Source organism: Rhinichthys klamathensis, unplaced genomic scaffold, assembly GCF_029890125.1.
Source record: "Rhinichthys klamathensis goyatoka isolate OS25496 unplaced genomic scaffold, OSU_Roscu_1.1 h1tg000149l_1, whole genome shotgun sequence".
Taxonomy (NCBI): Eukaryota; Metazoa; Chordata; class Actinopteri; order Cypriniformes; family Leuciscidae; genus Rhinichthys; species Rhinichthys klamathensis.
The window spans coordinates 1797878-1942056 of NW_026606684.1; the positions used below are offsets into that span (position 1 = coordinate 1797878).

At 38.8% G+C, this 144179-nt stretch overlaps 4 protein-coding genes across 7 annotated transcripts; 2 read left to right on the forward strand and 2 right to left on the reverse strand.

Annotated features, from left to right (window-relative positions):
- Positions 1–49738: 49738 nt before the first annotated feature.
- On the reverse strand, positions 49739–54994 carry hapstr1a (HUWE1 associated protein modifying stress responses a). The gene is made up of 4 exons (XM_056258200.1): positions 54541–54994; positions 51043–51123; positions 50680–50955; positions 49739–50037 (listed from the first exon to the last, which is right to left on the reverse strand). The coding sequence occupies exons 1-4, from the start codon at positions 54734–54736 to the stop codon at positions 49793–49795; spliced, it is 798 nt and encodes a 265-aa protein (XP_056114175.1). The 5' UTR covers positions 54737–54994; the 3' UTR covers positions 49739–49792.
- A 3149-nt stretch (positions 54995–58143) lies between these two features.
- Positions 58144–111752, forward strand: usp7 (ubiquitin specific peptidase 7 (herpes virus-associated)). 4 transcript variants are annotated; one of them, XM_056258190.1, is made up of 31 exons: positions 58144–58594; positions 61767–61871; positions 62004–62202; positions 62438–62576; positions 62680–62768; positions 62845–62953; positions 65350–65480; positions 76886–76940; positions 77079–77159; positions 77247–77337; positions 77597–77679; positions 81780–81889; positions 82267–82444; positions 86477–86621; positions 89649–89779; positions 90004–90138; positions 94203–94304; positions 94415–94520; positions 94681–94773; positions 94892–94959; positions 95685–95785; positions 95875–96028; positions 96101–96168; positions 96269–96377; positions 96486–96563; positions 96697–96797; positions 100846–100945; positions 101116–101235; positions 101331–101402; positions 110157–110247; positions 111004–111752. In XM_056258190.1, exons 1-31 carry the CDS (start codon positions 58516–58518, stop codon positions 111108–111110), a joined length of 3330 nt encoding a protein of 1109 aa, XP_056114165.1. In that variant the 5' UTR covers positions 58144–58515; the 3' UTR covers positions 111111–111752. The 4 variants fall into 4 exon arrangements, with proteins under 4 accessions (XP_056114165.1, XP_056114162.1, XP_056114163.1 ...); XM_056258187.1 differs by having other exon boundaries at positions 58373–58594; positions 82267–82423; XM_056258188.1 differs by lacking the exon at positions 58144–58594 and adding an exon at positions 59076–59167.
- Positions 111753–112760: 1008 nt separating this feature from the next.
- On the reverse strand, positions 112761–116520 carry si:ch211-157c3.4 (Lipopolysaccharide-induced tumor necrosis factor-alpha factor homolog-like). Its single transcript, XM_056258207.1, has 5 exons — positions 116499–116520; positions 115044–115106; positions 114775–114885; positions 113623–113797; positions 112761–113540 (listed from the first exon to the last, which is right to left on the reverse strand). Exons 2-5 carry the CDS (start codon positions 115096–115098, stop codon positions 113426–113428), a joined length of 456 nt encoding a protein of 151 aa, XP_056114182.1. The 5' UTR covers positions 115099–115106; positions 116499–116520; the 3' UTR covers positions 112761–113425.
- Positions 116521–121579: 5059 nt separating this feature from the next.
- Positions 121580–142481, forward strand: clcn7 (chloride channel 7). The gene is made up of 25 exons (XM_056258191.1): positions 121580–121788; positions 122431–122505; positions 122952–123017; positions 123202–123267; positions 125390–125522; positions 126078–126187; positions 127540–127620; positions 127986–128048; positions 128131–128214; positions 128294–128387; positions 128647–128711; positions 128805–128921; positions 130334–130388; positions 130504–130564; positions 131262–131403; positions 131533–131626; positions 132686–132858; positions 135281–135332; positions 135507–135634; positions 135829–135914; positions 138078–138210; positions 138306–138365; positions 138479–138655; positions 140433–140513; positions 141082–142481. The coding sequence occupies exons 1-25, from the start codon at positions 121684–121686 to the stop codon at positions 141166–141168; spliced, it is 2388 nt and encodes a 795-aa protein (XP_056114166.1). The 5' UTR covers positions 121580–121683; the 3' UTR covers positions 141169–142481.
- Positions 142482–144179: the final 1698 nt, after the last annotated feature.

A 144179-nucleotide genomic window follows, 5' to 3' on the forward strand; every position in this document is an offset into this window, starting at 1 on the left:
GACATTAGATGTCTATAGAACTTAAATTTATATGACAAGGATTGAAGTAGCAAGAAGCAATAAGGCTGTCTGTGTGAAATAGAGGGAACTGTAAGGGAGACTTGGTTAGATAATGAAGGAACTGGCATGTAGGGAAAAGAAAGGAGAAATATAGTAGAAAACTATATGTGATGAAAATAGACATGGTCTGACAGAATTTATGGAAGTCAAATTAACTGTTTAAATGATATGAAAAGTTTTAGAATAAAATAAGGCATTGTATGATTGACAGGGATTAACATGATATGAAGAATGTTTTAAGCAGAATGGGGAACAATTCTAGATTTTGATAAAATAATGATTGAAATGATGATATATCTGCTTTATTTTATTAATGTTAAGAAAATAAGGGTATTGAAGCAAGTAGCTATAATGGTTGTCTGTGTAATTTACGGACTGAGTAATATAATCTGTTTTGGAGAAACAGTAGAGATAAGACTGAGACAATAATGATAATATTAAGTTGAATCTGCAGACTAACCATGTGATGGAAGAAAAAAGGCTTCAAACCAGTTGTAATGAAAATAATGATGTACAAATTGTTACACTTTATGAAGAGTAACGGAACAGTCCGGGAAAATAAATAAATAAATAAATAGTGAGACAGAAGAGAGCAAATGCTGTAAACAGCTCTGCTCTGAAGATCTCACTTTGAAGAGATTTGCAGATGATGTTTTGTAAAAGATAAGCTGGGATAACAGCAACAGTACTTGTAATTAGTGTTGTTGATGATAATACCAAATTAGTAAGGTAAAGACAGAAAACAAATTCGAATATTTTGAGCACTTTCTGTGCTGCTCATGAAATTATGTTCTGCCAATAATAATGATGAAGAGTATGATTTGGCTATTGTGATTGAATCCGCCATTGGTGGATGGTCAAAGGAATACAGAGAACTGCTTATCAGTGGGTCTGTTTACATTCCTGTATGGGACACACTGCTTCAAGGGTGTGCAGTTAGTTGGAGCTGTTTGCAAGCTCAGTGATCAAACTATAGTCAAGGACAGGTGTCTGATGCTGAAGTTGAGGCTGAAACAAATTCACTAGATGACAGAGAGTGTTTTAATGGTGGTCATCAGGACCATTTAATAGGTAACTGTAAATGACCACCGAGAAGGTGTTTAAAAATGTGATAAAATGACAACACATTTCTGGTAATAATATTGGTTTGAAAATAGATCAGTGTTTAAATGACGACAGTGACAATTTTTGGTCTGAGAAATAAGAGATAAAAAACAAGGTCAAAAGATTGAAGTCTTAAAGTGAATCCTTTTGTGACTCCAACAAATGTGAGTTGCAAAATATGTAAAGGTAATATAGAGAGACAGATCTCAAAGATGATTTATAATAACTGCAAAAGATGCAGAGTAGCCTTGTCAAAGTTAGTGTGAATCCTGATTGGAGACTGATAAACTCCTAGAAGAGAAAACTTTGAAGTCAGAGATTAAACTATGGTAATTGAGATTGAGAAATGTGAAACGTTATTGAGAACTATACCATTATGCAAGAACAAATAAGCAGAAGCTATAGGCTACTGAATTAACAGTTGCTAAATGTAAAATGTGTTGAAAGGCATCTGATTAAACAAACAGCTTGAAAAGTTGACCATGAAAGAACTAGAAGCTGATGTTTTGCTTTCAAAAGATAAGTTTGTTATTGGCTGTAATGAAACAGTTCGCTTATCTAAAATCTGATGTGTGCTGTGCCTGAAACTGCCAGTGCGACAGAGACTCAATCTGAGTGGAAATTTGTAATGTCTAAATTCCCTGAGGTGGGCAAAAGACAAATATAAATAATATGTTTATTTGAAACCGTATGTAATTTCTGGCAAAGATGCCTTAAGCTGGGATAGAGTTAAAAGATGATAGATAAAAGTTTGATGTTAGAAGTATATGAGAGAGCAGTGTACCATCCAATAGAGTCTCAGAGTCTCTCTCATTCAATGAGTCAGCTAAAAGCTGTTATCTGTGATAATAAGTAAAGCACAGTGTTTCAGTTGAAGATCATAGACACAGAGATGTTTTAAAAATAAAACTGAATGACTTTAAAGAAGTATTTAAAATAATAATACAGATAGAGATGACATTTTGATTAGCTTATTTTAGGACCAGGCAGTAACTTCTTTGTCTCATTTAGTCTCCACCATTCAGGACCGATGGCTCCGGCTACAGATGAAGTACACTGAATGTACGGTTGTGATCTAAATTCACTGAGTATAATCCAAGTAGCTAGGTTGCTGCTTTTAAGATAGTTAATGGATTTAAGTGATTAAATACTGTTGTTATTAACCTGTCTCCCTGTGTGAACACTATTAGGCAATCGGAATGGCTCTGGTGACTCTTGAACGTGCCTTTCCTAAGCTCCAGAAAACAGCTGAGTTCTGTTGAAGAGAACTGATTGTGTGATGGGAAAGAGCGGTCACCAGTGGGCACGAGTGACCATCTCTATGACGGGTAAGACCTTCTTTGGCCAGACAGGGGGCAACCCAAGCCAGAGGGGTCACGTAAAGTCATTGGGCATCTCCTGAATGGAGCTGTGTTATGTGAGACAGGTATGAGGGTTGAGCAGGAGCTGTGAGGCCAGCAGCGTCCTTATGCCGTTAAGGGGAGATGAAGCGGTGACGAGTCACGGCATGTCTCCCCAATAAAGCAAAGCTCCTCTATTTACCACTCGCCAGAAGAAACCGCATTAGTTGTATGGCTTGTTTTTTATTGTGACAAGCGTCTGCAAATATGCCAGGGGAAAACACCCTGATGGAGATTATAGATAAAGGGCTTACAGGAGTGGGCTTTCAAGAGCCAGCTGAGGCCATTGAGTGATTCCCATTAGTTGTTGTGGAGACAGTAGCAAAACTTTTTATGTACTGGTTGCCTTATGGGCGAGGAAAATCATAGTGTTGATTTTGAACTAATATGTCTATAACATAGTTTTAACTCTTGAAGGTCGTTAGACATGGTGGTGGCTAAAGATGAAGACAGCTTTTGATTTAAGGAAAGTCTGGATGACAAAGGTGAATGGTCAAAGGTTATTGTAATGAATACAAATTTTGTCTAAGTTACAGCCTTAGGAGGCTGGTGGGAAAATTATTTGTTTATAGTGAGAGAGACTGCCTGAGTTGGAGGAAGGGATGGTAACTGTGTCTGTCTTTCTGTTATCTGCCTGCTAGAGCAAGCTGAAGAAAAATAATGATAAGGAATCAAAACAACCCAGCTGACTTGTCTAAAAATCAAATGAATAATGAACAAGACATGCTTTGAAAGTGGTTAAGAGACCATGTAAAATTAGATTTTAGAGGTTAAAATCTTATTTAAAATTTAAATCTTTAAGCAATAATATAAAGAAAAGTGAACATTGAGGATGAGCAGTTAACATATGTGTGTCTAGTATGAGTGTGTGTGATGGTGACAGCACTTTATGTCTTGTATGTATTAGTTTGGGGCACTAATATTCCGCCTGAATGGTGTGTATATTGCGTCATTAACCTCTGGAATGAGTTTATCATTACAGATGGGTTAAGGCAAATGACAAATTTTAAAGAAGCTGATAATTCTGATGAAAAGACAATACAGAACATGGGACAAGCTTTAAGTTGATTGGCCATCAAGCTCTGTCTGGTAGTAATACTTTTGTCATACATAATGAAGATTTGAAGATCAGTTTAAGTAAATTGGAATTGTGTAGTTGTAGATCACCATCTGGCATGGGCTGAGATAAATGAAAATGTTGTAGATTTGAGGGAAACAACAAAGTGACATATTGGCTAAGTCAACATGAAATTATCAAGAGAGCCCCTCACATTTATGATTATTGTGAACAAAGGGGGAGAAATGATTGACTGACATTGACCAAGTCTGCACAGCACGACCTGACCTGAGAGAAAAAATTGATGACTTTAAAAATGGTTGTAGATGACTGAGTTGTGAGACAAAAACAACAGGCCTGAAAAGCAGGATATGCGGTGAGACTGAGGGCCGTTGCCCTTCAAATACTTCGATAAGAAGATGAGATTGTAGCTTTAAGTGAAGAATGTAATATTTTTGTTTCAGAGGCAGAGAAAGATGTTTGGAGGAAATTTGTCTGAAGGACAACGTTTGGGTTAGTGTTGATGGCAAACTTTATAAAAAACACTATGTTAAATGTTATGTTAAATTGATGCTCGAGTTGTGTCGTGCATCAAGAGGGAGATGGTATAACAATTGCCAAATATGGTTTATTAAGGGGTTCACATTTGCTGAATAAATGTTGGAAGAACACTAGGGGTAATTGGATAAAAGCCCTGAAAGAAGCCATTTTTCTGCCTAACAAAATTGATGTCTGTGAGTGTGCCGCACACACCAATAACAAAGATTGTTTCAACAGGAAACGCCAGGGCATCGAAGGCCACGGGAGAACAGTAGACAAAAGAAACTACGTACTTTACTATCTGACAATAACCTCGAAATTTGTTTCTCTTTACAGAGAGCATGCAGGATTGGGAGACAGGGCAAAATCTGCCCAATAAAATGATGGCTATGGATGAATTTGGCTAACTATCCTGGCCTGGGTTATTATTGTGGCAGAAAGGTGCTACACCTGCGCAGCGCATAACTTAAAATTTTCCTTTTACAGAATGTCAGGATGGATTGGATCAAACAGAACTAATTCTGTTCCAAATGTATAAATATTGTGTTGTGGACATGAGCAAAGTGGGTTGAGTGTTTTTCAGGGTAAAAGGACCCCGAGTGCTATTAAGTGAGCAAGAAATTATCCGGTGATAATATGTTTCAGGTTGTTGATTCCACAGGTCACACCAAAGGGGACGAGCTGCTAGACAAGCGGTCACTAACAAAATACTTAAGGTCTCCATTCACAGGTGACAGTTCACTCCACTGGGGGTGCGGTCGTGATTTAAGGGAAAACCTTATAAGGATCAGAAAATGGTTGGAGAGTGTGACACCTGGGTCCAAGCCTCTCACCTACACCAACAGGCCACAACCATCCCATAGTCCGTGGGGCGAACGAGATGATCAACACGCCTGGAGGAGGATGTGAACCAACTAATGGTTTAAGAATGTGGTTTTGTGATTATTTTGAGGATTTTATTTGATTAAATCAAAATAGGGCTTAGTATTGATATACAGTAGATCAAAAGATTTGATTGGTTACTTATTCATTAGGAAATATTTAAGGAAAATGTTTTGGGAAGAGAAGATCTATTAATTAATGTAAATTATAGGGATAATTGTTGAAGCTTATTAAGTAGAACCACAGCATGTTTGAATTAAAAGTTAAAGGTAAAAGAACACGGAACGTCCGTGGGGCGAACGAGATGATCAACACAACTGATGGTTTAAGTTTAACAGAAGAATCTGTTTTTGTGATGATTTTGTTTGATTGAATCAAACTAGGTATTGATTTGATTGTAAATGTAGAAAATATATTGAAAGTGTCCGTAATGGAAATATTAGAGTTAATATTGAACAACTGCATTGGTTAGAAGAATGGATAAAATTATGAGACTTCTCTGGTTAGATTTTGTTAAATATGGCATTAAATAGAGCTTACTAAATTGAATTAGAAGTGAACAAAAGATGGTTAGGAAAACCGAGGTGAAATATGGAGATGGGCGTAGATTAATGGAAAAGGCTTAATGATAGGAGTTAGGATTGTTATTCTAATAATTTTGTTATTCATGGGGGAATACGATTACAGTGACAGGTGAAACATGCTGTCTGTTCAATTGGTGAAAATGACAGTCTATCCCAAGGATGAACAAAATTATGTGACGATACAGGTAGCGGGAGCTACAGTGAGATATGTGTTAAATGTATGTTCTGTTTGTTTTTCTTCTATTTGTTTATTTTCTGAGAATGATTAAGGGCAAAAGATTTAAAGAAGGTTACAAACAGCGGTCATCCGTGTTACGAGATGGCGTACAAGGACAGGGGTTGAAACTGAGGGATTTTTTATTATACTTTTTCTGTTGGTTTCCTTATTGTGTTATAACTATTTACTCCTTACTGGTGTGACTGAGGGTCTGTTTACAGGAGCGCAGGAACAGTGATTTCTCGTTTAGCCCGGCCCAGTAAAAATGTTTACTTGCTTGCTAAAATATTACGGGGCCTTTCCCCCACAAAAACAGCCTTATGCTTCTTCATTCTAAACTTTTCTTCACAGGTTCAAGGAGAGTGATCATTTATGGAAAAATCAGAGATGAAGAGTATAAGTGTGATGATATGACTTAAAATTTGTCTTATTGTTTATTATTGTGATTATGGGTAATCAGAATGATAAAAAGTGAGGAGTTGTGGTGGCAATTTTAATGATATTCATTGATCTTTAGTTAAATATAGATGATTCGAGGAATGTCACATGTGTGTCTCTCACTTGTAGTGAGAGAAGATTCTGTTTTGTACCTGGGGAGGCAGAAGAGGGAGACACTCCAGAGAACAGACGAACAAGGACCTCTGACCTAGATGTCAGAAGGCCATTTGGTGCAGGGGAGCTTAGTGGGCCAACTAGTGACGTCTATGGAAAACTACTGGGAGGAAGGCTCTGGGGGGAAGAAGGCCTTGAAACTAAGATAAAAGCTAGTTCAGTCTGTCTGGGGGTGTGTCACTCTTCTGCACAGGGTAACAACTGTGTATTAGACTGCTCCTATTCTTGCAAGAATAAATACTTCTATTTTATATAATTTGACTCTGAGTGTCTCTTACGCAGTGATGTTTGTTTGAGATGAATTTTTGCCACAACATTGTCAAAGTTACCCGCCGAATTGACAACACGCTGACGTCAGACGCACGTCCATTTACAAAACCAATCAATGTCAAGGTGCAGCCCACATAGATGATGACGACAGGACGCAAGTATGTCACGTAAAGTTCTTTAGTGCGCTCGCATAATTGCTGTATGAAACCAAACCAAAACTTTCTGAAAGTATAAAATGTATCAAAACGTGAACTTTGGTTCGGACCTTGGTGCGGACTTTCAGGTGTGAAAACGCCCTTAGTCTCTCTGTTTATCCCGATGTTTACCGCAGTCCGCCGGATCCAGGCCGTATCCAGATCTGATGAAGGACCTGTGTCTGGACGCGACGACAACGCAGTCCTGAAGTGTCACTAGTCCCTCCCCTGTGAAGGCCTCCTTCCCTTTACCTCTGTACAGATAATCGTGGTTCACGTGGCTACGCCGAAGCGATAAAATTCTGTATTATAAATTTTAAGGCCAGACAAGTAGTTTGTTGAGGGTTGGTTTTTTAGGGAAGGACTACATGCCTGCGCACATACAGTATATTCAAACGCGCATACCTATAGAATGAACTCTTAATACGCATGTGCACGCCATCAGCGTTCTCACAGGTTCGCGTTTTTAAAGTTGGCGTAGAGAGAACTTAAAAGTTTTCTGTTAAAATGGTGTCGTGTTAGTGGCCCCTAAGTTAATAACTAATGATCGCTGTGACGGAAGTGAATTTCGGCAGTAATTTTGGCCACCGCTCTCACACCAACTTCAGAGTACATTTTCGTGTGATATAGTGAATGTTGGCCACTGGTCTCACGTCAGCTTTCAAACAATTTTATTCCCCACTGCCGCAGCAGTGATTTCAGCCACCGCTCTCAAACCAGCTTCAGCGTAAACTTTGTTTCTCACTGCCGGAGCAGTGATGTTAGCCACTGGTTTCAAGCCAGCTTTCAGAGTACATTTCTCTCACCACCACAGTAGTGATGTTGGCCACTTGTCTCACACCAGCTTCAGAGTAAACTTAATTTCTCTCACTACCGCAGTAGTGATGTTGGCCACTGGTCTCACACCAGCTTTCGGACTGAACTTTATTTATTTTTCACTGCCGCAGCAGTTATTTCGGCCACTGCTCTCACACCAGCTTAACTAGGAGCTCAAGCCGAGCCTCGGGTTCGAGCCTCCTCCAAGGACAGCGAGCCAAGTTAGTTTACTATTAAACCTTCAAGGTTGAATGGGCAGGCGAAATAGTTAATCATCAGTTAGTACTATTTTCTGAACCTAAATGCTCCTAGGATGGATAAACAACCAAACAACAGAAGAAAAATTACAATAAATTGGGTGTTTTTATTTGTTTGTGTGTTTTTTCGTTTTATTTTTTGTTTATGTTTTTTGTTTATGTTTTTTGTTTTTGTTTTTTGTTATAGGCTAAATCTGTCTGTAAGAATATTAGCTGCTAAACCCCATTTGCAAAAGAATGCAATGTTTAGGTTTAGCATTTATTTAGCAAGAGACTGCTGCAAAAAAGCTCACCCATCCACACGTGATAAACAGACCATGGCAACCACCTTTCCTGTTTAGATCCCTTTGTGAGCCGAGTGACTACATGCATGTTTTCACCTCAATGTGATGTCACGTCTCATCCCATCCGTACACATCTCTTTCACGTGCACGCAATCAGAAGTTCCTTGGTGACATATAAGAGGAGTTGGCAAAGAGCCACAACAACACCAGCCCAAAAAATAACCATTCAATTTTCATGAGGTACAAATGTTATTTTCTGTGTGCTAAGCTTGCTGTATTGCAGAAACAGACAAAATTGTGCAGTGTACCAGAGAGTGCACCCCTTCCATAACCTCTCTCGTGTGGTAATGCTTTTGTTTGTTGGCGCAGAAGGGAAAATGTAGAATTGAAAGAAAATTCTGAACTGCTACAGTATGTGGGCAAAAAAGATTTGCATTTTATTATTATAGATTTGAACCGGAGTGAGCCAGGACTGCGAAGATGCCAAAAAAGGGCATACCACCCCCTGGCTCATTTGTCTTGTTGATACCACATCCTGCTTGAAAATGTTGACAATAAAACCCAAATGAGATCCAACCCTGCATATGGAGGACAAGCTGTTCTGAGTGATATAACAGTGGATTGGTCATCCATGGTGGCATCTGTGACCAGTCAGAGCTCTGGAAAACAAGTGAAAGACACTGATGTGACTTGACTTAGAAGGCAGAGAACTTAAGCGCCGCTGGGCTTTTAATAAACTCCAGCACACATGTGCTCTTTTGTTTATTTGTCAAAGATCAGAATAAATATTGATATAATATATTTATTTTTATAATTATATTTTAATATATATTAAGCTATTTTAAAGGATTAATAAAATAATTTTATATATAATATAAATATTATTTGTCATTAAAAAACTTCAATATATAATATTTAAAACAAATACGGATTTATTATATAACATTTAATGTATTTAGTAAAACAATTTTTTTTTAAGTTTGTTTCAAGTTATTGTTTCAGTACATTGAACATAGAAGATCAGAATGGACACAATCAAAATATCAGCAGGTGAATGTTATGAGGAAGGAGAACCCAAGGGCAGGCAGAGTACACTAAACACACGATTTATTGACGACAAAAAGGGGAAAATAATGCCCACGATGGGGTAAAACAAGACAAGGCAGAGGATGACTAACTATATTTAGACAGATGACTAGACGCTAACTAACAGCAAATACACGAACAGGATCTTAACAGAACTAGTAACTAAGACAAGATACTCACAGGTAATATTTATCAATGACTCACACGTAACTAAAGCAAACACAGGCAGGATTCGCAGAGTGTAACACCACAGCAGGTTTCACAATGAACCAACCCAGGACAGCAAACACAAGGGGATGATATAGGGAGACACTAATGACAAGGACAGGTAAAGCTGACTAGACAATAATGACAAGACGAGGATAACAAGGGGGCAGGGTTACGTAACAAGACAACACAAGCACATGGCCCAAACAACAGGCCATGCGCTTGTACACAAAACATGGGTCTGCCATGATCCTGCCACAAGACCAGGGAAAATCAAGGACATGATGGCAGAATCATGACAGTGAAACCATCAGAAGATCAAAGCCATTTTCCTATGCGGTTCTTACTTCTTACTAACATTTGCACAATAAAAGACTACCCCTGTCATTACAAACAAGCAATTGGTATTTGTTTGACCTCAGAAACGCCTCCTCTTTGACAATAGCAGCTCTCTTTGGGTCTATGTTAATAATAATCAACGTCTTAGGGGAGAATTTCTGTGCTTTCATTTTACACTGACGGACCCTCTAGTATTGTAATCATACATAATGATACGAGAAACGCTGAGACAGAAGAAGTACAGTGCATGAAAATTGCTTTGAGAAGATTTGCCTTTCTCTTGACACCCTATGAGAACAAATATACGCTTTTCTCCTCTCAAGGGAAATAAGAGGGCTTTAATGTATCCTATAATGTCTGATGTGGGATGGATGCATGCTGCTAATAAAGTCTTAATCCTTATAAAGTGCTAAGCCTTTCCCATAAACATGTACAATGTGTTTTATTGTGGTGTCTTATCTGTTGCAGTGTTCTCATAATGAATCAATCTTGGTAATGGAATGTTTGATATATCATTGTGTGAAAAAAGCAGACTGTCAATTGTCCAAGCTAAACAAACAAACGGTCGTCAAAAGTCATTGCAGATTATTCAATAATCTAATGTTACCAGGCAGTTTGTGTGTATTTAATCTCTTAGTTTCCTCGGTTCATTGTTCAGCCTTGTTTATGTTTGTGTGTGGTAGTGGGTGAGTTTGATTCCTTATTCTCCTGTCTCTTTTCAAGTAAAGACTTCGTTAATGAAATTCCTGTGTCGTGTGATCATTGCAGCCACATTACATTACAGAACTGAACTCAGAAAGGATTTAAAATATGGACTTACTTGCCGTCCAGTTGCTCTGCCTCGAGCAGAAGGACCGTCACCTTGAGGTATACACAAAAGATTTTCTCGATCTGGCATGCCTGACCCACTACCCGGACCGCTCAAATATTAATTTAATCATTATTTTAATAAATATTACCACAGTTCTAAACAAATAATTATTTTAATAAACATTTTTAAAATTGTAATAATTTTAAATATTATTACAATTTAAACACTTTAAAACAAAATTATATAAAGACATATATATATTTCATATATAACGCAAATAATTGTGCTCTGCATGAAACCATGCAATTAAGGTGCACTTTGGAGACAGACGAACAGTGCTTGCGTTGTCCTTGGTGATGAACTGTATGACCTTAGGGGAGCAGAAATTTAATATAAACTCAAGGTCAAAACTTTAAGCTTTTATATTTCACATCAAAGTCTGGCTCAAGACGAACTGAGAGTTCTTTGACCCACTTTGCTTTTGTTTAAAATACATTTCATTAGCACTGGAATCACCCAGGGAAAACATTGCCTCACTAAAAAAAATGCACTCAAGACACGATTTCTGCATCTTAATAACCTCCAACTATAATTCTGGGACCTTGTTATCCAACCAAAAATTCGGTTGTGAATTTGAAAATTACTCAGCATGGCAATGTCTCTCTCGCTGTGTAGTTATCAGAGCACTCTTTTGAGCCTTCATGCTCTGCTGGTCTTCGAGTAATGGTCTCTAGTCCATTAATTACCTCCACAAATAATTGGTGTTTCCAACACTGCATGGCATGCAAAAATGTCATCTCGCTTGGGTAATTTCTGCTGACTAATGGATACAGAAATTATTAACTATTCACTCAGCTGACCGATCAAGTGCTCTCCACTTGGCCCTTGAGGTGGACTCACTTTAGATATCATTCATTTTAAATGAAAGCAACTAAGAAGATGTGCTACGCTATGGGATCAAGCGGTCCGACAGCATAACAACATGAAAATTTGAGTGAGACATACGAGAAGCACAACGATCATCCTCCTAAAAAAGGGGAACAAAGTTTGTGCACATTGTTGTAAAGGGATAGTTCACCCAGAAAATGTATCAGTGAAGAATGTAGTTTCTGCAAAACTAGCATAGTGGAATAAAAAAAAATACAGCATATTTTGCAAACGCCACTTTCACGCCCACCACACACCAGCTTATTGAGGATGCCAATTAGTATATATATATGGGGATGATTAGGAGCCCATGATGGACAGAGGCCAATGGGCAAATTTGGCCAGGATGCCGGGGTTACACCCCTACTCTTTTTCCTTAGGACATCCTGGGATTTTTAATGACCACAGAGAGTCAGGACCTTGGTTTAATGTCTCATCGGAAGGACGGTGCACTTTGACAGTATAGTGTCCCCATCACTATACTGGGATCCCACATTAGGACCCACACACACAGACCACAGGGTGAGTGCCCCCTGTTGGCCTCACTAACACCTCTTCCAGCAGCAACCTGGTTTTTCCAAGAGCTCTCCCATCCAGGTACTAAACAGCCTCAACCCTGCTTAGCTTCAGTGGGCAACCAGTCTTGGGCTACAGGGTGATATGGCTGCTACACCCCATAGCCACGCCCCAAACTCTTGCTATAGGTTGAGCTGGAAAGAGATTGACAGATCTTGGCGGACCGCTTTCAATGATCTCAATCCATCAGGAATTGATTGGATGGTTGGAACGTTGTGGTTTGCTATCCTTGTCCTGCCAGAGAAGACGTGAAATATTACTGCAAGTGGGAGGAGAAGTTATTTTGATTAAAGATTATGAGGGCACGTTCATTTAATTTCATGGTGACTTTAACAAACAGACAGCATTTAACATTGAGCTTCATGCCTTTCTCTCCAGCCAGTTCTTTTTCGGCCACCGGTTCATTGAATCAGTGAGGTGAATCTGTGATCTGAATCATTCAAATTTGAGAATTAATCATTCCAAAACATTATGCGGACCTATAAACTGATTCACTGCTTATGATATATTCAACAATTACATTTAAGTCTCAGAACAATGCACGTCCCCAGTTGACAAAAATTGCTATGCTATGAATAATTTACATTCAACGTGTATTGTGCTCTCAGCTACAGCTAATAAAAATGCCCTAAAAAACAGCAAAATAAACTAATAAGCCCACAATTTCTCTTCAATAAAAGCTTCTTAATAATAGACTTTCAATCTTATCTAAATTCCCTACCATGGGAGGTAATGCATTTTTAAAACCATTAGATGAGCTGCAAACCAATCATGAATCAATAATTTAGACATTTCATATGGCAAGCATCCACTCGCATTGGTTAAGACAAGCCTTAACAAAATGTTTTCCATTAGAGAGGACATGCACTCTATATAGAGTACTCTTTAGTGACAGCAATTTTAAAGGGCTAAGTGCTGATTGGGTTATACAGCATACAAATTATATCGATATTTTGTTTTATATATTTTTTTATATGCAACGGACAAGCAGAGTTGGAGAATGGATTATATTAATTATATTATATTATATTATATTATATTATATTATATTATATTATATTATATTATATTATATTATATTCATTTAAACATCAAGTCTAATGTCTTTCATTAATCCTCCAATAATACCGAGGCATCAGAAGGAATGATAGTTATACCATGGGTTAGCATTTAAACACAGGAATAAGTGCATTTACACTATTATCTGTACAATTAGTCTGTTGGACCGAACAAGGTGTCATGTAACATAACTATCTGGAATGTTCCATTACAGTCTGATGTAAGCTATGCAGGGACTTTCACGTCAACATCTTCAAAGAGAAAAGAATGTGATAGAAACTACTGCACAGACCAACAAATAAAATAAAATAAAAGTTCTCCACTGTTTCATGCCTTGTGCATCACTTTATGCTCATAGATCAGCTCTGAGGGCAGCATCTATAATTTAAGGTCTGCAGTCGTGGAAGTTCAGGATGGGAAAGTGGTGTTGCATTTTTCATTAAATTCAGAGAGACAGTGAAAGAAAATAGAAGACTTGTCAAAGACTTATGTCTGGAAATGGGAATTAATGCAGAAAAGCATGTGCTATCGGGTCCCCAGCGCACTACCTTCAGGGCTCCTCTGCTCCTACCTTCCTTTGTTGAGCAGTGCATAGGCTAATGAATGATTCAGATGGAATTAGGAATAAATCAACGTTTTGAGTCAGATTGTGTTTGTTTCAGATTTTGGGAGGTAGCCTATATGTATGGAGTGAGAATCATGCCGAAACCTCACACACACACACAAAGTGTTTTACTCACCCAACGATTCACAAACAAACTCAGTGTGGTTTGCAAATACAAAACATCACTCACAAACTAATGCATTTTGTTCCGCAAATAAAAAACGTACCTATCAAACAAATACAGTATGTTTTACATATACATAGAAACGTATTTCTTCAATGACAAAAATATCCTCCAAGTACAAACTAAAATCTTTCAAGTACAAAAAAAAATTCTACGAGTACAAAACAAAATCCTTCAAGTACAAAAAAAAGATTCTACAATTAAGAAAAACTGTCACGTGACTTTTGGCACTAATTTTCCGCCTTGCTGATCCACACACAAATGCCTTCAGATCCACACACACGCTAGTAAACTGTCATGTAATTCACACTCCACAACAGCAGGTGGCGCTGTTACCGACTTGCTTGGCGCCGCCATGGACATTGAAAGAGAAGAGAAGGAGAAACGCTAGCGTGGGGGATGTTTTGACCATAGACAGTAAAAGAAATGGACAGAGCGATCTCATTGGAACTCAGTTGAGACAGTTGAAGCCCACTTTTAGCGATTTTTGAGAACTTCCGTTCCTGACGCCCAGACTCAGACCGACTCAAACTAAGCTTGATGACGTGAGCAACCTGTCTGACAGACGTTAATCTTCTAGTAGCTGTGCGTGAAAACTGCCAACGTTAATCTTGCAGAGACGGGGAACTTGAGCAAAGAGTTCTTTGGCGTGAGTGAGCAGGAGTAAGTATTCCGTTGCTTTTATGGACTCATTATCTATGGGCTTCTCCCTTGACGGGACGTCCCCCCGATTGCCTGCGAGCTTCTCCTGCTGTCTGTACGGTAATTTCTGTACAGCGCGACAGAGAGTCGAGTGGTTATGACGCAATCGTTAGCCTATTTTTACTAAATCTGTTTCTACGGGGCCATAATGTAACATAGAAGGTAATGGAGCCCTTTATACATTGTCGTGTTTCTTTAGAAATAAATAATGGACAAATGGAGTCTTTAAACGCCTCAGATGTAAAGTTATTCGCTGTCAAAGTGACGCCAAAATGACTGGGAGTCAATGGAAATGCTAACGCAAGTGAAGTTCTGCTACAACATGGCGGCACCCGGCCGGCTTCAACTTCCGGTCGATGGATTACCCCCTTGGTTTTGACCATAGACATAATAAATACATAGACGCCCGGGAGGGAGTTAAGATGGCGGAGTGAGTGGTAGCACTTTTGCAGGCTCCGGTAAAAAGCTTTTTTTTAGTCCTTGAAATGTGATAAACTAGTGTAACAACCCCTCTACTAAACAGACATATAACGTAGTGTCTAAATTAAGGGACAAAAATAAGTTATCATAACTTTCTGGAGGTTTTTTTGGAATCATGTCCGTCGATCACAACTACAACTTGGCTGCTCTCCACGAGGCATGCGAAGATTTTGACATTGAGGAAGAAATAGAAGCGGAGCAACATTCATCCAAAGAAGACAAAATTAACAAAGAACATACACCAATTAAACAGCCGAATCCAAAGAAAAAGAGACACCAAAGAGAAGTTGAGGACGTGAATACTGGCGCTGCAATTTTACACGCAGTACAAGCTCTGACCAGAAAAATGGACGAGCAGACGGAACTTTTGAAAAGTTTCGACAGACGTATTGAAGCCAACACAACCGCAACTAAAGAAAACCGAGAAGAAAGCGGCGTGCTTCAGAAAAAAATAGGCGGCCTTCAGAGAGAAAACAGCCTGTTAAAAGAAGCATGTGCAGAGCAAACCCGATACAAAAGAAGGTGGAATTTGAGGATGATTGGTCTACCTGAAAAGGATGGAGAGGACACGAGAAGTTGTAATCGGGATACTGACCAGAGTTGTGCCAATGTCTGTGGAGCGGCTGCGAGACACCGTAGACACCGTTCACCGGCTGGGAAGGAAAGGCGACGCCGCTACCTCAAACAACACACCGAGAGCAATCATCATTCAGTTCGGGATGAGAACGGTGCGGGGTGATGTGTGGAAGAAGTCGAAGGATGCGCGAGTGTGTAGGGACATGCACATACGTTTCAAAGAAGACTTCTCGAAAGAAGACCGGGAGGCGCGTGCAAAGCTGTGGCCGCTGGTCCAAGAAGCCAGAAAGACAGGTAAAAGGGCATTCTTAAAGGAAGGATATACGCTCTGATCGATAACCGGAGAGTAGACCCTAATTGAACACTTGTTTTGCTTGCATTTGAATGGCTGTCAGAATTTCAGCCTGCATTCACGTTTGACTGAGAAATTTTACCTTTATTGTTTGCTTGACATAAACGCTCTGATATGTAAGTATCAACACCTACAGTTTGTTTGTTAATGCATCAATGAACATTCAGGGTTAAATAATCCGATGTTTTGATGTTGGGAGCACCAATGCTGATGACTTTTATTTTTGCACGCCAGAATATGGCATATACTGAATGTTTACTTTGTTTAGCTGTGTAAATGCTTTTAAACTTGTTATCCTTTAATAATACTTGTTATGGTCCGCTAATATAATAGCTTTATGGCTGCCAAAATTAAGAAAATTACAACAAAGTAGGTGAAGTTGATTTCATGTTTAAATAGACCTTTGCTACTGTTCGTTTTGGAGTTTTCATTTTCTCCCTATATAACGTTAGAGGGTTAGTTACTCTAGACATGTAGATTTAGGACTAATTACTCATTCCTGCGCATCGTTACACTCTTTTGTGCATTGTCTATTGGTTATCTACTTATCACCTAAATGTTGTCCTTTATTTCTTTAAATACTAGGGGGTTGAAAGATAATGTTAAACGTAAGGCTATTTTTCTTTTCTGTTAGGAGCAAAGGGCTAATTGTGTTTTTTTGCAAGAAACCCACTCAGCTGAGGCTGACACAAAATTTTGGAAACTGCAATGGGGAGACTCTATCTTTTTCAGTCATGGAAGGTCACACTCGGCAGGAGTTATGATTTTATTAAATAGATTTCCTGGGAAAATTATTGACCATAAAAGTGACTCTACCGGCTATTGGTTAATAGTCGCAACAGAAATTAATGGTATAAACTACATTTTAGTATGTGTGTATGGTTATAACAAAAGAGCACAGAACAAAAATCTCTTCTCATCCTTAAGTAATTGCTTAGAAGAATGGAAAATACTTTTTTCAACGGATAGAGTAATAATTGGGGGAGATTTTAACCTGGCCCCTGATCTTTGGTTAGACCGTATACCATCAAAGAGACACTGCCACACATTTGATGAAACAATACACTCAAAAAAATGATATGTTGGCTTTACTTAACTTTTTTTTGTAAACAGGTTCCACCGGTTCCACATAACTATGTTTCGTTAAACAAACATAATATGTTCATGTAACTTCAACATCATGGAATTTGGTCATTTTAAGCGACCCAATTAAACTCTGAGCTAATGAGTTAATTAAGTGAATAATTGAGTGATGATTGAGCATTATTGAAGACACCTGATGTTAACAAGCAGAATCTCTGAAGGAGAAAACCGGAATGTTTAAGTCACCATTATGGAGATAAGTATTCGTTTTAGTTGGGCTCTTGACCATTAACTTATTAACTTTAGATTTTGTTTGGTTGCTGTCATTGTTGAGATTCACAGGCTGATTCTTGATGTCTGTGTGTGCCTACTCTAAATATTTTTTAGGAAGTTTCTTTTTTATTTCTTGATTTGGTCATTTGAATTTCATTGAAAAATCTAAAAATAGTATGCTCTACAATGACAGTGCTGCTATTATCCATAAGGTAAACTTAACTCAGAAATTCGGTTTAATATAAGTTCAGTGACTCAGGTCAAATGATTATGAAATAATGATTATGTTAAAACACAACCAATACCATCAGATGACCTTTGTTTATTGTTCATCCGGCTGTTATAACTCATGTACAGCAACCAAACAAAATCTAAAGTTAATAAGTTAATGGTCAAGAGCCCAACTAAAACGAATACTTATCTCCATAATGGTGACTTAAACATTCTGGTTTTTTCCTTCAGAGATTCTGCTTGTTAACATCAGGTGTCTTCAATAATGCTCAATCATCACTCAATTATTCACTTAATTAACTCATTAGCTCAGAGTTTAATTGGGTCGCTTAAAATGACCAAATTCCATGATGTTGAAGTTACATGAACATATTATGTTTGTTTAACGAAACATAGTTATGTGGAACCGGTGGAACCTGTTTACAAAAAAAAGTTAAGTAAAGCCAACATATCATTTTTTTGAGTGTAGTTGAATTTATCACAAAGGCCAATCTAATAGATTATTGGAGAATGAAAACCCCACTCAGAAAACAATTTACCTGGTTTAACTCATCTAATAATGGCCAGTGCTCAAGATTTGATTATTGGTTAATCTCAGACAATCTAATTAATGAGGTAAATAGATGTGAAATCTCAGCATCACCCCTAACTGATCACTGTGTAATATTTTTTACTCTTTCTCCGGATGGAAGAGAGAATAACAAACTCCATATGGAAATTTAACAATACCCTTTTGGAAGATACTGAGTTTTGTAATGTAGTTAAACAACTGGTTAAAGAAGAGTAAATGGGAATGGTTCAAGTTCAAAGTTAGACAAATTGCTATTAGGACAAGTAAGCAAGCATCAACACTTAAAAAGATAAGACAAAGGGACATCATTAGTCACATTAATACGCTATGCTGTAAAGATGATTTGACAATGGAAGAGCAGACTGAATTAAACAATCTACAGTCCCATCTTGATAATATATATCTGGAAAAGGCCAAGGGAGCATTTATTCGTTCAAGAGCTCGTTGGATTGAAGAAGAGGAAAGAAACTCTTCTTATTTTTTTAGTCTGGAAAAACAAAGACAGATGAAAAAAAAAATTTAAGTTAAATTGCAATGACATTATTGTTGAAAATCAAGAAGAAGTAAATGAAAAAATCAACGCTTTTTATAGTAATTTGTATAAATCCCTTTTTTCTAAAGAAGATTGTTGTTTATTCCTAAATTAGATTCAGGGGTTTAAAAAGACAATGGATGATAACTTTAAACAACTTATGGAAGATGAGCTAATAATTGAGGAGCTAGACTTGGCAGTTCGACAGATGTCTAAGGGGAAATCACCTGGAATAGATGGGATAACTGTGGAGTTTGTATCTTTTTTTTGGAGTGATATCAGAGAAATGCTCTATAATGCCTATTTAGATTGTATCTCAAAAGGGAATCTTTCTCCCACTATGAAACATGGTCTCATCACTCTAATTCCCAAACCTAACAAAGATAATCTTTTATTGGATAATTGGAGACCAATTACCTTGTTATGTAACGATTATAAATTACTAGCACTTGTCTATGCCAATCGTCTGAATGACGATTGGCAATCACCTGCAATCACCTGCAGCCAGGTGTACTTGCTATTGGCCGCTGGAGCGTACGTCAACGGCGCCGCCATGTTGGGGATGGCAACTTTCCCATACCTCTCATACCGGGAATTGAGAAAAATGCCTGTTTTGTGCGCTGCTTTGGGCTGTACAAATCGCCACACAATTGAAAACAGCTTTCGAGGAATTACCTTTCACAAGCAAGACTGAACGTTTGTTTTTGGTTGTATTTGGTCATGATTTAATTAGTAATAGTAATCGTCTATGCCAAGTGTCAATCAGCTTTCATGAGGGGCAGAAATATACATAATCATACCAGATTGTTACTAGATATGCTTGACTATCGAGATCTCATTGATACGGATGCCTTTATTTTATTTCTCGATTTTTATGAGGCATTTGACACTGTTGAACATGCCTTTTTATTTGAAATCTTAGATTTTTTAGGTTTTGGGAACATTTTTTGTAAAATAATTAAGATGTTTTATACTGACATATATACTGCCCTACAAAGGCAAAATACCTTAACTCACCAGAGTGTGAAACTGAGAAAAATGACTTTAAAGTTTTTTTGTTGTCCAGCCAATTGTATGATAGCTAGGACAATGCAAATTTGCCAAGTAGTTGTCATAATGAATATATTTATCTACATTAAAAATTTTTTAGCTCAAACTTGACCTTTGACCCTTATTCGGAAGTTACTGTATTCTGCCTTTGCATTATCTGCAAAACAATAATGGGTCATACAAAGGCAAAATACCATAACTTCTAATTTATTGACCATTTTGGCTTTTATCACTCTATACAAACATTTCTATGATAACAACGATAGCCTTAAAATAACATTTAGTAAGTTCTGTCTAGTAAGGGTTAATATTACATCAATAGTTACAAAATATTACAAAATAAAAAAATAATGAGAAAGACCTTAACTCAGAGTGTGGAACTGAGAAAAATGACTTTAAAGATTTTCAGTTGTCCCTCCAAATTAATTATAGGTAGGACACTGTAAATCTGGCAATTAGATGTTTTAGTAATGAAAATTATCTACATAAAAAAATCTTGAGCTCAAACTTGACTTTTGACCACTTTTTTAAAGTTACTGTACACTCTGCCTTTGCATTGTCAGCAAAAAGTGAGAAGTCATGCCAAGGCAAAAGGCAGTAACTTCCACATTATCAATATTTGGTTGCTGATCACCATTAACAAAATCATTATAGTAACACCTGTATAAAATCTAGTGATCATGGCATTTATTTTGTATGATTTACACTTATAGACATCTACTTATTGCTACCCTGTGCTTTGGTTGCATTCTGGTGGCATTATTAATATGAGACATGGCAAAATACCTCCATAGCGGTAAGATCTTCAGTTGTTGCTTCATTATTATCACTCCCTGTGACATATTAGTCCCGCGTCGGCCCGACTGTGTTCAGGGCGGAGCTGAAGGCGCCGGCGAAGTTTTGGCACTCTGCCAGCTAGATGCATGATTGTTTCAACCAGGTCCGGTACCCGATCTGGGTGAGGCGGGGCTTTAGTTCTTTGTTGTATTCACCTGCTACGGCGTGTGTAACATTTTTTCTGTCAACTCTGCATATATCATTCGCGATGGATAGCCTATCGCACGTTTGTCGATGGAGCGGGTTCAGACCATACTAAATGTTCTGACCGCATTTGTGCTGGACAAAGCTCTGAGGACATCAGAAGTTACAGGGACTGATGGCAGCTGTACAAAGTACACCGGCTACATCGTAATTTCAATTTTTAATGTTGAGCAAAACAAAGGCAGAACACCGTACAATCTGAAAGGTAGCATTATTTGATAGAACGCCAGCACCGTAACTTCATATTGACGCACGGCTAAACAAACGCAGAGTACCGTAACTCAAAATGAGCGTTCCAAAACAAAGCCAAAGAGCGGTAACTGGTGTTACGGTGTTCTGCCTTGGTTTCTCACGGGCTTTTGGAAGTTACTGTTAAGACAACCCATTATTTTCTCGAAAAAACGACGGAATTGACTCAAGATACTTATCCACATGATAAAGGGGGTCTTGAATGTGCCAAAAATATAAAAAACTAATTTTCGACCAAACACGAAGTTACTAGGGGTGTAACGGTACATGTATTCGTATTGAACCGTTTCGGTTCGAGGCTTCCGGTTCGGTGCACATACAAACCGAACGATTCCTTGGACCATTTTTCCTGCCGACAAAATTCGCGCTGGCGCGATCACCACAACGTTGCGCAACATCAAATGGCAAGCGTAATGATAGCGGAACGAAACTGCGCTACTCATTATTGTGCTTCACGGACCGTTTATAAGTTCGGACCAGCAACATCTGTGCAGCGCGAGCCGATCTCGATCAAGCGACACTGCAACTACACAGCGCTAAGAGATCCAGTGAAGAAAACATTTGAATTCGCCACTGAAGTAATAACATCGCTGCGAGATCTAGTGAGAAGCATTCACATTTCTCCGTTATTAACATAGATCTCTATTAGATCAAACAGCGCTGACGTGGACACCAGGAGAAACATTGTGCCGTGAATGAACTAGTAATACTTTACGTCCACAGACCAGCAACATTCACCATGGATTTAATATAGTAACACTAACTGTAACCAGTTTGGCTGGAATAGTGAAATGCTTTCAAGTACTTCACACATCTTTTTCCAGCACTTCAAAACTCAAATATTATATAAATAAATATATGAAGAGTTCAGATGCAAAAGCCTCTAAATGCCATTTGAAATTTTCTTCTAGAATGATCATTTTTATGAAGCTTGTATATTTAAGTTCAGTAATTTCACTCAAATGACAATTAATAGGTAATCTTCATTGCCATTTAAGTGAAATTACTGAACTTAAATATACAAGCTTGATAAAAATGATCATTCTAGAAGAAAATTTCAAATGGCTTTTGCATCTGAACTCTTCATATATTTAAATGTTATTTTTAATGTGATGATGACCAAAACATTATTTGTTCATCCTTCAAAGATGACACCCATTTATAGACCTGAAAGTTTCAAGATGTAGGAAAACTCACACTTATTTAAAAAATATTTTTTCTTTTAACAAATAGGAAATTCTCTGGCATTTCTTACTTTTTGCTGTATCGAAAACGTACCGAACCGTGACTTTAAAACCGAGGTACGTACCGAACCGTGATTTTTGTGTACCGTTACACCCCTAGAAGTTACGGTCTTTTGCCTTTGCACGCGGCAGTATAGTTCTGTGTCCCTGAATCCTGGTATGACTCCTAGATTTGAGGTGCTCCGCGGTATTAGACAAGGGTGCCCGATTTCTCCCAAACTGTTTATTCTAGCCACCCAATCACTTATCATGCTCATTAATTACAACCCCAATTTGCATGGGATCTCAATATTTGATAAGGAATTTAAAATTAGTCAATTTGCAGATGACACAGCAATCCTTTTAAGGAATAAATTTATGGTTGATGTTGCCCTTGATTCAGTCTCGATTTTCTCTAAAGCTTCAGGATTAACCCTCAATATTAAAAAATGTGAGCTACTTCCCATTCACTCATCAACGGATTCCATCATCTCTTCAATCGAGGTTAAATCTGAAGTGAAATATCTAGGAATAGTTTTATCTAAAAATGCCATCAGAAGGGAAGATGTTAATTTTTCTGACCGATTAATGGATATGAAGAAATCTCTGAGTCGCTGGCTTACCAGAGACCTCACTATTTTTGGTAGAGTTACTCTATCTAAAACAGAAGGTATTTCCAAAGTAATTTATCCATGTCATTCCCTGTATGTTTCTTCTGGTAATATTAAGAAAGCCAACTCAATTATTTTCCAATTCCTGTGGAAAAATAAAACCCATTATATTAAGAAATCACAGCTCGTTAAAGAGTATGATATGGGTGGTATCAAAGCCTTGGACTTTGAATCAATGTTTGGAACCTTTAAGATTAACTGGTTGAAACCATATCTATCACAACCAGATTCTATGTGGTTTCACATACCTAGGCATCTATTTAAAAAAGTAGGGGGGCTTGATTTTCTTTTGCAATGTGATTTTGAGGTGACCAAAATTCCAGTTAAATTATCAAAATTCCACAAACAAATTCTCCAATATTGGAAAATGATATTCACCCATAACTTTTCTCCGCATGGATCCACCTTATGGAACAACAGGGTCATTATAATCAATAGGAAATCATTGTTCAGGTTTGATTGGTATGAAAAGGGCATTGTGTTTGTGAATGATGTTATAGATGATAATGGTAACTTTTTGGAATATAAAGCTTTCTTAGACAAATATAATTTAAACTGCACATATAGAGAATACAATAAGATTTGTAAAGCAATACCTGTACCTTTATTACAGTTAATTCAAAACACATTGTTATATACAACAATAAGACCCTTACCAACTTTACCAAGTTATTAATGATTGTACTTTAGTTGACAAAAAATGTAATAATAAATATATTAATGATGCTTTAAAATCTAAATTGTTTTTTGATTATAACAGAGGATTGTGTGTACAGATTCCAAATATGGCTGCATTGTCCATAGAAAAAAAAACATTTTAAATTCATTAAATGGCCCATTTTCCCAAAAGTCAAGGAGACTCACTTTAAAATAATATATAAAATATATCCGGTCGCTGACTTTCTTAGAAAAAGATTTCAATTTGATGTAGACCCTTGTGTATTTTGTGAGATGGCTGATGAGACTCTGGAACACATGTTTTTTTTTTTGCCCCGTGTCCAACAGCTTTTGGTCCGAGCTACATAATTGGCTGTCACTTAAGATTAATAATATCCCTACTCTCATCTTGCCACACATCCTCTTTTATATGGATAATGTAGATTCATCAGTATCAGATTTAGTCAATATGATTATTCTTATGGGTAAATATCATATTCATTGCAGTAAGTGGAGATGTTCTAAGCCTTCCTTTGTTTGGTTTATAAATGATTTTAAATAGTTTTTTACCTCACTGAAAAAGATAAAATCTACTAAAATCGCAAGAATGTGTAGAGACATATCTAGGAAATTACTTTTTTGATTAATCTCCCCTTGTGTGCCGCTCCAAAAGTTATTTTTATTTTCTTTTAGTTGGGGGCCTTAAGCACATAAATAGGTGATTTCGCGCAAATTCATCTAAAAGCGCCAAATTTGGCACAGATGTAGCACAGGTCATACCGAAATGTTTTAACTAGGGCGCCGGAGCCAGCAACCCTCGGGGCCAAGATGGCGGCCAAATCCAATATGGCAGCTGCCCGAAAAGGGTTCCGGCTATAACTTTTGAACCACATGAGTAACAAATATAAACTTGATATGTTTTTCAGCTTAATTGATCATGAGAAACACATAGGAATGTTTATATTTATGACCCAGTATATCTGGACCCCTTGATCCTCCAATTCCAATATGGCCGCTGTCCAAAAAAGCATTTTGGGCTGTAGTATGGGGCCTTACACCCCATTGTTTGCGCAAATTCATCTACAAGCACCAAATTTGGCACAGATGTAGCTGAGAGCATACTGAAATGATTTAGCCAGGGCGCCCGAGCCAATGGTCCCTGAGACCAAGATGGCGGCTAAATCCAATATGGCCGCTGCCTGAAAGGGATTCGGCTATAGCTTTTGAGCCAGATGAGATACAAATAAAAACTTGATGTCTATTTTACCTTTTTTGACCATGGGAAAGCCATAGGAATACTTACATTTATGATTGGGTATATCAAGACCCCCCAAATTCCCTAAGTCCAATATGGCCGCCACCTGAAAGGGATTCGACTATAGCTTTTGAGCCAGATGAGATACAAATACAAACTTGATGTCTATTTTACCTTTTTTGACCATGGGAAACCCATAGGAATACTTATATTTAGGATTGGGTATATCAAGACCCCCCAAATTCCCTAAAATTCAATATGGCCGCTGTCCGAAAAAGGGTTTTGACAACTTTTGAACCAAATGAAAACTTAATGTCTATTTTTTTTTTACCATGACAAAAACATGGGAATCCTTACATTTGTGGTTGCCTATGTTTATACCCCACATTTGCATTTACAAGAAAGCATCTACCTGATCATTCATACTTTATCAATTAGAAAATTGGTGGGAATATTTGGAATGTAGGGAAGGCATATATGAGGGAGAGTCAGAATTCCAGCATAGATTTGGGCAATACTGAGCAAATATTGAGAATACTAGTTGATTGTATGGACTGTGGTGGAGCAGCTGTTTAGTGCTACTCCATGCTTGTGAGCAAGATCCATAGACATACATATACACTCACCTATAGGATTATTAGGAACACCTGTTCAATTTCTCATTAATGCAATTATCTAATCAACCAATCACATGGCAGTTGCTTCAATGCATTTAGGGGTGTGGTCCTGGTCAAGACAATCTCCTGAACTCCAAACTGAATGTCAGAATGGGAAAGAAAGGTGATTTAAGCAATTTTGAGCGTGGCATGGTTGTTGGTGCCAGACGGGCCGGTCTGAGTATTTCACAATCTGCTCAGTTACTGGGATTTTTACGCACAACCATTTCTAGGGTTTACAAAGAATGGTGTGAAAAGGGAAAAACATCCAGTATGCGGCAGTCCTGTGGGCGAAAATGCCTTGTTGATGCTAGAGGTCAGAGGAGAATGGGCCGACTGATTCAAGCTGATAGAAGAGCAACTTTGACTGAAATAACCACTTGTTACAACCGAGGTATGCCGCAAAGCATCTGTGAAGCCACAACACACACAACCTTGAGGCTGATGGGCTACAACAGCAGAAGACCCCACCGGGTACCACTCATCTCCACTACAAATAGGAAAAAGAGGCTACAATTTGCAAGAGCTCACCAAAATTGGACAGTTGAAGACTGGAAAAATGTTGCCTGGTCTGATGAGTCTCGGTTTCTGTTGAGACTTTCAGATGGTAGAGTCAGAATTTGGCGTAAACAGAATGAGAACATGGATCCATCATGCCTTGTTACCACTGTGCAGGCTGGTGGTGGTAGTGTAATGGTGTGGGGGATGTTTTCTTGGCACACTTTAGGCCCCTTTGTGCCAAATGGGCATCGTTTAAATGCCACGGCCTACCTGAGCATTGTTTCTGACCATGTCCATCCCTTTATGGCCACCATGTACCCATCCTCTGATGGCTACTTCCAGCAGGATAATGCACCATGTCACAAAGCTCGAATCATTTCAAATTGGTATCTTGAACATGACAATGAGTTCACTGTACTAAAATGGCCCCCACAGTCACCAGATCTCAACCCAATAGAGGATCTTTGGGATGTGGTGGAACAGGAGATTCGTGCCCTGGATGTGCATCCCACAAATCTCCATCAACTGCAAGATGCTATCCTATCAATATGGGCCAACATTCCTAAAGAATGCTTTCAGCACCTTGTTGAATCAATGCCATGTAGAATTAAGGCAGCTCTGAAGGCGAAAGGGGGTCAAACACAGTATTAGTATGGTGTTCGTAATAATCCTTTAGGTGAGTATATGATCAGTCCCATGAGCAGTCAAACAAAATCCTGCAATCCTGTGGTGGTGCAGCTGGACTCTATGAAAACCCTGAAGCCCTCACCCTCTTCATGCTGGCAGGCACACAACTGTTCCTTTCCCTTCAAACCAGGCCTGATGCAGACATGGCAGAATTCTTCAGGTTCTAAAATCAAAGGGAACCACCCAGCATTTCCAACCAGGGGCGTTTACGCAATGGTACAAAGTCAGACATTCTCGAATGCATGAAGGTGAAAAAAAAACCCATGTAGCAGCAGCTAGAGATGCAACTGTAGTTGTGTTTGATGGTGCAGTAATGGTCCAAATGGTCTGGCCAACTACTGAAAAAACATTCCATGACTATGTTAACACCAATATTGCTGGGTTTGTGAGGTCACACATGAGCTATGAATCTGTCACGCGATTTGATATTGTGTTTGATACATATCCAGAGGAGAACCTCAAAACACAAACTCACCAACGCAGAGGAACCGGATCAAAAACTAAAGTAGATGTGAGAACTCCAATTCCAAAACGTAACTGGGATAGTGACTTCCTGAAAAAATGAGGACAACAAGGATGAACTACTTGGATATATCAGTGAAGAGATAAACAAGCATGGCATGTCAGGTAAAAGAAAGATGCTGTACTCTCCAACAGACAAGGGTATGACATGCCTGCCCTTCAGCCTTGTAATCATCCAGAAGCAGATACAAGAATAATCCTGCATCTTGCACATGCTGGGGCCAATGGCCATGAAAAGGCATCTGTCCGGACTTGCCATCCGCTTCTTCAACACACTCGGCCTCACAGAGCTCTGGATCGGCTTTGCAGGTGGAAAAAACTATAGGGACATTCCCGCTCATGAAATCAGCAAGGATCTTGGTCCCCAGAAGTCACTGGCCTTACCACTCTTCCACGCTTTAACAGGCTGTGACACAACCTCAGCCTTCCTGGGCCATGGGAAAAAGTGCATGGGCAGCTTGGGAGGCAACACCAGATCTCACAGAATCCCTGCTTACCCTCACCTTGGAGCCTGAACAGATCAACAATGATGTCCATGTCCAAAGACTGGAATGTATGGTAGTCATCATTTACAGCAAGAACTGTGGTTCCAGCCGCGTGGATGAAGCTAGACATCACCTTTTCTTGAATGGTACCAAGTCTCTCTATATTCATACAGGTACTAAACCTGCTTCCTACCCAAGCTGCACTGATTCAGCACATCAAAAGAGCATTGCTGCAGGCCAGCTTCTACTGGAATCAGGCAACCGCTGTCCAGCAAGATATCCCAGAGTTCAATGCATGGGGATGGTATCGAGAGTCTACCACAGTCTTGAAAAGAATACAGATTCCAGACTTACAAAAGCATAAATATAAATATGCCAATGGACTTCCTGTGTGTCAATAAACATAAAATAGACATCACATCCTCATTTGTAGCGCATTTGATTCAAAATTTGTAGCAAAAACGCTTTTTCGGGCAGCGGCCATATTGAATTTAAGCAATTTCCCCCAAATTCCCTAAATTCAATATGGCCACGGTCCGAAAAAGTGTTTTGGCTTCAGTCTTACCAGTCTTCTTGATATACCCAATCATAAATGTAAGTATTCCTATGGGTTTCCCTTGGACAAAAAAGATAAAATAGACATCAAGTTTGTATTTGTATCTCATCTGGCTCAAAAGCTATAGGCGAATCCTTTTCAGGCGGCGGCCATATTGGATTTGGCCACCATCTTGGTCTTAGGGACCATTGGCTCGGGCGCCCTGGCTAAATCATTTCAGTATGCCCTCAGCTACATTTGTGCCAAATTTGGTGCTTGTAGATGAATTTGCGCCAACAATGGGGTGTAAGGCCCCATACTACAGCCCAAAATGCTTTTTTGGACAGCGGCCATTTTGGAATTGGAGGATTAAGGGGTCCAGATAAACTGGGTCATAATATAAACATTCCTATGTGTTTCCCATGATCAATTAAGCTGAAAAACATATCAAGTTTGTATTTGTAACTCATGTGGTTCAAAAGTTATAACCGGAACCCTTTTCAGGCAGCGGCCATATTGGATTTGGCCGCCATCTTGGCCCGAGGGTCGCTGTCTCCGGCGCCCTAGCTAAATAATTTCAGTATGATGTGAGCTACATCTGTGCCAAATTTGGCACTTTTAGATGAATTTGCGCGAAAATGTGCTTAAGGCCCCCAACTATTTAGCCTTTTTTGCTTTTGACTTGTGTATTTTGAAATAGCTCCCCCCTTTTTTGGTTTGTTTTTATTGTTTTCTGCTTGGTTAATACTTTTGTATATTGACAACATTTGTATATACCCATGTATATTCTCTTTTCCCTACAAGAGTTTGTATGTTGATATTTTTGTTAATAATATTAAAAAATATTAAAAAAACATAGGTGCTTCCTATTGGCGAGAAGCACCTGGCTGCAGCCTGCAGATTTGGGCGGGGGTGCACCTGGGGCGGGGCACAATGCTTCTCATTGGTTAGTGGCAAAGTGATGACGTCGATCAAGGTGGGGCCGCGCCCGTGAACTCATGACGTCGATTTCTAGCATGCTTTCATTTCCGCTGTTCATCGCTGCAAGGTGAATACAGGCAAGCTACTCTTCTTTTTTTTCCTCTAATTTTATTTACTATTTTTAATTCTGAAGTGGCGTTTAGTGTGATGATTAAATGACGTGGTGTAAAAATAAGATTGTGTAACTTTACTCACCATATCACACAAATAACTAGGGCAGGGTTTCCCCAAAGCATCGTAGGCCTGTGTGTGTGTGTGTGTGTGTGTGTATATAGTGTGGTTTTGGTGGGATTAGGATATAGCGTTAAAACAAGGCCCTTAAAGAAATACAGTGGCAAAACTGAACCAGGAGAAGAAAAATAGGATTTAAGAGTTAATAGTAACAATATACAAAGTTATATTGTAGGACTTTTTTTCTATAAATAAATTGATTAAATGTAAACTATTTTGATATTATTGTTATTAATAAGTATACATTTATTTAATTGAACATAAAAAAAGGCATTGTCATCTCCATTTATATTCCCTGGGTACCACTTTTGCTGTTTTACTTCATATATTTATTTATTTATTTTTTTGCTGTGTTAATTATTCTCTAACTCTTACTCTAGTCCTCCATCTCTCTCACCTATTTTTTTGTTGTTGTTTACTTTATAACTCAAAGGTTCTTTTAAGACCCATTCCCCCCTGCAAAAATGCACACAACTGTGTTAAGCCAGGGGAAGTATGAGCAGTATTTAAAAGACTGCAGTAGTGGGTGCCCATTCTGCCAAGTACACCAGCATGCCACAGCTGATGTATTACCACATCAAAAATCATTTCCTATCCTATTCTATCTATCCTTCTATCTCTGTCTGCCTACTATCTCTAGCTATCTGTCATGTCCATCGGTCTGTCTGTGCCTGATAAACTGTATTGCCTTCAAAACTTTTAGGGATTCTCAAGCCAAATTAAAGTTTGTCTTGACAAATTTTTTTTTAACTAGTTTATATTGTTCATAAACAAAGTAAGTCCGGTTCTTTACAGACAAAGCCAATAACACTCAAGTATATCTTGTCTAACATTTTCCTATAATATGTTTAAAATGTATAAAAAAGATATTCATTGTATGACTCTGTACTGTTAATGCCTTTCTTCAAAATGATTCAATATTGCTTGTTCTGTATTTTATCTAAATTAGGTGTTGTGAGCAGGAGTGCATTTTCCAGACAATATAGGCAAGACTTCCGGGTGCCCTACTCGTTGACTCTGTGCTTGCCCTGCACTGAAATACACAAGGACTGCCCACCTGGGTGTGTGGGTGATGGCAGAAGTGGAGTCCTGCGTGCATTCTTTTCGAGAATGGCTATTGCTCGGTTGATTGTTTTTTCAATGATGGAGAGGAATTTCAGGCTGAGTAGATTGTGTGAGAGTGTACGTGTGTGTGTGTGTGTGTGTGTGTGTGTGTGTGTGTGTGTGTGTGTGTGTGTGTGTGTGTGTGTGTGTGTGTGTGTGTGTGTGTGTGTGTGTGTGTGTGTGTGTGTGTGTGTGTGTGCGTGCGTGCGCGTGCGTGTGTGTGTGTGTGTGTGTGTGTGAGAGAGAGAGTACGTGTGTGTGTGTGTGTGTGTGTGTGTGTGTGTGTGTGTGTGTGTGTGTGTGTACGTGTGTGTGTGTGTGTGTGTACGTGTGTGTGAGTTTACGTGAGTGTGTGAGTTTACGTGTGTGTGTGTGTGTGTACGTGTGTGTGAGTTTACGTGAGTGTGTGAGTTTACGTGTGTGTGTGAGTGTACACGTGTGTGAGTGTGCAGTCTGTGCACGTGTGTGTGTGTGTGTACACGTGTGTGAGTGTGCAGTCTGTGCACGTGTGTGAGAGTGTACGTGTGTGTGTGTGTGTGTGTGAGTGTACACGTGTGTGAGTGTGCAGTCTGTGCACGTGTGTGAGAGTGTACGTGTGTGCGTGCGCATGTATATGTGTGTACGTGATTATCTGTATGTGTGCATGTCTCTACACAATTATTCTTGTTTTGAAATAAAAGTTGTCACTGGTATGAGTTTGTTTTTTTGAGTTGGCATGCATAATATGGGATACAGATATTGACAATGTACTGTATAGTTAGTTACTTTATTGGCATAAATGTTTTATAATAACCTATATAATGCACAAAAATAAACAAGAACTATTACAGAGGAATGATTAAAATAAGAAATATAAGGTGCCATTAATGTTTACAGTACTTTTGTAGGTTTACACAGTGAAGTGCAACAGAATGTGAAAAACTTTTAAAATACTACACAGATATTACACAATACTCTGTAATTCCTTATAAGTTTACCTTAGAGGAGGCATAGTTAAAACTATGGATATGCGCTCTACTCCTTTTTGCTGCTTTCATTATTACTTTAGAGTTTTTTTTAAAACGTCGACGTCATTACTGTACCACTTAACGCAAATACGATGCATGCGCTTTCAGCGCGATATAGCGCATGAGTTTTGTTTTCAACCCCATTTCCTGTTTACCGTGGCGTCGACGTCATTGCTGTGCCACAAACCAATGAGAAGCGTTATGGGCAGATTTAATAACGGGGCTGCTCATGCGGCCCCGCCTCAGGTGCGGCCCCGCCTCGATCGACGTCATCAATTTGCCACTAACCAATGAGAAGCATTATGGGCGTGCAGCCCCGCCCCGATCTGCAGGCTGCAGCCAGGTGTACTTCCTATTGGCCGCTGGAGCGCACGTCAACGGCGCCGCCATGTTGGGGATGGCAACTTTCCCATACCTCTCATACCGGGAATTGAGAAAAATGCCTGTTTTGTGCGCTGCTTTGGGCTGTACAAATCGCCACCCAATTGAAAACAGCTTTCGAGGAATTACCTTTCACAAGCAAGACTGAACGTTGGTTTTTGGTTGTATTTGGTCATGATATAATTAGTAATAGTAACGTTCATTTACATTTAAAAATACTACTGTTATTGTGTCACGAAATGTAGTTTTAACAGTTTTTCAGTCGACAATGTAGTTGTTTAAAGCTCAAATCTGTGGTTTGTTTATAAAGATAGCGCCTATTTAAAAATTTGATCTGACGTTTTCGGAGTTGTAAGATGCTATCGCCGGGGCTCAGCGCTCGTCTACCCCGCCTGGAACAGCCGTACCTCGGCCAGTGCTTCTGAAGTTTTGCCGCTGACTCGGATGTCTGTTGTCTAGTGGTTAAACATGAGATATAATTCGTCTTGTGTATATCTAACAGGCGATCTTTGGTCTCATTAATCTATAAATGGTTCCCTAGTAAATCGTTTTGGCTGAGGGCAAAGTGAAGTTTCATAACTTTATATTTAGGCTATTTTAACGTTGTATCCTGCTGTATGTTTGACTGAAGCTACTTCTGTTATAATGGCTATTACTGATCAATAAAACTGAAATTTAACAAAAAGAGTTAAAATGTCCCTATTTAACTTATTTTTTATTGTATATATTCTGTAATTGATATTTCTTATTCTATTGCTATTATTATAGTATTATTAATAAACTATATGCTATTATCAATATTTTTAGGATTGTATTATTGTACTTATGATATTATATAATTATACTATTCATTACAATTTTATTTGCTGTATACTATTTGTTTATTTTATTAACTAAACTATTTACTATTACTTCTCACTTTATGTTATATTTACTATTTGCATTGCACTATAGTTGTACCGTAACATATGTATTATCATAAAGGATCCATTAGTTATCTTTGTTATTGCTAAAATCTGGTCAATCACAAAAAATGCTTTTTCCACAATTAGAAAACTTAAATTATATCTCAGTATGGGGGTCTTCACCATTCTTATCCAAGAATAAAAAGCCAAATACATGACAAGCCTGAGCTTTGACTATTCTTTATTTTAAAAATATATTTTACAAGTCTAACTATCGAGATTTTAAATAACTAGATATGAAACTTTTTGTACACCACATACAAACCACTGAAATCGGTTGATAAATGTAAAAACAGTTTGTTTTTATCCAGAAAAAACGCAGCTCACCCATTTACTTACATTTGATTACAGTGCAGTCTTGCCCTCCGCAAAATGGCGGACCCGTTGACGTATCGCAGCAACGTTCCAAAGCGGCCAATAGGGCGTCTATGTATTTATTTAAAAGAATTAGACAGAGCCCATTGATTCGGTGTCAAAACTCTAGCTGCATAACATGTAAATAAAATGTCACGCACTCTGCTAAGCAACAATTGAAACCTGCTAATTCACTGGCTTGTCATGTTGCTAAAATAATGTACTAGCACACCTTATCTAGCATTATATATCGTTATATTAACGTTATCTTACTAGCTATTTATAACTTATAGAAAGAGTGCGACGTTATAAAGTTACATGTATTGCAAAATACATAATGATTTGAGGACCAAGTTTGTAGTCAATGTAAAGCATATTGTTGACGTTTAGTCCCTATTAGTGAATGTGCCATACAACTTTTTATCCGCCGTCATCGGTGGCCCTGTTTACTAGCCTGCACGTTCACGACGGGCTCCGCTGTGGAGGACGAGCTGTGGAGGGAGGGCTGTAGCGCAGCAGAGAGCAAGGGGGTGGGACCTGTAAATTGTGCTTGTTCAAATTTTCAGGCTAAGTCAACGTTTTCTCAAAACTCACTTACTGCAGCTTTAAGGGGTCTGAGCAATAAAGCTGCTGAGCCCTATTACTTAGGAGTTTCTGTTTCTCTTCTTTTTTAAGTATTCTTTATGTTTAAACGGCTATAACCCTGTCCCTATATGCTGAAAAGTCACCAAATTGTGCATATAGATTAAAAAAAAATCTCAAACTGATGTGCACATTTTAAATAAGACATTCTTCTGAAAAATGTCAGATGAAGATTATTTGCATCTGTAGAGACATTTTCATACAATTGGATATGAGAAATTATGACAGTTAAAAATGAGCTGCTATCAATTTTCATGTGCATTTATTGATTTTGAATCTACTTGTACCTCAAGATAGTTCATGATCATATGAGCAACCACTTGTTCATTCAAATGCATAACATGGCAAAAATATAGTTTCATGAACATCTCATAAACTTCATGTGCACAGGGCTTGATATATCAGACCTCATTACACGATCGTAGGTCATTGTCACAATCTGGATCTATGAGCTGTGGAATGAGTAAGTTAAATGCGGTTTGTTGCCGGGTATTACTTTTCTTGTCAGGCTCAGTTTATGGGTTTCATAAATTGTTCATGTCCGGCTCCTTATACACACAGAAGTCACTCCTACATCACTGCTAAAGAACAAGGGATAGCCAATGCCATTCAGTACAGAATGCTATATTTCAGTTACACCTGCTCATGCAGAGATTAGACCACAATTCAAGAGTGTGTGATGGCAACCAAGTGTAAAAAGGATTGAAGATACAAATTGAAAACACAAGTACAAAGATGATTGAAAACAATTGTTCTGTATTGTGAAAACAAGGAAGTTCTGAAATAAACCTGTAGAGGTCAGATTTCCTTTATGGAGGTCCAGGTTAATAGCCTGACTACGTCAGACTTCGTACTACCGCTCAATTTCAGTTCGCTTTCTGTACTCGGTCTGAGATAGCGACCTATCTCTCAGTTTTCCTCCGGCCTAAAAACAGCCGGCCAATCAACGAACAGAGGGCGGGCTGAGAGCCGTGACGTAGACGCTAAGTGCAGAGTTTAAGATTGTATTTTAGGTTAGGGAAATCGAAAAAACGACCGTGGATATGGAGATACGGGATGCAATTCGCTCTGTTGTGGAGAATATTCCCGACATTTGCAAACTGAAGCCCGAACAAGAAGAGTGTTTGTTAAACATTTTGAATGGAGGTAACGGGTAACGTACTCGGTTACTAACGTAACCTCGGTTCTCTCTAGAAGAGGGAACGAGTACTGCGTAATATCTTACACTAGGGGAAAACCTCTTTTCCACGAGATATTGAAGCCAAACATTATCCTTAATTTTGAATTAATGTAAAACGGGTTGCGGCAGCATGCAGACATAGGCAAGGCGGCTCGCGTGCCTATTGGCTGTCCTGCGGCAACTGCAGCAGCCTATCGAGAGAGGCCCTTGGTGACGTCAGATCCAATGGGGGCGCTTCGCGCCCACTACGTCACCTCCCGCCAATGCGGGCGTGGCCTGGGCCTATAAATATAGCTCGATGGGCTGATATAATCTGTTTTTTCATCGCCGAAGCGAACCAGAGCGTGTTGCAGGCACCGCAAAGATACGCAGTACTCGTTCCCTCTTCTAGAGAGAACCGAGGTTACGTTAGTAACCGAGTACATTCACTTACGAGAGGTTCTCTTGTGCTGCGTAATATCTTACGCTGGGGAACACAGTGTAAAACGCTGTGCGTGCTGGGATTCAACACCAAAGTCCCAAGGGCAGGTGCCTGGGGATCATATAGTGCATAATCACCAGGGACTCACAAAGAGTCTGAGAAGAGAGGCTAGATGCGTCATTCCCAATTAGTTAGCGTCCTAAGGGAGCTAATCACATCAACAGTGTTCCACACAGTCAGGGTGAAATTGTTCAGCCTGAACTGTGTAACGGTATGGGTCTTACTTTTGCCCATGGAGTAATTTTATTGATCAGCGAGCGGTGCTCAAGCGGTTGTAGTATTCTGAGCCGAAGCAACGGGGCAGACAATAATGATTTTAGACCGAAAGTAGTTTAGCATGTAAGGCGGGAACCTCTAGGTTATAAAACCTTATAAATGTAGACAGGGAGGCCCAGCCTGCCGCCATACAGATATCCTGCAAGGTAATCCCGCTAGACCAAGCCCACGACGAGGCCATGCCTCTTGTGGAGTGCGCTCTAACACCTAAAGGACACTTCAAGCCTTTAGACGTGTATGCCAGCGCTATGGCATCAATTTTCCATCTGGATAGGCTCTGTTTCGATGCAGCTAGTCCTTTAGCACGTCCGCTGAACGAAACGAAGAGCTGCTCAGTCTGTCTAAAAACAGACGAGCGATACACATAAGCTCTCAATGCCCTTACTGGATAAAGGAAGCTTGCGTCCTTTTCCTCGTTGTAAACCAGCAGGGTAGACAGGGAAATAACCTGAGCCCTAAACGGTGTGTTGAAGGATTTAGGCACGTATCCGTGTCTTGGTTTGAGTATGACTTTCGAGTCATTTGGCCCAAATTCCATACACGTCACGCTTACTGAGAGCGCTTGTAAATCCCCTATGCGCTTCACTGAAGCAAGAGCCATAAGAAACACTGTCTTGAATGATGTTGAATGATGTTTCATGTCCGACAAATGGATTGGCTCAAACGGGGCACCTTTCATGGCTTCCAAAACCGTGGAAAGGTCCCACATGGGGACTGAGGGGGGTCTGGGAGGATTCAGCCTCTTAGATCCTTTAAGGAAGCAGATGACCAGATCGTTCTTCCCCAGTGACTGGCCAGTCGCGGGTTTTGTAAACGCTGCTATGGCCGCCACATAAACTTTGAGCGTGGATGGGGTTCTGCCCTTATCCAGTAGCTCTTGAAGGAAGGAGAGAACTTCCGTAACACAGGCCATTTTGAGGAATAGAGTTATCTAGTAGACGGCGCTCTAGCCTGCGTGATCGTGTTTAACACTCCCTCCGGGAGGTTTGTGGGTACCCGTTGATGGCCCATACGTGCTGGACCACAGCTCCGGGCGAGGATGCCAAATCGAGCCCTTGGCCTGAGAGAGGAGGTCTTTCCTCGTCGGTATTGGCCATGGGGCAGTGCTTGTCAGCTGCATCAGAACTGGGAACCAAGCCTGGTTTTTCCAGAGCGGAGCCACAAGTAGCACTGAGCATCCGTTTTCCCTGATTCGTTCCAATACCTGAGGCAGGAGCGAGACGGGGGGAAAAGCATAGAGTGGGCAGCGGGGCCAGACGTGGGCCAGCGCATCCCTGCTCTTGGAGAAAAACTTCGGACAGTGAGCGTTTTCTTGGGATGCGAACAGGTCTACCTGCGCTCTGCCGAATGTCTCCCACAGCAGTAGGACCGTCTGCGAGTGCAGAGACCATTCTCTGTCACGGTGAGTTGTGGAGAATTGAAGGGAGGATTCAAGCGCAGAGTGAGTGATGAGATTTTTAATAAAGAAAACATGAAATAAACAAACCAACAAAAGAATCCAATGAAACTAAATCCAACACAGACATGGCAAAACAGGACCGGAACCGAACTCCACTCGACTAACACTGAAACAATAAACAACGTACGAGCACAGGACAGCAAACACAGGTAGATTAAATAGGAAGGCAAATGAGGAGGGTAACGAGGATAACAGGTGGGACAAATAAACCGATGATCAGATAACAAGGGGGAGGGACCAAACAATGACTAGAGCACATGGCCCACATTACCAAACACTCATGTGCAACACAAAGACAGGACAGACACGTGACACTACCCCCTCCCTACGGAGCGGCTACCAGACGCTCCATAAGTCCCCTTGGTGAAGACCCCTCGGGCGGCCAGGGCGGTGAAGACCCCTCGGGCGGCCAGGGCGGCGGCCAGGGCGGTGAAGACCCCTCGGGCGGCCAGGACGGTGAAGACCCCTCGGGCGGCCAGGGCGGTGAAGACCCCTCGGGCGGCCAGGGCGGCGGCCAGGGCGGTGAAGACCCCTCGGTCGGCCATAGCGGCAGCCAGGGCGTTGAAGACCCCTCGGGCGGCCATATCAGAGGCTCTGGAACAGACGGCACTGGCTCCGGCTCTCGAACAGCAGGCACTGGCTCCGGCTCTCGAACAGCAGGCACTGGCTCCGGCTCTCGAACAGCAGGCACTGGCTCCGGCTCTCGAACAGCAGGCACTGGCTCCGGCTCTCGAACAGCAGGCACTGGCTCCGGCTCTCGAACAGCAGGCACTGGCTCCGGCTCTCGAACAGCAGGCACTGGCTCCGGCTCTCGAACAGCAGGCACTGGCTCGGGCTCTCGAACAGCAGGCACTGGCTCCGGCTCTGGAACAGCAGCCACTGGCTCCGGCTCTGGAACAGCAGACACCAGCTTGTCCAGGCTCCGAGCCAGACGCTCCAAATAGGCCCTCATTGCTTTGGTGGTCCCAAAAATGGGCATCTCTAGATCTGTCTCAGACTGGCCCGATGGGACATGAACCGTGTCTGGCTGGCCAGACGGAACATGAACAAACACTGGCTCCGACTCATGAACAGCCACTGGCTCCGGCTCCAGCTCCGGAACGGGTATTGACACTGGCTCTGGTTCGGGAACAGCAGACACTGGCTCCGGCTCTGGAACAGCGGACCCTGGCTCCGGCTCTGGAGCAGCAGACACAGGCATGTCCGGGATTCGAGTCAATTGCTCCAAAAAGTCCAGTATACCCTTGGCGGCCACACAAATGGGCATCACATGACATCACTCTCTGGCAGGACAGGCGCAAATATCCTTCTCCTCCGTCTTTTCTGACGGATATCTACAGACTCTAGGCTGGTTAAAACCATTGATGAAGTCCCCACGCTCGACAGATCCAGAGATGAGGATTTTATTCCTGATGAAACCCGTGAGGAAGACTCTGCTGCTTTCCTTTCCTCATTCCTTTGAACACACATGGAGAGGTATTTGAACAAAGAAATCCCATTCTCTCTCTCCTCAGGAGAGAGTTCGCTCCGCTGAATCCACATTGGCTCGTACGTTCTGTCACGGTGAGTTGTGGAGAATTGAAGGGAGGATTCAAGCGCAGAGTGAGTGATGAGATTTTTAATAAAGAAAACATGAAATAAACAAACCAACAAAAGAATCCAATGAAACTAAATCCAACACAGACATGGCAAAACAGGACCGGAACCGAACTCCACTCGACTAACACTGAAACAATAAACAACGTACGAGCACAGGACAGCAAACACAAGTAGATTAAATAGGAAGGCAAATGAGGAGGGTAACGAGGATAACAGGTGGGACAAATAAACCGATGATCAGATAACAAGGGGGAGGGACCAAACAATGACTAGAGCACATGGCCCACATTACCAAACACTCATGTGCAACACAAAGACAGGACAGACACGTGACATTCTCCTGCTGGAACATTGTTTCTGGACAGTCTGTCTGGTCCCAAATTCAGGGGACCAGGCACATGTGCTGCTCTCAATGAGCGCAGATTGTGCTGAGCCCAGACCAGGATGCGTTCCGTCAGCCTGTAAAGGTTTCGGGACCTGACGCCACCCTGGCGATTTATGTACGCCACCACTGACATGTTGTCCGAGCAGACCAAGACGTGGTGACCTTTTATTCGGGGACAAAAGCGCCTCAGCGCGTTTTCGACTGCCATCATTTCTAGACAGTTTATGTGTAGGAGCTTCTCCCGTTCTGACCACTGGCCAAAGAACGGTCTGCCCTCGAGCAGCGCTCCCCATCCTGAGGTGGAGGCATCCATGGACACCACTTTCACACTCTAGGAAGTCCCCAGGTTTACACCTGACTGGTACCAGTCGATTGCTCTCCAAGGTTTCAGAGTTGTGATGCATTTCTGATCGACCTTAAGGCGAAACAGAACGGAGGCCCATGCCCGAGGTGGTACTCGCGCTTTTAGCCATAACTGCAGCGTGCGCATGCGAAGCAGACCCAACTGGAGTACTGATGATGCTGAGGCCATGAGACCCAGCATTTTCTGAAACCTTTTGAGCGGGACTATAGTGCTTATATAGGAAGGATTTCGTGATGCGCTGAATGTTCAGTCTGCGCTCTGGCGACAGTCGCACTGTCATAGACAGCGAGTCCAGTTCTGTGCCCAGAAAAGATATTCTCTGACTGGGAGACAGCGAACTTTTCGCCCAATTGACTTTGAGACCTAGATTCTCGAAATGTTCGAGTAATATGGTCCTGTGCAGGGCCGGCGATTGCTATAGGCGAGTTAGGCGATCGCCTAGAGCGGCAAATGTGTTGGGGGCGCAGGCGCCCTCTAGTGTCGCCCTTTGCCTACTTCCCATTAATCATAGAATTAGAATGACAAGCGAAATAAAACATGTTTATTAAACATGATCATCATAAGGCGCCCCTCAGCCACACGTTTAATTACTTGTCAACTTGATTATTAGATTGAATTGATGATTATTGTCGATCATTTCCTAATGGGGGAGGGGGAGTTGCGTTGCGTTACGTTATGTTAGGTTAGGCAAGGCAAGTGCTGGCGTGTTGATCGAAAATGAAGCGGTCAAAACCCTCTGGTGCACAGGGAAGAAAAGGAGAAAGGAACAAGATAAAAAGAAAGCCCAGTATAGAGGTAAGTCTTCTCATCTCAGTCATTAAGGTGTCAAACGAAATAAATTTACTTAGTATTGTGCAAAGGCATGTACTGGCCATCGGGACTACCGGGAGATTCCCGGTGGGCCGACGTGCTTTTTGGGCCGATACATCGCGAATACTTTTATATATTTATTTATTTTTTGTCTGAACGGCCCATAAAACTCATACATCGGTGGCCCATTCGTTTTGTTTTGTTTAATTGGTGGCGCTGGGTTATAACTTGCTTTCAAGTATAGAAATGTGTACAAAACTTATTAGGCTATGAAAGTTTCCTTTATTTTTATTATTACATTTGTTTTACAATATATGGCTATTACTGTCATGGGATTAATATTATAACTATTATTATGCAGTAGTGTAATGTAGACAGACACTGTAACAAAATAATAATAATAACCTTTATTTTATAAAGCGCCTTTAAAAGCAGCTTCTCAAAGCGCTGTAAAGGCCTACACAATGGGCAATTGTTTAAAAAAAACACATCAACAAGTGAATGCAAGTTTAAAAAAGTATGTCTTAAGTTAACCTTTAAAAATGGCATAAGACTGGGCTTCCCTAAGTTCAAGAGGCAGAGAATTCCAAAGGACAGGTGTTAAATTCATCAATCTGGTGCACTTTGAGAGTTCAAAATTAAAAGCTCCAACCCATATTCAGTGTGCAAATTTAACAGAGAGAAAATTAAAATGCACAAAATTTTCTTGAACCCCCTTAGCCTTGGAGCAGCCCATTAGATCAGTAATAATGGTGGTAGAAATTGTAATTTATCTACTACAAGTTACATGGTCAGATAACATGTATTTGTACAATGCAACTGGGGGGGGAGGGGGCGCAAAACTCAATCTCGCCTAGGGCAACCAAAGGGCTAGAGCAGGCCCTGGTCCTGTGTTCTATGAGCTCTGAGTGTGATCGAGCTAGAATTAGCCAATCGTCCAAGTAGTTCAAAACTCGCATGCCCCGAAGTTTTAGGGGTGCGAGAGCCGCGTCCATGCATATTGTAAATGTACAGGGTGCTAGGGACAGGCCGAACGTTAGGACTGTGTATTGATATGCCTGGCCCTCGAAGGTGAATCTCAAGAATCGCCTGTGACGTGACGCTATTTGTATTTGGAAATACGCATCCTTCAGATCTATTGACATAAACCAGTCCCCCGTCTTTTTTCGGTACCAGAAAATATCTGCTGTATAGGCCCCCTTCGCTCTGAGCTTGAGATAAAGGCTCTATTGCCCCTTTGCTCAATAGTTTCGCTATTTCGGCTCGAAGTAGATGGGCTACTTTGGTTTTTACCGTAGTTTCGACCCGCAACGTGTAGCGGCGGGGACATCGAGCGAACTTCAGCGAATAGTGTTCAGCACCCATTCTGATACCCCGGGAAGCTTTGCCCACACATTTGCATGAATAGCTAGGGGTAGAATGAGTGGCTACAGGAGAGCTTTGATGTGCAGTAACGTAAACACTGTGCTTGCAGCGTTTGAGGCGGGGGGGCGCGCCGATCGCGGCGGGCAGCCTGGCCGCGCTTGATTCCCTTATAGCAGTTTGCTGAGAGAGAGCGAGCGGGGCAAGCCCCGTGGGGCTTAACCTGTCTGTGAGTGAATGTGGGCGTGGGACAGCGGGCACATTTACTGCACTGAAAACACCGTCGGCCTGAGCTGACTGTATGTGTGTTGGTTTCGTTTTTACAGAAACCGTGGGACATGCAGTGTGTAGTGTTTGTGGGCACTGGGTTGTGGGCACATTCACTACATTTAATGCACAATCGACATGAGTCGATTTGTGCGAGCCCTGTACTGTGGCGGGCTGTGTTTGTGTGTAGAAATTAACACTGGGCTGTGGGCATTTTTATTACACTCATAACACCATCAGCCGTGGCCGGAACACCAGAAATTACACTCTTCATGTGATTCATCTAGGTCGCCGTAAAAACAGCGTTTGTGTGCAGGCAAGCGGGCCGTGGTATCGGCTTGTTTACTGCAGAATACACTGGAACAGTCGCATTTTCTGAAACTGAACGAGCGAAAAGTTTTGGTGGAAGTCTGGCCGCGGCGAGACTTGAACACCGTCGTTTTCCTAGGAGGGCTAGGAAGACTTTGAGGCCTCGGGCTTTATCTCAATCTTCGGCCGGGGCCCACGCGGAGGGGGGCGGCGGCCGGCAGAGCGAGAGCGTGGTCTCTGGTCCTGGGCCTGGCGGCGCTGTGAAGCGGCGGCAGACGGAGGCTGTGGCTGGGAGCTTCGAGCAGACGGCTGTTTTGGGCGACCTGCTGCGGAGCTAGAGTGCTTCGGAAGGAAGTGCTTCATAACCTGTGACGTCTTCTGAACCTTGACGAATCTATCCGCGAAATCCTTGACGGATGATCCAAAGAGGCCAGCTGGGGAGATGGGCGCGTCGAGGAACACAGAGTGCTCCGAGTCCGGCATCTCCGATAGCGTCAGCCAAAGGTGTCTCCCAGCAACGGTGAGAGAAGCCATGGTCCGCGCAATGGCCTGTGCAGCGGATTTCGCGGCACGAAAAGTCAGGTCTGTTGCGCTCCTTAAATCCGGCACGCTGATAGCTTCCGGTCCTTCCTCGTCCATTTTTCGGAGAAGGTCGGCCTGGAGTATCTGCAGTATGGCCATAGAGTGCAATGCCGACACAGCCTGTGCATGGCGGAAGTAGTGCGGCAAGCTTTGGAAGGTAGCGCCGTCTTAGCTCGCCGTCCAGCAGAGGGCGGGCAAAGATGGGCCGCTACAGCTACTTCCACGGGAGGAAGAGAGTGGTATCCTCTGTCTTTCGCACCGTCCACCACGGAGAATGCTGCTGAGACAGAGGAGCGCACTCTGGCTGAGAAGGGGGCATTCCAGGACTTCACGACTTCTTCATGGAGCTCAGGAAGAAAAGGCGCAGGCCTAGAAGGCGGTGGGGCATGGTCCCTTTGCAGGAAACATCCATCCAGCCGGTTGCCACCTCGCTCGACACGACCTGTGAGAGTAGACACATCAGTTCCGACTCGATGCTGCCCTGCTTCCCTGACGATTCTCGGGCAGAGGGGGGAGGTCCACGGAGCTCGCCCAATCCTCACTATCCGACGCCAGTATAGAGCAGCTGGCCTCCTCCAAAGATACAGCTGCCTCGTCGCCGTCAATAGCGGAAGCGGCGGAGGATGGCGGCCGTTGTCTGTCGGTGAGCGACCCGAGTGAAGCTGGCGAAGCTGGCGGGCGAACCGGCGAGCTGTCGCGGGCTAGAGAAGGCTCGGGGACCCGCTGAGTACGGAGCTTTTTACGGCGCAGCACTGTAGCGGGTGAAAGTGCAGTCTCGGCGAAGGATGTCCTCAGAGTCGCCATGGGTAATAGTGTTGTCAAAAATATCGATATTTCGATAAATATCGATACTGAAATATCTGAACGGTACCAATACAAATTTCCTGAAGTATCGATACTAGCCGAGCGGTCACTTTCACTTCTCTCCAAAGGCGCGTTGACAAACACCACACGTGACGCACTCATCTCATTCGCTCTGGTTAAATAGCAAAAGTGAAGTGAATGGAAAGATTGCGAATGTGGCGCCCCCGCGACCGGCTTTGGTTGATTGATAAAGAACACCGCGATCGGGCATGTCGGAGAATAGCGTGCACACGCATAAAAAACACACCGCGAGCAGGCATGTCGGAGAATACGCGGACACGCGCTTCACACTGTGAGCGTGCTGCGGGCACCCAAAAGATTGTTTGACTATCAATAATCCCTAACATCACTAATTTTTTTTAATTATTTTATAGGTGAAAACAGACTTAAGGAACAGGCTCCAGGGGTACTATTTAGCAGCATATATGCTCAGCATCAGGGGTGTTTGTTATTTGGACAGACCTGCCCCCACTGCTAAAAAAATCCTAAAAGAAACACTGTAACTCTTCTCATTTTAACTTTTCTGAAACATTAACCAAGATGGCCTAGTATTGTTGTTGATATGAGTCTGTGTTGTCTAGTATTTTCACCGTTTTCTTAAAGTTAACATAATCTGACTGAGGAATCTTAGACAAGTAAATATTGTTGTGGTCAAATGTAAATTAACTTGTGCCTATTTAACTTTATTCAAAAATTATTATTTAATTCTGCAATTTTCCTTCATTAGCGATTATCATCAATTTGATTACACAGATACTAATTAAACTAAACAGCTAGACAATGACATCTCTGAATTCAATAATGAAATTACTTTTAACTGAAAATTGAATGTTTAATCTTATTATTATACATTACTGACACTCTATCCTCCAATTTGATACTTTTAAGTGCTTTTTTGTTACAGTATATTTTAATCGTTGATAACAGTAGGTAATAAAAATACAACGGATCATGTAAGCTCTGGTCCAATTAAAAAATATTAACAAATAGAACTCAGGACATTTTTTTTCATGTAAAATATACCTCATTGTCATGTTCTAGACTTGTTATATTTAGCTTTAAATACAAAAAATACCCCCTTAATATTGTGGCAATTTTTTCTCTGTGGTATCGAAAATGGTATCGAATATCGATATTTTTCAAGGTATCGTATCGAAGAAATTCTAGTATCGTGACAACACTAATGGGTAATAGCTCGCAGTGAGGGCAGCCGCCGTCAGCGAGCGCAAGGGCTGCATGATCCTCTCCCAGGCAGGAAACGCAAATTACATGGCGGTCCCCGTCGCTGAGTGGGGCTCGGCACGAGCCGCAGGAGAAAGGCATCTTTAAAAAGACGCTTGCTCTTTTAGAGAGGTTAGAGAGAGAGAGTGTGAGTCGCGGCGGCGAACACACACTATGCAGAGTAAAAGGATATAACGCCGGAAAGCGTAGCAGGTCTGGCAACTGAAGGTGGCGAGATGAAGGCCAGCGGCTTCAGATGCAGAGGCTCGTCCCGCAGAAGGCTTTTCTCAGACAGCGCGGCTTCTTCACTCCGGATCCAGCGATGCGTGAGCTTCGCTGAAGAGATGAAAAATCAGATTATATCAGCCCATCGAGCTATATTTATAGGCCCAGGCCACGCCCACTTTGGCGGGAGGTGATGTAGTGGGCGCGAAGCGCCCCCATTGGATCTGACGTCACCAAGGGCCTCTCTTGATAGGCTGCTGCAGTTGCCGCAGGACAGCCAATAGGCACGCGAGCCGCCTTGCCTATGTCTGCATGCTGCCGCAACGCGTTTTACATTAATTCAAAATTAAGGATAATTTAAAAAAAAAAAAAGGCAGAGAGAAAGAGATAGAAAACACTTTTAAATTATGCCATTCCAGACTCTGTCTACGAAGCAAAGCAAAGTAGCAGAGTTTGGTATTACCAGGCTACCAGGTTAATGCACAGTAGTGCTCATAATTTTACATTTCCTTGCAGAATTTCAAAACCATTTTAAAATTGCATTTAGTTTTTAATGGTACTTTTTAGTACGGCCATGTGGAAGCTTAACAAGTATTTACGTAGCCTAATCTATCCATCCATCAATATGTCTATGTATGTAAACTTTACCTTGTTGGGGTTACCAGGGGTGCAAAAATGGACTATGCAAAATACATACAGGGGATATGGGCAGATGACCAATTGCATAAATTACCAGATCGAGATGCAAATTATAGCATATCCCCTCAAAAGAGCTTGTTGAACCCCAATAGGGTGACCCGGGAAGTGGAGAATAGGCTACTGTGATAACAATCACCATGGTTCCCATGTGCTAACGCATTTAACCCCAGGTTGCTCCAGGGGTGGGCAGTATCTGCAATTAGTGAGACACAACGGATAAATGCTAAATGACAATTAACATTTGCTGACATCTTCCTTTTTGCCAACAAAGCAGCTGATTACCAGATAATCAGATCAACTGTTGAGCAGACAGTCATAATGGTGCTAAATAACTAGTTAGCCTGGCTAGTGTTAACATTGGTGGAATTTTTGCTTGCTAGCCAAACCATCTGTTTTATAATAAATTTCATATATGCAAAAAATAATAATAATAATGTTATGATTGGTGAAAAAGCTTCATGGACACATTCATTTCATGTCACAGTAGTAATTTCCGATTATTCACCCTTATTTTGCGCTATGTATAGGCCTACTGTTGTAGTGTATTGTATATGCTTGATGTTGCTACAAACAAACATTATATTATATAACTACATTCATCTAATTTTAGTTATAAAAAACTCTAGAGCCTGCTGAATATAACCTTATGTGCACGATTTTACCCTTTTCCCATTTCTGCCGTTGGTCACACGGCTGTAGTAACAGCGCCATCCAGTGTTGTGTTTTCTAGCTGCAGTCGCCAGAATGAAACTCCCCTGAGCAAAGACATGACGTCATGGACAGCGTCACTCAAACACAAACTGTAGCCATACATCAGGGACACAGCAAAACACCCGCAATGTTGAAAACTGCACAATGTATTATTTCTATAATGGAGATGAACGTTCCTGTAAACTGTGCAATTGTTGAATAAAATAAATAAATAAATAAATAAAAAACATCAGGGACACAGCTAACATTTTTTATTGTTGCTATAGTGACCTTCCCTTCATCCAAACCACCTGAGACCAGTTCATATCAGTTTCATCAGGTCACTCGGAAATCGAATGAAGAAAATGTCCTGTGCACTGTCATTCAAACGGCTGAACAATATTATCATTTTATTACATTTTTGAAATACTTTCATGTAAATTATTAAGGCTTCGTGAGCTGTTAACCTCTGAGACAGAGGTCAACATGAACATTACATTGTCCTGTCAAATTACACTAATTTAAGCATTAATGAATATGTCGCTTTTATGTGTATTTTGTCTACATTTTCAGCTTTCATGAATTAATGAAGTTCTAACATTTTTTGACCGTTAAACTCCTCAAAGTTACACCATATTAAAATAGATGACACTTTCTATAAAAAGGGTTCAAAATCGCTTCTTATTCCAACAAATAAACAGTGAAGATGCTGTTTTGTTTTTCTATTTATTTTCTGAGGATTGGGGTTTTGTGCAAATGCAGTTTATAAAGTTATAAAGTTTACAAATGCAAATGTTTAAGCTTTCATTCAGTAGCAATTTGTGTACAAATGCAATGGGGTTGGTATTAATATATTATTTTCAAAAATGTCCATGTTAAGGAGTTAAAAGAAACTTTTTAAAATAAAGAATCAGACAGATATTTTATTATTATAATTAAAACCATTTAAAAATAGCAAAATATGACAATGTAACATTTAGCTGAACTTTTGCTGAAGTTCGTTTAATAATGTATTTTTGTTTAGTGCATATTTTCATTTTGTTCACAAAAATTCGTTTCACCCAGACTGACAGACCCTGAACTATTATATGTTGACTTATTTTCTGTGTTAGAATATAAATGACCACAAGAGGGCAGTTGAGCATCTGTTACTGAAGCACTTCACAACAAATACAGCCCATGCCTATGACAAAACTCACAAGAATCACAGTGATTTGAAATATTTTCTATCTATGTGTTATAGATAGTTTTACATCAAATAAAGGTTTAGATTGTCAGGAAGGTTTTGCAATCACTCGTGCCTCTGGCTTGCACCTGACCAGTTTAGCAAAACTCACAAATATGCATTACATACATGTGCAAATTCTAGTGCTATGACAATAGATATTTAAAGATCAATATAATCACTGAACAAACAAGATTTTAATCATTAAAGTAGCTGTTATCAGGCTCATTTGGGTGTGACATTCTGTTTTCGTTAAACAAAACATACACACTTGATGTGAACATACAAATGTAATTTTAATAACTTAGCCTATACCTTTTGCAAGTTTTTTTTTTTTTTTAAATGGCAACTGTGGTTTCATTATGATGTTCTGGATAATGTAGACTATTTTACTTTCCAACTAGACTTTCACAAAATGTTAGCTTTACTTTCTGACCATTAAATAAATTAAATGCCTTACATGTCAATTCAATCAATGATAGTCACTTTTTTAGAACAATCAACGTTAGATGCTTGTCAAATTAATCATGAAATCAATAAACAATACTCATATTACAGAAACAAAAAGCAAATTCTCTGAAACAATGTAACTAAATATGTCTGCATAAAGCAGTTTGATTGGGTTTTGACAACATACACTCCACATCATGATTCCCCACCACCAGCGTTTTCTGAAATGCCAAACACTCATTAATCTAGAAGCATCAACATGAGGATCATATCAACTAATTGGTCATTCTACATAAAGCATCATACATCAAGAAATAAAGACAAGGGGAAAAGAAAATGCATACTGTTAGATGAAGGGTGATATATGAGAGAAAAGGAGCAGACACTCTAATCGCCCAGGGACTCATATTGACATATATTTCAACTTCTAAGAGGGTCAGTCTCCAGCTTGACTTCTATACATCAGTACACGTGCAGCTCTCCAAATCCTCTGGCCTGGATTTGAAAAGCACTAAAAGGACACTTCAATTTCAAGACGACACAGTTTTCCTCTACTTCAGTATACCTCTCCTGAGACAGCCATTCTTATAGCACAAAGACTCACCTAACCCCTAAACCAAATCACAACAGCCTTGAAATGTAAAATGTCAACATTGCACCATTTTATCATAAGCCTCGCTTCCCTTGCATTTCTTTTGATGTCTATATGGTTCCTAAAACAAAAAAAAACAGGTCTGGCTGAATGCATTAGTGCAAAATCATTATTGCAACTATCTCAAGTTCACACAAACATTTAGATCAGCAGCAGTTTCAATTACAACCAATAATGTTGCACATTTCTAAAATGATCACAACAGAACTGCCATTCAGAGAGTGCAAAGAAAAAGTGAAAATATACTGATGGGAAATGAGATGATGCTGACATTATTATCTAAAAAAATTAAATTAATAATTGTTAGCTTGGCACTATAGGAAGCGCAACTAGGAGGTATTGTGAACTAAAAATAGCCTATTAGATGTTGTAATCCTGCAGTTAATATGTTTCCAATAAACTGGATACTGACAGCATCATACAACTCAAAACATGATGCGGTCACTTGACTGATGAGATTCATTTTGCGGTAAGCGCAAGTCAACATGCATGGAACGTTATGGACTAGCCTCCACAGTATGAATATGCAAGTGTACTGCGCTCCTTGTTTCCTTTTGAGGGAACGCAAATGTTGAGGATTAAGTGGCTTTTATTTCAAACAAAGCATACAGAACAAGAACTGAGCTCAGAGCATTCTGTTGCGTTTATGGGTTGGGGAGTCTGTAATGACGTCTGCGCACTGGACCGAGGTCCGCTTCCTGCTGCCCGCGCTGCCAAGGTGGAGGGCCATCTCCTCCGATATGAAAGTGTTCAAGTCCACATCGTGCAGTCCATTCCGTCTGCGCCCTGCATTTGAGCTGCCGCTGACGTGAGTCGGAGATCCGGGAGTGCTTGAGCGGACACTGATGCCGGCCATTGCTCCACTTAGACCTGGAAAAGAAAGATGAGATTTAATTCATCATCATCATCATCATCACATGCACCTTTTCCACATGTCAATGCCACATTTGCTACCCATGATAATGATACATTTTAAACATGTTGTGGCTGTTATTTTACAAATCCTCTAAATACTCTTATTTAGAGGATTAACAACTGTAGGTAATGTGAAAAAATATTAAGCACTGTATTAACTGTTTTCAACATTGATAATAAATCATAAATATTTGAATGATTTCTGAAGGATCATGTGACACTGAAGACTGGAGTAATGGCTGATGAAAATTCAGCTTTGCATCACAAAAATAAATTATATTTAAGTATATTAAAAAAGAAAACCATTATTTTAATTTATAATAATATTTAACAATATTACATTTTTTCCTGTATTTTTGATCAAATAAATGCAGGCTTGATGAGCATAAGAGACTTCTTTCAAAAACACTAAAAATAGTAAAATTTCCAAACTTTTGACCAGTACTGTATATATATATAAGTGGGGAGGAGAAAAAGATATCAATAACCACCATATGTATTCTACAAAGTGCAGTCACTAAATGTTGAGACATGATGTCATATGGTAATCATGTTCAGTCGGCTGTATCTTAACTGTGATCGGGCAGTAATATTTACCATGTAGTGCTATGGCCTCACAGAAGGGCTGTAAATCAGTCTCTACAGATGATACGGAGTCCGATGAAGGTGGTCGGTTAGGAGAATGGACAGTCAGTTTGGGGGCAGCTCTAGAAGTCCTTGGTGGTGGCGCTTTACCACAAAGGAAACTTATCAAATCTTCCCTTCGTATAGTTCTCCTTCGCTTTTTGACCCAGGCCAAAACATCTTTAATACGTCGCTGATGACCAATCTGGATTCCTAAGTCAAAGCTTCTCTTATGTGCATCAACACTCTCTGTTGAACAGATTACATTAATTTAATTATTTATGCAATTACAACAGGGTGGGGCACTAGATGTGTGCAAACTCAAATCTTTAATACCTTTGTAAAGATTAGTCACAGCTGTTGCAGCGTTCTGAAACGGAGACCACAATGACAGTCCTTGCTGATGACAGACTCGATCTGTAAGACAGGAATAAATTAGGGGAGCTCATGTGACCTTAAAGACAACAGAGATTACTCAAATAAATTAGGTCCAGAATAGTATTCAGACAGGATTTCTATTGTTAACCTTTACACTATAAGACTGGGAAAATCGTGTTTTTCTAAATGTGTGTGTAGACAATACATGACAAATTCAGCTGGTTTTGCAATGGATTAAATCATGCCCATGCTATTTTTAAAGAGACAATACGCTAATTTCACGCAGCCGCCATTTTGAAATCGAAAGCAAGGCTCCGGTGGGAAGAACCCCGGAAGTAAAGATAGACAACAATGACTTGGACTACCAACCTGAAGCTGCTGCCGCGATTTACACTATTGGATGTTAATATCCAATATAGGATATGTATATAGTTCGTTCCTGCTTCTTTTTTTTTCTTTCTGAATTATATATAAAAAAAATATTTTATTTATAAATGAATTTCACTGTATATAGTCTAAAGTATGAAAGAAATGTATGTACAGTTTTAGAATAACTCATTTCTACATTTAAGCTGCAGTCGGCAAGTCTAGCAGATTGAGTGGACTTAGGCAAAATTTTGAATGTTTACAACTCTCATGCCCCTCCCCCACTATAAACGGATACCCTCCCACCGAGTTCGTGCTCGTCAGTGCGTGTGCACCAGATTTTCTGTGAACGCGCCCGTCTCATCAGCATCCATCAACACCATGGAGTATTTGGAAGTATGCTGCCCTGGCTAATCTACCGATAGATTGCAATTGCTAACGTCATTTATACTCTAAATGAGCTTACTGGATTTGTTAAGTGTTTTGAAAGCGAGATACATCCGCCATCACTCTTCGTTACTGCGCGAACTTCAGGCTTGTGCATGTGATTGTAACATACAGGGGTGAGGGGTGGCGTGTGCCCGATCTGTGATTGACAGTCAGATCTCACACCCCCCTGCGCTGATTGGACCCGATGATCCGGGAGCTGTGTATTTTTGCAAAACAAATAACACGCTCGAGGTGGAGTTAGAAGCTCAGGTTTTTTTCTAAAACCACTTTATGTATGTTGTTCTGTCAGATTATAGTGTCGATTTCACTGAATATGATCAAAAAAATGTTGCCGACGGCAGCTTTAAACAACAATACGCCATCGCATTCGCGACTCTCCTGTGATTAAAGGGGGCACTTCCGGTTTTCTTCCCACCAGAGCCTCGCTTTCGATTTCAAAATAACGGCTGCGTGAAATCAGCGTATAAAGGGTTAGTTCACCCAAAAATTTAAATCATCCCATAATTTACTCACCCTCAAGCCATTCTAGGTGTATTATATGACTTTCTTCTTTCAGCAAAACACAGTCGGAGTTATATTACAAAATATCCTGGCTCTTCCCAGCTTTATAATGCCAATGAATGGTACCTTGTTTTTTGAAGCGCAAAAAAGCACATCCATCCATCATAAAAGTAATCCATACGGCTCCAGGGGGTTAATAAAGGCCTTCTGAAGCAAAACGTTTTTGTAAGAAAAATATCCATATTTATAACTTTATAAACTATAATCACTGGGTTCCGGTAACGGCCCTACTAGAGTCTAGTTCCGGCCTCTGACCCGACGCATGACGTAGGATGTAGGCGTACACTCAAACAAATTGGGCTGGGCAACAAACTCAGGATCCTCCGACATTTCTCTTTACAAATTCTCATTATGGACCTCTAATTTTTGTGACCAGTGTTTTGTTTTGTTCTATACCCTGCGCTTCAGAGTTTGTCAATACGCCATGCGTCGGGCCAGAGATCACTCTTTGGCCGGAACTAGACACATGTACGGACGCCAGTGATTCTAGTTTATAAAGTTATAAATATGGATATTTTTCTTACAAAAACACAATGCTTCTCTTCAGAAGGCCTTTATTAACCCCCTGGAGCCATATGGACTACTTATATGATGATGTGCTTTTTTGGGGCTTCAAAAACTCAGGCTCTATTCACTCCCATTATAAAGCTGGGAAGAGCCAGGATATTTTGTAATATAACTCCGACTGTGTTTGGCTAAAAGAAGAAAGTAAATTATGGGATAATTTTCATTTTTGGGTGAACTACCCCTTTAAGTGCCTAACCATAACAATTGCTAATTTATTGCTAAAATAAAATACACTTTCCATTTTATACATTTGTACAAGCAAAAGCTGCAATTAAAAGGATACTTTACATAAATAAAAGAATATTAGGGATTGACAGTCTAGGTCACCATTCACTCTCACTGTATGGAAAAGGATGCAATGAAAATTAATGGTGGTACCTAACATTCTGTCTAACATCTGCTTTTGTGTTCAAAAGAAATTCATACAGTTTTTGAAAAACCTGAGAGTTAGTAGTAAATAACGAAAGAATATTAATTAAAGGATTAAAGGTCATATTTGTTGTTTTTTTCTAGAGGGAAAAGGATCAATTTAATTTTTTTTACAAATAATAAAAGTATTGTTTATAAACTGATCAAAATATTTTATATATTTATATTACACATATACACACACACAAACTAAAATTACACTAAATATACATTTTATATTGAGCTAATACCATAGCATTATTGTTTTTTTTTAAATAACCAAATAAAGCAAAAGATGCACTTGTCAGTTCAGCAGATTATGAAAGAACGATGGAAGCGAATGGTGACCGTTCCTGTCAGTACCTAACGTTTCTTTTTGTGTTTCACAATAAAAAAGAATTTCATAGAGGTTCAGAACAACATAACAGCTAGTAAATATAATGGGAGTTTTCATTTTAGGGTGAACTAACTATCCCTTTAAGAGCGAGTTCAGATAGTCCTCGTGTAATCCAAACAATGGCTGTGTGTCAAACCCTAGTGAGAACCAACCTGGAAAGGATATAATGTTACTATATTGGATAATATGTTGCACAAAAGTAGGCAGTTGAGTGCACTAGGTTTTGAAACACAGCCACAAAAGGACACAAGCTAGCTCACTAACCGGCAGGGCTTTGCCAAAATGTGTGATTTTATAAGACTATAAAACGTTAATGTGTTACGCATGAAAACAGTTACTCCTATACAGATAGTTTAGCCGAAAGGAACGAAAATGTCATATTAAAGGGCGAATTAGCCGGCTTTCAGGCTAGCCGGTTAGCAATAGCAAGGCCAATATAATAACAACGAACAAACTGTCAAACACAGCCAGACCGGCGCGGCTAAAGCTAATTATCATACACACGCTCAAAAACAACCATAACACGCTGCTTTTGATGACGTTAGTGGCCAAATGATACCGGTAAGTTATACGTTTTTTGATCGAAAGGTGTGGTTCGGTCGAAAACCAGCAAGTCTACGAGATTTTTCTAGACGCTAAAGGTATTTTTAGTCGAGCTGCTGGAAGTCTGTGGGCCGCTGATAGGGTCTCTTTCTCTGCCCACAGACCTTTATAAAGTTGCGCCACCGCCGTAGCGGAATTCTGGAAGAGATGCCAGAGTTGTTCCTGGTTCTGGTCCACCGCCTCCTCGTTCGGCTCTTCTCTTTCGGCCTCTGCCAGGCATTGGCGCTCCCATTTGGAGAACCAGTGTTCGGGTCCGTGTTCGTGGATCTCCGCTTCGCTCTCCTCCTTCTTCTCCTCCATGATGAATACTGAGAAACTTCGGTGAACTTCTGCTCGTTTTTTCCCCCTGTAATTTCTTGCTCTTGTGGGTTAATTCTAGTTCTTGAAATCACGCAACATCCGATCAGTGTCGGTTAATATCCTTATTTCTGGATTTACGGGCCTGAATTAAAACGAAATGAAGTGAAATGTTTTGTCTTTTGTGACGCCGAAATGTAATTACCCAGGACAGTAGCTGTCTACCCCCGGTTAGAGGATCGCTTTTGCCCTGCGCAGTTCCTCGATGTGGGCGGATCATATTTAAAACACGCCCACTTGTTTTGCGCATGCCCGTTTCAACGCTGTTGCACTATGGTCAAACGTGAGAACCAATGGGGGGAGGCAGCTTAACATCCAGCTCCCCCTCTGGATATAATGGGTGGAGCTTGAAGGTCCAGCCACACCCTAACCCTAAATCGAATTAGGTTGAGCCAGAGCTGGGTTGAGCCATAGGGTTGAGCTCGTTGAGCTCAGTCTATGGTTGAGCTCCACCCATTAGGTTCAGAGAGGGGGAGCTGGACGTCATTTGGCCAGCGAGCACCACTTGAAAAGTATCACTGACTGAACCAAACTGAAGAGTATCGCCTAATATAGGCCTAGTGTATGTCGTGCTACATGCTAACATTAAAACTTAAAACACGTATAGTTACGTTTATTAATTGTTTTAGATGATCTGAAATACATTAATGTTAGAAGTCTGTAAAGTAGGCCTAATTTACTTGATTAATGTCAAATAATTTATTTGACCCACATATGGATTCTTGTAGGTAAAGTTAACAGTGCGGGTTTAGCTGAAAACTTAAATTCTGCTCAGATATGTTTGTTGGGTGTGAGAATTTTGCTCAAACAATGATTTTAGAAATAATGCTTTGATTACATTTCTGAGCAAGTGGGTGTCATTGTAAGTATTGGCTAAACCACTTCAGACCTGTAGGCAGAAAGTTTGGAGATGAAAAGCTCTCAGTGTAAAAAGCATGTTAAATTAATTAAGTAAGTGTGCGTGCCACATCTATTCAAAATCTATTAAATGAAAATCTATTCAAAATATGGCTATTTGAATAGCATTCCTGGCGCTAGCAACACTGAGGTTATGGGTTTGATTCCCACAAAACACATAAATAAAATGTACACCTTGAATGCAATGTAAGTTGTATTGGATAAGCCAAATGCATAAATGTAAATTAAAACCAGTCATAGTTCTTCTCTTTGTACACTATGTAAAAAGGTTTGATGGCTGTTATATTACAGCATTACAATGTCCACATAAACAGGATGAAAGGATTGAACTTTATTATTGGAAATCCTAACTTTACTATTAAAGGAAATCCCATCCTATTTAGTATATAAACTTTGAAAATATTTTAAAGGATTGTACAAATTCCTGTAAACAAATCACTAGCCTATTCTAACCCATAGTTTACAAATGTTGTTCATAATATGAAACAATACAATGTGGAGACCGCTGTCAAGTTCAATGCAGCTACTCCACACATTTCCACTCTTTTGTTTGTTTAGCTTGAGCTAATAAGTTCGTTTAGTTTATAAAAATAAAAAAAAGACTGTAATTAATGTGCTCACACAGATGCAACATCTGTCAATTCTGTAATTAATTTGCACTGATGTGGAAAATATATTAAATGAATGCAAGGACACTGAAGGGCTCCAGGGAACAATTGTAATAATGCACAGTCACCCCAATTACTATATGAGCTTTTATTGTGAAATCAAGCAATTATTTCCTCTTGTAAACAAAAGGAGCTTCGCTGAGCATAAGTTAATCGAAGAATCACAACGACACAAATTGGTTTTGTCTAACATTATTTGGCTGAGAATAAAAGTATTTGAAACAGAACACCTTGATCATGTTAATTTATTAACCATATATGACAGTCATTACAGAATACAGAGCGTTTATTTTTTGTTGAATATACGATTAGTTGCTGAGAAGAGTTTAATTCTGTGACGTTTTCAAACCATGAATGACTATGCAGCAGGGCCCATGCAGCTGCTTGTCCTCCTTGCCAATATTTTTTGCGCAATCCACCTCCGAAACCCCCCTCACACATTGACTTTGTTGACTATGTTGTAGATCCTTCTCAGTCAGCAGGAAATGGACTGAACATATCAACACCATGGTCATGCCAGAGAAATCAAATTGATCACCCTATTTGGTCAACACTATCAGACACAATAATAATGTATTTATTTAAATATTTATTAGAATAATACAACAATTACTTCAAAAAATGAATTGTTGTGGTTTCCAAATGATTTTGAGGGCTACCTAATGAATATTTACTGTGTTGACACAGTGTATTTATTTTGAATAAAATAGATGTATTAAATAGCAGCCGAGGGAAATTATCTCAAACTATTTACAATTACTTAAAATGAATAAAAAACAAACTCATAATTTTTTTTTTAAACTGCAGTAGGTGGTAGTAAAAACAAAATGCAATTTATTTGATAACTTTTTTTTTCCTGCTTTTCTTTCAAATAGGGCTATACATATTAAGGCTATATTGCTGTTGTATGTTGTTTTTTCATACGTTTAATATATACCTATATTTTTTTAATCTAGGCTATTATTGTGTTTTGTGTAATTGTCTGAGGACAAGTTTTTTTTGACAAGTGATAATTATAAAGTTGTGGGATATGTTCGTCCCACGTCTTAAGAATCAATGAGCGATTTTTGCTAAATAAGATTTTTTTTTTTTTTTTAATGGACTTACACATTTCCGTAATTTTATACAACCCACATAACTGGATAATAACCTATAGGGATGCTGCTGTCAGTAAAGCAAAATATGAATAAACAATATATATATATATAGAAAAGTTTCAATAAAGTCTAGCGTGAGGCAGCATTTGTGTTTATGTCGCTCGCGGTGTGCGCCACTGTTTGGATCTCCATGCGGATGTGACATTTCAGAGAGGAGCGCGACCGCCATTTTGAGTTTTACCTCAAACTGAACACCATAAACCACGGGAGCGGGTGAGAGAGGCTCTGGCCGTGACCGGGCAAAATTATCTTTTCTCGTTTGAATAGCCGTTTGGGATGCAGCTTCAGTGTACAATTGCGCGTTAGGTGTTCAGGTTAGTTTTACAAATAACGGCGAGGCGAAACGCAGTCATTTTAGTGAGTTTAAACTTCTAAATTAGTGCGATTTCACATTAGAGTCTGGTTTGAATGGATAGGTTTTTTCTTCGTTCCCCCCCAGAAGAGGGACAATCGGAGGAGCACACGGACTGGAAATATTGCAGGGAAAGTTGTATTTAAAATAATCTTGCGGAGGCGCATGAGTTGCGCTGTTTCTTGTTTTATCACTTTTGCTAGCTTCAGCTGGGCTATCTGTGTTTTCCCCGGCTGCAGGTTGTTGTGAGTTGCATTCGCCCCGCACTTCTACGGGGGAAAGCCGGGGTTTCATTCATCGGGCCTTCGTGAAGCAGAAGCCCGAGGCCTCCGACTATCCTTACCGTTAGCATCCCTTCACCCAGGCGCCGAGATTGGGCGAATAGCGAGCAAATACGTCCGCGTTTCTCTGCCTGCTCCCCCACCGGCCTCCCTTCCTCCATCCCCGGCGCTGACAGCAGACAAGGCCGAGGTCGTCTTAGTGCAGGCCCAGCCGCAAAGGCTCGACCTGTTTACCCCACCTCTGCGTCCTCCGACTCCCCACCAGCCTCTGCCCGCGGAACCGCCATCAGACCGGCCCGAGGGAGACAAAGAGCCCAAGCATCTTCCCATTCTCAAAGCCGCCAACATGAACCACCATCACACGCAGCAGCAGCAGAAAGCCGGCGAGCAGCAGCTCAGCGAGCCCGAGGACATGGAGATGGAGGGTACGTCAAGGCCTTAAGCAAAAACAAAAAGCTCACAGCCTTTAGTTTAATATCACAACCAACATTTTCACATCAAGCCCATATTTAACGAGTTAACTGTTTATTAGCAAGCCACACTGTCGCATGTTTTGACCCCAATAGCTTGTTAGCCAGCAGCTAACCGTTAAGTTACCTCGCTGCATGAGGAGTTTAGCCAGTCAGCAAAAGGTCCATTTTTTTTATTTACCTCATCATCTGCGTTATATTGCACTGCTACGTCGTTACTAGAAAACGCATAACGGTTGTTTTTTAAATCACAATACTGTTAATGTGCCCGTTACGCGAGGTGGATTTTGTTCTATTAGCGTCTGGCTATGTGCTGCTGCCTGCATTAACGTGGCGCAGCCCATCTTTAAGCCTTTCTATCCAACAAACTTGTGTCAGATTTTCATCTGATTATGTAAGGAGCCCCTCGGCTGCACCTGTAACGTTAGATCATGTGGGGAACTTTTTAAAGCGTTATAGGGTTAATTCTCACAGATGAGGTAGTTATTTAGATGGACAAAACCGTATTCGCATGCAGAATGGATAAACGTGAGTCAATAACATTGTTTTGTGATTTAAAGGACGGAGAAGCGTTTGTTGTTGATGCGATCTGACAAGAGCATTAAACAGGGCATTCGTCCACTAACGTTAACTTTTTCACATTTAATCGGGCAGTTTAATGCCCTTTCAGAACATCTGCTTATTTAGACATTTCTGAAGAACCACTTCAATGAATGGCTTTCATCCATAGTCAGCAAATCCTCATGTTCAGTGCTAGTGGAGTCAAATAAACAGCATCGACACCGGATGATTGCTGGACAACAGCACCATTTTGAACTATAATTCGCTCTTGAACTAACGTTACATAGAAGATGACGAGCTTTCTGTGCGATATCTAACCTAATTGGTTAAGTTGCATTCAGTTGTTACAGTGTCTTATTAATGTTAACAGTTACTGTTGTTATTATTGGCTTTGGATGTGAGCCGCATATGAAGTTGTGCAGCTCGATTAGGGGGAGTGGATGGCAGTTTTATTTCAAGATGGTGGACTGTATTTTGCACAGATCAGACTCACGAGAGGCCTGCTTGCGTATGTGTTTGTTTATATCTGGGTGACTGCGCGGCCCGTGGCACATGATGGCTCACCAAAGGATCCGCGATCCAAGTAATTTATTTGGTCATTAGATGGTGTTGGATGACACCGTTTGTCCCGAATATATGCTCTGTTTGCGGAGGGTGAAACGTTAGCAGCTCGGCTAAATGTGTATGGAGGGGGAGGGTGGTAAACGAAGAGGATCGACTCAGAAACGAGTCGTTAATGTAGCGTCTTTTTCTTAAGCGACAGCCTTATTATTGATAATATGGGGGTAGTACCTATGCAGTAAGCTTTAAATTTAGATTTGATGCGTTTCCGATATCGTAATGACTGTGCGTCAAGGCCAGCGCGTGGGGATCCATCGACAGCGCGCGGGGATTTTCTGCTTCTTCATTGTATAACGAGTCATGCTGTGGGACCGCTCGCCATTTTTAATGATTACGGCTTGCTTGTCTGTTTTTGGCTCGTGCCCTCTCGCGATCGTGGTTATAACACTTAAAAGGCCCTAGAACATTGATGTGATTTCTTACTCTGTATTTCTGACGTTAAATTTTCCGCTGCGTTTCATCAAAGTTCTGCAGTGCACGTGTGGGGGCGTTTCTGATGCTGTTGTCCAGAGACCCGCACTGAGACCTTTCAACACATGAACATATATCACACCTCACGAAGGCCTAAGAATGCGCAAATTTAACGTAATTTGCCACTAAGAAGCATGCAGGTTGGCCTGTTTTTAGTCTCACTCATTCAGGCCTCATTAAACAACAAAACGTCTTGAAGAGAACCTGTTTGTTTTGTCTTGCATGCTCTTGGTGCATTTAATGCAGCTTTCATGCGTTATCAGAATTTTTTTAAGTCGTAATTACAAGTTTGTTGCATTCAATTTGTCAGAAAAATAGGAATATTGGAGGACACCGCGGTTAATTTGTGTAGCCTATATTTTTGGGAAATCTTACTGCCAAACTGTAGCCTATTGAATGTATTTGGTCAATATCCAATGGATTTCTTACATTGACAACCATAAACATTCATGTATTGTACATTCATCATGCTGCCTAGTTAGCTTGCTAACAATTCTGTAATTTCGGTCAAATAAATGCTGTCTCAAAATTTGCATCAAATGGTTTTATATATGTAGATGTTGTGGGGGAAACCAAATAAAATTGTCACTAGCAATAGTTTTCTCCTCCGCTATGTTTGAAGTTTATGGCCTGCCCAAGTCGGAAAATTGGGTATCAAAATGATCTCTCAGTGACTTGAGAGGCCATTCGTGTCTAATTTCTGATTAGGAAATTAGTATTTATGATAATTCTGATAGCATGTGAAGGAAGCACATGTCCTCCTAGGAAGTCATGTTTACATTGTCAGGTGTGCTCAATCACTTTGATCTAACACAAACAAAAATACAGCAAGTGTTTTTTAAACTCCACTTCAAAATAATCAATGCGCATTGGGTGTGTGTTTGCTTAGTTTTAATTAAATTTAAGAATGTAAGTAATTATTATACAGTACTGTTGTATTTTCATTTTAACAAATCAATAAACACTACAGCCATTGTATCCAACTCAAACTCAGATCTCCCACTTGCAATTACAACATTGTGGTTGTGTTCCTATGCTTTCAACTTGTAAATATGATCTCTCCAACATGACTTGAATGCACCATCTATACACGTCTTATTGGCTACCTTAAAATGTTACAAATACAATTTCAATCATTAAAGATGTCTCCAGCAGTGTTTCAGAGTCCTCAATGGTTACAGATGCAAATTTAGTTTCGTCACTGGCAGTTCTCAGTGGTTTTTAATTGTTACTTTGCATGTTTAAAAAAAAAAAAAAAATAGAACAGGATCTATTAAGTAGTTTGTTGTATAGAGCTAGCTACACATGCTAAATTCTTAGTAATCAATTTTTTGGGTGCATTTGTACCTGTTGCACAGTGGATCTTAGCAGCACCATAATAAGAGTGAGCTTGCAATAAATCTTATGGGCCTGGTGCATTTTACGTTAGCATTACAGTTGACAAGGGAATTTCCGTTTTGTCTTTTTCTTTCAGCTGGGGACCCAGATGATCCTCCAAGAATTCCCCAAAATCCAGTCATCAATGGGAACGTGGCTATGGCTGACGGACACAACAACACAGAGGAGGACATGGAGGATGGTAAGGAACATAATGAAGCTCAGCACCATGCATGATAACACTTTATTTTTTACATGATTGTTTTTAATATCTCAAGTTATGAATGGAAGTAAATCTGCAGCTCTAACTATTTATTACAACACGTCATAACAGACACAAGCTGGCGCTCTGAAGCAACTTTCCGCTTTGTGGTGGAGCGCTTTAGCAGGCTGAGTGAGTCTGTGCTCAGCCCACCCTGCTTCGTGAGAAATCTGCCCTGGAAGATCATGGTGATGCCCCGGTTTTACCCAGACAGACCTCACCAGAAGAGCGTTGGATTCTTCCTTCAGTGCAATGCTGAGTCTGACTCTACGTAAGCAATCACCGCCATTACACAGAAAAGTGGACAATGAATAAGTCCATTAATTCAAGGACATCATTGAAATCTCTATACTAGAAAATGTAAAGTTAATATATTTAGCCTTTTAAAACATTTTTTTAGTAGTTTGCTTTTTTTTATTTGGGAATAGTTCTCCCTCACTTAAAGCAACTTATTTTTGTTTTTTAAGCGAGCCTAATTTAATTAACCGATTCCTCCTCGTATGTAGGTCCTGGTCATGCCATGCTCAAGCCATGCTCAAAATAATCAACTACAAAGATGATGAGAAATCCTTCAGCCGCCGCATTAGTCACCTTTTCTTCCACAAGGAAAATGACTGGGGCTTTTCCAACTTCATGTCATGGAGTGTAAGTAAACAGTTTTTTTTTTTATTATAGTCTCTGCTGAGCTGGTGTTGTCAGAGGAGAGCAGAGCTAAAAAGCTGATGTTAAAGTGATGTTTTGATTTTAGGATGTGACTGATCCTGAACGGGGCTTTGTGGAGGATGATAAGGTCACTTTTGAGGTCTACGTTCAAGCCGATGCTCCTCACGGTGTGGCGTAAGTCATTTCTCGTGACGTTTTCTATGTTGACAAGCTTTTACGACGATAGCTGATGTCACTGTTTTACTTACAGCTGGGATTCAAAGAAACACACTGGTTACGTGGGGTTGAAGAATCAAGGAGCCACATGTTACATGAATAGCTTACTACAGACTCTCTTCTTCACAAACCAGCTTCGGCGGGTGAGACATCTGCCTTTCATTATCACAATCAGAAGGGGTTGTTAATCTTTTTTTATTTTTATTTTTTTATATTCTTACAGAATGCAGTATGTATAACATAATTAGATATTTGCTTGGAATGTGCATGAGTTAAATGACTATTAAAAACAGTATTCCTACTTTGCAAATTGATTTTCCATTGCCTGCTATAAGCTCCAGTGGAATACAGCCTACTTTCCTACTGCATCCCTCACCTAACTGAAGTAGATGCATTATTTTGAGGAGATGATGCAGTCTGCTTTCAGGTGCAGCCAAGTGTGGCCATATTTTGAGTCTTATTGGTAATGTTTGGTTCTTATTAGAGTCATACATCTCACCGGATGGGGATACACTTTATATTGGAAAGAAAATGTGAAGCAATAAGCAGACCTGAAAATGTGACCTACGTGAATCTCGCATATCTGTAAAAAAAAAAGAAAAAAAAAAAGGGGGTGGTGGTGGTGTGTGCCGGCTGCCGGAGTGAAAAGGAGAGGATATGAGGACATAACAGGCTGACGTGCGTACAGATTTTTCCTTCCTTTCCAAGTATAAACAAGGACGTATTTGCGTTCAGCTTGTTCACCTGCTCAATTTCGTACCTCAGTCGCTCTCGCGCTACAGTGGTATCGTTGTCAGTTGACAAGAACATGGCCGTTAGGCCACCAGTAGGGTTGGGCGATATATCGTTATAGTTCAAATTTGCGCTATGATCCTTGCTCCAAGCAAGCTGCTGACTGCTTTTGTAGAAATATCGTGCATTCTATCAGAGTTGCAGTTCTGGCGCCTCCGTCTCAACAGCATTAGTGTACAACGCGACAAATACTCATATCAAATGTTAACGCAGAGGAACGGCCACATCAGTTCAGTGAGTTCACAAAAGTTCATTATTTGCATGTGTTTTAAAGCCTTGCCGGTTAAACATGTAATTCACTGCTGATGCGCTGTTCTGAGCGCGAACACCCGACGCGCACATGCACTAAAAGCCTGTCTAACAGCGCCTGGTTACTGGACTAAGTTATCTTTCGAGTCTTATTTCGCTAATACTCTCAAATACACACAAGGTTTACATAAGGAAAGTTGATTATGTCTAAACTGAAAGCAAACCGAGAAAATTGAGAGAAATCTGCTTGTCAAATGCGCGTGTATATTAGACGCGTCGCGTACAGGTCTTAAAGAGACAGTAGCCCTAATAATAAACATGCAGCCGCTTGTCCTTAAAGGGATAGTTGACCCAAAAATAAAAATTCTTTCATTATTTATTCATTGTAATATTGTTCCAAACCTGTATTAATTTATTTCTTGTGCTGAACACAAAAGAAGATATTTTGAAGAATGTGGGTAACCAGACAGTTGGTGGTCCCCATTGACTTCCATAGGAAAAAAAAAATATATATATAATATGGAAATCACTGGGGTACATCAACTGTTTGGTTACCCACATTCTTCCAAATAACTTCAACAGAAGAAAGAAACTTATTCAGGTTTAAAACAACTTGAGAGAGTAAATGATGACAATTAAATTATTACTATGTACACTAAGACCACGTCCACCCCCATCCCCGTTGGGCAAATGGTCAAAATGATCTGTTTGTGCTTCGTGAACACTCGCGCCTTGCGCGGCGGCACCATTGCACGTCAAAGTTGTACCGGGAGAGGCGCGGGCGGCACCATTGCACGGCAAAGATGTACCGGGAGAAGTATGGAGCTAATAATATGACAAAATGATTTGAATTTGAATTGTGTAAATTTGAATTATTTGCCAGTGTAATCTAACAAAATTGATTTTTAGGTGGTAGTTTAAATAGTTCTGAATTAGATTTTTTTTAAACGAATATTGAACATTTGAAATTTAACAAATTGAAATATTTTTATGGCTGAATTTTATAGACATGTATTTTCAAACAGCTGTTTTTTTGTTCTGAATTCAAATACTGCAAATATTCAGTTAAAAAAAATACAGATTCAAGTTTTCAAGATGAAGAAATTCGGAACTTGTTTCTTTCTAGTTTCTTTCACTCGCCAGAGCAGTTATTCGTCTGCTACGGAGGTATTAAGAGACGCTATATTTCCTGTTCATATATTCATATTTTCCGGGCATTATATGTCCGGTTCATTTTGAGACCGTGGCAGGACAAATTATCGCCACAGTCTCACAGTCTAGTTAATGAATGGGAAACACTGCTTCACATTTATGTGGCGGTTGTCTATTTTTCAAATTGATTATGTAAACTCTGGGTCAGTGGAAGAGTTGTTTTATTTTTATTTTATTTTAATTGATGTTTTTAATAGCATATTGTTTTATTTAAATGTTTTCAAAAGTAAAGCACAGGTTGATGCTGTGCATATGTCAGAGAACCTGCTTTGTATTTGCTTTTTAGGCGGTTTATATGATGCCCACTGAGGGAGATGATTCCTCTAAAAGTGTTCCCCTCGCCCTGCAGAGGGTGTTCTATGAGCTCCAGCACAGCGATAAGCCTGTTGGGACAAAGAAGCTGACTAAGTCTTTTGGGTAAGTTTTGTTTTGAAAGTCCAAGTTTACAAGCACTGTGGGTTTCATGTTGTTCCTTGTCATTCTCCTTGAATATGTTTTATACTCTGTTTTTGGTCTTCCTTTTTGTAAATTACATTTTTTTTTTTTTCTGTTAAGTAAACGTATATTATTTTAGTTTCCTGTAAAATTTTTCTTTTTAAGTAGAAAAGTTACAATTGTGTCGGCAGATCTTAGACTTAAAGGTTAGGTTGCAACAATAAGGATTAAATTAACAAAGTTTAGAGCTAATCAAGGATTTGTTGATCTGAGTTTTATTTTAAATCAAGTTGTTGCACCACTTAATATTGAACACTGATTACCAAATCAGGGATTAGAATTCTAACCTGTGATTTAGGGCTGCAACTAACGATTATTTTGAAAATCGATTAATCAGACGATTATTTTTTTCGATTAATCGGATAAAAAATTCAATTTTTCTTATTTATTTTTTTATAACTAAATAAAACCCTAAGTCAGGGTATTTGTGTAAGTGTACTTTAAAAAATGCAAAAGCCACACATTGAGTTTTACTAATATCAATATTTGCGTTGTTTTTAATGATAATTGCTGATGGCAAGTTGACGACAATGATTAATGTAAAAAAAAAAAATAATAATTATATCCAACAAATCTACACCGACATGATGTGAAGATATGAACTAAAAACGTTTAAAATATATAATTCATTTAATTTTTATTTAAAATTAATTAAGGATAAATTGATGAAATAAATATAGAGAGAACGTAGAGCCGCAGTAGATCACGTTTGAAAAACAATTAAAACTTAGTAGACAAATGCTATAAAAAGAGAACGAAATGGAGGTACGCAGCAGCAAGCTAACAGGCTTGATTATAAGGACAGGAAAAATGATGCATTAATGCACAAGCATTCGCTGAAACCACTGAGGACAGTGACTAAAAACAATCTTTTGCTGCTGTTGTTAACTGCCTTTATATTTAGTGCTTCACTTTGTAAACACCATTTTAATTTAACCTATTTCTGCGGTAGCACTATTTTAATCCATCAACTGATGGATTAAAATACGAACTGATTGCGCAACCTGATGCTCGATACAAAATGCACATCCCAAGTCTCCCGGAAGTTCCGGGAGTCACCTGCACATTGATAGCGGCTCCCTGATGCCCGCAAATTAGTTCAAACTCCCGGAATCTAGAGCGCGCAAGCGAGACAGAAGAGACTGTGCTCTAAACCGTGTAGCGCGCGCGCACGGCAGAGCGGCGGAGGGAGAGAGTGCGTGTGTGTGTGTGTGTGTGTGTGCCTCATGAAGCGCATGTAAGACATAGCATCATGATTGGCCTGTTTCAACCAATCACCAGTAAACGCTCCCCGTGATGTAAGCAGACCAACTAATCGATAGTGACATTCGTTGACAACAATTTTCATAATCGATTATCGATTTTATCGATTAGTTGTTGCAGCCCTACTGTGATTTAAATTTTCCATTTTGTTCTTTGACCACCAGAAACTCTCTCTCTGAAATAAGTAGCTCTTGTCGATAAAGGAAATAAACTTGTAAAATGTAAGCTTTATTTATAAACTGCTGGGTAGAGAGACCGTTAAAGCTCAAGCAGGCAATGAAATATTGAGGCAGTGCGTGCGGATTTTATAAGCCTGGAAATATATTTATAGTATCAATTAATGGAATATGGCAGCATAACGTATGACAAAACAACTGAGATAAGAAAAAACAACTGGCATGATTCACCATCTCCGCTCTTGACAGTGCCGACCTGACCGTTTGAACTCTGCCCAGCGCCCCTGAGAAACTAGAAGTGTGGCAGTGATCACTGGTGCTCACCTCATCATCACCGCTGCTAAATATATTCTTCCTCTTTTCTTGAAAAGAAGCACAGACATGAGCTTACTGGCCGCCATGACCATCACACTCTGCCGGCTCAATGCACTTTTTAATTTATTTTTATTTGTTATAAACACCTGTTTCTGTCTTTGTTCAATCAGCCACATATTGTAATTGTAGTTGCACTTTACATTTACAGGTGACTAGACATGTGCCGGTATTCGGTAATGCGATAAATCGCGGTAATGAATATGCACGATATTGTTATCGCGGGGACTTCGAAATACCGTGAAAAATAATAGATCCGAATTTAGATTTTTAGAACGCGCATCAGCTTATTTTCCATCAACCGCTTAAAAAACAATGCGTATATGCTGCGCAAAACACATGTGCACTTTGATGTAAACAATCCCCACATCACATGTATAAGCACTGTGTGCATGCAGTGCGCACTCTAGTCTAATGTAAACAATCCTCACATGGAGAAGAAGCACGGCGGAAGGAGGAACGCTGCCAACTCTCACGCATTCAGCTTGAGACTCACGCAATTGACACTTTCACACGGTCTCGTGCCACACATCCATTTTCTCACCCAGAGAAAAATCACGGAGCAAAGAGGACACTGACACCGACAGACTAGACAGAGCAGGTTACTTTTGATATGAAAAAAATATCAGCTCTCAGTTTTTATAACGAAATTCAGACAATAAATACTGTTTTGGTGCTTGTAAATGTGACGTGACAGATCGCACCCCTCAGATCAAGTAAACCGATCATCTGTTACTTTTTATTAAAGATACAGTACAACCCACCGAAAGGTACGTACTTTCGATCAATCAGTGTTTTTCAACCACGGAAAGAGGTCAATAACACTGCAGGAGAACAATTATGTCACAGAACGTTACATTTACCTCCGGAAAGCCATTTAATGTTAATTGACTATAAGAAAATAGCTATAGAGAGGAGTATTTTGCTAAATATGTGCACTATATTACATATTTTAATATATGTACTTGTCATTATATAATTGTTATTATAATGAAAATTACGGCATATTACATTTTTATATTTATATTATTATTATATTTATATTGTATGCATTATATTTAATTTCTCGCTGTATGTTTACAGCATTATGTGAGATATATTTTTTCTTGAGAAACATTTAAATGCAGGCTATCTACTGTAGCCTACCTAATATTTATCCAAATGAGTCAATATTGAATCAAGATTGAAATTAAATCCAAGAATTTAATTGAAATCATGAAAATTGTGTTAAGCAATAATACAAACAGTAGCCTCAGTAACCATGTAAACATTATAACACGTTGTCACTAAAAAATAAAATTAATGTTTTGACAATCACAATTACACATTGTGATGCAAGTTTTTTTTAGATACCCCCAATCCGTCTGTTTCTCTTGTGCAATTAAAATATCGTGATAATACCGTATACCGTGATAAAAGCTCAATCAATTAATCGCAGCATGAAAATTTGATACCGGCACATGCCTACAGGTGACGAGGTTTAAATAAAATAGTTAATTCCTAATTGAGTTTAAATTTATGGAGCAACAGGATTAAAATTAATCTATTTTAAAAATAAATTAAATCCAGGATCAAAATGGTGTAATCCTGCTTATTTTTAAACAAGGTTTAAAGTTTGGTGCAACACAATTATTTGATAAACCTTGATTTAATCTACCGTATTTTCCGCACTATAAGGCGCACTTAAAAGCCTTTAATTTTCTCAAAAAACGACAGTGCGCCTTATAATCCAGAGCGCCTTATATATGGATGGGGAACACACGTTCACCAAGACGGGGAGACAGCGCCGGGCGACTTACGCCACTATCTGCCAATGGATCGTGGATGCCTGGGCTGATATATCCATATATCAGTCTCAACTGTGATCCGAGCTTTCACGAAGGCAGGAATAATCTCTTTATTCAGCCGGCTCACATACCCGTATTTACTTCCTGTTTTCGGCCGAAGTCCACAGTAGTTAATTGTCGAGTTCGCGCGCGCGCGATCAAACCTCCTCCGTGTGTTCAACATCTGATTCGGAAGAACTATCCATTTGAGCTGATATTCTCAGAACACCACACAGCACCGTCATCGGCTGACAGCTGACAGTCTGAGTCTCCACTGTTGCTTAGTTACCAATGATCGCGCGCGCACTCGACAATCGCCTAGTGTGGACCTTTTACAGTTTATGCTGTGGACTTCGACCGAAAACAGGAAGAAAATACGGGTATGTGAGCTGGCTGAATAAACATCATTTTTATTCATATCTTTCACATTTACTGCAGTCAGATTCACCGTGTTCACTCACATGGCTGTGCACTTGTAATGACACATCAAGGTTGTTAAGAGGCTAAAAGCAGGTTTAAAACTTTTCCCGTTTAAGTCAACAGGGTGCAAATTTTAAAAAGAGGATAACACGGTGTAGGCAACACCGGTTTTTGTCGTTGTTATCTGTACTGACAGCACTCCAAATTTACAAAAAATTAGCTCAATGTTAAAATTGACCGGAGTTTTCCTTTAACGTTTGAACAACGTTACCATGGGAGTGAACGGAGTTGTCAGAACGCTTAATAAAGTTTGACTTTATCTGACTGTTTTGTTGACATCTAGTGGATGCATAACGCAAACCCAGTCAAACGTTTGACTACAGTATCTTATGCGCCTTATAATCCGGTGCGCCCTATAGATGTTATTCGATCTGCGTCATCAATGTTTGCGGCGGCCATATTGTTGACATAGAAATCACGGCAACTGTCAGTCTGTCAGTTGACAAGCGAGGCAGCGTCGGCATTATCCATGGTATTATCACTGTATTTTTTTTTTTAAAACAGCGTGATGGTGTGTTGTGTAATACACGTCTGTTCTAACAACAGCAATAAGAACCCCAGAGTTAGTTTTTATGATTTCGATAAGTTACCGTCACCGACTGTCAGAAAACGTGAAGGGAAGGAGACAGAGTTGAGCCAGCGCAGGAGAGGCTAGCTAGGATAAATAGGCTAAACTTTCAGCCAACTCCCCACAGAAAAGTCTGTTCCCATCCTTTTACCACAGGTTTCACACATAATCCGTGTGCAATGCGTGTGCGGTGCGTTGCGTATACGGTACAGAAGCAGGACGCGCTACAGTGCTTTAGTGCTATATGCTGCGTTTGCAGTGCGTATAGCTAACTGATCCGCGGCTGTAACGTTACCACAAACACCCTGGTACTCACTATTTTTATTTTAACACATACTCACCATTTCAACAACGTAAGCCAATTATTCCATGCATTACTTCTATATATTAAGTTGCTCAAAATTGGTCAAATATGTAACCATGTTAAACATTTACATTAGGGATGTCCCGATCCGATACTCAGGATCGGTATCGCTCCGATACTGCCATTTTTGCGGGATCGGGTATCGATCTGACATCGATCAGACGAGGCCGATCCAAATCCGATATTGTGGGTATTAGGGGTGTAACGGTACACAAAAATCACGGTTCGGTACGTACCTCGGTTTTAAAGTCACGGTTCGGTACGTTTTCGATACAGCAAAAAGTAAGAAATGCCAGAGAAATTTCCTATTTGTTAAAAGAAAAAATATTTTTTAAATAAGTGAGTTTTCCTACATCTTGAAACTTTCAGGTTTATAAATGGGTGTCATCTTTGAAGGATGAACAAATAATGTTTTGGTCATCACATTAAAAATAACATTTAAATATACGAAGAGTTTAGATGCAAAAGCCATTTGAAATTTTCTTCTAGAATGATCATTTTTATCAAGCTTGTATATTTAAGTTCAGTAATTTCACTTAAATGGCAATGAAGATTGCCTATTAATTGTCATTTGAGTGAAATTACTGAACTTAAATGTACAAGCTTCATAAAAATGATCATTCTAGAAAATTTCAAATGGCACTTATAGAGGCTTTTGCATCTGAACTCTTCATATAGGCTATTTATTTATATAATATTTGAGTTTTGAAGTGCTGGACAAAGATGTGTGAAGTACTTGAAAGCATTTCACTATTCCAGCCAAACTGGTTACATTTAGTGTTACTATATTAAATCCATGGTGAATGTTGCTGGTCTGTGGACGTAAAGTATTAGTTCATTCAGGGCACAATATTTCTCCTGGTGTCCACGTCAGCGCTGTTTGATCTAATAGAGATCTACGGTAATAACGGAGAAATGTGAATGCTTCTCACTAGATCTCGCAGCGATGTTATTACTTCAGTGGCGAACTCAAATGTTTTCTTTACTGGATCTCTTAGCGCTGTGTTGTAACGGTTGTAACAGTGTCGCTTGATCGAGATCGGCTCCCGCTGCACAGATGTTGCTGCTCTGCTCCGAACTGATAAACGATCCGTGAAGCACAATAGCGCAGTTTCGTTCCGCTTTCATTACGCTTGCCATTTGATGTTGCGCAACGTTGTGTCGGTCGCGCCAGCGCGAATTTTGTCGGTAGGAAAAATGGTCCAAGGAATCGTTCGGTTTGTATGCGTACCGAACCGGAAGCCTCGAACCGAAACGGTTCAATACGAATACATGTACCGTTACACCCCTAGTGGGTATACTATTATGTGTTATTGTTAAGCCCCACAAAATGCACAAAAACATTCTAAAGTACCATAACGTTTTCGTGCACTCTATTATAAGTGTTCTGAAGCTATTATGTGAGATATAAATTAATATTTAAGTAATTAAATTCAAGATCACGTAAATTTTTCCCTCTCGCGGCTGTCAGTCATTCTCCATTCAGCATTCAAACAGCGCGTCGCGTTCGGTTGCAGTCAATCATGAAACTATCTTCAAGATGATTCAATGTTAATACTATTATACTTGATCTGTAAGATAAAGGTCTATGTTTTCGCATAAAACAACTTTATCTTGCTGGACTTTATTGCTGTAACTCAATCGTGTTACTCTCTACCGGGTGTCGGACGCTGTCAGTTTGATCACAACACTAGAGTCAGAGCACTATAATTGTTCTTCACGCGCACAGTAACTGAAATTTAAAACTGTTAAAAGAAAAGGCTCAATAAACGATTGCATAGATAGATACTGTATAATACACTGTCCATCAATAATATGTATCTCCGTTGTGCTTTGAACTTTTCAAAGCGGACTCGACGCGCTGCGTGCTGGAACTCCACGTGGCTTCAAGCGCATCATTCTCCGCTCGGGATGCGCATAAGCGCTTTGTGCCGCACTGTATTGGAGCCTTTCATATCATAATGCATTGACGCAATTAAAGCTTATTAACATTAATAATTATTAATGTTGCTGCCTCATTAAATAGCTGTGCAATACACTTAAAACATGTCTCAATTTTATAGCAGATTTAGCTATATCTAAAATAATTATCTTTTTCATTTTTGTTATCTTGTTTTTCATGAATGTATTTTACAACAATAAAAAGAGCAATGTGTATTATCCACTAATCTAGTTTATAATAGCATTTTTGTCATAGATTATGATCATATATTTTGGGGATTTGTTGTTTATCTTTATAATGAAGCTGTCTGTATTAAGTAGATTGTGTTTAACACACACAAGAGTGATAATCAGTTTAACACACAGTTATAGAAATTCTAATTGATTTAAAAAACAAAAACTGTACTGGTATTTACAATGTAGAATGCTGCGGTTTAAATTGTTTTAACTTTAAACCTGTTGGTAGCTAGCTAGCTTTAAGTACTGAAGTACCTGTATTTTCTTTCATTTATATATTTCTTTATTTTTTTGTAGTGTTTGAATAAAGGGTGGCAATCTTTCATAATCAACTGTTGTTGTGGACTATATAGGAGGTATATTTTAGGTGGCTAATTGAGAAAATTGCTATATTTTTTATTAGTTTAAGAATAAAATAAAAATATCGGATTAATATCGGTATCGGCAAAAGCCAAAGCTGCGGCATCGGTATCGGTATCGGAAGTGAAAAAGTGGTATCGGGACATCCCTAATTTACATGAACGCACAAACATTTTAAATGAAAACTTAAAATTGACAAAAACAACCGACTCTCATGCCTTTTCTTATGCATTTACATTTTAATACAACAAATCTTGCATGTCACAAAGAACTTGTTTTTCCACCTCCACGAATGAGACGAGTGCCGTTCATTATGTTGCCTTGTGTTGAGGTGCATTGTAGTTTGTATATGGATACTGTATGAACGAGATCTTTATAAATATCCGGATAAGTTACGGCTGGCAAAGTGGCAATAAGGACGGATCTTTACTTAAGCTTGATTGGTGTGGACCCACATCAAATAATAGCATTATCTTCTCTTGATACCGACGAGATGAAGCCAGGCTACTGCTCCCCTCAACTCAAATCTGCGCGCGGTTAGGGGCAGCAGGACAGATGTCATGTCAACAATATGGCCGCGGTTAGCTACTTCCGGTGTTTGTGAATAAGGTCTATATATGAAAAATGTTCTAAAATAGGTCATTCATTGAAGGTGCGCCTTATAATCCGGTGCGCCGTATACAGGGTTCCCGCGGATCCTTAAAGTCTTAAAAAGTCTTAAATTAGATTTTTAAAATTTAAGGCCATAAAAAGTCTTAAGTCTTATTTTTACTTATGAAAGGTCTTAAATTTTTGATGACACTTTGACTTAGACATATCTAAAAGCTTTCCAAATTAAAACCATCTAATTAGCGTACGTATTTTTATTTATTTATTATTCTATCTTTGTGGATTTGCTAGTTCACGTGACATTTCGCGTCACTCGCGAGTCACGGCAGCATAACTGTCTCCTGCACGCGAGAGGAGAGAAGGAGAAGAAAGGTCGTAAATGTCAGTTCAGTTGTAAGTTCATTCTTTATGTGCGTATGGTGTGCGATGTGTATTGTTGTCTTTTATGATATTGTAATCATTGTTTTAACAATGTACGAGGCACTGCGAGCTGACATCGCATTTGTCTCTCGTGCTTTCACTGCGTGATGTGTGCAGTGTAACTGTTATGTCCCCAAGTTAGTTTTTGTCTTATATTTATATCATATTATGTTCTTATATTAGAATATCACATCAGAAAGAGTGCCGTTTTCCCGTGCACAATTCCAATTGTGATATTTATGTTATACAACAGTTAAATTAACAATAGGTTAACATTGAGTTACTTTTTAGACACAATATTGTCAATATTGTTTGTTTTCCCTTTATTTCGCCGACTATAATTTTAAAATGAAACCGTAGCAGAGTCTCAATGCAACCGACAGCGATTATTTCTTGACTGAAATCCGCGTTTTGAACGAATCACTTGCTTCTTTCCCGAATGAATCAGCCGTTTGAACGAATCGGTTGAATGAATGACTCCCTCAACTCACTTATTAAAGGGGGGGTGAAACACTCAGTTTCACTCAATCTCATGTTAATCTTGAGTACCTATAAAGTAGTATTGCATCCTTCATATCTCAAAGTCTTTAGTTTTATTATATTTATAAAAGAAAGATAGGCTGTACCGAGTCTTTCCGGAAAAACCCGAGCGGGTGGAGGCTTGCCGTGTGGGCGCGCGAAGCTTTTGCGTTGAGAGCGTCTGGAAGCTGTGAGTGACATCCGAAAATAAACCATGGCTAACAATCAGATAGTAATCCAATGCAGAACAAGGATCTAAACAATACTAAGGGCTCGTTCATACAGAACGCGTTTTTGCTCACAAAAACGTGAGATGGGCAGTGAAATGGGTGAAAACCATAAGGTCTCGAGCGTTTTTTAAAAAAATATAAATGATTTGAACTTGAGCGCAGTGTTTTTAGAACATCATGTCATGCGCGAGTTTTATAACATTTGTGTGTTGTAAACAGACAGACTCGTGGTTTATGAGGACATGATTTATTTTTACAATAAACAAACTGACACCTACAGTGGCCAGCTAAACAAATGTATTTAAACACACACACACACACCATACATCGCATGCTCCATAGATATACATTAACTGTATGTGATCATGTTGTTTACTTGCTGTGCTTACACGCCGATAGTTAACAACTCACAGACATTTGAAGCAGTTTTACTCACCGCCTGCGGTTCCAACGCACGACCGTGAACCTTTATCGTTGGGACTGCTCCATCTTTAAGTATTAGGCGATCTGCAAATCCGGCGTTGAACTGGGCCTTGTTTATAAAACTATTACCGTTGAAATAAAGGGAACAAACAAAAACACTTGCACAACTCCGTTGCTGCTCTGGAAAAACAAAATCCATCCACAGGTCCCTTAACGCTGGGTTCTTTGGAAATTTGTGCAGTGTTGTCTTGCCCTGGCAACCAAAAACACACTTTTTTGGTGCCATTTTTTTAATTGCAGCGCAGCCGACCGAGCCCAGCGCTCTGATGGGCATAGGCGTACTCTCGCACGCACTCGGCTACAGATGCGCGCGCGCCCTTCCGGGAGAAGTGCCCTTAAGACCCATGTAAGGAAATTCCGGCCACTCTGACGTCACACACGCCCGTATTCGAAAAAAACTTTCCGAAACTTGTGACAACCCGGAAGGAGTATTTTTGGAACAGAATTACTCCATCAAACTTACAACTTCATTTTTGAAACTTTGTCCATGTTTAGCATGGGAATCCAACTCTTTAACAGTGTAAAAAACTCACTATGCATGAAACAGCATTTCACCCCCCCTTTAAGACAGTGATTTGCCGCTGCGGTTTCATATTTAAAGTACCCTTTAAATAAAATGTTAAAATTAGAAATCATTTCATATTTAAATATTGAATATTGATTTAAAAATATATATCTCATAGCTTTATTTATGCAGTTGTAAATGGAGTGTAAATAAATTAATGCCACTTCTGATGCCGCTTCTGTCACCTCTGCACTGCAAAGATGGATTTTGATTGAATGATTTAATTTGACTGTAACAGTGGTACTGTATGATTATTATATAATTAAGTATTATTGTATAATTACTGTATAATTTAATTTGAATGATAGTATTTGACATTAAAGGTGATGCATAACTCTAAATAAGTTTAGAAAAAATGTCCATATATAGGTGAAAATGCCCCTGAAAAAATCAATTTAAGGTGGCAAATATTGCCCCTTAATTAAAATATTAATTTCTGTCACTACTGTGAACTGACCACTGCATAGAATATGAAAAATATGAATATCTTCGTGATTCAGCTGTCAACAACAGACCTAAACCAGCCATGGCACCAGCACAAAAACACAATCAGTAAAATATCATCTAATTATTATCAACAAAACGTTGAAAATATCAAGATATATTTTTGTCAATACTGCACAGCCCTAATGTACGGTATTAATTTTGATTTCTTCAGGTCTTAAAAAGGTCTTAAAAAGCCTTAAATTTGACTTTCAAAAGTGTGCAGGAACCCTGGTATAGTGCGGAAAATACGGTAGATTTAAAACTTAATCCTTATTGGTGCAACCCACCCCATGTGAGTTAAATGTTTTCGGTTCGCAATACCATTGTAGAAGTAGAAAAACTCTATTCATAGTCGGGTGTACTTTTATGTGAATCGACCCCCAACCCCCAAACGTTTGTTTATATTTCATAATTGTCCATTTCCTCAGATGGGAGACTCTAGACAGCTTCATGCAGCATGATGTACAGGAACTGTGCAGAGTGGTAAGTAGCCCTATCTCCATGGATCCTTTTGGATCCTCCTCTTTTAACTTTAACTTGTTGATCAAATGAAGGATTAGGCATGTCAGATTGAATGAGCATGATTTCGGTCCAACTGTTTTGTGATTGTGCCAATTATAGTTGTTGGACAATGTTGAGAACAAGATGAAAGGAACATGTGTGGAGGGTACTATCCCAAAGCTCTTCCGAGGAAAGATGGTGGTAAGTCACCCGGACTCTCTCTGGTTTCGCTCTACATCTGATTCATTGATTCAGCCTTACCACATTTGGGTGTTTTCTCCTTTTCAGTCCTACATCCAGTGTAAGCATGTGGACTATCGGTCAGAAAGAATAGAGGATTACTATGACATCCAGCTCAGCATAAAAGGAAAGAAAAACAGTAAGTGTGGCCTTCTCTGATATTCTGTTTTTGCTGTTCTGTTCTTTGCTTTTCTGTTCCAGGAAGGCCATTCTTGTTATGTGGTCTGTAAATGCATGAATTTTCTGACATCTTGCAACTGACTTCGATGATGGATATTTGATCTGACAAAATTGGCTTATTCAGCTAAGCCGTTTCAAGAAAAATATTGTTGTAGGACTTCTCAGTCTGAGATTTAAAGGTAGACGTGTGTTACTAATGCATATTTTCTGCCCTGCAGTCTTTGAGTCATTCAAGGATTATGTGGCTGTGGAACAGCTGGATGGGGATAACAAATATGATGCAGGGGAGCATGGTCTACAGGTGAGGGGTTTGCATACTTCATCACCCATCCAAGCTAACCAAACTTAAAAGTGCAGTCACATTTACCTTTGTATGGTAAAATGCAGTCCTCTATTTTCTTTGAATATGCAAAGCTTCCGATTGATTAGCTGCTATAGGTAAATAACTAGGGAAAATAACAGTGCAGTAAATGGTAACTATTGTGGTAAAAACCAGTATTTAAATATGATACATGCCAGTTTTGCTGAAATAACTGGAAATGGATGACACGTCATATTGGATTCAAGTATCTTAAACTTTTAACCTGCCAATTCGCAGCCTTTACCAATATAAAGCTGCTTGGTTTTAATGTAACCGGAATAAACTGTGCTTCAAGCATAGCTGGTGTGTGGTGAGCGCACTGGCGCCGTTGTACTGTGGCTGCCGTCGCATCATCCAAGTGGATGCTGCACACTGGTGCTGGTTGAGGAGAGAACCCCTGATATGATTGTAAAGTGCTTTGGGTGTACAGTAGTACATATGAAAACGCTATATAAATGCCTCATTCATTCATTCATTCATACACCATTTACAATGGACAACACCTAATTTTTCTGTTAAATTTAGCCGAAGGTTTGGTGATGTGACTGCCTTGACTCTATCTAATAGTATACAGCTTGTTGTGGATGATACTAGAGCCCGACCGATATGGATTTTTGGGGGCCGATACCGATATTAGGGAGTAAAAAAGCCCGATACCGATATATCGCCCGACATTATTTATGTGTATATTATTATACAGTAGCAATATTATTTATGTGTATTATAGTACAGTATACCAGTCAAAAGTTTGGACACTTTCCTATTGGTGTGTACAAACTTTTGATGGGTACTTTACATAGTAGCTATAAACAGAATAAATATATTTTATAAACACGTTTTGCAATGATCACTCAAATGTGGTGATCAAACACTTGTGTGACACAGATATGTAATGGAGGCAGGGGGAATGATAGAATGAGAATTATATAGCTGAGCTGTAACCAAACTAGTTTGCATTGCATGTTATATTATATTCTAAATACTGTTGCATAATCTTCACTAACGACTTTGTCTTTTAATTTAGTCATAACTTGTATCAATAAATATATAAAAAGTGTCACTGACAAAACCTTATTATCTTCTATTTTTACTCTTAATTCCTCTAATCTCTACCAGTGGAGGAAGAACTCAGATCTTTTTACTAAAGTAAAATGAATAATATCATAATGAAAACGTTTTTAATTACATATGTACAGTACTTTTATACTATTTTAAATAATTAGTAAGCAAAATGTACTAAATGTGAAACTAGGCTACTCTTAATGCAAAATGGCCCTATATAAAGTGTTCTAATTATATACATTTTTGGAATATTGCTTGATGTTGTAACGTAGCGTTATCAGGCAGAATGAGCTTTAACACGGTGTCTACACACCGGACGCGGCCGTTATTGCTCCCGTCGCAACAGCTGTTTACCCTAGACAAAGCAGAATCAGTTTACTGTCGGAGATCGCTTGCGCCACGCATTTTAATCAATGTTTCATCAACCAATTGCCTTAATAAATAAGAAGTAGGCCTAAATATAGCAGACAATATAATCAGGACTTCTCAGCTGCGCGCTTGCAATAGTCACAAGCTCACACAATACGTGACAGAGGCTTGTAGCAGAGAAATCAATTCTGTGAATTACACTGCGCAAATCACAAGTAGGCTACTCCCCACCGGATGAAGAAGGGTTGGCTCTCAGTCTCCACAGGCTACATAAAATATTCATTTTATTTTATTTTATTTTTCGTGTTCGCATTTATGAGGAAAAAACAATGTTACAGACGCGACAGTTCAGCACTACGGACGTGAGCGCTCTGAAAGCGGCACTAAAATATGCTTTGAAACTTTCACATAGACATCAAACAGAAAGCACAAAACCTTTCGTTTCAAAGTGAATTTCATTTTGTATTAATTGTATCTTAATTTTAATCAATGTTTCATCAACCATTTGCCTGGATTTAATTTATAAGAAGTAAATATAGCAGACGATAGATAATCTCGACACGGGAGGCGCCTGCGCGTGAACTGGAGCTCGTCTCATGAACCGAAACTCAGCGTATAGACCTGAGAATTGAAATATATCTATATTGAAATGTCTACTTTTAAACAGAACAATTCAAAACGAAAGACAGACAGACTCATGTAATCATATGAAATGTGCATTTCTCTCTGGCACGCGTTCACTGAAGATCGCGAGTCAGCATCGTCAACTTCATCTTTGGCTGACACTGACTGAAAACACTTGTTTATTAAAGTAACAACAGGTAACTTTTCAGCCTTCATAATATATTTCCAAGTCTCTTGTGATGGTACATCGACTTACAATAGGTTGAATGACACGTCTGCCATAGCCTGACGGGGTCTGTAGCGTTTTTAAGGGTTACCAGTATACCAAGTATGTCAAGCCGATTATTAGGCAGGCACATCTGTGGGCAGCCTAGTGTTGTCGTGGAACACGTGTTTGACGCGCGCTGCCGCTTGAGGGTTTCGGGTAGGGTTTCGGGTAGTAACCGGCGAACAAAGAGAACTACAAAATTCGACTGCTTTACGGCATATACGTCACTTCCACCACCACCCCCACTTCCTTAAATCGGACTTGCGAGCCAAATGTTATAGTCATGGCCGAAGCAGCACAGAAAAACAAGAAAGCAAAGGTTTTATCGGAGCAAAGCAAAAAGAGAAAAAGAGAAAGTGATCGCGTTAAAGGCAGAACGAGGATCAACATTGCAGAGCTGCCAACTCTCACGCATTGGCCGTGAGACACCCGCATTTGATTGGTTTCACACGCCACACCCCCGGTTTCTCACGCTAAATTGTCAACCCGGTCGGTCAAATGCCTGAAAGATGAGTTTATCTATAGATCTCTACCTGTTGAGCCACTCGTGATCGACAAGTTATACCGCAAATTAGTTCAAATCTCCCGGAATCTAGAGCGAGCGCGCACGCGAGACAGAGACTGTGCTCCAACGCGCGCGGACGGCAGAGAGAGAAAGCGAGCGAGAGACCTTGCGTGTGCAGGGAGCATCGAACCCCCCATCGAAAAAAGAATGCCTCTCTCTAACCTCTCTAATTCGCTAGAGTAGTAGCGAATTATCAATCTGGTAGCTAGTAAACGATATTCTAGTTTTTGATGGTTAGCTATCGCTAGTATTCTCGTTCTGATTTGAACTTTGCAATCGATGAAATGCAAATAGCAAATGTTTGACCTAAAAAGTGTAGTCTACTCAACATGTACAAAGAAAGGAGGAAGATTATTAATAAAATCATATTTTAGGATACCTAACATGTCTGTGATATTTGTTTATTTGTCTTGCCTCAAGCTATAATGCAAATCGATTTGTAAAATTTGCAGATTCATTTATGGTAGCTTGATATTATAATATTGACGATATATGGTTATTATCAACCACTCAAACATTGCATTGAAGTATCATATAGATTCAGTAAAATGGTAACCAATAGACTAGGCTACTATAATGACGCTGGCTTGTAAACGCGATCATTTGTCGTTATAAAAAAAATAAAACACATGAAATTATATTCATATGACATGCTGAAATATATGCCACTGTACCTGGGATGAAGACATTTCACACACGCGGGAACACCTGCATGTGACCTCGTCCTACAGTGTTCAGGGCTATCATGGTTGTCAACAAATGCACGTGCATGTAGGATGACAGTTTACGACAGTAGTAGAGGACAATACTGTTTCCCAACTGTAGGGGGAGCCCGAGAGCAAAAAACTACCTGTTGTTACTTTAATAAACAATTAAAATGTCTCCTTGCTATATTTGTTGTATTCATAATCATTACTTTTGCCAGTTCTTGTGACAGCTTTTAGGTGCCTTATTGGCAGCGCCACCCTTACATGAATCACCGCACCCGCATTTTTTTAAATATTCATTTATCGGCCATTATAAATGCCGATACCGATAGTTAGCAAAATGCCTAAAATTGGCCGATAATATCGGTCGGGCTCTAGATGATACTGGTTTTAATTTTTGCATTTATTCAACTGGTGTGCTGTTTGTGGTTCATTTGTCTTCTAGGAGGCAGAGAAGGGTGTAAAGTTCCTGACTTTCCCTCCTATCCTGCACCTACAGCTCATGAGGTTCATGTACGACCCTCAGACTGACCAAAATATTAAGATAAACGACAGGTAACAACTTTTTTTATGTGTTGTAGATGTAATTTTCTGTGCTTTAGATCTGCCGTTTTGACATTAAACGTGTCATAATAAATGACGAGTTTGTGACCGAACAAGTGAAAATGATACTCCTTTAACTTCTGAAATTATTTCTGGGATTTAATGATGAATTTAGCATCAGGTTGCTTTTGTCATGTGGAGAGGAAGATTACACTTAAAATATCCTTGTAAGAGTGACTCATCTAAATGTTTTTTTTTTTTTTGACTGAGCACTAACTTGGATATGGACTGGAGGGTGCACTTTAAGATGGTCTGGCATAAGCTGTTGTTCACTCTCTCTGAGATGATGCTAGAGAAATGGAGGCTGAGCTTGATGTTTTGCCTTGCAGGTTTGAATTCCCAGAGCAGTTACCTCTGGATGAGTTTCTGCAGAAGCCAGACGTGAAAGACCCGGCCAACTACATTCTCCATGCCGTGTTGGTGCACAGCGGTGACAACCACGGGGGCCACTACGTCGTCTACCTTAATCCTAAAGGAGACGGCAAAGTGAGTGTCACCGCACCAATAGTGAGAACCTTTAATTTCAGGGGTCCTTATCTTTTCTGATGGTGGTTAATGGGTGGGCTTTTTGGGTGGCTTGTGGTTGCATGAAATGTTTTGTAAATTTTAGTAAAGTAAAACTTAAAAGCATTGGAGGGCTCTAGACTGAGACTGAATTTTGCTCCAAATAGTCTTTTAGTTTTCACAGTGTTGTTGCTTATTGATAAATTACCGTTTAAAAGTTTAGGGACAATAAGTTTGTTTTTTGCTTGAGGTTCGATTTAACCCGGTAGTCAAATCCAACTAATAGATAAACAAAAAACATTATGCATAATTTCACGTGTAAAGCCACAGTTGTCTCAAATTACTTTACTGTGAAGAGGCCCAGAGGGTTATAATTTTGTCAAAACAATAATACTGTATAAATTGTTACACCCAACAAAAATTAACCAAATCAGGCACTGGCACAACCAAAACTGAGGCAGCAGTGCCACAGTTTTCATTAGAGGTAGGAATCACAGGGTACCTTGCATTACAACGATACATGGCTCACAATACCGATAATATCACAATAGAAAAAGAAATTTTGCGTTAATCGATATATTGCTAGACAATAATGATACATCACGATATCTGTCTAACTATGAAAACAAAATGTGTTCGAAAACAGCACAAAGTTTTTCAGTTTAATTAAATCAAACATTTTATGCTTATACATTTTAAAAGCTTAAACTTTTCTTTGTGTGTAAACTGACACATTTAACTGCTTATTGACTTTTATATAAACCTGGATACGTTTCAAAATGTACCAACCTCTTATTTAAACCTGGGAACATCTCAGTGTTTACCAGCTTCCTTAAAATAAACCTGGGAATAGTGTTGTTCAAACGCTCCTGTGTGTATCCAAGCGCTCTGTGAATAGTGTCAAAGATGTCTATACAACACGTTTGTCCCGTCAATGGTATAAAAGCCGAAGTGCGTCCAGACTTTGGACTTAAACGTGGCTGGCTATTATTTTACTTGCACTTCTATTAAAAACCTCCTATTCTTAAGGTGTGTTCACACCAAACGCGAGTGATTTCAAGTCAATGTAAAGACTCGTTTTCGCGCGTCTAGAGGTCCTGCGGCACGAATGAGGCGTTAAGCGCGGTGCGGTAGACACGAAATATTTTATTTGATGTAGAGGTCGACCGATTAATCGGCCGATTTTTTTGCATTTTTTTTACATAATCGGCATCGGCCAATATCCAAGTATGTCAAGCCGATTATTAGGCAGGCGCATCTGTGGGCAGCCTAGTGTTGTCGTGGAACACGTGTTTGACGCGCGCTGCCGCTTGAGTCATTTTCCAGCCGAGTGAGCAGACCTCATACAGTGCCTAAGGCAGGAGCTAACTAAGTGCTTTGGAGAAAACGATAAGGATTCAATTCTTATAACTCCTTTATTTAATTTAAAACTTTTGATATGTTACTGCCAACTTCGAGAAAAAACCTGAATAAGCGACATGACATTCGGCTACTTTGGATCGTAGTTGAAGTTGCATTATCACAGTAGAAGAGTTGCGATCATGTCACAATAAGTAAGCAATAATTTTGCAATTACAGAGTGAATCTGAGACTTTTATTTGTTCTGTTTGTGTGGCTTATATTTGAGAGGGTTGTCACTCAATGTAGAGAAATAAGTAACGTTAATAAAAAAAGAGACCAATGCACTATAGGCTAGTGACAGACTGGCTTTGCTTTGCTAGCGGGTAGCTACAGACAGACCCGGTGCTAATACGGCACTGGAACCTTAACGATCGTTATCTACCGCACCGAATATCAACACGGATTTCTGTGCTTCAGTTCGGTGCTACTGTTATGCCAGTGCTTCTCTTGGATGCTCAGAAAACGGACATTAGAATAACAGAAACATCGCTTTGCTGCATGTGATGCTAGTCAGCAGCGAATTTGATCATACCGTTAGTTAGTAGCTGGATTAAACATGGTTAAAATGCTGGCCAAACAGTGTAAAGTGTGACTGTATTTCACTGTAGACTAAAAGGTCCAACAGCGGGATGCCGTTGTCTGAAGAACAACAGACGGACGTTGCGTTGTGGGCATTTAAAGTTTTTGTAAAATATCATTTTCCCATCTGGTGGTTGTTTTTGTCGTTCAACAGAAATTTACTAGTGAAATACGTTATTGTTATAAGTTAAATAAAATAAAATATAATAAACCTTATATATAAAAAAATATTAAATAATTAAAAGGTTTTTTTCCCCTTTTTGTGATAATTAGGTTATGTTCATTTGGCTTTGTCCGTCAACAAACAAACCAAACAAACCAAAAATACAGCCCATGTTTCAGGACAGTTTTTGGGAAGAGGATAGAAATGTTTTTAGCCTTGTATTACTTACAATGCACGTACACTTAAATTTAAAATGTATATTGTCAAAGTGCAGATTGTTCATTGTTCAAGTGTTCAATAAATGTTTTTGAGAAATTTTGTCTATGTTAAATAATTACTATTTCTGTTACATTTTATCTTTCAAATAGAGGTTAAAAACAAGCACATATCGGCCAAAATAAATCGGCAGCATTAATTGGCCATCGGCCGACCCGGATTTAAAAAGATCGGCATCGGCCTGAAAAAAAACCATATCGGTCGACCTCTAATTTGATGCATTCACGCGTTTGACGCAAATTTGCGTCTGACGCAGAAGTTGAAAAATTTGAACTCTGGCATTCGCGCTGCCTTAACCAATCAGGAGCCTGCTTGCTGCTGTCACGTGGTGAAGTGACGTGATAAACGGGGACTAGCCCGCTTTTCAGTTTATAATGTTATTTTATATGTTTGGCCTCAATAGATTATTTTATGTTTGGCCTCAATAAATTATTTTATATGTTTGGCCTCAAATTATTTTGTAATATGACAATGCCTGGTGTGGTTCTAATGCACAACAAATCAAATATTTGATCACATAACTTGATTTCAATATATGAGACATATTGATTTTGTATTGAATGCTATTTTTTCCGTATCTAATATAGGTTATATGAAACATTAGAATAATAATGTAAAGACAACCAACATACTTTAGTGCGTAAGAACATAGTTCGTGTCTGGACAGTGTTGTGTGAGAGAGAAAAAAATCACAGGACAGGTTAATCACTTTTCGAGGCTGTGTCAATTTGTCATCAAAACAAAAATAAATGACCGATTAGGTGGGCGAGGGTGATCCTCGCTCCGATGCGGGACAACAGGTCATCAAACTGGGTGCGGGACAGGCGGAAGTACCGCTGAAAGCGGCCATCATCCAGGCGCAGCTCCTGGAGGGAGTGGTGATACTCGCCAAACTGGGTACGCCTCCGGAGGGTTTGGTGGACCCAAGTATGGCGATGATGACCCCTACGCCGCTGTTCTGCTCTCCAGAGCAAATACAGAGCGTTAACTATTTCAATGAATGCTCGATGAACATCAGCCGTCTTGCAAACAGACAACCGCCTAGCACTGGCCCCTCCCAAAAGAAGCGGATTTCGCCTCGGACGCACGTCAATTTCGCTTCAAACGCTTGCTTTTTACGCGCGTCAATTTCGCTTTGGACGTGCGAATGGATTCAAAATGTTCAAGCGTTCAACTAGACACGAATTTGACGCTCTATTCGCGTTTGGTGTGAACGCAGCATTATGCTAGTTAACTTAAGTTCATGTTTCCCTCATTCATGTGTTGAGCGTTACCTCGAGGAGCCATGCAGTAGCGGCGCTGGGAGCAGGAAAATCTATTTAGAGCGGCTTATTTTATTAATTAAAATATCTATATTTGGCGCCAGCGCATAGATTCTCGCATCGCATGGAGAAGGACAACGATTTGTCGCCCTATTGATATTTTGTCCCACCCCTAGTTTTCATAGTCTGGAGCCCTGCATTGTGTTTGTTTGTTTGTTTTTATCTGTAGTGTTTAGTCTGGTAGCAAACATTGTTTTGACTGGCATTTTGTTTGATCTTTGAGTGGTTTATTCAATTAATTTCCACATGCTTCATAATTTTATTTCCAGATGTAATGTTTGTTTGTTCTTGCAGTGGTGTAAATTTGACGATGATGTCGTTTCGCGGTGCACTAAAGAAGAGGCCATCGAACACAATTACGGTGGTCACGATGATGACTTGTCAGTGCGTCACTGCACTAACGCTTACATGTTGGTGTATATCAGAGAGTCCAAGCTCAGTGAGTGCCATGAACATAATTACGCCTGCTGTGAGGTTAAAGGGATACTTCACCTCTGGGAAGATGAATGTGTATTTAATATTGGTCATTTATATAGTAGAAATGTGAAATTATTTTTTAAATTGAAGCATTCTAGACTGAGAAAAGGCAGAAAATGTATTTTTTTACTCATGTGGCTTGAAAGACAACAACTCCCAGAATGCACTTGCTTTGCTGCCCTTACGAGGCCACTCCCAAACCACGCCTACCGGTTACAGGCGGCAGAATCCGAAAAATGGATACAACTAGGCTTGCTTTGATACATCATGAGTTATTTGATAAATTTCCATTGAAATGGAGCTAAATTGCGTTGTACTGGGATGTACTAGCCTAATGTACAGGTCCTTCTCAAAAAATTAGCATATTGTGATAAAGTTCATTATTTTCCATAATGTAATGATAAAAATTAAACTTTCATATATTTTAGATTCATTGCACACCAACTGAAATATTTCAGGTCTTTTATTGTTTTAATACTGATGATTTTGGCATACAGCTCATGAAAACCCAAAATTCCTGTCTCAAAAAATTAGCATATTTCATCCGACCAATAAAAGAAGTGTTTTTAATACAAAAAATAAAAGTCAACCTTCAAATAATTATGTTCAGTTATGCACTCAATAGTCAATACTTGGTCGGGAATCCTTTTGCAGAAATGACTGCTTCAATGCGGCGTGGCATGGAGGCAATCAGCCTGTGGCACTGCTGAGGTGTTATGGAGGCCCAGGATGCTTCGATAGCGGCCTTAAGCTCATCCAGAGTGTTGGGTCTTGCGTCTTTCAACTTTCTCTTCACAATATCCCACAGATTCTCTATGGGGTTCAGGTCAGGAGAGCTGGCAGGCCAATTGAGCACAGTAATACCATGGTCAGTAAACCATTTACCAGTGGTTTTGGCACTGTGAGCAGGTGCCAGGTCGTGCTGAAAATGAAATCTTCATCTCCATAAAGCTTTTCAGCAGATGAAAGCATGAAGTGCTCCAATCTCCTGATGGCTAGCTGCATTTACCCTGCCCTTGATAAAACGCAGTGCACCAACACCAGCAGCTGACATGGCACCCCAGACCATCACTGACTGTGGGTACTTGACACTGGACTTCAGGCATTTTGGCATTTCCTTCTCCCCAGTCTTCCTCCAGACTCTGGCACCTTGATTTCGGAATGACATGCAAAACTGAGCAACAGTCCAGTGCTGCTTCTCTGTAGCCCAGGTCAGGCGCTTCTGCCGCTGTTTCTGGTTCAAAAGTGGCTTGACCTGGGGAATGCGGCACCTGTAGCCCATTTCCTGCACACGCCTGTGCCCGGTGGCTCTGGATGTTTCTACTCCAGACTCAGTCCACTGCTTCCGCAGGTCCCCCAAGGTCTGGAATCGGTCCTTCTCCACAATCTTCCTCAGGGTCCGGTCACCTCTTTTCGTTGTGCAGCATTTTTTGCCACACTTTTTCCTTCCCACAGACTTCCCACTGAGGTGCCTTGATACAGCACTCTGGGAACAGCCTATTTGTTCAGAAATTTCTTTCTGTCTTACCCTCTTGCTTGAGGGTGTCAATGATGGCCTTCTGGACAGCAGTCAGGTCGGCAGTCTTACCCATTATTGCGGTTTTGAGTAATGAAACAGGCTGGGAGTTTTTAAAAGCCTCAGGAATCTTTTGCAGGTGTTTAGAGTTAATTAGTTGATTCAGATGATTAGGTTAATAGCTCGTTTAGAGACCCTTTTCATGATATGCTAATTTTTTGAGACAGGAATTTTGGGTTTTCATGAGCTGTATGCCAAAATCATCAGTATTAAAACAATAAAATACCTGAAATATTTCAGTTGGTGTGCAATGAATCTAAAATATATGAAAGTTTAATTTTTATCATTACATTATGGAAAATAATGAACTTTATCACAATATGCTAATTTTTTTAGAAGGACCTGTATATAACACAACTTAGACTTTCACATTATAGATATGATGCAAGGCAGGACCATGTCAACAGAGTAGCTTAGTAGCTCTGCATATTAACTGTTTTCCTCCAATTGAAATCACTATTTCTCTAAGCTAATACATTATCTAGGCTAATCCATACTCTAGTAACACTAAAGATTTATAAAAAGAACCACAACCAATGTGAGTTATAACTTAAAAATAATTCATATTAACACTTTTACTTTTACACTCAGACACTTTAACCTCTGCGGATTCAGCGATCTTGTCCAGAAGAAAATGGCATCGCTGAGATTCGCGACAGCAATAGGACTCTATATCTGTTTCCATAGGCACACAGCGAGAGCACTGACACCGCCAGTCCGCCCCAGCTCGAGTCTGGCCGGGCTCAAGTCTCGCTCCGGCCGCCTCTTGTTCCTCCATCTCCCAAAACTGTTTATCGCTGTATTGCGGCTCGTACAGGTAGCCGCGAGCATCAGATTCTCGCAACAGATCTTCGAAATCCCCTTCTGCCATTTCAACTTCAAAACTACCTTCCGCCATCGTGATTAGCCTACTATACAAACTTTCTACACAGACCAAGAGGCAAGAGCCTGTTAGCTTAGCTTCTACAGAAAGATGGCTGACACTATCTTTACATTCTGTGAGTGAGATCCAGCCCCATATGGGCGTGGTGAAAACATGCGGAACACAGGCTGTAGTCTTTAGCCTCTGGCACAAAAATCACCCAATAACGCAAAATGACGATTTTTGCGTCATCTGAGGATTTTTTTTCCAGACTAAAAATGTATTTTTCTCTCATATCAGGGGGATATGAGGGGGGGAAGCACGGTAATTTGAAAATAATACCGGTTTTCTACTGATACAAAGCTTAATGCTAAATCCTGAAGTATCCCTTTAATTTATGATGTTATCATTTTAGCACGAGGTCATGTGGACCTGTAGACGCTGACAGCAATCCAGCTCTTATGAAAACCACCCTGTCTTTGGTTGTGGATCTTAGGGCATGTGCTTGTCCTCTGTCCATCTGTGCTTATAAGTGCTGTTGTCATGTCCAGGTGAGGTCCTGCTGCCGGTCACAGACAATGATATCCCCCAGCAGCTGGTGGAGAGGCTGCAGGAGGAGAAGAGGGTGGAAGCCCAGAAGAGAAAAGAGAGGCAGGAGGCTCACCTTTACATGCAAGTACAGGTATGGAGCCACATTATGTCCAACCAAGCCAATTATTCTTGGGAATGCAAATGTTCCTTCTAAATGGAAGACTTATTTGTCCACTTGGTGTGCCTTATAAAATGGTCACTTCAGGTCATGTTGGCATAGGCCTTAAGTTTAGATCTTTAGAATTGGATTTGTAAAATAATTCCAAGCTGCTTTGTTTGTTTAAACCATCCTGCTATCACTCTCTGTTCCTGTAGATGGTGACAGAAGATCAGTTCTGTGGACATCAGGGCAATGACATGTATGATGAGGAGAAAGTAAAATACACAGTGTTCAAGGTTCTCAAAAGCTCCACTCTGGCTGAGTTTGTCCAGAACCTTTCACAGACCATGGTGAGCCTTAACTTGACAAGTTCCTTGGATAACATCTTTCTCTTTTCAGATCCTTACAATGTTAGAAAAGGAATTTAAATCAGGGAAAAATGCATTCAGATTGAGTTTGCTCAAGCAACTTTTTTTTTTTAAGTCGTCCTGCGCGGTTTTTACCAATTTTAAGTTATTAATTCACAATGCAAAATGTCTTGCCAATTTCAGCCAATAAATTCTTGAAAAGCAACTATAGATTATTCGTTTTTTTGCTCAGTGAATTATTATCAGTTAGAAACAAATGTTTGTTACTTATAATGAACTACGGTGCTGCGTCATCGCCATAAGAACTTTATGATTGGCCCAAAGCAGATTTCTTATTAGGGATGCACCGTTACCACTTTTTCCAGAACGAGACTGATACTTTTTTTCTTCTTTTTTTTTTTAATAAATCAAATTAGTGTGCTTGGCATAGATATTTCCTTCAGTTATTTTCATGCCTAATTATGCTTGTTACAATGTTACTTTCACTGATCATATTATTGCTCTATCACTATTTTATCTTTAATTTAATAGTGAATATTTAGAGCTGCTCCAGCAGGGCTCAACCACTCAAGTGCATTGAGTGATTTTGTCTTTTGTTGTTAGCAGATTTTGAAAATACACAACTCAAAAGGTCCTACCTTCTTTCCTCCAACGCTGGCCCTGACTCCACCCATTCGAAGAACATGAACGCACAATCGTGCATCTGCAAAACTCAGATGCGCGAGATTGCACTTTCTCTCTCTCTCTCTCTCTCTCTCTCTCTCTCTCTCTCTCTCTCTCTCTCTCTCTCTCTCTCTCTCTCTCTCTCTCTCTGTCTGTCTGTACCGGGGCGACTTGCACTTACTGTGACTGGGTCACGAGCTTTGAGTATGCTCACGTCATACGTGCGAGGGGGGTATGGTACAACCGTTTGATTGACGCACTTACAGTCCAATGATTGTAGGTGGTCTTGGAAATGATTGGCTGGAGTTTTTCGAGTCCTGCCCGTTCCACAGATGATTAAATTGCTTAATTTTCATTTAAGTGTTTCTAACTCAATGGCTGTAAGTGGGTTAGGAATAGGTTTTCAAGTGATTTTGAAAAAATGGTCAAAAAAGAAAATCGCATACCCCACCTTTAACATTGAGGACAAAGACAGCAGTAGGCTTATTTTGCTGCTGTTACTTTAAGAGCGGCACATATCCAACATACTGGTACACACGCATTTTCTTTTCAACGGTTTACGTTCACTAAAGACGTAACGACTATGTTTCACAAGAATACTTGCATATATCAGGGATGTGATTCCTCCGGATTAATCCGAAATTCCGGTTATTTCAGCCTAAAATCATGACCCACGTGAATCATGCAGATCAGTAATAAAAATAAAATCAGGGGTGTTTGAACGTTTTGGGAAAGTCATTGTAATTTTTTTCAAAATATTTATATAATAGAATGTTTAAGTGATAATAGTTAAACAGACTACAATACTTAACGTTCATTCGATCCATCTGACTACGGCATTTCCATCAGATTTTGTTTTGCAGCGTTGAGCATTTTAACCAATCGCACACGTTGAGTTTGAGCGTGATGACCAATCAGAGGCGCTCAGATTAGTCATCGCTGAAACGAATAGTTTATACGAATAGACCCAAGTTATGGACAGCCTCACGATCGTTCCTGGCACTGCGTATCTAGGCCTATAGCACGAGTGCTTTTATTAGGTTTGCTCTTTATACGCAAAAGTAATACGTGCATCTGGTAGGCAAAAAAAGTGCGTATCATATGTAGCCTACGGCGCTAAATTGCTTATTGGATGCACGTAAAAGGTCATTTATACGTAAAAGGTCAGTTATGCGTATAAAGAGCACGCAAAGCTCGATCGGTCACATTCTCTGCTCCCTTTCCGTGTACAGTTTATTCCAGTTCATATCATTTATTCATCATGCTGATAAGATTGTGTAGTCTTATATTAGTGTAAAAAGCATTAATATAATTCATAAATGGTTCTTAGGTAGCCAGAATATGATGTGCAGTTTACCAAAACACAAACATTTTATGTTGCCTTTTCCTATTGTACAAGTTTGAGTGGAATTTTATTTACTGAATTAGATTGATCGGTAAACAGTTGTTTTCTTTACAGAACTACAGAACAGTTATCGCCCTTACATTTTCCCCAAAGATAAGTTAAGACGTCCTGTTTTGTATTACTAGAAATAAGTTATAGCTGTTAAATATATTTCCATGTGTGCCACTCATCACAGTTCCTGGTAGTTCATGCAGTAAATGGCTGATTCAGGTGTTTAAAAAGTAAAAAGTGCTTTACGCTGGGTCTTAAAAAAATGTCCTGCTTTTTTTCACTTGCACAATCACATCCCTGCTATATGGGCATTTTGCTATTTTGTGTGAATTTGTCCATGAAAGAGAACTCTATTTAATAGGTTATTCGTGCTGTCTGAGAGGCGGCTTTTTGGTCACGCGCACAGAAAACTTCATGTGATTTCCATAACGCCTTCCTGTAATGTAGGGAACCACTCGTTATGCATAAATCATGCAACGGTTCATGTTTTTACTTGCACATACATTTTAGTTTTATATACCGCATGTGAGCTTTATTAACAATCAGCAATCAAGAGCATGCAATAGTGTGCGCTCTCTCTTTACCGTCAGTTAACATTAGTAATATTTGCCTTGTTGTACCTTTTGCTATTGCCATATCCGACCAAACTACAAACTTTCCAGCGACGTCTGTGAAAAAGGTATGCGCGTCTGTGCCGCTGCTATTTAGGTGTAAATATTTAATTAGTTTAACATTTTATTATTTCGATACATTTACTTCATAGACATCGTTATCTGATATATCCATTCTGCTCTGTTGGTGTTTTTTTTTGTTTTGTTTTTGTCACAAGCACTGTACTGTACACACGCTGCGTGGTATCGGTTATTGGTATCAGAGCATTTTAATGAGTACCAGTACACAGTAAGCGCAGTATTGGGCCTGATAATGGTATCGGTGCTTCCCTTCTTTCGTCAGTGCGTTCTGACCTTGTACGTGCTCATACCGGTTATCTTCATTCTTTGTTCACACACAGCGTGATACTGGTGATGTTACAACTTCTCTATACTGGTAATTTGCCAGAACCGATTTACCGGTATTTTAAAAAAAGTTCTGTTTGCACATGACCCTGTGGAACAAATGTTATATGTTCTATATATCTTAACGGTAAGTTACCAGTAAAGACTGTATAGCTGCTTTTCCACCGTCGGGCCAAACCGTTCTCTTTGCTTAACTGTTCCATTCCGTGCCGATCCGGGCCAGCCTGTACGGATATGGTTTCATTTTCCACTGTGGTGCTGATAACAGCCGCTCTTTGGAATGTAATATAAATGCATCAGTCTTTGCCTTGGTAGCGCAAGGGTTTACTGATGATATGTGATAGAAATAGCGAACGTGTTATAAAGGATAATCAGACATTTAAATTTGATCAGTTATTTGTTTTTACATCGTTTAAATAGTGTGCTTAGCCAGCTGCAGAGAAACTGGTAGCCAGGAAAGTGGCCAATCCCAAGTGGCGACGTCAATACATGCATTCTACCAGCACGGTTCCTGTTAGCCAACGGTTCTGAAGCGATCAGTTTGTAATCGTGCCGTACCAGGCTTAAGTGGAAACATAACTGGAACCGTTCCTTATCGTTCTTAGAACCGTTCGGCCCGATGGTGGAAAAGCAGCTTATGTGTAAAAATGGACATTCATGCACAGACCTGAAACCTGATTCGTGGTGTCAAACAACAGACAGTGTAAAAATGAGCATCACCGCACAGCAAATAACGAATGACAGTCAGCAAACAGCAAAAAGATAATCCTGCTACAGTAACCTCATAATTCATTAATACTGCAATGCATTCTTAAAATCAGCAACATTCATTTTGAAATGAAACCGCATTAGGCTAGTTTGGACAAATTCTCATTTTGTTGGTATTCACATTCACTTAATGCCTGAGGATAGTTGCGTTTCTTTTCTGGTTTGTCCGTGGAGATGGTCTCAATGAATTTCTATTCCTCCAGGGTTTCCCGCAGGACCAGATGAGACTGTGGCCAATGCAGGCCAGAAGCAACGGCACTAAACGGCCGGCCATGTTGGATTATGAAGCAGATTGCAACAAGTCTGTAAGTCTGTGCACTCATATTTTTAAACATCCATACTTTTTATAGCATTCTTATTTCATATTTTGCTCTTAATGTGAGAATAAAGCTGTGTACGTCAATGTCACAAACAGATGATCGACTTGAGCGATAACGAGAACCCATGGACAATATTTCTAGAAACTGTAGATCCAGAAATGGCCTCCAGTGGCGCAACGTTACCCAAGTTCGACAAAGACCGTGAGTTTCAATGTGTACTTCTATATTATGAATATACTCAGAACATTAATGTTTTAGTCTGTAGATGTTTCACATTTCATTTTAATTTTATGTTGAGCAAAAAGGCCTACAAAAATCTGTCAGCTCTGATTAACCTTTTAACCTTGGTTTTGATTTTTAGATGATGTAATGTTGTTCTTGAAGATGTACGATCCCAAAACCAGAAGCTTAAATTATTGTGGACATATCTACACACCTATATCCTGTAAAATACGTGAGTAATAAAAGCTACATATAATAGGATTGTTCTCATGAAGTTTTTGTTGTAAAGATTTAATTAAACAGAAGTCAATCTTATTACGTTTAATCCATTCTAACCCTGACCCAAACAGGAGACTTGCTGCCCGTTATGTGTGAAAGAGCAGGGTTTCAGCAGGGAACTAGCCTTATCCTCTATGAGGTAAGACTGCTGGTTTGAATAATCTTATCAATTTGTGTGTTTTTTTTATAGAAAATAGTTAGTAAAAATGCATTAGTAATCAGTAATTGGTATGGTTGAAAACGTATATATTTGTATGCTACAATTGCATTTAGGCATTAGAACATTATAATAGAGCAGCATGAAAATATATAGTTTGTATTTACTGTTCAAAAGTTTGGAGTCAGTAATAGATTTATAGATTTTATTTTTTTTACATGAGAATAAGAGGTTATAATTCATATAAAAATAATTTAATAAAACTTTGTTCATCAAATAAGCCTGAAAAAATGTATCACAGGTTTCACAAAAATATTAAGCAGCACAACTGTTTTGAACATTGATCATAATAATTATTTCCTTCTCAACAAATTGGCATATTTAAATAATTTCTGAACGATCAGGTGACACTGAAGACTGAAAGGCTGCTGAAAGTTCAGTTTTGCCATCAGGAGTTTCGACAGGAATAAATTACTTTTAAAATCTAATACTTTTTATACATTTTAAATTGTAATACTTTACAGTTTTACTGCTTTTACTGTATTTTTGATCAAATAAATACAGCCTTGGAGAGGGTATGAGGCCCTAAACTTTTGAGCTGTGGTGTATTTCATGCATTTTAATGGTTAGTATAAATGCATCCTGCATAACTAGGAATTGGCTTCAAATAGGGACCTATAGTTAAAACATGATGCATTCTGTTACAGGAAGTTAAACCGAATTTAACAGAGCGAATACAAGACTATGATGTCTCCCTGGACAAGGCTCTGGATGAGCTGATGGATGGAGACATAATTGTGTTCCAGAAGTAAGAATTCGTCATCTTAATTCTTAAGTCGTTTTGCACAGGTTTACATGGCCTTGAAATCGATTGTTCTTTTGTCGTTTCACCACCAGGGACGATCCTGAAAATGAAACCAGTGAGCTGCCTACTGCAAAAGACTACTTCAGAGACTTGTACCACCGTGTGGATGTCATCTTCTGTGACAAGACCATTCACAATGACCCAGGCTTTGTTGTGACACTGTCAAATCGAATGAACTACTTCCAGGTTGGTATGGATGGATGGATGGATGGATGATGCAAGCAACCTCTGAAAATTGTCATCCTGATTCATTTTCAGGTGGCAAAGACTGTTGCGCAGAGGTTAAATACTGACCCCATGCTCCTACAGTTCTTCAAGTCACAGGGGTACGTCTTCTAATTTTTAGTTTAATGGGACTTCTTCACCCCCCACTCCCCCACCCCATTTCCATCCATGAACCTGAATTTTTGTTCTCCTTCCTCTCAGGTACAGGGATGGTCCAGGCAACCCACTCAGGCACAACTATGAAGGCACTCTCAGAGACCTGCTGCAGTTCTTCAAGCCCCGGCAGCCTAAGAAGCTCTACTACCAGCAGGTGAGAGAGAGGCCTTATCTTCCACTTGGCACTTCTCTAAGGAAATATGAGATCTGCTAAGCCATTACGTTCGGGGCATCTGATTTATTCATGGTTTTCCTCCCACAGCTCAAGATGAAGATCACAGACTTTGAGAACAGGAGGAGTTTCAAAGCCATTTGGCTCAACAGTATGTTTCGAGAGGAGGTAAGAACGTGCTGCAATAATTCTGCATTGAATATAACATTATGCCAGGTAACCCTACTTATTTACATAATGTACGTTTCCAGCATGTTTAGCACACTTATCAGTGTGAATATTTTATCCCCCTTTGCATTAGGAGATCACACTGTACCCTGACAAGCATGGCTGTGTTCGGGACCTTCTGGAGGAATGTAAAAAGGCAGTGGAGCTCTCAGACAAAGGCTCAGAGAAGCTGAGGTCTGTGTATTCTCATTTCAGTGAAAATTGAAAGCCCTGAATAATGGAAACAGGGTTCCTACGCAGTATAGAAAAATATTTGTGTTTCCAGACTATTGCCCCTATTCAGTTTTCTAAAATATAAAATGAAGAATTTCTAAAAAATAAATGCATCACTCAGGGTGGGTTAAAAATATAATTTTCTTAATTTTAATCTATTCTCATTTTTCTGAACGATATCAATTCTTAAATCCCATGAATCGATCTATGCTATTTTCAGTTGATGAATAAACAAAACTATGTAGCATCTCCCATCCAATAAATCGCAATAAGCTTTGAACTTTTTTACTTTTGATATGAAATAGTGAGCTTTTAAATTCTGCCCATTTTATTATGAAGTTCAAACAATAAACACCGTTTTGGCGCACTTTAATGTGGCGACAGATGGCTGTGGTACCTCAGTTCAAGCGAAGCGGCAGCACGAAGCACCAAGAACCGATCATCTCTTCCGTTTACTACCAGTTATAGCATAAAATAAACCTGAATGAACATCAGAAGATATGTTTAAAGATACAGTACAACTTAGAGAAATCTATATGTTTATAAGGCATGTCTCAATGCATTTTGATAAGGCATGCATTTAAAATCACATTTTAAAAACAAACACACACATTAGGGGTGTAACATTACACAGAAGTCACCGTTCGGTACATACCTCTGTTTTGGGGTCACTGTTCCATAGGAGTTCCATACAATAGGAAAAATTGGCACACTTAAGTTTAGGGTCCAATTCTCACAATTAACTGTGACCTTTGCCTCAAACTTCTTATTACTGCTTATTAAGAGTTAGGTAGTTAATAGTTTAATAGTTAGTACGGTAGTTAAGTTTAGGTAATGGGTAGGATTAAGGGATGTAGAATATGGTAATACAGAACAAGTCATTAAAGGGTTAGTTCACCCCAAAATGAAAATTCTGTCAGTAATTACTCACCCTCATGTTGTTCCAACCCCGTAAGACTTTCGTTACATCTTCGGAACACAAATTAAGATATTTTTGATTAAATCTGAGAGCTGGATCACTCCTCCATAGGCTTCTTAAGGGATTGAATCTTGCCGGCCCAGAAAAGTTTAAGACATTGTTAAAATAGTCCGAGTGACTACAGTGGGTCAATCTTAAGTTTATCAAGCGACGAGAATACCTTTTGTGCGCAAAAATAAAAAAATAAAAAAATAACGACTTTATTCAACTATTCATTTCCTTCCCTGTGGGCCGTGAGATTTCACGTAGTGGAACTGCGCAAAGCTTCTGCGTTGTACGTCACACGTAGACTCACTATTGGCCCGACGCTGGTCATGTGTGTGATGGGTGTGACGTACAACCTAGAAGCGCCTGGCAGCACAAAAAGTATTCTCGTCACTTGATAAACTTAAGGTTGACCCACTGTAGTCACTTGGACTATTTTAACGATGTCTTTAACTTTTCTGGGCCGGCCAGTTTCGATTCCTTTAGAAGCCTATGGAGGAGTGATCCAGCTCTCAGATTTAATCAAAAATATCTTAATTTGTGTTCCGAAGATGAACGAAAGTCTTACGGGGTTGGAACAACATGAGGGTGAGTAATTACTGACAGAGTTTTCATTTTGGTGTGAACTATCCCTATAACCCTTTAGGCGCCAGAGGTTTTTTCCTAAAACGTTCGATTTTGACATCTTAATTTCAAAAGGCTATATCTTAAAAGTGATAAAAGATGGAGACTTTCTGTAAATTAGAGAAATATTAAGGATGACCCAAAGTTTATGTAGGGATTACATTTTCCCATCTAATTTGCATATGACGTCATATGGTGGCGGCAATCTTGGATTATAGAATTTTCATGAAGTCACATGTTTAAATGATAAAATGCAGCACTTCTTTCCCCCCAAAATGTCCATCACCTTCGGTATGCTATATTGCACAAAACTGAATGCTCAGGTATATAGTAAGTAGTAAAGAAACTGTGTAAATCATTACTAATAAATGGTAGAAACAAACCGAATGCATGTGGTGGTTGGTCTTTTGCTGTAGAGATTTTCCATTTACTAAATACAGTAGGCACTCTGATTCCATGTATGGGGCACATATATATTATTCATATGACATACAAACACAAGTAGACAAGACCTGTTTAGTTCAAACGCTCACTTGCCACGGCAAGGCACAGATCATGAGTGAGATGATACGAGCTGCGCGGCCAGATCTGTCTCTCGCACGCCCATTGCGGAGAGGCTCTGATAAAATGGCTCACTCGCACACTAGCTCCAATGCGCTCTAACTCGAACATTTTGTATAGAAGCATGACGTTTTTTTGATTCGGGGATGAAGTATGACATGTCTGCCATCCAGTGGAGGGGAGGTCGAACAAAATTTGACACCCAATTTGACAAAATCGGCCGTTTTATTCAGTGCCGCATCTTGTCGAGTAAACTCGACCGTGGCACCTAGAGGGTTAATATATGCTTTATAAGTACTAATAAACAGACAATATCCTAATAATATGCACGCTATTAAGAAACTAGTTAGTGAAAATTGGACCCTAAACTAAAGTGTTACTAAAAAATAAATCAAGCATTGTGGATTTGTTGCTTTTTCATTTTCATTTGAACAGACAGTAGTGCAAATTACAGTTTGTTCCACCTAGAGGCATTTAGTCCCCCCTGAGGTAGTTGGTACAGTACAGCCTCCTTTAGTGTATTAAGCACCAAGCAATAAACAGAATGCACTCTTGCATAGGTCATAGTTTTTTGCAGGGCTGATAAAAAAAACAAAAGGTATTTGGACACAATCTGCTACAAAACTGAAAAACATCTTGTGTTATAAAAGTACAAAATAAATAGAATGAAAAAGAACTTGTGCATTAGGAGTGTTACAATATGCTCCATGTAAACTATATTTAAACATTCAAAGTGTAAGCCCAACCCTCCTATACTTAATTTTCTGCATCATTTTCCATATATATGTACAAAAAGGTGCAGTGAGGCATCTGCATAAAAACCAAGGTGTGCATTATAGAAAGATCCTAACTCTAGAATCCTATCTTATCTGTCACCATGGAACCATGGCAGTTTCAGTTAGGACAAAAGCTATTACATAATGACATTTCTTAAGTGTATAATGTAATCTTAACTATGGATGGGAAAATGAGTATTACAGAAGCATCCTAACTCCACAAAAAAATCCTTGAAACGGTTTTAACTTTAGGACAACCCCAATGGTGTCTTAACTTCAAAACTATTTAAAAGCCAACTGTAAAAATCACATAATAGCCCTGTCTGAGAATGGCTTCACATTTATTACTGATTACAAGATGAAGAACAGTGATGTTTGATGGTGGAAAGACTTTGTGAACACCCAAATGATGTGCTGCACTTTGACGACAAAACTGATAAATAATTAGACTCCTATGAATTAAAAGGATTAGGCTTTGTCTTTTCTACCAAGCTTATCAAACCTTACCTTGATGAAAAGCACCACTCTTTTGTTTCTCCATTTTAATCTTGAGGTTTTCCGTTTTACTTCACAGCAGCTGTTTGCTGTTAGTTGCAACAACAGACCTGAGTTGATTACCGAACTCTGGAGGGGTTTAAGATTTCCTAACTGCAGATAAGATGAGATTTTGTAAATCAACTTAAGATTTGCTTCTGTAATACGACTCTTGACATGGAAATCTTTTATTAAAGACTGTCAGTTCTGATCAACTGAATGAAAAATCCCACTGACCCCAAACTGTTGAACAGTAATGTGCAAGTACAAAGGGATACATAAGAATTTCCAAGCGTTACATTTTATTGCTATAGATATAAGGATAGAGACATTTGATGTTTCATGCGATGTTAATGCACCTTGCGTGTTTTTGAAATTGATGAGCCTTATAGATCTCTTGAATGTGAATGCTTTACAAACTGTCGATCCTGAGGAACATCAGCCAGTCGTGCTTTAATAACTCACTGACGCTGCTATACAAGTCACTGTTCATAATTCTGACTCCTTTCACTTGCCACTTCTGATATCATTCTCTCTTTTGCTCTTATAGGCTGTTAGAAATTGTCAGCTACAAAATTATTGGGGTTCACCAGGAAGATGAATTGCTAGAATGTTTATCTCCAGCAGCCAGTCGAACATTCAGAATAGAGGTAAGAATGAGCTGATACTCATCAGCCCTCAAATCCCATCATTCACTGATGTGCACAACAAAGAATCTATTCCCTAGTAAAGCCTCTTAAAATGATTTGGAATCTGAGAGTTGCCACTTATTTGTTGATGCTGTTCCCTTGAAACAAGTGTAATGTCTTTCGTGGCACAGGAAATCCCTCTCGACCAGGTTGAGCTGGACAAGGAGAATGAAATGCTGATTCCAGTTGCACATTTCCACAAGGAAGTCTTCGGGACATTTGGAATTCCGTTTTTGCTCAAGATCCGTCAGGTGTGTTAGCTTGAGTGCATGTGTAGGTGGATTTTGGTCATTTGTTCAGTTTGCATGTGTTGTGTCCTTTTTAATGCGTGCATTTATTGTGGCAGGGGGAACCCTTCAGAGAAGTGATGAAGAGAATTCAGAGCATGCTTGACATTCAGGAGAAAGAGTTTGAGAAGGTAAGAGCAGCAAATGTTCATGTGCAAAAAACATTTCCAGGTTTGAAAATTCACTGATTCAAATGCAAACTTAAGGCAGGGCTCAACATAAAAAAAAATCCCCACTGGCCCCCAGGGCCAGTAGATCAGAGTTTTACTGGCCCCTTCTATATTTTTACTGGCCCTGAAAGAAATAGAATGAAAAGCACTTTTACATTAAACTGTATTTATTGTATACATTAGGATTGATTTTTCTTGGCCCCTCACAATGACAGTAAACTAATTACATTACATGAGTGATGAGTTACATAGGCTATATTTTCACTTCAAAATGGTGAAGTTAGACAAAAATATATTAGTTTGCCTGATTATTTTTGTCATACGTTTAACATTTATGACCTAAAAAACTGTCAATGAAGAAAAAATGAAGAACGTGCTGAATCTGATTATAACAAGACTGAAGCAAACACAAATTTGTGTAGCTTACACTTAATCACACATTTTTAGGGGGGCTAGGCAGAAGTTTAGGGGGGAATTTGATTACCGTATTTTCCGCACTATACGGCGCACCGGATTATAAGGCGCACCTTCAATGAATGACCTATTTTAGAAAATTTTTCATATATAGGGCGCACCGGATTATAAGGCGCATAAGATACTGTAGTCAAACGTTTGACTGGGTTTGCGTTATGCATCCACTAGATGTCAACAAAACAGTCAGATAAAGTCAAACTTTATTAAGCGTTCTGACAACTCCGTTCACTCCCATGGTAACGTTGTTCAAACGTTAAAGGAAAACTCCGGTCAATTTTAACATTGAGCTCATTTTTTGTAAATTTGGAGTGCTGTCAGTACAGATAACAACGACAAAAACCGGTGTTGCCTACACCGTGTTATCCTCTTTTTAAAATTTGCACCCTGTTGACTTAAACGGGACAAGTTTTAAACCTGCTTTTAGCCTCTTAACAACCTTAATGTGTCATTACAAGTGCACAGCCATGTGAGTGAACACGGTGAATCTGACTGCACATACCCGTATTTTCTTGCTGTTTTCGGTTGAAGTCCACACTAGGCGATTGTCGAGTGCGCGCGATCATTGGTAACTAAGCAACAGTGGAGACTCAGACTGTCAGCCGATGACGGTGCTGTGTGGTGTTCTGAGAATATCAGCTCAAATGGATAGTTCTTCCGAATCAGATGTTGAACACACGGAGGAGGTTTGATCGCGCGCAGCGCGCGAACTCGACAATCAACTACTGTGGACTTCGACCGAAAACAGGAAGTAAATACGGGTATGTGAGCCGGCTGAATAAAGAGATTATTCCTGCCTTCGTGAAAGCTCGGATCACAGTTGAGACTGATATATCAGCCCAGGCATCCACGATCCATTGGCAGATAGTGGAGTAATGCCGCGTTCCAGGCAACCTGTAACCTGTGTTTTTCCAACTCGTAACTGGGAGTACATCGTTCCAGGCAACCTGTAACCCGTGTTTTTCCAACCTTATACCCGTGAAAGTGCACTGGAACGGCAGTCAAACCCGTGACTTCCCATCCGTGAACTCGTACTAGATCGACGTACTCCCAGTTACGAGTTGGAAAAACACGGGTTACAGGATGCCTGGAACGCGACATAAGTCGCTCGGCGCTGTCTCCCCGTCTTGGTGAACGTGTGTTCACCGTCCATATATAAGGCGCTCCGGATTATAAGGCGCACTGTCGTTTTTTGAGAAAATTAAAGGCTTTTAAGTGCGCCTTATAGTGCGGAAAATACGGTACACTATTTTTAGATAGCCCGTCGGCACTCGGCAGGCCGGTTATGCATTTTGCATTTTGGTCGGCTTTTGTTGTAAATTTCCGGCAAACGAAACAGTACATGCCCTCATCGCCTTTCTCCACCCAGGTGTACTGCGTTTTCCATGACACTAGGAATTAGGACTGGGCGATATGGCCAAAAAATCATATCTCGGTATTTTTTGGTTAAATGGCGATATACGATATATATCTCGGTACTTTCTACGTTTTTCTATTTGGATAAAGAAAATCTGTATTTATTTAAAAAAAAAAATTTCACATCCTGCTTAATGATATCCAAACAATGTTGATATTGAAGGATATGGAAACAAATATAGTGAATGTAATGTAGGCTATGCAATATATTACGTGCAAAAAGGTGGTTTAAATCACATTACATTCTAACATTACAATCTAAAAACAAAAATAATGCTTTTGTTTTTAAAATGACTAAGGCTAAACTAAAAATGAAAATAAAAACAAATAGCCTGCATTTGATTACCCCGTTATAATGCTCACTTTCATAAAAACATAGGCCTACTTGTAGGTTTAAAATTCCACATATGGCACATTTATTGTCTCCAACAACAAATATTTTAGCAATATGTATCTTTTAGTCAGAATTATTGCGCTACTCTTCTATTGTGCTCGTCTGTTAGGCGCGCGTGCTCGCGGCGGCGCTCATTCACGGAAGCTTGAATATTAGCGGAGATTCACTTGCAGAAGCTCGTCCTCTCCTGACAGTGAAATGGACATATTTGTTTGACTTTCTAACATTTACAGATGGAGAATATACCTCTAAAATGTAAGTTAAGCACTGAGGAAAGCACCACGTCTCAAACGCATTAAACAGCGCAAGTATTTATCTGTCAGTCAGCAGCAGTATCTGTCAGAGCATCTGACAGGGCAAGCTGCTTTAAACTTGTTAACTATATCTTACCAGTTATTTTGAAGTGCTTAGTACAATTTGTCCTAAACATGACACAAGCTTATATTATGTTTTTCACTGCAGGAGCTCACACTGCGTACTCCGCTATTTTTCAGATGTGCTCGTATCAAACTACTGTATCGAAACAGTATTGCCTCATTCCATATCGTTTAAAAAAAATCAATATATTGTACAAACTCGATTTACCGCCCAGCCCTATAGGAATGTCCTCTTTCTCGTATCAGCCTCGTAGTTCTTTGAAATTTTAACACGTTATAACCTGAAGTAACATTGACACTCTTCGCGCCACTGTATATGACGTTTGCTGTTTGTTTTGCTGATGGCCATTCACTGGCCCGCGCGGGCCAGTGACTGGCCAATCAACTAGCCCGACATACTCTTTTATTGGCCCCGGGCCATCGGGCCATTTCTTATGTCGAGCCCTGCTTAAGGTCAGTGACCCAAGGTATGTAATAGAGCAATTATAATTTCCTGTGCAACAATATTGAATCTCTAAACGATGAAAATGTCAATCATAACACTACCTTGGACATGACATGGTTTAATGATTTCCTTCAAAGCAAGTGCACAATCATATTAGCGTCATTGGTAACACTTTACAGTAAGGGTACATGGTTGAACAACACCCTAATTAAAACATTAACTAAGATGAGTACATCATGAATTATGATTTATTACGCATGATCATGATGTTTTCTTTGTTCACAAAAAAGTCTTTACTATCCATTGTGGATAAAGCTACAGTTATGGTAAATGAATCCTCATGAACTCGTGCATAAAAAAGGCATTAATTTATGCATGCAAGACTACTCTTTGAATTATTAAAGGAATATACAAAAATCCACATTACCTCATGCATGCATACAGGCAATAACAGTTTATCAATTAATGTGAGAACTGTTTTTTTAATTATGATCTGAGTTTCCAAGCATGTTCATGTCTTCATAGTCTGCAGGTAAATGGACATACCCCAAAATTGGCCAATCACAGCAAATAGCACACGGATTCTGTTGACATTCAAATACAGTAGTCATCATTAACTAAGCATTATCTTTTAATGACTTCATCATGTGTGTGGCCCTTCAACTAAAGTGGTGACTTGGTCTTTTGAAACACTGATGAACAATGTGCTATTAATGGTGGCAAAACTGTGAAATGACATAAATATGAACATGAACGTTCAAGCCTTTGCAAACAATGTACTGTGGACACAAATGGACTTTGATCTTAACTTTACTGCTTTGTTGCAACGTGATCTCATGAGAATACGTGTGTATTTTTATGTAGTGTAGTTCTATCATACGTACATTTATTTACGTTTTATACACACAGAAAAGTATAATACTGACGTATTTACAGCACTAAAACGTAAAACATTTACGTATTGACAGCACAAAAACTTAATTTATTTACGTATGAACAAATCTACCGACGTACAAATTTGAACATATTGCTATTTATGCATATTAAAATCGTGGCATTAATGTTTTGACTCTGAAAACTTAATTGACAGTTGAATGCAATAGTCACATTTATTAATATAATACTCACAAATATTAACATTTTGCTCATTTCGCCTGCATGGTGTTAAACAAGAATACTTTAAAACCTTAAAAATAACTTCTTTACTCGTTTAACCATTTTGTAATATAGTTTTACCGTGAGAGAGAAAAAAGCGTTTTCTCCTATAAAACATAACAACATAAATTCATAAAAGACATACATTTTATTAGTTTGATGTAATCCAAATCTTTAGAATCCATACGTTGTTTGCAAGAAATGGATCCAAATTCTGCCTTTTACCCTGTGATCTTCATCTCCATTTCTCAGCAGCGACCATACAGGTCAAATCCCGTGCTGGTGATGAATTCAAATTCAAAAGTTGCGCCCTCAAGGAGCGTTACGCCATGTTTTACGGCAGTGATATCAAACGCTCATTGGCTCTTCCCTGCTTCGTCACAGATTGCGACATGCCGTGTTTCAGTCGGTGACGGTACATTTGAAATGTAGAAGCGTGTGCGCCAGTGTTGCCAGACGTACGATAATTATCGTATTTGTACGATAATTTTGACCAATGTACGATCAATGAAAAAAATCCCATAATGTAAGATAATTCTGAATTTTGTGACACTTCAAATGATGGTCATTGGGCTTCTATACTCCTTGATCTAGCTGTGGATCCTATGTCTACCGTCATGATTGTGAGGAGAACGTGAACGTGGTGTTACGCATTTCTTCCATCACATCTCACGTTACGTCTTCTCGGCCAATCTTCGTGGAGAATGACCCTCAGGAGGACAAGTTAACGTTCCTGCCGCGGGGCTTAGATCAGTTGTTTCCAATCTAAGGTCGATAGTTTAGCAATAAAGTAATTTCCAGGTTGTCAAAAAAATTGTTGGTCTAGATAAATAGCTGTAATCTGTATGTTTAACTCGTGTACGATGATTTTCTTCCAAATACGATAATTTTGAGTTTCTGGTACGATACTTGGACATTTCCAATCTGGCAACACTGGTGCGCGCCTTCACAGAGCGAACCGAAGCCAGATTAACATTTTCATGGATTAACTTAAATTTTACTCTGTCCCTCATACAAAACTATTATAATACTGCCAGAGAGGACTGCTTCTGCAACACATCATCATGTGAACGACTTTTGGTACAGGTTTTGACATTTTCGCAATAAATAAATTATTGTGATTATACTTGTATGTCTTATGTTTTTCTTCATAATTGTAGTCTACGTAGTTTTAAGGAATGGTTATGGGTAGGTTTAGGAGTAGGATTAGTGGCTCAAAATATATTTTAATGCTATATTGTTAATAAAACTGCCATTTCCCTACACATCTCTGTCCATTACGTTTTATCCTTTTTATATCCTGTATAAAATGGGTATGTTTAGGTTTGGGAATAGAGTTAAGGGATCTTACATTTATCTATAAAATGGTAAAAGGGAAATTATACAGATATCTTTATGATATGTAATATACGTAAATAGTTAACGTTTTGTAGCTGTAAAATCATAATAATGTTACGTTTAAATGTTGCAGATACGTCCATATTATACGTTTCAGCATCTATCCAAACGTACAAAAAAGTATGTTTTCTATCTGAAAATAACGTATTAATACCTACGTATTAACAATGATACCAGGTTGTTTATTCTGAACCGGTATAAACCAGTTAAATCAACAGCAATACTTGGGAAGAGAGATGAACATGCTGGGTAACTCCGATCATAATGAAAACACATTGTTCATCAGTGTTTCAAAAGACCAAGTCACCACTTTAGTTGAGGGGCCACACACATGATGAAGTCATTAAAAGATAATGTTTAGATAATGATGACTACTGTATTTGAATGTCAACAGAATTCGTGTGCTATTTGCTGTGATTGGCCAATTTTGCGGTCTGTCCATTTACCTGCAAGACATGAAATCATAATTCAGGATCATAATTCAGAAAAACAGTTCTCACATTAATTGATATACTCTTATAGCCTGTATGCATGCATGAGGTAATGTGAATTTTTGTATATTCCTTTAATAATTCGAAGAGTAGTCTTGCATGCATTAATTAATGCTTTTTTTTTATGCATGAGTTCATGAGGATTAATGTACCATAACTGTAGCTTTATCCACAATGGATAGTAAAGACAATTTTTTTTTTTTGTGAACAAAGAAAACATCATGGGCAGTGAGATGGGTGAAAAACATAAGGTCTCGAGCGTTTTTTTAAAAATAGAAATTATTTGAACTTGAGCGCAGTGTTTTTAGAACACCATGTCATGCGCGAGTTTTACAACATTTGTGTGTTGTAAACAGACAGACTCGTGGTTTATCAGGACATGATTTATTTTTACAATAAACAAACTGACACCTACAGTGGCCAGCTAAACAAATGTATTTAAACACACACACCATACATCGCATGCTCCATAGATACATTAACTGTATGTGATCATGTTGTTTACTTGCTGTGCTTACACGCCGATAGTTAACAACTCACAGACATTTGAAGCAGTTTTACTCACCGCCTGCGGTTCCAACGCACGACCGTGAACCTTTATCGTTGGGACTGCTCCATCTAAAGATGAGATTTGAGACTTTTCCACTCAAGAAGTATTAGGCGATCTGCAAATCCGGCGTTGAACTGGGCCTTGTTTATAAAACTATTACCGTCGAAATAAAGGGAACAAACAAAAACACTTGCACAACTCCGTTGCTGCTCTGGAAAAACAAAATCCATCCACAGGTCCCTTAACGCTGGGTTCTTTGGAAATTTGTGCAGTGTTGTCTTGCCCTGGCAACCAAAAACACACTTTTTTGGTGCCATTTTTTTAATTGCAGCGCAGCCGACCGAGCCCAGCGCTCTGATGGGCATAGGCGTACTCTCGCACGCACTCGGCTACAGATGCGCGCGCGCCCTTCCGGGAGAAGTGCCCTTAAGACCCATGTAAGGAAATTCCGGCCACTCTGACGTCACACACGCCCGTATTCGAAAAAAACTTTCCGAAACTTGTGACAACCCGGAAGGAGTATTTTTGGAACAGAATTACTCCATCAAACTTACAACTTCATTTTTGAAACTTTGTCCATGTTTAGCATGGGAATCCAACTCTTTAACAGTGTAAAAAACTAACTATGCATGAAACAGCATTTCACCCCCCCTTTAATGTTTTAATTAAGGTTTTGTTCACCCATTAAGTCATGAATGAAAAACGTTGAACTCATGTTAGTTCCTGACGATTCATGAGATATTAATGCATGAATTAATGCCTAATTCATTCATGAACTTGTACATGAATTCATGTACCCTTACCGTAAAGTGTTACCGCGTCATTTAATGGTGGACCTGATGACATAGCTCTCAGCTAACAATTTGATTTTAAATGTAATGTAGGCTGTGCGATTCATAAGTTGCATAGGATACACGCACATGATTTCAACTTCTGCAAGGTGTATCTGTTTCATAAATTGATGTTTTTTAACTAGTGGTGGGAATCTTTAGGCACTTCACGATCCAATTCAAAACCATTCTTGATCTACTTTTTTTTTTTTTTTCGTAGTTTACCAACTTTACATCTTACATTTATTTGTACTTTTTTTATTTTTATTTAATTACTTGTTCTTACATGACATAAAATTGATTTTAACTTATAAGAACTTTCAAAGGTAGTTTCAGAACATGCAAGCAGAGTAAATAATAAAGAGGAACGAAGAAACCTATTACTAGCAATAAACAGTGTGCTCCGTATCTAAGAGTGGTTTCGGTATCTGAACATTTTCCAGCCAAGAGCAGTGAGCGGTTTTTCTCTTTCTCAGCTTTGCTGCTGCTGAATTATTACTGATGCCAACATCTCTATTTTGACACATCAGATGTTTGTCCTGACTGTCTAATCCCTTAAGACATAACTGACTGTTTACATTAATTTTGCATCATAAATGCATTTTGAGATGCAACCACTTACACAGAGTCGCACAGCTGCATCCCTATTTTAAACTAATTATAATAAATTGTTGTACACTATAAAATGGCTGTAAATTAAAATATTGTTACTTTATTTTTATTTTTTTGTTATATAGTGACCCAAATTATTTGATGGAAGTATTACAGTGCTTTAACTGTTTTTGTGCCTGAATTACTAAAATATATAAACAATTTACAGACTGGAATGTATGCATCATTGATGTCAAAATCTGGTGTAATATATCATTTTATAATTTTGTAATTATTAAAATATCAGGGCAGTTTAGAGATCTTATTCAGGTCTTCAGCAAAACAGAAGGCATATTTATGTAAAAATGGTGGTTGATTAAATTATTTTTATTTCCATTTTCTGACAGTTAAATGACACTGAAATATTGACTAAATTTAAAGGACTTAAAAATAAATAGTGTAGACAATGTAGAAAGAAGAAAAATGTAAATGAACAATGGTCACTATTTAGCAGATCGCAGTCCTGATTTAGACCCAAGTTCGGTTTCACCTAGACCAGTCATTATAAAATAAATTAATATGTTTTTTTTATTTTAGTTCAAGTTTGCAATAGTCATGATGGGCCGGCATCAGTATATCAACGAGGAAGACTACGAGGTGAATCTGAAAGACTTTGAGCCACAGCCAGGTATGTCACCCTTTTTTCCTCGAATCAAAATGCGTGTGCCATGGATAGATAAAATGGATTAGCCTTTGCTTGGACAATAATAAAATGATTTTAACTAAACCATATAGTTGAAAAGAATACAAGAAAACCAAAAGTGCTAGTTATTAATAATACATCAATATTTTTGAAAAAGAAACTGCTCAAATTAATATTACCATTTTAAATAACAGCACTGCTGTTTGGGCTGCGTGCACTGAAACAATAGATGCTTACCGATAAACTGACGTGCTTTATTACTTAAACTTTACAGACGCATCCTAAATGGGATAAATCAGAGATATACAGGACATAAACATATATTACAAATTACAATTGCACAGAACAAAAGGTTTTGAATAACTTGACTGGGATAGTCTTGGTGTAACTGTTATTTATGCTCTAAAACACAACTGCACAAAGAATTCACATTCTTTTATAGTCATGTTCTCATTATATTTTTATGTAGCCTGTATGACAGACTTGGGTTGCACTTAACTGTATTTTCCTTCTCAAAGTGATTCCAATCATATTTCAAGCATTTCAAAACCATCAGTGCGCATCTGAAGTGTCTCAGCTGAAGGAAATAATCCACCATTTATCGGCTTTAATGTATCTGCCAAAATTTCTTATCAGGCCAATAACGATAACATTAAACATTGAACGCATATCGGCCGGTACCGATATGGTAGCCGATATATCGTGCATTCCTAAACCTTATCATGTTCTGTACTTCATCAGGGAACATGTCACACCCGAGGCCTTGGTTAGGGCTCGACCACTTCAACAAAGCTCCAAAGAGAGGTCGCTACACGTACCTGGAAAAAGCGATCAAGATTCACAACTGACAAGCCCCCACTAACCAACGATACTAAAGACTTTAACCAAACCTCTTGTGTGCACCACTTTTAACACCTGCTGTCTGGGTACACAGGCACCATGTATGAAGTCTTCAGCGAATGGAGTGACTGCTGATGCTCCTGTTTTTCTTTTGAGGCTGTTCTATTTGGCTTCTCTAACTATTGACTGCCTATTTGTCTGGAAGAATGAATTGGATTTTAACAAGAAAGGGGGAACCGTATGTCCTAGAATTTTGTTTTGATTTTGATTTTTCGTTGTTGTTTTTTTTTTTTTTTTTAAGTTCGTTTTTAAAAGAATTGTTATGGCAAGAAAGCTGCTGCATTGTGAGGTGGAGGCAATGGAAAGAGAAGTTGTCATTTGCAGAAGATGAAAAGGATACCTCCATCCTTCAACAAAAAAAAAATCCCCGCAAATGGCTGATGCTTTTGCTAGTTGCCCTGACATGTTTGTCTCATTTTCTGGTTCCTTAGTGCAACTAGTCAATTTTCATGTTTACACAATTCTTCTTTCTCACTTAGTTTGGTTGGAGAAATTCAGATTGTCGTCTTTGGAAATCCTGTATAATAAAGTAAAGACCCACAGCATCTGTTTTAAAATAAATAAAAATGAAATAAATTGTCTGTACTTCATCTTGCACGTTGGCACTTAATAATCCAAGGTTTTACATTTTTCAGCACTGTTAAATGTAATCTTTGGTTGGAGTTTGATTTGCATATCCCTTTGGGTTTCTCCCTCTCTTTTTTTCCCCCTTCTCCCCATTAGCGCCCCCCCCCCCCCCTCTTTAGCTCCTCTGTCACTGGCTGTGGGATTATTCTGATGGGGAGGGAGGGGTCGCTTGCTGACGGCTCCAGATTCGTTGTACTGTTTGTTGGCACGAGGCTGCAGACGCATAGTAGACTGGTTTGGGACATAGAGAAACCAGCATTAATGAATCAATACAAACTTTTTTCTTTTCTTTAAGCACAGAAGGAATGCTCCCTAGTGCATAGTTGGCTTTGTAAAAACAATTGAAATTGTATATTTAAAGAATGAACGTGTAAAATTAAAAACAGATTTGTTGGGTACAGATCAATTCAGATGTTCATATTCATTGTGTGTAGGTTTATTTTGGATCCTGACAGGTTCATTTTGGATTTTTTTTCCCCTAACTAATTGCAACAGTTTGTCTCGTTTAAGTGCAGTACAAAGATGACCTGCAGATCACATCTTTCTTTTTTGATGATTTTTTCTCTCTCCGGTCTAATTCCTCCGTGTAGCAGCAGTGTACGACAACTCTTCCTGTATATTGCCTTTTTGCTGGAAAATGTATGTTGAATAAAATTTTCTATAAAAGCTACAGCCATGGTCCGTGGAGAATTGACTCGAGATGGTGTTCAGATTGTAATGCTGTGCTTGTGTCATGTAATCTGAAGAAAAACACAATACAGGTCCTCATTAAGGTATTGCACGGGCATGTTTCAGTTTTATTATGACAGTTCCATTTAGATGCACATATGACATTTGACGTTGTGAAGATTCAGAGGCTTTTTACAGAAGTGATACATGGCTAAACAGTGACCCAAAGACAAAGTGAACTTTTATTTAACAAACAGCACAACCCTATTATAAGGCCCCATGACTTTTCCAGTTTTTTTTTTTTTTACACCATTTGTACCCTATACAATTTTTTAGAGCTTGACAAAAGCATGTAAATATTTTAGAGCTTTTCTAATAGTTTAATTAATTTACATGACTTTTCCAGCTGTAGAAATCACTTTTAAAAAGGAGTCCATCTCATATACCCACTTTTTATTAGACCGTGTGAACTGGTTCTTCCAATGAAAAAAGAAGTATATTAAAATAAGAAATGTCTTTAGATGTTTTAATGCTTGTATTGGTTCAAATCAATTTAAGTCATTTTGAGGCCCCTTTGAAGTTTGCTGAGGGCCTCTAGCTTGAAAACCACCATTCTATATGGTGCCGTTGATGGCAAAATGGGTGATATTTACATTATGTGATTCAGTAAATGTAGTTATGCAAATCAAATTCTGTGAACACCTCAAACTTGTGAACCCTTAACCCTGAGTCCTTTATAGATGTACAATCAAAACCATGAGTATTCATTTTTGAATGTAATAATACAGACTAAACCAGATGAACACCAAAAGGTTCTTAGTTACAAACATTGCGAAGCACAAGTTCATATGGGCAAGTTTGTACAAGACGACATCTGTGTTGGTCTGAAAGTGTCCTTCATATAGTGTAAGGTGCAACACAAATCCATGAGCAGTGTTAAAATCTGGGAGGGGATGATGGGACCGGGTTAGCAGCATCGCTTCCTTTCAATGTGCAGGATCTTAGTGCAGCTTGGGCATGTATGATAGACATCTTTGAAATGGTTGGCGAAAAGTGGAATCAGACAGCAGAATAAAACCAACCTGGAAGAGAGGAAGACAGTCACAGTTTATTGGTGCACACAAGATTTGATGTTTTCATCTGCAAATTCAAATGGACTCTTACCCGCACAGGATGAAGAGTACGAATGACCCCCAGGCGAAAACTCCCACTTTGTAGTCGATTTCGGTTAAGACCTGCTTATTGCAGTGCGTGCAGGTGGCCATTCCTGGCTTGCGGCCCAGCTCATATGAATCATAGCTGACGAATTTGTTTTTGCCTTCATTTGACTGGGACTGAACTACAGGAGAAGCATGTGTTTAGTAAGTATTGTCTTTATTATTATTATTTATTTATCTTGTCTTTATTTACCATTATACAACAGTAAGTTCAGGTCCAATAATTTAATATCTATATTTAGTGCAGCTTTGGGATTTGACCGTTTTTCCTTCCTAGACAGGAACCAGTCGCAAAGTCTTGTGAGTGATGAGTTTGTTTGATTCATGAATAACAGGAACATGTATGGAAGTACATTTCCAAATTTGAAAAAAATATATAATTCCCAATTCTGAGTTTATATCTTGCAATTCTGACTTTATCGTAGAATTTCGAGTTTATAAAATAAAATTGTATGTATATTTCTAAGTTAACCTCAATTGTTAGTTTTCTCAGACAGATCCTTTTTTATCACACGATTAGGTGGCTCTTAAAAACATTAACTAAGAATTATAAGGGGAAAAAACTCTTGCATGATTTAAACTCATAATTCATCCCCCTGCAGAAGAAGAAGAAAAAAACAGCTAAAATCAGCCTAAGCTGGTTAACTGGTTGTAGCTGGTCTTCCAGCCTGGTTTTCGAGGGGTTATAACCACTTCTTCTGCTGGTCAGGCTAAAATTAGCTGAAAACCAGCATGGCCAAGGAGAACAGCTTTTTTTAGCAGGGAGAAAAAAGTAAAAATTGCAAGATATAAACTCACATTTTGGAATTGCAAAAAACAGTCAGAATTGTGTGTTGTAAACTCACAATTCTGAGAAAGTCTGAATTGTGAGATAAAATACATTGTATATAGATTTCTATTTTTTTTATTCAATAATGGAAAGGGGCTTATTAATAATGTTAGTTATATATTAGTAATTAAATGTATATACACAATATAAGGACACTAATAATGGTCCAATCCAGTAAAATCCTGGCATTATCAAAACATGGGCAGTTCTTTCTGTGTGGCCATTACAGCTAACAGTTTCCCACCGATAATTAACAGGTAACAGACTGACCGGATGTGGATGATTTCTCTTGGATTCCAGAATCTCCAATAGTGGAGCTTTGTGGGCTGAACGGAGTGTGCACATGGTAGACCTTGACGTTGGAGCCCCCGGCACCCTCGACTGTTGATGTCAAGAGGAAAGATACGGGTAGAACATTAATATTTCCCTTCATATCTATTTCAGGTTTTCACATTTGCGTCACTGGATTGCTTTCATAATTATGATTATTATCATGAAATGAGTCATTCAAAACGACCAATGATGACTCAGCAACTTACTTGGTATGACATACGGAGGCGGGTCCCCAGTTCCGTCAGCACTCATTCTGCTCATTTAAACTGCTGGGACAAAATAAAAAAAAAAGTCTCAAGATGTGATGTTTTCTATTAGGGCTGTTGCAATATACTTACATATGCTAAAGTGTGATAAAACGACAATCTATGCCGGCAACTAAAAGGATGTATGTTCGAAAAGTCACATTGTGAGCAAGGCATTTGAAAACTAAGTGAGAATCCATGTTATATTTTAGGATTGCTTGCTGTCTGTTACTGTTGTGTGTACAAACATCAGAAAATGCCCAGTAAAAAAAGCTGAAAGGTGCAGACCGTCTTCAAAGGGCAACGCCTTTGAGTTTAGGGGGAAGAAGCCTGAGAAAGTGAGGGATGACATGACATGACAGTCTTCCCACAATGAAATAGTCTGAACACTTCTCTTCTTCCTGCTCAATTATCATCAATCTATGTGTCAGCTAGACATGTTTTTGCCAAAGTGTATAAAATGCAGACATATTACAAGTCATGTGACATTTATTTCCATAATGCTACAGTGCGGTAAACGACTTAGATAACAAAAAGACAACAGTTCTACAAGCCTAGAAGTGGAATGTTGCTCTACTACATGTCTAACTGCGGTAGTAATACTCGACTAATCAAACCCTGATGCTTCTTATGGAAAACAAGCTCCAGTCTATTTACCTGAACTTCACAAACCAAATATATCAGATCAGCAATGTGTAGGTACAAGAACATAAAATATTCCCATTAAATTTATATTTCAAAGTGTATATAAATGATTGTAGTTAATTGTATTATATTTTAGGTGTATCAGTAGGAGGTGACCTGGCTGGAACCCTAAATACGTCAGTTATTTTACAGCTAAAGCACCCATTTATTGCTCAGGCCAGCTTTGATCAAAGCATTTACTATGCCGTCTTTCTTAGTAAATGAGGATTTAGAGCTCACGCCATTCAAAAAAATGTTACTGCAATTAGTTTTAACAACTTAAGATTTGTTGAGATAACTTAAATACCCAACTTAACTAAACTAAAGTTAACTAAACTTAACATTTTAAGTCAAGCACGAACACATACTTTTAATGTAAATGACTCTGCTAAATGAATAGATGTAAATTATATATCATTTACCTTCAGACAAATTGCTCAAGAAAACTACTTTTTCTGGTGAAAAAAAAAAAGAATACAGTATTACAATAATACCATAATGTGTTTGTGAACGGGGTGGTTGTTACTACACAACGCATAACACGATTTCACTCATTATTTTAAAAACATTTTTTGTCTTCTAATCTGAAGCAAATCACCTTCCAACATCAACATCCGAATATTTAGCATCAGTTCTAATTACATTCAACTAACAATTCAAGAAAAAAATCCTGAAAGGAATATAAACAGCAATGCAAAACTGTTGAGTACTCAATACTTCAAACTCCTAAACCTTTTCTTAGATCATCAAAAATGCCCCACCTAAATCCAGACCCAAAACTGTACAGAGAGCTCTCTTACCTGTCCTGTTGCTGAATGTTAGACTAAAAACCAGTTTCGATGGCATTTACAAGCTTTTCATATTCACTCACCAGCTCCACCCCTGCCTACGTATGCATTAACATATTCTGTCATCTTTTATGAATGTTCTGATGCAAGGGGGGAAACAAGAAGAATGCTGTATTTCTTGACATAAATCATTGAAAATGTCTCTGTCTCTGAATAACCAGTTTCGCTAATATCATCAATGGTGAGTTACAGTAAACATAATACTTCTATACTGAAAATGACAAAAAGTGTATTGTGGTAGCAGGTGTTTTGTTTTCACTTTTCACACCTGTTATTTCCAATGAATGAAAACCTAAATAGTGTTTGCTATCATGTGAAGTTGGTCAGATATGGTAATCAAAACTAAGTTGAAGTTGATATCTTATGTAGTGACTCCTTTACTCTAACCCTTATGTTCTCCCAGAGCCCTCAAAGATTTATGCGTAAAAATGATAATAAAGAATAGTATTTTTAAAAGTAACTTATTTTCTTATCAAATTGTCAAAACCCATTTGACAGTAATTATGGAATCTTTTAAGAACTTTTTGGAAATGTGAATGTTGATACAGTAACATTAATGTGACCCCGGTAAAAAAAAAAAGAAGAAAAACAATAGTTTAAATAACAGAATTGAATCAGAAAATCTTAACATAATCTGGAAGTAACAGAAGTAATGTAGACTATTTTGCTAACACTTCACAAGAAGGTTTTTACAGCATTTATTAATCTAGATGGCTAATGTTTACTTCTGCATACATTTTAACATTTTATGTTCTATAAATTAACATTAGTTGTATTATGAACAAACACAAATCAATAATGAAGTTTATTTACTATATTAGTAGCCTGAACTATAGTTTGTCATGGTCAGTTCATGATACTATTGCATTAATTAATGTTAAAAATTTGATAGTTGTAAAGTGTTAAAGTGTGATCAATGACATCAGGAGTAAAACTTTTATATCTTATAATGAGTAATTATAAATTTTATGAAAGGCATCAACATATCAATGTCAACCTGATATGTTAATTATACTAAACGGAGTTAAAAAAAAAAAGAAGAAAGAAACAAAAAGGCCCTGGGTTCTCTCAGGCCACAAACAGAACATGTAAAACAACATGTTAAGGTGGTCTGAAATTTTGAAAAATCCTTTCTTGAAACTAACAGACTAGATAATGTTGGTTTCCAGCAAAGATATTTCAAATTTTTCAAGCTTTTTTCTGTTTAAAAGTGTAACCTCTTAGCCTAATCTTTGTGTTACACGCTATCATCACATCAGCATTAAAACTAACTTAAAAACAGATTTTGTGAGAGATAAACGTCCCTACTAGGGCTAAGGGCAAAGAACTAGTTGAGATGGATGGATGAGGGGTACGTGAGCTGACTTCATGAGATCTCCAGGTGTGGCAGGGAGTGGAAGAGTGTGTTGCTGATATCATGAGAGTGGGCTCGGCTTCTCAGCTGTGTCCTTTTGTGCGACACTCCTTTCAGTGCGGTTTAACTTGTCCGGCAGCATTCCATCTGCTGTAACCAAACATTATATGTTCCACATTCCATAAAAAGGTTGCAAACTTTCTGCTGATGATTACAGATAAATAATTATAGTGAGATGTTGAGTTTGTCGGGCCTGTAGTATTTTGAATGAATGAGGTATATGGCGCATTCCTATGTCCTGCTGTACACCCAAAGCACTTTACAATTATGTCAGGGGTCTCTGTCTCTCCTCAACCAGCACCAGTGTCCAGCATCCACTTGGATGATGCGACGGCAGCCACAGTACAACGGCGCCAGTGCGCTCAACACACACCAGCTATAGGTGGAGAGGAGAGTATATATCATCTGCCAATTTCCTCTGGATGTCCACTGGAAGAGTATGATCTCTGGTTATTTGTACATGTTGCAACATCTTGCAACTGTACTTTTTATTTACAGCTGTAATTAAAATGATTCAACCCCCATTGCAAACTTTACAGGTTTATTGACACAATTTACAGACTTTCAGCTGTTTGCAATGAACAAATCAAACATAAATAATTGAAATAGCTCAACACAACAAATTTTTCAAGTTGTTTCCCCAAATTTAGCTGAAAATGCAACTTTTAATGACTTCTGCAGTCTCAAAATTATTGCACTGAATGTTCCTAGACACCATTGGAAGCATAGTTCACAAGTTCAAAGTTTAAGGAAGAGTGGTTACACTACCTGGACGGGGCAGAAAAAGGGAGCTATCAACGGCTGCAACCTTGAGTGACTGCAAAAGACCTGCAGCAAGACTTGGTGGCAACAGGCACTGAGGTTTCAGCTTACACAGTAAGGCGAGTACTAAAAGCATGCGTTTTCCATGCCAGAACTCCAAGACGTACACCACTACTGACCCAAAAGCTCAAGAAAAGTGCTCAAAATCACATAAATAAGCCACAGAAGTTTTGGGATTCTGTTCTGTGGAGCGATGAAACAAAACTGCAACTTTTCGGCCCTATGGATCAGCGTTATGTCTGGAGGAAGAAGAATGAAGCACATGCTGAAAAGAAAACTCCGCCAGTTAAGCATGGTGGGGCTTGGTGATGCTCTGGGGCTGCTTTGAAACCCAAGAATATTTCTGAACTGCAGGCTCATGAGGATTCATCAGAAACACTGATGGGGAAGTTATAAACATCACGTGAGATGTTTTAAACAAATCGCTTTCCAAAACCTTTACTTAAAGCCTTTAGGCCACTGCAAGTAATTTCCTAACAAACTAGCATGCTTCGTTCAGTTTAAAAAAGCATTTTTTTTTTTCAGATTCCAAATTCTGACTGGATGAGATTAAAAACTGATGTATAAAAACACAACTGTGAACATGCATTCTAATACTAACCTTAACCCTATAGCCTTTATTGTTCATAACTTCTTACTGAACGTTTGTGTGTCGATTGCTGTTACTGCAGTTTTATAAAAACAATAAACCACTTGAAAAAGTACTGTAACTTTTGGGAGAGCGAAAAGGCATCAAGATATGCACTTCTCGTAAAGAGTAGGGGTGTAACCCCGGTGTCCTGGCCACATTCCACCCATTGGCCCCTGCCAATCATGGCCTCCTAATAATCCCCATCCACTGAATTGGCTCTATCACGCTCTCTCCTCTCCAACTATAGCTGGTGTGTGTTGAGCGCACTGGCGCCATTGTACTGTGGCTGCCGTCGCCCATCCAAGTGGATGCTGCACACTGGTGCTGGTTGAGGAGAGAACCCCTGATATGATTGTAAAGCGCTTTGGGTGTACAGTAGTACATATGAAAGCGCTATATAAATGCCTCATTCATTGACTGATTCATTCATTCATTCAATATATGGTCCTGCAGGGTGTGGTTGCAACTAAGAAACATTTCTACGTCAAAAAGAAAAAGAGATTATGTGTGCAGTTCCCATAAAGCATGGAATGACAACCGTGGCAAGAACGTTCAATCATCACATTCCAACAAGAAAAGTCCACCAGAAAGATCTGCAAAGAAAAGCAAGTAAAAATAGGGCCCAATCTACTGCTGTAATATGAAGGAATTTTCCTTATTGATTTTTCACAGGTGTTTTCCCCTTCTTTTGAATTTCGCACTGTTTTAGGGTAAAAGAAAATGTCTGTAAACTGAACGAGGGCAGAAAATTACCAGTACCTTTTCTGTTTTTTTTTTCTTTCCAGATTTGTGGCGAGAAAGACAATGTGAAGGCTAGAAACTGATGCAGAGAATATATGCATGCTGTGCATATGCATCTGTTTAATTTAAGGATAAATAATAAAGAGTTAAAATGAGAATCCTGTTGGTTTTGCATTTTAAAACTTGTTTGCATTTTTTGTAGGACCATTTATTGAAATATATTCTCTGCAATATCTAAAGCTAACAGTACTAAAAGCAACACTTTTTTTTTTTTTTTTTTTTTTTTAACCATCTAGCAGCTAAATAAATGGTAACACTTTATTTTGATGGTCCCGTTTGAACATTTTTACTATAAGTGACTTTGCATCAACTAACTCTCATTACAGTATTAGTACATTTCTCTTTAGGCATTATTCAATCGTGTATTAGTTAATTTATTTATTTTAATTGGGCTGCACTGAAATATTTCGACCTGGTGTGAACTGAAATTAATTTAATGTAATATGTGTGATGACCCAGATCTTGGTGCTGAATTGTGATCAACTCCAAATTTAGTCCCAAAGTAATCACAGATCCGAATTCAGCTTGGAGGTTATTCTCCCAGGCTGTTGTAAGCACTGGTTGCACAAAGAATGCATCGTCAAAATCTGAAACATGATCCATGAGTGCAATTTGTTCGTTGCTAGGCAACTGTACCACCTCTTAACTGTAGGGGGAGCTGAACCTATACGCTTTTGGGCTCAGACTTCAGGTTTCAGATGTACTTTAAATTTGTCAGCCATGTAAAAGTTAAAGGAATAGTTCACTTCAAAATGAAAATTCTGTCATCATATACTCACCCTCAAGTTGTTTCAAACCTGTATGAATTTCTTTTTTCTGCTGAACACAAAGGAAGATATTTTTAATAATGTCAGTAACCAGACAGTTAACTGGACCCATTGACTTTTTTTTATTTTTTATTACAATGGAAGTCAATGGTTCCCGTTAACTGTCTGGTTACTGACATTCTTCAAAATATCTTCCTTTGTGTTCAGCAGAAGAAAGAAATTCATACAGGTTTGAAACAACTTGAGGGTGAGTATATGATGACAGAATTTTCATTTTGAAGTGAACTATCCCTTTAAATGTTGTAAATAATACCTCAGACATATGTTTATATGTTGTATAGATAATTATGTTTGTGTTGTTTTTTCCCCACGCTTGGAACACTTTGTGTTACTTTATACAGACAAATGCAGACCTTGTGCACAAAAAAAAAAAAAATTGGTTTTAGTTATTGAGATTATAACCCAGAACTACATTTCCCAGAATTCCTTTAAAAACAGTTTCTTTCTTGGACTTGTGTGCTTTCCGTACACTCGTCACGGGATTGCTTATGATTGTTAGTCATGGGGAAGAAGACATGTTCGCAGTAGTTGTCCAGTTCGCAGGTTTAATGTATGTATAATTGTAAAAGTTGACATGGCCAACATCGCGAAGAAAGTGTCATGGTCTGGCCGAGGCGAAGATCGCGGAGAGAGAACGCCACTGCTGAACGGTGCCGAGGATGGGAAATACAACAGAAAGGTACCAGACAAGCCATGCAGACTACATAACAGACATATATTGGACTCACATTCAATCTGTAATTTTTTGGCTTCTACTTAAATGAATTACTTGCTCTGCTGATACCGCTGATAACGCTTGTTAAGCATGCAAAGGTATTGTGTTGGCTTGCAGACGCAGCAACATAATATTGACAGTACAGTTGCTTTAACTTCATGTCATTCCACAGTGTTGAAACGAAAACAAAATAGTTCTTAAACCTGTTATAATAGGGTAAAACCTTTGTGTTACTTGTAAATCCTTGTAAGGTCCTTATGTCCTTGTATTTTTGTGCAGGTTGTTTTGCAACTCTGGATATTTGAATTTTTTACTTCCCATTTCTTTTAACCCTCTTATTCGGCTAAGAAACTGTAAGCACCTGTCATCATGTGACCTACATTGAATCGGTAGATTTTTTGTCAGAGCCATAGCTAGAAATTCTGGCCCCTCACTATATACGGTACTGGGCTTCACACATTGTTGTGGGGCCCCAACACGAACTACAATGTGTGTGTGTGTAGGATATTGTGAGAAGAATTTATGTTAAAATATAGTCGTATTTTTTTGTATTGTTGATGTAGATTAACGTAGACTCTTGATAAGTGTAATGTGTTTGGTTCATAGTTATCTGGGGGAGGTATATTTCATATAGGCAGGCTGAGCACAGTGGACCTTGAGGAGGAAATCACACCCGAAGAGGTAAAATCTGTTTGACATCAATTCATTTTTATTCATTTTAAAAAAAGGACACTTCAAAACAAAGAACACTAATAGCCCTTATTCCAGTCCAAAAAAGTGGCTTCACTGTTTTGATGCAGCTGTAGTTTCAGTTTTAATTTCGAAATGTTTGTGGTTTATTCATGATTTGCATGTTAGGCTGCACATAAATCTGTTCTAAATCTCTCCTAAAATCATCCACTCTTGGCAGGAGACTCAGGAAAAAGCCTGACTTGATGTACTTGATTATTTGTGAGGTCATGTTTCCGATGTGCTGGCATGAGGTCAAGTTTGCTCATGGCTGCAAAGAGTTGATGTAGCTAAATAAAGTGTTGTGCTATTCTGATTGCATGAGCATAGAATGACTATATATGCCCTTGATGAATTGCAACTCTTGAGTCTGTTTTTTTCTTCTCCAATTTACACAGGACATTGTGAGAAGTCGACCAAAGGAAATCCCTCACAACGAAAAGCTGCTGTCCCTCAAATTTGAGGTAATTGAATCTAGAGCTGACCTTTCTCTTTCAATTGAGCGTCTGTTGGGAATGTTTTGACAAATAAGTAGGGTTTCATTAACTTAGCTTAAAATGAGGCAAAATGCAACATGTACACTTTAAAAAAAAGTGTCTTTGAAGAGCTGTGATATAAAATGTCACTACTATGCATTCTGTGTTTCAGAGTCTTGATTATGATAACAGCGAGAATCAGTTGTTCCTGGAGGAAGAGAGACGAATGAGTCACATGGTCAGTAGACTAATATGCAGGAGCGAACCTTGACTCTTGAACCTTGGCCCTCTCACCCCCAAAGTAAAAGTACCCCAAAGTAAAAGTTCACCAAATATTAACCTGACCTAAAATCAGCCTAGCTTACTGTGTCCTCTTCTATAATACTGCATGTTACCTTTGACAAGAAATACCACAAGGAACCATCAAGTGAGCATGAGAGTTATCACCAAATTAAACAAAAAGTAATAAAATGCAAGTTATCATTACAAAGAATTGCATCATCACACAATAGGTGTCATTACAGCGGAATATGGTGACAACTGGCCACAAAAGCAACTAAATTTTATGTAAGCCGACGCATCATGACATAGCTCAGACCGAAGCACATTAGCGACAGACACTTCAGCATATGTTGAAAATTAATCATAACATTAGACTTTCACAGCAGCTGATTAAATGTATGTAACAGACCGTATTTAAATTATGATTTGGGAAAAATATAGCTATTATGCAAAATTACAGTAAATGTGCATAGTCGCCAAGTTAGTAAATTTACAGACTGACCAGTAATTCTGCGAAATAACTGTTTTCTCAACTAAAGACAGTGGCAGTGGCAGGCAGAATAAAGTCAGTCACGTAACCGGTTAGATTTTAAATAACTTGCACCAACGGCAAACAATTCCAGCAGTAAAGCTTTAGTTTGATTGATGCTGTCATCCAGGGGTATCACTTAATTGCTGTGGTTTAAAGGTGCTGTATGTAACTTTTTCACTCTACTAAAGCATAAAAATACCATAATATCTTTGCATATTTTGAGGAAACATTCAAAGTTCACATATTCGTTTCTCTGAAAAACACTTCTACAGCCAGTTATTTTACTTTAAAATGTGCGTTTCCAGGCTGGAATGTTTGTTTTTGTTTTGGTCTGTGATACTGCATGTTGCCAATTTTCATTGGCGCTCGTTTCATTGGTGCTCGTTCCTGTTGCATGTGCTCAAACTGGTAACCCGTGTGAGCGTCGTCCAGTCTGAAGAGCAGGTGGCAGGAGAAACGGCGATCTCCGATATTTAGAATTGGACTGGAGTACCTATTTCGACCACTAGTTGTCATTCTTACAGACTGCACCTTTAAATGCTTTAAAAAGCTTTGGCTTTCTGAACACAATGAAGCTCTGGTGTAGGTCTTCATTTGCTGATTAACTCCAGCTTTTCTTTAAAAGTTAATTGTGAAAACTGCGTGGATAATAAATTAGCAACGATGTCCTCATTAATGTTGCTTGCGGCTTCCATAGCGAATAGCGCTAGCTATTTTATCAGTCCCCCCCACCCCCCACATCGAGTTTCTCACATTTCATAAACCTGATGATAACAAGCCAGGGACAATAAGATTGGTTGATTTTCCTGTCATTTCAAATTCGTCTCTCATTGACTTGCTATAAACCAGTGGTTCTCAAACCTGTCCTGGAGTACCACCAGCCCTGCACATTTTGTCTGTCTCCCTATATCTGACAAACTCATTTCAGGTCTTGCAGTCTCCACTAATGAGCTCACGAGTTGAATCATGCTATGGATGCATTCCGATTCTGACATCCAAAAGCACAAGACATTTTTTCTCTTGTTCCGTGGATTTTGTCTATTTTCCTCCACTTGTTACCACTGTTTTTCTGCCACCACAGTATGCACACAGCTGGCCCACCAATCACAGAGCTGAATGCGTTAGGCGGAAAAATAGAGAAAACGGACGTAAACTATTATTTAAAAGTTTTTAAATATTATTTTTTACAATAGTGTAGGCCCCCTCTGCTCATATGACATATGCTGTATCAACTCGACCCCTAAACACATTGATTTTTTTTTCAATCACATTATTTTCTTTATAATTTATATCACTAAATGAATGAATGAAACTAACAGCACAGTTTTGCACATTTTTTTTCTTGATAATCTTCAAATTGGCTTGATCCAAAATGAATATGTCATGCAATCATTTTGAAGATTTGCAGAACGGCACTCACTGATAAGCTGTTTCCACTTAAAAGCAGTTTATTCAGTGTACTTGCAGAACAGACTCTGGTTATAGAGTCTATAATTGTTTTAGCCATTGCAGATTAACATGAAATGCTTATTTATCCTAAACACAGGGTTTTAGATGTCTGGAGATCAGGCGATGGGTGATCTGTGGTCTGATTGGGTTCTTCACTGGTCTCATCGCATGCGTGATAGACATTGCTGTGGAGAGTCTTGCTGGGTACAAGTACTATGTAGTCAAACAGAGTATCCTTTTTCTGTCAGTCATGTAATTTACAATCCTCTGATATAATCTGTTTATCACGTAAAGCACTCAAAAAAGTGTATTTGTATAAAAAAAGTATATTCTTTATTTAATTTTAATTAGCCAATATACTGCAGTTCTTGAACAATTTGTCACAACATAATTTCATTTCATGCAATCAGTTTACATTTGTAATATGAAAGTTGGTGTAATCCATTTCCTTTGGGATTACATGAATAATTTGGCCATAACCGGATGCACGCCAATCCAGATCCAGACACAGACAGATTTGAAATAGACAGATTGTATTAGTAAAAAAAAAAAAAAAAATGCTCTATGTAGTTTGTTAAACTTATTTCTCAACTATTTTAAAATGAGGATTTCTTCATTTTTTTTTCCAGGAAAAAGACTATTAATAGCAATGTTTATTATAAAAAAAACCCAAAAAATTTCATGTTATTATGCAGTAATACACCTTAGTAATATTTTTAATACAGTGCTAATCTGATATGTGATGTTTCTTACTGGCTTCAGAGTTTCTTTAATCAGATGTTCAGACATTGAGAAATTCACAGAGCTCGGAGGCCTGTCCATCTCTCTTATACTGTGGGCAGTGCTGAACTCTGCTTTCGTGATGGTTGGCGCTATCGCTGTTGCTTTTATTGAGGTTTGTTTTCTTCCTGTCCGAATGATATTTGTGTTGTGTGCCTTCTGTGTTTCAGACTGAGTCACAGAGTTCAAATCATACATCTCTTTCAAAACAATGTACTCAAGCAGAAAGCATAATTTGGCTGCGTTTGCAACAGCATACTAGCATACTGCATTATTAATTATATTTCTCGACTTATTGAATCAGATTGGGTTACTTCTGTAAATTTTTGTTGTTATTGAAATTGTACTTTTTTCTCTTTTTTTTAAAGATTTGTTTTTATTAACCGCAGCTCTTACAAAATGTTAATTGTGTGTAGGAAGGATCTACAGTTTGATACATTTAAAGTCGTATTTAACAAAAGGAATATACACCTACAGACACACCTTACAAGGATGAAGATTTTCCATTTTAAACATCAGAAGAGAAAAAAAATATAATAAAAAAAAATTAAAAAATAATAATAATAAAAAAACACAAATATTACACAAACTTTTCCCATCCCACCCTCCACCCTCTTCCCATGTATGGTTCTCAGTTTCTTTTCATTTATATATCTAAAGTAAACAGTCTATATACAGTTTATACATACCCCCATCTGTATAAATACATACCTATATAATTCTACACGTTACTCACAACAAATGCATCAATGAGGAAGTTTCCAGAGAAGGCAGAATGTCTATGAAGGGGCCCCAGATTTCTCTAAAGGCTGCTTGCTTCCTTCTCACACTATATAATATATTTTCAGGTGTGCAGTAAGACACAAGCTCATTAACCCAATGTCTTACTGATGGTGAATTTTCAGATTTCCAGTTGATCAGAATACATTTTTTTTACTGCAGTGCTTGCAAGTAAGATAAAGTATTTCTTGTAGTAGTTCCAATTTTACTTTTTCTGAAAGAAATTAATACTTTTATGCAGCAAGGATGCATTAAATTGTATATAAAAGTGACAGTTAAATGAAATGCTGTTTTACTATTAATCAAAGAATCCTCGAAAAAAAATTATTACGGTTTCCACACAATTATTAAGCCGCCCAACTGTTTTCAACATAGATAATAATAAGAAATATTTATTATCAGCAACATTTTAGACTAGAGTAATGATGCTGAAAATGCAGCTTTGACATCACAGGAATATATTACTTCTTAAAATATATTCAAATAGAAAATAGCTATTTTAAATTGTCATACAATTTCGCAATGTTGCTGTTTTTACTGTATTTTGATCAAATAAATGCTGCCTTGGTGAGCATAAGAGACTTTAAAAAAATGTTACTGACCAAACTTTTGAATGCCGTATACTACAAAGTATTTACATAGTTTTACTTTGAACATTGTTTACAATTCATTCTCGTTTTCTCTCAGCCCATTGCTGCAGGAAGTGGAATCCCTCAGATAAAATGCTACCTGAATGGAGTGAAGATCCCTCGTGTTGTTCGACTAAAGGTGATGTATTTTTTGTGTGATAAAGCTATGTAGAGCAGTCGTGGCCTAATGGTCAGAGAGTCAGACTTATAACCTGAAGGTTGCAAGTACGATTCTCAGTACCGGCAGGAAAATGTAGGTGGGTGAGTGAATGAACAGGGTTATCTTCCACCCTCAATAATCCTTGAGCAAGGCACCGAACCCCCAATCGCTCTCTGAATGGCTGCCCACTGCTCCTAATGTGTGTGCACTAACTTGGATGGTTTAAATGCAGAGGACAAATTCCGAGTATGGGTTACCATACTTGGCCTTTACATCACTTTCACTATTTCTCTCTCTCTTTTTTTTAAGAGATCTCTAAAAATGTATTTCTTCCACGTCCACAGACTCTGGTGGTAAAGGTCTTTGGTGTGATCTGCTCAGTTGCTGGAGGTCTTGCTGTTGGAAAGGTACAATAGAAGAACAGTCAATTGGGGTTAATGAGACTTTAATTTGGGGTTAACAGACTCAGCATCTGCTCTTCTCTCCCAGGAAGGGCCCATGATTCACTCAGGAGCAGTGGTGGCTGCAGGAGTATCTCAAGGCAGAAGCACTTCACTGAAAAAAGATTTTAAGGTCAGTTTTCTGTACTATTGAGTCTACTTGAATCTAACAGTGAACATGGAGCCTGACTGCAAGTTTCTATTTCCTGCAGATGTTTGAGTATTTCCGCAGGGACACAGAGAAGAGAGACTTTGTCTCGGCAGGAGCAGCGGCTGGAGTCTCCGCTGCCTTTGGAGCCCCTGTTGGTGAGACATGCAGAAAATCATTTCAAATATCCACATTTTTTACATCAGATAGAAGCAAGTTATGCAAAGTCAATAAGAAAAATTTAGTTTTTTTAATTTAATTGTTAAAGCATATTAAAATACCTATACTTAGAGTTTTAGCTGTAAGTGAAAATGCATCACTTGTTCCTCTGAATAAAAGTTGTTAAACTGCCCTGGAATGAATCTTGGATCAGATTGTTCAGGGTCATCTTTGATTCATTGTGTTTTTTTGGCACAGGTGGGGTTCTGTTCAGTTTAGAGGAAGGCGCATCTTTCTGGAACCAGATGTTGACTTGGAGAATTGTGAGTGATTGTGAATAAGAGCTTGGTTCCTTATTAAAGAGCACTGTCTATTTTACTGCTTGAACCTCTCATCCTGCTTTGTTTTTGATCTAGTTCTTTGCTTCGATGGTCTCCAGCTTCACACTGAACTTTTTCCTGAGTATTTACCATGGGAAGCCTGGAGAACTCTCCAGCCCCGGTCTCATTAACTTTGGCCGCTTTGACAGTGATGTAAGTCCTGTATCTTTCTCTCTCAGTTACTCTGACAAGTTTTTTTAGCTGCCAATTTTAAGTTTTTCACAGCAACGAGATTTGAAAGTAAAATCTGTAGTATTGATCCTTAAAGGGACAATGTGTACTTTTTTAGGTATTTTATTATCTAAAATCAATATTTTTATTCATAAATATGTCCTCAATGGTGTACAAACACCTCTGCCAATAGCTGGGTTTCAGTCACGTGATTATGATGACGCGCGGAATTCAGATGGAGGGCAGGGGAGTGAAGAGCGCAATGGACGAGATGGAGGAAAGTCCGCACTGTACTACTTTACACGCTATTACAAGAGAAAGATGTAAACAAAAAATCAAACATATGTTGGACGTGATCCTTACGTTATGAAGAGGAGCGATTTTCAACTGAATTGAAAGATTTTCCTGCCATCGAGGTGGTAGATATCAGCAACTACCTCGTCTTACAGACATACTTGGACTTTACAAAGTTCGTAAATGTTACACGTTACACAAACATAGCCACTTAAGTTGTATTAACTCACCATTGACGAAGTGATCACTGCACAAACGGGCATTTTCCCATTCGGCTCCTCCCGACCGCAGACGTAGGTTTGCTAGCCGTTTTTCCGGAGTTTTTCGGTCAATTTCTTGCATTTTCCCCCTTTATGAACAACAACTTTTGGTACACGATAAAAACTCCTCGTGGTTTGATCGATTTAAGTAACCATAAACGACGCAAAACATAGGCATTTTGAGTTTGTTATAGTGCTTTCTAAATACAGCAAATCACTTCCTGCCCTCCATTTGCATTTCGCGCCATGGCAACGCAGTGGCGTGACGTCATATGAAAACAAGCTATTATCTGACTTATCCTCGTAAACGAAGAATTTATTATCTTTATATACATGGGACGGGTAGGTCCACGGAGGCTTCCATGTAGTTCCGCCATCTTGAAAAACTATAATAGCAGAGAGGGACAAAAAGTACTAGGCCAACGCGGTTTCGTTCAGAGCCAGCGTGACGTAACTGAAAGCAGCAGAAACGGAGGAGCAGAGCAGTGAGAGGCGCTTGTCACTGCCCCAGCAAGTTTCAAAGTCAGTAATTCGTACTGTAACATTCGTTTGTTCATTGTGTCAAGTTGCTATTTGTTTGAAATAACAAACCTGTTCACCCGAAGGAACACTCGACGAGGTCTATGTGTGCTATTAGAAGACATCCTGTCATAGCTTTTTGGTACATAACGGCTACCGTAGATACAACACGCATTTGAAAAAGCTAGGCGCTGGAGAGCACAATTCGTTTGCATGCAAAATACAATTTCACCGCTAGATGGGAGAAATTGTTACACATTGTCCCTTTAAAGCTTTCCAAAATGTCACAAGAACTAAATTGAATGTGTTTTCTTTTTTTAGACTGTGCAATATAATTTATATGAAATTCCTCTCTTCATTATCATGGGAGCTTTAGGTGAGTGGAACATCACTTTGTCTGTGCATAAAACATCTTAATAATTTTGTTTATAAAATTAAAATGAGTGGATGTAGCTTTTGAATAATTTGTCTGATTTTCTTTCGTTTTCCAGGAGGGATGCTTGGGGCATTGTTCAATTTGCTCAATAATTGGCTAACAATTTTCAGAATAAGGTAGGATCTCAAGCTATTGAATTCCGAAGGTCATGGGTAATACGTTTTGCATTAATTTAAGGAAAACATTTTTGAAAATCAAAATGTTGTGTAATGGAAAACTTTTATTGGGGCCACCATGTATCTATTCCTTATATTGGCCATTTTAAGTAATTTTTGCAGGAACTTGACAATAGGTTTGAGATTCTGCTAAATGGTGGGTTGGTTTTGTCATTGAATTGTAGGTATGTGTGTATCGTTGAACAGAAGCAGTTGTGATGTTTATGACAATTTTTACATATCAATCCAACAATTCTCTAGGTTATGCCCTCATGTCAAATTGGGCATAATAGAGTCTGAGAATGACTGATACCGAAAACACAAAATATCTGTGTTTGAAAACATAATGTTAAGTAATATTGGAGAATATTACATTTAACAAACCTTTTATTTTTAAACATGTCAGCTTTATTAGTTACACTGCCATTCAAAAGCTTGTGGTCAGTAAGATCAGTCAGTTTTTTTGTTGTTGTTTTTTTTTTTGTTTTTTAAGAAATAATACTTTTACTCTGCAGGGAGGCATTAAATTGATCAAAATGGACTGAAGACAAAGTTATTCAAGTTTTTTAATTTCATAAATGCAGTTCTTTTAAACTTTTCATCCACTTCCATCCATCCATCGGCCTGTGAGATTTTAACAGGATGTGTTATGTCTCAGGTACGTTCACCGGCCGTGCCTGCAGGTAATGGAGGCTATGCTGGTTGCGGCGGTGACCGCTACAGTTTCCTTCACTATGATCTATTTCTCCAATGACTGCCAGCCATTGGGACCGGACCACACTGAGGAGTATCCTCTGCAGGTGTTTGTGCTTACTGAGCTTTCAAAATGTTCTCTTAGTTGAGAAAATGCTTAGTTGAACTATTCCTAGATCAGAATATAGTCTGAAATGTCAAACAGACACGTGATTAGTTATTTTGTTCATTTACAGCTCTTCTGTGCTGATGGTGAATATAATTCCATGGCCACTGCCTTCTTCAACACACCTGAGCGGAGTGTAAGGAGTCTGTTCCACAACCCCCCAGGTGTGTCTCTGTACGGGTGTGAACGGGCTTGAGAATGTGTGTGGATATTCTCAGACTTGCATTCTCGAAACATCAAGCCTGATGGTTATTGCAGCACTTCTTGAATTATGTGGTGTGTCTGCATGTTTTTTTTGTGTATGTGTGTGTTTGCATATGTCTGCCAATTATTTAGCAGATTTGGTTACAAGCTGGAAGCAGGCCAGCTAACAGGCAGCTAAAATCTTCCTACGCTCTGGAGAAAAGCCACCTTTAATCACTTTCCCAGAGAGCTGCAAGTGCACATAGTCAGTACTCAGCCACTGGACTAAACAAGCAAAATCACAACTTACCAATTGGCAAGGTTTATAATGACTATATAATGACCAAGTTGGTAATGCTTCAGAATGTAATATGATTATATTATAACATCATAATTACATGTTTTATATATGATTAATATCACATATAATGTTATGGTTTTAATATTACTTCATGGCTGGTAGCCTTATGCTGCCCTCTAGAGCTGGAGTGTTTGATAGTATGCTAAAGAGAACAGATGTTCACCCTACTACAGATCATGCAGGGTTGTGCATGTCTTTTGCATTTACATTTAAGGCATTTAGAAGATCCTCTTATCCAGAGTGATGTACCAACAGTGTTTTAGCTTAACAAATGAGATGCCATTTAAAACCATATCTGCTAGGAAAGGTATGCTTCTTCTAGTGCTAACTATAAACAAATTAAATACAGATGAAATAAAACCTAGTACAAATAAAGAAACCAATGCAATTATCTTATTTTATTGTTTTTTGTGTCTTTTATTGTTATCTTTTTAGAAACAAACCTTGCATATATATATAACAAACACACCACGCATATATTTATGTGTTTTTATAAATCGTATTTCTGAGTGTATATACCTCATAACTGGGCCATAACTGGACAGCCTATTATAAAGCCTTCAGTCCCTACCATTCCTTCTAACCAGGCTACCCATCTCTCTTTTTTTAAAATGAGTCCTGCTGCAGTCTAGTTTTGTTTTAATATTGAAATTTTACTGGGAATATCTCTCTTTCTCAGGAACGTACAACCCTGTGACTTTAGGGGTCTTCACTCTAGCCTATTTCCTCCTGGCTGTCTGGACGTATGGTCTGACCGTGTCGGCAGGAGTGTTTATCCCCTCTCTGCTCATTGGAGCAGCCTGGGGACGACTCTTTGGGATCCTTTTGTCTGTCATCGCTTCCAGCCAATCAGTAAGTACTTACCCCTCTCTGCATTTTTTTAATTACAGCTACATTTTTAATTAATTTTTACAGTGACCAAGAGGGGACATGTTTGATTCACTTAGTTTTGTCGTGGCTATGGGATATTATTTTGTGGGAACGTCATATTAACTAGTGGGAATGTGATAAGTCATGCCCATGAGATTGTTTTGTCGAAGTAATGACATTCTTATGTTGTGGCCACATGGTGTAAAGTCGTGGCCTCGAGATCCTATGTTAAGGGAACAATATATTTTTCTCATGGCCTTGAGATAAATGCGTAAACAACCTGCGCGGCCATATCAACCTGGAATTATCAGAAATGGATTGGCATAAAATATTTATTTTTAATTAAGAAAAAGCACAGTAAAGAAATGATTAATGATATTAACATTGCCTATTAAATTTTATTGCGCCGGATGGTGTCTATAGACTGCTTTTGAACGAAATGTATCAATAGCTAATTGTTTAATATTCCTTATAAAATATTTTATCTATCCCATCCAACATTCTTTTAAATCCATTCACTGATCATTTGTTTTTATTTTAATATTTATATATTATTATTATTATTGGGTAAAATTTGTTTTCATTGTTATGCATTTGCTTTATTTCCCCCTTCATTTCTTTTATCTCTTTACCTAATTAACTTTCTGTATATTATGTTACTTAAAGGGTTAGTTCACAAATAAATTAAATTGCAGTCATTAATTATTCACTCTCATGTCGTTCCAAACCCCTAAGACCTTCATTCATCTTCGGAACATAAATTAAGATCTTTTTGATGAAAAGCCCTCTGACCCCACGATAAACAGCAATTTAATTATCACTTTCAAGGCCCAGAAAGGCAGTAAAGACATTGTTGAATTATAGTCCATGTGACTCCAGTGGTTCAACCTTAATGTTATGAAGCGACGAGAATACTTTTTGTGAACAAAAACAAACAAAAATAATGACTTTATTCAACAATTTTTTCTCGTCTGTGTCAGTGTCCTACACTGTTGACGTTGTAACTGTGCAACGCTTCTGGGTTCTACGTCAGAACTCCTAAAATGAAGGGGTCAGAGAGCTCTCCGTTTTCATCAAAAATATCTAAATTTGTGTTCTGAAGATGAACGAAGGTCTTACGGGTTTGGAGTAATTAATGCCGCACAGCAGAGCCTGCCGTGAACGCGCAGGCTAGTAAGCAGGGCCACCGATGACGGCGGATAAACAGTTACTGTATGGCACATTCACTAGTAGGGACAAAACATCAACAATATGCTTTACGTTGACTAAGGCCTGCCCATACTTTGACTACAAACTTGGTCCTCAAATCATTACGTATTTTGCAATACATGTAATGTAACTTTATAACGTTGCACCCTTTCTATAAGTTATAAATAGCTAGTAAGATAATATAACGGTAACTAACGTAACAGTATGTAAGTAATTATTCTAGCGATATGTAGGCCTAATGCTAGATAAGGTTTGTTAGTACATTATTTCATCAACATGAAAAGCCAGTGAATTAGCAGGTTTTAATTGTTGCTTTGCACAGTGCGTGACATTTTATCTACATGTTACTCGGCTAGAGTTTTGACACCGAGTCAATGGGCTCTGTCTAATTCTTTCTTTTTCGCTTGTTTATCGTCATCTGTCTTTTTCCTTTTACCCGTCTTTGTTTTATGAGCAGGTGCCACTCAAGAAATTTGCAGTTTAGGTTGTTTCTCCGCCATTAGCACAGCTGCAGCACACCGACAATCTTGAGTTTGAAAGACGGTACGCCGCGCGCTGTGCAAGAGAGGGGTGTGATCAGCGCGTACACGAGCGTGATTTACACTGCTAAGACATTCCTCCTGGCTCTGATTGGTTGTTTCTGACCGGGAGCGTGTATTACTGCAAATGGCAATAGGACCACTGGGAGGAGCCAGAGGAGCTTGATTTTTTCACAGATTATCTGTCTCATATTCTACTGCCAGGACATAATGACAGTTTTAACAAATATGTAAAAAATCTTTTTTTTACAAAAGTTACCTACAGCAGCTTTAATAGGCTTAATAATAGGATAATAATACAAATAAAGACACGGTCAGGGAATGGGTTTGGGATGGGTAAAAATGTTTTCTTGTAGGCCTAAATTATTTTATGTTCTTCTTACATATTCTTTTATCATTTATTGATCATTTATCATCGAGTCCACAACTTTACATCGCATGGTAATATTACATTCCCACAAATTAATATCTCAAGGCCACAAAATATTATCACGTTCCCACGGGTTAATATATCATGGCCACGACAAAACTAAGTGAACCGAACATGTCCCCTCCCAGTCACCGTAAATCTTTAACCCCAAATTTGAGAAAAAATAGAGCTAAAATATGAGGAAAGATTAACTGTATTGTGTTGTGGACATTTTCTAAACTTATAGATTTGGGCAGATCCTGGGAAATATGCTCTGATAGGTGCTGCTGCCCAGCTTGGTGAGTTTCATTCTCATGGTGAGATTCATGTTCATTTTAACTAGACTTTCTTTAATGAAATGCAGCAGTAATGCAGTCTTGTGGTTTATAATAGTCCTCCCAACTGCATTTCTGTAAAGGAAGTACGTGTCATCATTAACAAAATATAGCTGTTTTGTTGTGTTCATTTGACAGGTGGCATTGTCAGAATGACACTCAGTCTCACTGTAATCCTGGTGGAAGCCACCGGGAATGTGACCTATGGCTTTCCCATCATGCTTGTGCTGATGACTGCCAAAATTGTGGGGGATTACTTTGTAGAGGTGAGAAGCAAAATATCTAGCATGGTTATTTTTGTCTCTTGTGAACTGGTGATTTGTCTTTCCAGTAGTTTTTTGTTAGGGTTTCTTAAGGGTGTCACAAAGCATTAGTCATGCATACATGCCATTTATGTTTTGTGCTATTAAAGCATGAAGCTCATGTGTGTGTTTGTCTGACTGGTTTTTGTTGTTTATAGGGCCTGTATGACCTCCATATTAAGCTGCAGAGTGTTCCTTTCCTCCACTGGGAGGCTCCTGCTACTTCTCATTGGCTGACGGCCAGGTAACCACACCCTTCAGCCTTACATGTCATGTGATGCTTTTATCTTCTCTGATGCACGCTATACTGACTCTCAGTTCTAATTAATCTAACAGTAATTCATACAACCATGCAACATTAAGGCTATGAATGCTAAACCGTGTATGTACAATATATGTGTACAATAACAATTTTCGGAAAAAATAATATTACGTTGCCCAGAAATCCATTTCAATTGTGGTACATTGGGTTTAATTTGTCGTTAAATGAGATCTACTAATATATATATTGTTAGTGCCGAGAATTTTCAATAAATGCATAGATCTGCGAACAGTACTTGTGTAGCCTACAGTAATGATCTAGTGGTACAACTTTTGCCAAGCGTGTCAGAGGTTCTGGGTTTTTAATCCACAATCGTATAGTTTTTTGGGGGTTTTTACGCATTAAAACCGAATATGTTAATCTTTGGTTGTATATCAAGCAGGGACACGTTTGTGTGCATTATGTTTCATGATTTCACCGGAACAAATAGAGAATCTCTGCAACGGTTTTTAACAATTATTGAAGCGCACATCCGTTTGAAGAGACTGTATCTGCGCCACTGATAGCAGCGGCCGGCAACGATCTCTCAGCTTGATTGAAAAAAAATATAACACATTTCAGCGCTAGATCGCCTCTAATTTAACAAACAAACAAAACGAATGTTCTGCTATTTAACTGGAGATGTTTTATTTATTTTTATTAGGTTCATCCGTGCTGCGACATGTTTCAAAAAGTGGTGGCGACAATATCGACCCTGGCAAAAAGTGGTGGGGACATGTTCCACCTGCAAATTACGCCTATGCTTTGTAGGTCAAAACCTCTTTTACTGTCTATGGTCAAAACACAGAAGCGAGTTAGCATTTTAGCACTTCCGGTTCCATCGTCCCGAAGTCAATGGGTTTTTTGTAATGGGGTTTTGGTTAAATGGCTGAAATAAGGTCTGTGCCGAACACAAGCTCAAGATAATCTTCACATTTTATTCTACAACATAAAATACATAAGCTGTTATGTGTCTTAAAAAAAGGCGGTTGCTAATAAGTGGCTAAATGGGACTAAAGAGGGTGTCGAGGAGATTAAACATCCTCACGCCGAACAAGTAAGCTCAGTCCGCTGTTACAGCCTCATTATGCTTATAATTGTGCTCTAATAAACTATTCTAACTCAAAACGTTCTGAGTAAACTGAAAGAGTTATCGGAAGCTTAGTGACGTTGAATTTGTGGGATCGTGGTGCAGTTCGTTTATAGCCTACCTTTAGCTTTTTACTTCTGGCGACTGCATTTATGCTTGAAAATTCATAAAACTTGTTAATCTGTGAAAATGATCTTGATGGACAAAACTTGCAAGTCTCATAAACTTTTGTTGATCACAGAGCTTGTTTTTAGCGCTAATCCAAAAGCCTATGGAAAAATCCTATTGGGTTTTTTTTTCGAGGGACATTTTTCATATTTGAAAACTATCTTAAAGTGGATATTTTTTTATTTTTTTTATAATGAACAGATTTATACTTTAGACTAAACTAATAAAAAGAAAGTAAGCACGTTGACCAAGTGTATACTCATTTTTCTGTTAATATCTGTACTTGTGAAGTTTGTGGCAGGAAATGTTTATTAGATATTCAAAGACCTTTCCTTTCAATTATTAGACAGAACTGTTAAACAAAGACCGTAAACTAATGAAGATGAAGAATGAGTGCTTCTGAGCTCAGCTCGGTCAAAATAAAAGTCTTGCTTCTGACTATTATCGGCTAAACAGAAAAACTTATCAGCCGATGCGATAACAATTTAAAAAAAAAATCTTCTGATATATCGTCCTTTGCAATATATCGGTCAGCTACTAGTCTAGTGCAGTGTTTTTATTATTAATTAAAATTGTTTTAATTAATTGAAATAAAGCTTAAAATAAAACTAACTAACTTACTGCCATTTTAGTTACTAAAATAGTGAAAGTAATAAAATAAATAAAAACAAATGTATTAAAAAAGCTGAATAGAATACTTTTTTAAAAATGATAAAAGCACAACAATTCGACTAGAACTTAATGTAAAAATAAAGCGAATTCAAAATATTTATACGTACTACAATATGATATAAATAATACTCAAATAATGCTGGTGCAGTGTCATATAGTGAATGTGTTCACCACAGGGAGGTCATGAGCTCTCCAGTCACCTGCTTTAACAGAGTGGAGAAGGTCGGAACGATTGTGGACGTTCTTAGCAACACATCCACCAATCACAACGGCTTCCCAGTGGTTACCCATACTACTGGGCATGATGAGGTGACATAACCATGACAGCATGACATCAGATCCTGTTACTCCTAGTATATTCCAGTTTCAACAAAGACTAAAAGTTGCCAATCTTCTTCCCCCAGCTGGGCAAAATCTGTGGACTTATTCTCCGCTCTCAGCTTATTGTTCTTCTCAAACATAAGGTGTGGAAAAATGTTATTATGATGGCTTTAGTTGGACTTTCATCTTTATTTTATAGGCAATACTGTAACTGTTACTTTGGCAAATTCTAATAGTTCAGCCCTCTGTGACTCAGGTGTTTGTGGAGAGGGCATCTTCACGTCTCATCCAAAGGAAGTTACAGCTGAAGGACTTCAGAGATGCATATCCGCGTTTCCCTCCTATTCAGTCCATCCACGTCTCTCAGGACGAGAGGGAGTGCATGATGGATCTCACTGAGTTCATGAACCCGACCCCATATACTGTGCCTCAGGTCAGTTAACTTAAGTAACTTACATTGTAGCAGCATATTCTGGCCAAGAACTCCCCACAGACTGAGACTAACTGACTTCCATGTAAAGCAACCAATCATAGTTTTTGTTGTTGCATGCCATTTAGAGGCAAGTTTATCTGAAATTGATTATGTAAGGAATAATTGGCTCTGGGCCGTTGAATTATTTGAAAAATAATGCACAACTGAGGTGGTAATCGTGTCGTGGCCGTTACACCTCGGGTGTGCATTATTTTTCTAATAATTCAATGGCCCGGAGTCAATTATACTACGGTTATCACACCTCAAAACATTGTTAAGATGATGAGAGAGATTAAGCGTATGTAAATTACCTGAGTCTCAACAGTGTTCGGCAGAAGCGTCTCTACTAAAAGCGAAACTATAAGTTTATCTGCTATTTTTACTATATTTACATGCTTGGTCAGTGTTGTGGGTTTTGGTTCTTTTGTTTTTATAGGCTGAAAGAACCTTTGAAATAACTGAAATCATTTGGCGAAATGATATGGGCATGTAATGCGGTCAAGGCTTGCCTGGAACTACTTAAGCCGTGTGTTTCCCTGAAAATAATTGCACACCTTGCAACGTTCGTCAGCCAAACCGATTCAAGCATTCAACAGCCCCGTAATATAAATCATAAAAATCGACTAGCATCGAGAGAAAAAACAATTGAGGCAGAGACTTGAACCTCTCCAGTTTGCGGTTTATTCATACATGGAATTATGTCGTGTCCAAGCCTTAAAGGGTTAGTTCACCCAAAAATGAAAATTATGTCATTAATGACTCACCCTCATGTCGTTCCAAGCCCGTAAGACCTCCGTTCATCTTTGGAACACAGTTTAAGATATTTTAGATTTAGTCCGAGAGCTTTCTGTCCCTCCATTAAAAATTAATGTATGGTATACTGTCCTTGTCCAGAAAGGAAATAAAGACATCATCAAAATAGTCCATGTGACATCAGCGGGTTAGTTAGAATGTTTTGAAGCATCGAAAATACATTTTGGTCCAAAAATAACAAAAACTACGACTTTATTCAGCATTGTATTCTCTTCCGGTTCTGTTGTCAAGCCACGTTCAGTGACGCTGATGACGTAAGACGCTGCAGACGTGTAATCTGGTGCGCCCGAGCTTCGTTCACAGTCTGAGGAAGACGCACGCTGTAAACAAAACAATCTTCGCAAACATGTCTAAGGATTTCGACACAGAGGAAGACTTGCATTTTTTTGCCCAGCCATATTTATTTGAACCCGAATACACGGACCCACCAGATACACGTCAGCAGCGTCACTGCGGACTCGTGAACGCGGATTGACAACATTGAACCGGAAGAGAATACAATGCTGAATAAAGTCGTAGTTTTTGTTATTTTTGGACCAAAATGTATTTTCGATGCTTCAAAACATTCTAATTAACCCACTGATGTCACATGGACTACTTTGATGATGTCTGTATTTCCTTTCTGGACAAGGACAGTATACCGTACATATATTTTCAATGGAGGGACAGAAAGCTCTAGGAATAAATCTAAAATATCTTAAACTGTGTTCCGAAGATGAACAAAGGTCTTACGGGCTTGGGACGACATGAGGGCGAGTCATTAATGACATAATTTTCATTTTTGAGTGAACTAACCCTTTAACAAGAATGCAATTGCCACACCCTATTGAAGTACTGGTACCAGGAAGTGTATTTTAGTTGACATGACTATGTGGTTAAATCATGTGCTGTAATAATAACTGTTGTTTTTCATATTTGATTTCAGGAGACTTCACTCCCTCGTGTGTTTAAATTGTTTCGGGCGCTAGGACTGAGACATCTGGTGGTGGTTGATAATGAGAACAGAGTGAGTCAATCAATATTCCAAATATGTTACTACTTTTAACTCACAGCTACTGTTTAGGAACGTACAATATGTTGGTACTATATTAGTATTATTAATCAGCTATTGGCTGATATTAGTTTTTTTTTTTTATTTGTCAGTATCGTCTGATATTGAATATTTAATTTTGCTTGTTAATTTCTTCTAGTTTTATATTTAGATTACCTTTCTGTCATCTAGTGCTATCTTAAAGTTTATATTTAAAAACGCTAATTTATTTAATAAAACTGTTACATGTAATCTTTGGCCAATCTCAAAATAAATATTACTTTTCTATAATGTACATTTATAATGGTGGGATTCCTAAATACACCTGTAGCATTTAAAGGATTATAGTTTATTTATTTATTTAAATTTAATATTTGTTCTAATTTAATTGATTTATTTTAATTTCTTTATTCGTAATATATTTTAATTTATTATAGAGGAAATAGTATAGAACTTGAAAATTGTCCATTTATCGTTTGTCTGCAATAACATCAAAATTCAGAAATGTTACGAGTTTCTAATTCCCTGGGCTTTGGATGTGAAGGTTGAGGGGCTGGTAACCAGGAAGGATCTTGCACGCTACCACATGGGTAAAGATGGCCTGGAGGAGCTTCACCTGGCTCAGATGTGATTGGTTGTCGAGTTCATCCTGGACCCTGCCTTCAGAGCACCAGCTTTGGACCGTAATAACTCAGGGGCTGGTCAGTCCCTCTCTCATGTCAAAGATGCCAAACACAAACCTGCAACATGCACAAATATGTCCAACATTCAGTATTTTAAGGGCTTGATTATTTGAAAAATACATTTTTGCTCCTTTACAAATTTTTTTTAGTTATGGGTTGATTTGAGCATTGAATGAGCACATTATGTTAGTACGTAATGTTAGTTTTGCACTATGTGACTATTTATTACATTTATAATATTTTAGAGTAGATTTTCGTGATTTTCCCCCACTTTTCGTGGCTCTCCAAAAGCATCATTTTGTGTCACCTTACATCTTTATCATGGGTAGTTACTATTTGAAACATGTACATCAATGTGATAATGTATATCGACATGACAATGTGTCACTATGCATTTTTTCTATTTCAACAAGGTTTTGTTTTTGCAGTCGCAACAATTCCTGCGCAATATAAATAATGAATGCTTACTTGCTTATGCATAAAAATAGTTCTAGTAAAATGCTGTTGGCTCAAAGTAAGACATCAGTTATGAATGTGCAGGACAATTTAAGCAAGTTTACTGATCTTAGATTTCTCTTATGCCCATTTGTAGCATTAGGAAGCCTATTGGTGATGCCTTTATGTGCACTTAATACAGACTACTACATATATTGTTACAGTTAATATGGTTCTTTGCATATTTGTTTACCTAGTTCTATTTAGGATTTTTAAATGTTTCTGTCTTGGTTTATCAGTTTAATATTATAAAATATTTTTGGGTAGATCAGGCCCTAAAATTAAATACATAAATCCTATTTTTCACGTGGCAAGTTTTGGTACGAGCTTAAAACTAGCGAGCGGTTTTATGTTGTACATTTCCTGAGGACAGTTTGCTTATACAGAATGTGAATTTTCTGCCTTGAGCTGCATTTGTTTTCTGTGAAAATCTATACTTTAAAATGAACACATAAATCACAGTATTGGGCAGTGAAAGATTATGCTCAAATAATTGCCAAGCACTGATTGCAAGAAACGGTCTTTACCTGAACAGTAGATGAAGCGTATAAACATGACGTTGTTGTCTGTGTGCTAAAAACATTGACGAATGCTGTACGCCTCGATGTTTAAAGCCAACATTTTTTGTTTTTATTGATCAATGAACTTTTGCTCTGCTGATCTCTACTTTTATATTGTTGTTGATTTGAAGCAACAACAAAAAAAGAGTGAATTTTATAACCATTTGAACCTTGTGAACTAATAAAGCTATGAATTAACAAATTAATTCCTAATGCCTCTGCAGTAATTCTCTCGAGATAATAATGGTGATAATAATTCTCTCTGATTTGGATTTAAAAAAAAATCTCTGTAGTGCAGGATAGGGCATCAATATCTCTTTGTCTTTTGGTCCAAGACTATTATTTTAAATGTGTATCTGGTAAAGGTTAATTTTGTCAGCTTTTATGAATACACTAGCATATAGATGAATTTAAAACTAATAAACATGAATTCAAAAAACGATTTTTTTATTTTTAGGAAATGTGCAGTGTGTGTATTATGCAACTGACGAAAATGCCTATGTTTAAATTTGCTAAGGCAACAACACTACATGACTAAGCAGTATGTTATTTTTCAGCTTTTACTTGTCATAATCATCCCTGATACTATACTGACACATTCCTGTGAGGTATCTGAAAAAAACGGTATAAGGTGTGGACATGTGAATGTTGATCCGCCCTGTTCATTATAATCATTGCTGTCGTGTGCCTCTAAACATGTTTTATCAACACGGTGATCTCTCTGAGCATCTATGTAGTGTTTCTCAAGAGAGGCGGCTAACGTAATTGCATCATATCTGGATTATAATTAAATAATTTATAGAAAAAATATTTGCATAATTTATAACTATGTAAGTAAGTATACCTAATTATGCTGAATCATGAGTGAGTCAGGTTATCTGTGTAGTATTTAACAGCAATAAATTATAACCATTCACAGACGTTTATTTATTTATTTTTGATCGTGCTCCATTAAAAAACATAAAAAGCATAGAGCATTAAATGTATCCATCTGCAGTGCAGGAGCCTGAGGGTTAAGATCAGTGTGTCCTAATCCATTTAGAGCAAATCCAAATCTCCTTTCCTTAATCTTCTCAAATCAACAGGTGCCAAAATACATCTGTCTGGCATCAACTGCTAGAGCATTCGGTAACTGTCGACTTAAATTTTTTACCCTGTTTAAACATCTTATACGAGTATAAGGGTTTTTGTGCCCAAATAGATTATTTCCTTTTAAAATAATTCGATAAATTCATGACATATCACTTTATCCTATTTAGTTTGAATTCATTTTTAGTACATTTAAATAATACATATTATGTTTTATCTTAAACCCCTAAATGTCATGTGGTGCAACTGTCCGAACAAATGAACAGACTAATAAAACTTTTTAAAATTGTTGTCTTATGGTGTCTGTAATGGTGTCTTAATATGGTGTCTTAATAATAAAAAATTCAAAACTAAATACTATTGCATCATTTTAGGTTTGAAACGTTTCATATAAACACATTTTATAAATCTCAGAACGTAGTTTTAAAGCTGTTGAGATAATTGAAAAACTTTTGTCCAGCAATTTGTATATTCTCAAATGTCAGGGTGGCACAGCTGCAAACATGGCTCTTTTATTACGAATTCACAAGGTAATAACAGTAAGCATGATAATGCATCATCCAGAGGAGCCCAACTGATCCTTGTGGCAGAGTGAAAAGGTTAGATCTCTCTCAAATACTGGTAAAAACTGAACTTTCCATGTCATGTGGTAAAACTATAGTATATACCAGAGGTGGGAGTAAGTCACTAAATTCAAGTCTCAAGTCAAGTCCAAGTCTTAACATTGCAAGTCATAGTCAAGTCAAGTCATTCTGTTGTACGGGTCAAGTCATACTCTTTGTCAAGTCAAGTCAAGTCGCAACTTAGTCATCAAG

What these genes read in the sequence shown, in the direction of transcription:
- hapstr1a (XM_056258200.1), bottom strand. Translation starts at nt 54,736, where the DNA reads ATGGAGGAGAAGAAGGAGGAGAGCGAAGCGGAGATCCACGAACACGGA. An exon ending in GGTGGCGCAACTTTATAAAG is followed by an intron (nt 51,124 to 54,540) that starts GTCTGTGGGCAG and finishes CCTGTCTTACAG; the next exon opens with ATCGAGTCTGTCATCAGCAA. An exon ending in TGAGGCCATAGCACTACATG is followed by an intron (nt 50,038 to 50,679) that starts GTAAATATTACT and finishes TTTCTTTTCCAG; the next exon opens with GTCTAAGTGGAGCAATGGCC.
- usp7 (XM_056258190.1), top strand. Translation starts at nt 58,516, where the DNA reads ATGAACCACCATCACACGCAGCAGCAGCAGAAAGCCGGCGAGCAGCAG. An exon ending in CATAAAAGGAAAGAAAAACA is followed by an intron (nt 77,338 to 77,596) that starts GTAAGTGTGGCC and finishes TCTGCCCTGCAG; the next exon opens with TCTTTGAGTCATTCAAGGAT. An exon ending in AATATTAAGATAAACGACAG is followed by an intron (nt 81,890 to 82,266) that starts GTAACAACTTTT and finishes TTTGCCTTGCAG; the next exon opens with GTTTGAATTCCCAGAGCAGT.
- si:ch211-157c3.4 (XM_056258207.1), bottom strand. Translation starts at nt 115,098, where the DNA reads ATGAGCAGAATGAGTGCTGACGGAACTGGGGACCCGCCTCCGTATGTC. An exon ending in AGAGAAATCATCCACATCCG is followed by an intron (nt 113,798 to 114,774) that starts GTCAGTCTGTTA and finishes CTTCTCCTGTAG; the next exon opens with TTCAGTCCCAGTCAAATGAA. An exon ending in GTACTCTTCATCCTGTGCGG is followed by an intron (nt 113,541 to 113,622) that starts GTAAGAGTCCAT and finishes CCTCTCTTCCAG; the next exon opens with GTTGGTTTTATTCTGCTGTC.
- clcn7 (XM_056258191.1), top strand. Translation starts at nt 121,684, where the DNA reads ATGGCCAACATCGCGAAGAAAGTGTCATGGTCTGGCCGAGGCGAAGAT. An exon ending in GTACTATGTAGTCAAACAGA is followed by an intron (nt 125,523 to 126,077) that starts GTATCCTTTTTC and finishes TCAGATGTTCAG; the next exon opens with ACATTGAGAAATTCACAGAG. An exon ending in CTCGTGTTGTTCGACTAAAG is followed by an intron (nt 127,621 to 127,985) that starts GTGATGTATTTT and finishes CCACGTCCACAG; the next exon opens with ACTCTGGTGGTAAAGGTCTT.